A 142,533-nucleotide genomic window follows, 5' to 3' on the forward strand; every position below is an offset into this window, starting at 1 on the left:
ATGCTGGTGCCTGAACACAATTAAGTAGATATTTTACATTAACAACCTCAATAAATCCTATTTAAAACTTAAAACATCTAATAAAACTTTTAATTTCAAAATAGTCAGTTATGGTAAGCAGGCATCAGTGTTCAGCAACTTACATAAGGCCTACATTAGATTAAAAAAAATGAAAGAAGGAAGGATTAAGTGTATTGTGATCTAAAATAAGCTAAATAATCAGCAACACCCCCCCCCAAAAAAAACAAAATAAAAAAAAACAAAAACCCACATTTAAACAGGTTTAACAAGACCACTAAAATTTCACTCTGCTGTGAGTTAAACAGCATTGACATGAACAAATATTCCATCTTCCTCCTTTTTGCCCAGGGGTAAACTGAACGTACTGTTTACATCACACTCTATAGCACATGAGCAATGTCATCTGCAGTTTTTAATCTTTAACCTAACAGTGTTAGAGGCAAGTCAATAATAAACCAGCTTGTCTCATATGAAAGCACACACTGTTAAAATTTCCCTCTAGCACAGAAAATTTACTAAGAAACTTGAACAGACCCTGCTTTTTCAATTGTTATGAACCAGGGTCTGGGACATAAACTGGTGAGAGATTTGTATGTTGGAGATCCTCATGCGCCCTTATGCAAAGAAATTCAGCTGTGGAATCTCCCAGTGCTCCTAATGCACATACATTGAGAACCATAGCACTGTAAACAACAATGATGCAGATTTATTTGAAAACAAGCCTTTATTTCTTTAAATTTCTACAAAATACACACACAAAAAAATTGAAAAAACCATACATTCTTATAACTACTCCAGTTGCTTATATTGTATACTATTTTAAAGTTGAAAATGTTTGCAATGTATAATGAAAAGCAATGTATTATATAAATTTGCTACTTTATGCAATTACAGCTGATTTATCAGAGAGCTGATCCCATACACACAGAACAAGCAACCAGCATTCAACAAAAGGCCTCAAGTTTTAGCCAGAAATGGATGATAAAAAAAAAAAAAAAAGCAATACTGCATGCCAAAAACACAATGAAGAACCCTAGCGGATCTTTGGCATCGGCTCCAATGTTACAACAAGCAATTTATTGCCAAGATTCATTGTCTGCACATTGATAGAAAAAGTGAAACTGTCTAAAACACAACAATTGCTTATACATTTAGCATATACTTCTCCCTGCTTATCGTCAATCAGCGATCATCGGCTAAGACAGGCAGAATTAGACGTTAGTGTACAACAGAGTTACAGCTCTGTTAAACTGCATGTAAATACTGAGCCTTCATCAGATGTTACTCGAGCCAGATGTTACTAGAGGTAGATCTACTCTGATAGCAGAAACCCGACAGAGGATTAAACGTGGGGTGACATTTTAAGTGTGCTGTTTGACGACCAACAAGCACTATATATACACATATATAATAAATATAGGTTGCAGGCCAACCTCAAAGAAGTGTCTGGAGAACATTAGTGCTTTTGTTAGTGAATAACCGATAACCTCCTCTCCTGCCATATAACCAGTCCAGTCTCCATCTCTGGAGTTCACAGCATGGGCATTATACAGATATGAAAACAAAAAGTATATTACATTCTTATACTGAGCAAAGAAGAAGAAAAAAAAAAAAAAAAAAAAGGAAAGTGAATTATATACAAAATTTACACACAAAGCATTTCTTTACAAATGTCTGTACAGATAAAAAATAAACAAACAATCTGAAAAAGAAATCAACTTCATTACTACATTGTCAGGGATACGGAGGTTGAGAAAAAGGCTGATACTGAGGCAGTGTTTGGGTGTGGACAAACAGCACTAAAGATTTCTGCTGCAATCGAGGCACACTGAGGGGAAGCATTGCCTAGATCCCTGATCTCCTAAAATCTTTTCAAACATACCACATACAGCACTATACACGTAGAAAAAGTATGCAACTCTTTCATTCCAACACTTTCTCCAAATCATTGAAGTTCTTTTGAGAGAACCCCACTTGAGGTCAGCCAACATTCACATGTCCTGCTAGAAAGACATTACAGATGTCATTCTTGAAAGTTGCACCATAGGCTTTTGCACACAAGACGTTGGTGGACCAAGAAGGGAGGAAAAAAAAAAAAAACCAAAGTGACATAGACGATAAGGCAGTCTAAAGGCCACTAGCTGATATGGGTGAAGGAGCAAACGAGAAGACTTAGGTTTTAGTGTGCAAAAAAGGTACTGACAGGGTAATGTGCAAGCAGCTTTATAACACTTACAAAAAATTACTTAAAGCAGTGATATCTTTAAGTACAGCTTAGAGCCTATTAAAAGAATATCACTTCCTTTTCTCACCCTCAATCTTTTTATTTATTTATTTTTCTTGTCCTCAATCCTTCCAGCACCCAGTTTTCATATAAAGGCTGTATTATTGATTTAACAGTTTGCCACTGTGCCTTTTGGGCTAGAAGCTCCTGTAGGCCAAGTAATCTTGCATGCATTGAGGGATCGACAGTGTGTAGACTTTTTGTGTGGACAGTACTCTTCGCAGTGTCATGCGACACAAGTGCTGAAGGCTGGCGACACTGCGAGGACACTCCCAGAAATGAACACCGCCATCACGTGAACTAATAAAGACAAAAATAGACAGATTGATTGATATTTAACACCAATGTGTACTTTTTTAGTACAGCTCTTGTTAGATTAAATGAGACAAATTAATAAAATAACCATTTATAATATTAATAATTACTAAATCAGTGATCATGTGATTAATCACTAAACACTTGAATGAGAAAAGTAACCACATAACATGCTGCAGAATAAAAACTCACCCAGCAGCTAAAACACTTCCATTTGTAGAGAAGGCACAGCATAGGCCATTAGTGAGTGAGGCAACGGCCTGGGGAGATTTCTCATCGATGCTCCAAAAGCGCACCAACCTGACCAAGAGAAATAACAGAACAGAGCTTGAATAAAAGTTAACATTATCATCACTCAGGTCACTATAGAACCAGTAACTTATCCCTGATCAGAGAATAAAAATGTACTGAGAGGGAAACTTTACAAACTTAGTGTCACAAAAAGAATATTAGGGACAAGCTTTATGTCAGATTATGCTACTGGACTATTTACTTCCGCTCTTTTTTCTTCATGCAAGCTTCTCACAATAAATGCATTTTAACATTCTCTACTGTGAATGTTTCAGCTGTCTGTCTAGAGAGACTCATTGTATGAAGAATATTTTACACTGAACACTCCCTTCCTTTCAGCCAATCCTGAACCACAACCACCCCTAAATGCCACTCCCTCAGCAACCCCCTCCCCTGCGGCCAGCCAGTAACAAGCTGAGGCAGAGCAACGGCGAGTGCAATCCAGGCACCTCTTGATGATTAATTGCAGTCATTTGAGAAGCATGTGATATCTCCAAGGAGAGGAGGCCCAACACACACCAACACAAACCCTCCCCCTTACAGCCAACAGTTATTTAGTGCTTCAGGACTTTTAGTGATCATTCAGACATAAATCTCTGTAGTTTCCATTAAGTTTACAAATAAATTTGAATGTAAAGTTACCGGTCATCAGTGATGCTGGCAATATGGCGGCCATCATGACAAAAAGCCACAGAACGAACCCAGCGGTCATTTGCTCCCCCTGCAAATATAGGAGATGGAGGAGGGAAAAGGTGCCTGCAATGGAAAAATAAGGAGAAAAATGAGCAGTCATTATAAGTAGGTACGAAAATAAAGTTATGCTAGGAGAAGAACAGCAGTATTTTATGAAAAATACTTTTTATGAAAGCCTTACCCTAATTCGAGCAATATAGTGGCTGTGTGAGGATCCCACACTATTACACGGGTGTCATAGGAGGCTGTGGCCAACAAGGCTCCATCAGGAGAGAACTCGCAGGACACCACATCATTATGGTGGCCCTCGAGCTTACGAATCAGACTGTACTTATCCATGTCCCACAGGAACACCTGTAAGGTAAGAGAGAAACTGGTTATAGCTCAGTGTCCCTGCACTGACGAATACAGCATTTACACACCCCAAGTATCAGACAAAGATACACCATTAAGGTCAAATTAAGACAAGATATGCTCAGTGTCATTTTTTTAACATTACACAGTACAGTAAACAAAAAGAAATCGTTAGCACATGCCATACAAACAGCAAGGCATTGTTAAATCACTGGACATGTGTGTATAATATACTATGTATGACTTGTATAATGCATAACTTTTATAAATATCCATCAAAGCTTCTAAAATCTAGTTAAACTTCAGGTCTTGAACAGTGCAATAATCAATCTGGATTAGTAACACGCTAGAACTTTTTACAAAATATTTCAGTTGAATTACCTTACAATTTTTTTTTGAAAGACTAAAGAAAGTGGTAAAAAAAAAATATATATATACAAACAAGTAGTAACTTAAGGTAACATAATGTTACTCCACTGGTATCCCCTTTCAGAGTTTTAGTTCACTTGAGTTTACAATAGGCTTGCACCGCTCCGGCGGAGGCCTACGAGGAGAGAGATACTGCAAGAGAAGAGAACATTTGATGGCCAAAAGGTTGACGCTTTTGGCAAACAACATACAGCAGCATACAGCATGATCATTACAAACTCGCTACATCAAAATTTGCCATTGGTTTCTCAACAGATAGCTTTACTTTAGAACAATGTCCTAGTTCATGTTTCTGGTCAAATTAGAAATAAAGTTTTTTTAGTGAAAAGTCATCGTTAGAAGCATTTCATTAGTTAAGAAACTTTTTAAAGGCATTGCTCTTGAGCAAAAGTATACATTTGCATTACAATAGCCAGTGCCTAAACTATAGCTGAAAATATTGAGTTAGTGTGGGTTACACAAACAGTTCATAGTTCCTCACCAAAGAATTTCCACCACCTTACTCAGCACCATGAGATGAAAGGGCTCTAGTGTCCAAGATTCAGGCCTGTACTTTAAAATTTTTTAGCACAGCCTGACATATGCAGCTGGAATAGCCAGAATTATATTAAAGCTTTAGCAGCAGGGTCCGTCTGGCAGCAAAGGAGATTCTGGCAAAAAGCATGTTAGTAAGCAGTACTCAATCACTTCTACATCTGCTGCCTGAAAAGCTTGGGTATGTTACAGGGTATCATCAAACCATTGGGAAGATTACTTGACAACACTCCAGGCTCTTCATGCTTCAAATGTTTTTATTCAAAGTAAACATATTTGCAAGCAGCTTTACAAGCAGCAAAAAAAAAAAAAAATCATTGGTGGAGCACTGAACAGAAGTAGCCACTGGACCATTAAGGCAACCAAAAGCTGATATTGCCTATATTCAATTCTAAATATATCAGACAACATACAGCCTATCAAGGCACCAAGAGCCCTTTCATTCTTCACAGATGTCAACAATACACTATAACCTGCACCATTAACTAATATTAAAGGCTCTTAATTTAATTTTCCAAATCGCACCAGCACAGGTTTGCATTGGCCCACAAGTTTGCAAGCAGGGGAGATAGGGCACTAATGTGTGGCTGTTAATGATGATGATTATGATTTAAGCTCTAATGTCCAGAATCCTACAGATAAAGCAAGACAAAAAAGGATCTGCTCAGGCTGACAGAAGAGGACCTAATGAGGAGGGACACGTGAGGGAAACGGTGATTCTACAAATTAATAAAAAGAAAAATGTGATAGGAGGAACAGCTTTTGGGGAAGGGGGGGTCTACCATATAAACCAACTCTTGTTGGATAAACTGAAGAATACAATAAAGGGAGCATTAACTGCAACAGCAGATGTAGACAGACATGGAGCAACACCTACGTACAGGAAGCCCCTGAAGCCAGGAGCACGGAGGCCCCTGGGGCGTGGGCACGGGCACAAGTGCGTCCAGCAGGGGGCGCGATGGCAGCCGTGCCCCGCATACATCCCCTCAATACCACTCACACACAGAGCTCTGCCTCCACCTGGGACAGGGAAAGCAAGACACTTATAGACACACACAACCGCATGGTACAACGACTGCAGTCTGCTCATGCGAAGTGATGTGTTGTGGGCAGCACAGTAGTCATGTGTTCAGCTGCCCCCTATTTAAGGATTATCAATGCCATAAGGGCTCATCAGGCTAGGCCCATTAATGCGTTTGGAAAAGGAAGTAAATTGTTGGATGAGGAGACAGCAAATTGACTAGCAGACCATTTAGCTTTATTGAAATGGAGAATAATCCTTCCATAGACTTTTTTTTTTTTTAACACCGATAGCTGTAGGGATGGCTTTCTAAAAAATGATATTTGCCATTATGATACCATGGCATTTCTGCATTCAGTATGCTCAATATACACAGAACAAAAAACAAACAAAAAAATTGTCAAATGTAAAACTACAGACATGGCTGTTATGACACCGAGCATTATGTGCAGATTCATTTTAAAATTGAAATTGATTTGATGTCATTCAAATAGTTACAAACAATAATACTCAAAACACACAGTACATCCAGTCAAAAGGTTAGAATGGATTCTGAAGTACATACCGCTTTGCCTGCACCCACAGAGCACAGCACTTTGGAGTCTGGGGAGAAGGCACTGCAGTACACCCAGTTTTGATGTCCACGCAGCACTTTCATCATGTTACCTAAAGCAGAAATCCCAAAAATGCATCAGAAGCTGTGAGCTGACATGGCAGTGTGTGATACATACATATAGCGTGATTGAAAATTGTAAGTATAGTTTGTATTAAATGGCTTTTCTTTATTTTCATAGAATAAGAAAAAGTTTAATATGCTTAATTAAAATGTATATGAACAGTGAGACACATGCTGCTTTTAGATAGAGCGGTTTGGCAAGCTTAAACTTGTTCCACTTTCTTCTTCCAAAACAAAGTAAAAGCTATCATGAAATATGGTGCACGTTGTGTGCACGCAGAAGAATTTCTGCAAGGGGAAAAAAAACAAAAAACACACATTCCAACATACACCCCAGCACATTCCAAGTGAGGCAATAAATTTCAAGGACTTTCAGGCATACTGCATAAACACTGTATTTTTAGATTAATAGGAGGTCATCTCACCATCATCCTTGAGATCCCACACACGCAATGTCTTGTCTCTCGAAGCAGACACCAGTATAAGACTGCCATCTGGAGCAAATGTTAGGTCCCGCACAATGTCTGTGTGATCCATTAGATTCAACAAAAGTTTTCCTGCACATATAAAATAAAATTAAAAAATTGACCATTAGAAAAAAAAATGAGGTCAAGAGACACTTAACTGTTGGTACACTTAGTCAAGTATTGTTTATTAAACAAAGTCCACATCAATTGATTTGTCCTACAGAGAAAACCTTTAAAATCCACACTTTCAGCACACAGAATTTTAATGTCAAAGGAACCTGCTTCAAGACTCACACTAATGGAAAGCATTGTATAAAGAGAAGATTATTACTATAAAGCTTCCTCCAAAGACAAGATATACAGCCTTTATTAGCTCAAGAATGCCGGTTGACACACCCAAGCTTGTTTTCTTAAGGTATAATCAAAAGCCTTGAGGGATATGGTAACGGTCCCTAAAACATGTCAAACTAATTCACATTAAAGCCCTACAAATCTGAGTTGGATTAAGAATAGCTGCTATTTTCTGTCTGAACCACAAAATGTCAGCATCAGAATTAAGTAACAGTTCCTAACAATTTTGTAAGATCAAACAGCATCAGGTTTCTGAAACGTTATGATAAATCCCTTGTACGACAACATGGTATGTTCAAACAGAACAGGATCCTGAGATAAGGGAGTATAAGCAGGAGCTCTTCAGGGCAGTGCCTCTCTGGGAAGAGAGAAGCAGAAGGCTGTGTCTGTTACAGCAATAAACGGTAGTCACTCCGATACACCCAAAGCAACCAATAGAAGTAAAGAACGTGGTCCTCCTCCTCTTCAGATATTTCCCACCTACCAATGAAAACACTTCAACTGGCATGCAAAAAAACAACTCTGTGAACATTCCATTTCTGTGAGCCATTGCCTCCCTTTGCACACACAGTAGACAAAGTACACACAATACATAATGCGAGCTTAGGTAGCAAAATTTAAAACTCACTGAAAGTCACTATCAAACATATTTGAGCCTGCAGAGGCTCACAAATGTTCATAAAAATGCCACATATGACAGAGGCCTAGAGGTTAAACAAATTAAGTGTACAGAAAAGGATTGCCAAAATTCATGACATGTTCTTGCTTTCCACTTGGAGGGAAAAAAACGAAAGGTACATGCAGGAACTGTGGAGCAGTCAGGGAGATCTCTCTTTACATCTGCTAAACAGAGCTTGGGTAATGCTATATATTTTTGGACATCACATGTTATGGGAGGAAAACAGCCTTTTAGCGATAGCCTTCACCAACAATTACTCAGTTTATGAATGGAAAATTCTCACCTGTATACACGTCCCATATCTTGATGCGGCTGTTGTTGAGGCCGGTAGCCAGCAGCAACTGGTCTTGGCCAAATTTAAAACGGTGCCACTCAATATTCACACAGCGGCTCTGTCTTTCGGGAACAGAGGAACCGAATGCCAGCCCCCAAACAATGTCACCACAGTCAATGGTGTGCTCTCGGGGCTCACCAGGCACTTGGGCACCATCGCTACCTTGCCGAGACAAACGCCTGGGGCCTGCGCCATTTAGCCACTCCTCTTTCCTCACGGAGCTGACAATAATAATAATGAAAAACAAGAGGTTAGGAATAAGACAAAAAATTGTTTGGCATAATAATGATGTCATATGCTCCATTTGATAAAATGAGATAATGGACTTAAAGACTTAAAGAGGAAGAAATTCAATTTATCTAAAATCAAATAACCTCATGTTTAGACAAACTCTGTACTTGATAAATATGCATGTGTGTGCTTAAAAAGAAAAAAGATAAACAATGAAAGATTGTATTGTCTTTTAACAAATTGAGATAATTATACAACATTATACGAAGTTATTGACTTAAACTTGCCTAGACTATTCTATGTATTCTCTTGCCTATTTTTATGTATTTTTTGCTAGTTGCGTGTTTTCAGCTTTATGATAAACAAGCTGGTTTATCAAATATTTTCTAATGAAATTTTAAATATTAGATTAAACAAGGAACCTTTTTCCTCTGGCTAGTTCTCAAATACCACAAGGAGCTATTGTGCCAAGAAAGGGCAAGCAGTAAAAAAACAGTTGATGATATACCATGTGTCTGGCTCCCAGGAGCAAAAAAACAAAACAAAAAAAAACCCCAGCTTGTTTACCTCTTTACTGAGAATATTCCCACATGACTCAACAAGTGTAAAAGTAATAAAGAAAAATAAAAAAGGTCTGGTCATTCAAATTCTCTAGTTTTTTTATCCATTGCAAAATTGTACAGAGCTACCTACAAGACTGTAGTCTGATAACTAAAAGTATATTGGACATCTGACACATAGAAACTCCTGTAGTACATTAACATTAAAAACAGAAATTTAATAGAGATTACAGTACTTTTTACTTTTATGAAATATACAGAAAGAATGTTTTGTTTTTCCTGCAAATAAATGAATGCATGTCACTCCTTGTTAAAGATGTACTAGAATCCAATACATGTTAATGTTTTTAGTAAAACTGTGACAGATTCAAATAGGACCAATGCTTACTTAAATCACTCTGCTACTGAATAAACATGTTGCTGGCTCAGTTTAGTTGTGAAATTGCTAGATTAATTAAAAAACAATGACTACATTTCCATCCAGATTGGGGCTTGCAATTTAGGGAAACAAAACAAAAATCTAAAAACAGCTAACATACCTAGTGCTTCTCAATCTGAGATGTCTAACAAAATAAAACAAATTAATATTTAGATGATGACTCTGGCAGGCATTAGTTTTAAACTGTTCTCTCAGAATACCCAGAGTAGCAGACCATAAAAATGGGTAACCTATTATGGGTAGTCTAAAAACAACTTCTGCTTTAATGCAAGTGCCCAAGTGTGTCAGGCAAGGAAAACCACTCACACACACAAACGCACACAAACACCTTTGTGCCTGTAAGACTGGTTACAATACAGATGCATAAACTCACAAGTTGAAATTTATAATTATTGATTAATTATTAACACAATTTGTCACCAAACAAAGCATGCATATACTCACAAGTTGCTCATGCATTTTGACCACGGTATGAGCCGTACAATGCGGTGTCCTTGAGACCAAGCAAAATAGGAACCATCAGGAGCAAAAGCTACAGTCCATGTCTCCCGTCCGGACTTCTGGTCAAACGGAGCCACAGGAGCTAAAAGTTCTCCAATGAACTTAGCTTTATCTATAAACAGACAAACATCAGTGTGAAAAAATCTCCTGCACTATTTACCAGATCTAGAGTACAACTGGTCTTGACATCTTCGCACGACAACCTAAAAATAACCTTCACTAAAAAAGACGTGTGTTTCGATAACAAAAAAAGGTTAAGGCGTCCTTTGTCCAAGTGAAATATTATTTATATACCGTGCTACCTTTTATTATTATGTTACTGTTAAATGGTTGGAAGAATTTAAAGATGTCCATGGGGAGCTTTGTTAATTGAGTTTAAAAAAAAAAACCCCCAACTAAATCAAAGCGATTGTTCATCGGACAGGAAAGATAACACATCAGACACGTTTACTGAACATCTTCCTGTGTGAGATAAACAGACAAACAAACTGCTAAGTCATCAGTTAACGGACATGTTTTTAAACTTATTTAACTCGATTTATTTATTTATTAAAGAACGTTAAATTTAGAAATGACGTCGATGGTCATCACCTGACACTCTGGCGTCTAGTTTACTACTAAAATAAATAAGCATGTCTATGCAAATTTTATTTATATATATATATATACACATACATACACACACACAAATATAAAATATATACACATAGATTTGTATGAAAATGTATATATACACACACACACACACACACACACACTTTCTATCATTTGCATAGACACATATATACACGTACACAATATATATATATATATATATATATATATACACATAAATATATACACACAATTTATACATATACATATATATACATATATATGTGTGCGCGTGTGTAAATGATAGAAGTGGTGTATATATACACGTGTGTGTGTGTGTGTGTGTGTGTGTGTGTGTGTGTGTGTGTGTGTACAGTAGACTAACAAACCTGCCCCTTCCCCCATCCGTACTGCACGTCACAGCCATACGAGATTAATACGAACGTTGTAACAAAAAAACCGTTTTAAATACTCACCTATTTCATTTTCGTTGACAAAATCTGGAAAGCTTGCCATCTAAATAGAAACAAGGCTCTTTAAACGACGCTTCTTAGACAAACGAGACTGAGTGAGAGACGGCTGATGAAACAAACCCTCTCAGTGGGCTGGAATGTTCGAGCTAGCTCACAGCTACAAGGCTAACTAACTCTCAGCACACAGTTCACACTTTACTTCACAATATACGTACAAATAGATGTTATTACACTCCCTGTACCACAAATTCTAGCGTTAAAAACTGCATAACGACAACGCAAAAACAAAAAAGTCGACAATACGGAGCCTCTCACGTTCCTTTCTCTCAGCACTATGACAGGTTACGCTTGTATACACTGGATTATAATGGCCGCTAGACCGTGACCCCGCCCACTGCCGTGACCCCGCCCACTGATTTGTTCGAATTCTGATTCGTTACGTTCAGAATCGTGTTCGAACGCACGTATGAAAAAGTCGGCGTTTACGTGAATGGGCTGGATTTTTTTCTTTGGGACAAAACGTTAAAATAAAAAGCCATAAAATACCTTACTACCATTTTTAAATGCCATAACCTTATAAACTTCTACTTCTTGTTCCTTTACGACAGTGTCCGCACATTTTTTCAATGCCAGAACCGTTTACTTGTACTTTTCAACAATGTCCACACATCTCTGCACTGCTATAGCCTTTATATTTATTTACTGCATTTATGTTTACATTTTATATATATATATATATATATATATATATATATATATATATATACATATATATATATATATATATATATATATATACACACACACATATAAATATATATATTACATACTGTACATATGTTTACATATATACCTATATATTACATGCCGTACATATGTTTACATCTCTATTTTATTTAATATATATATACCTTATGTTCCTGTAAAACATTTAATCAGTTGAGATAATTAGTTAGCGTTCTATATTTAATTTAATATGAAATACTGTACACATTCCCAAAAGATAATGTTTTGTATTTGAGGCTTGTAGAGAAATTTCTAGAGCAATAACCAACCACAGGACAGCTACTGTTGTGCAATTAAAACATGTTATGTGAATGCAGTGCCCCCTACTGGCAGCACACAGCTCTATAGGACGTCTTAGAAATAATGACACAGCAAGGCAACATAACAATTTTATTCATTTTAAATAATAAGCGTAACAGGACTGTAAGAAAACATTCTGTCTGGAGACAGTGTTGAGAGTAAGAGGGGTTATAGAATCATTACATTTATTAGTGGTGCAAATACAGTCATAGTCCTAGAATTAAAAATGACAATCTTCCATAATAATAATAATAATAATCACTTCATGTTGCAAAGTCAATTTACTAACCCAGATTAACATTAAGAAAATATTCATTACTTCACAACTTTCACCACCTATAAAGTAAATTCAACCAAACATCAACCTTTATGAAGACCAAATGTAACTTTGGTGAGAATCTAGACATGAACTCAAGGACATACTAACATACTGAAAGGAAAAGAAAATAACCTCTAAGAAATCAAATGAATCCTCAAATACTGACAAATTTTTAAACAATCTTTTGGTTAGATCAACAGTTTTTATTGCGTTATGAAGCATATCTGACAGTGCTACATTAAGCTTTCAAACTGTTTTGTTTTTTTTACTATTTATTTCCATGTTTATTGAAACTGTGCTTGTACCAAAATTGTAAAATGAGAACAAGTTCCCTGAGAGATTAAATATGTTAGTGTGCACCGATCATATGGCGGATGAACTGTATTTATGACCATACAAGTATAACAAGTATATATCAAGGTAGTCTGTTTTTAAAAGACTGTATAAATAAATGTATATAATTAAATTTTTTTGAACACGTCAAAAGAAAACTACAATATTCAGATGACAGTGTCCCACCCCATTTCAATGATCAGTATTGGATTGGATATTTTCACATCTTGAGCATCACATAGGATTTCTGTTCGTATGATTTATGTTTTATATCAACTTGTATCTCATGAATGAAAACCTGCTATCTAGAACCAGTAATAACAAAATGAAGGTCCAAAAGGTATTTATAAAAATGTTCTCTGCTCAAAAACCCAATAATACTTTGTAACATTTACTAAGAATCAATTGCATAATAACACTAAATTACAATTTAAAGTATTCCTGTGACTCTACTCACAGAAACCCAGTGATAAAAAACACAGAGTATCTGCTATGCTAGCTTCTAATAAAATACAAACTAGATGACATTCTCATAATCTCCCCTTACAATAAAATCACATTGCTTGAAACAAAATTAAATCATCTTGTCAAATATCAACACCACAGTAAACTAACATCTTTCACCTTGTTCCTTGTATTCCAACATATTTTTCAGGTAAATCCAAATACAACAGAAAGAAAAAGTATTAATGGCTAGAGTCAAATTAATACTGGCTTTTTAAATGTTAGCTTTCCCGAAGGAAAACTACAAACGTATCTTAACAGGATTATGAAATGCGAGTGGCAGTGCAAGTAGAATTAGAAGTCCATTCACAGATTATTGCCCTTTCCCATGTACAATGCGAATAACAGACATGTTTTGACAATAATAATTATTTAAGCATTGTAACAGTATCATTTGGCTACGCAAGAAAATGCTTCATCTCTGAATGTGTAGAGAATCTGTAGAAAATCATGTCTTCTGGATAAAAGGACACTTGGACAGAGGCTGAACTTGCCATTTGTTCTGAATCATCATGAGCATCAAAAAACATTTCAAACCTAATACTAGTACACCTAGTACACATTTAACTAGGCATTTTGGTGTTTTTTTTTTTTTTTTTTTTACAAATGGATTACATAAGCAAAAATGTGGCAAATTTTGTATAATTCGATTGGATTTTTGGACAACATAAACTTTCCAATGTTACATAACCATCAGTGTGGTCAACCTATATGTTGGAAGAAATATAAATATTTTTGCATAAATATTTTGCAAAGATATAAAAATTATATGTAACAAGCCAAATTCTTCTTAAACCATAAATAATCAAATGAAGAATACATCTAAAGTAGCACAAATTGAGATTTTTTTTTAACCATTAAACAGGGAAGACAGAAATGTAATACTGTATCGTTCAGCTTTACATATGAAATCATATATTAACACAGTTATTATACAGTTAATAATATTGCATATAACATTCAGACTTGTTACAATGCTGCTTTTGAATTCTAGTCCCTTCATGTGATGAGGGAAACCTGTGAGCGTGGAGCTGGGGCGGAGTGGCTCGCACCATTATCATTGAACCAAACAGACAGAGAGGTAGTCTGCCATGGTTTACTCTGCTTTCACCACAAATACTTTAAATGCAACAGGTGAGAGCAGTGATCTGAAATGTGATCAATAGAACATGTTAAGAAAATTTCAATCCAGTATATTTTCTGCTATACCATCACACCTACTGTATTTTTGGCCGTTTCTGCCACAAACCTGGATGCACACAATTGTATTGGATGCCTCTTAATTTTGTAGCATTACAATTTATCTTCAATGGAAATAAGGACTGAGTGGTTAAAATGTTGGAGTATTGATCAGAAGTTTGAGTTAAATCCTAACACCACCAAGCTGCCATTGCTGGAGTCTTGAGCAAGGTGCTTAACCCCTTAAGTGCTTAGTTGTGTGAGAGATTCTACCAAATTCCATTAAAGTGAAAAGTTCCAGCATGAACTCCTGGAAGTCAATACATCAGTGATAGTGATTCAGTTGCATATTGAGAAAGAAAATATGAGATTTTAAGCTTGCTGGCCAAACTGTTAAGTATACCTTTATCATTTCCCATATATCAAAGCTAATGTTAGTAAACAGGTTTTCTGACACTATTTGTACGGTTTTATTATTTGATTTTAGTATTTTTTATTGCTACATTTTATATATGTTATGCATGCATTTTATGTATGAAAGGTGCTATACAAATAAAATGTATTATAATAGTAATAATAATAGTAGTAGAAGTAGTAGTAGTAATAATAATAATAATAATAATAATAATAATAATAATAATAATAATAGCTGCAAGCAGCGATTCCGGGGTCAAGCTGATCAGATGCGCTCAGAACATGTCGCTGATGAACCATACCAAGTTTCGTAGCGATATAGCATTGCATTCGTAAAATACTGGACTTAATGTGAAAATCTCGTGGCCACTAGGTAGCGCTGTCACGAAACGTTGCGAAATGTGTGTGTGTTTGTGTGTGAGTGTGAGTGTGACAAAACGAACCCAATTTGTTTTGGAGTGGAGTTTAGAGGGTTTGAGCTAGACACAACAAAGTTGCTATAATAACTTCTAAGACTGGCCTCTACATGTGTGCCAAATTTCATAACTTTCCTACGCACGGTTCTATGGGCTGCCATTGACTTCATTAGGAATAATAATAAGAACAACACGAACGATATACGCCCCTTCGGGGCTTGACCCCTAATAATAATCATCATTTTAAACCCCAGCTTTATGGGTCCATGTGGTTTTTCTTGCAGAATAAATTTAATTGCAAGTTAAAAGATTCTGGATATAAAAAACTGATAAGCACGTCAACCTGAATTGCTTGAAAGAAAAGTTGTGTAAATTAAGACTACTTAAAAGGTCATGCAAATCCAGATATTTTTAAAACGTACTAGGTGTAAATTCTACAATTTAAAAGAAGACATAGGGAAACAGCGTAGTTCTATTCAAACAGAATCGAAAGATGTGAATTAAAGCGAAAAGCTAAGCACAATACCTCTTTAAGGTCAAAGGTTAGAGATTTTTCATCTTCTTTCTTTGTACAAATATGAAGACGTTTCTATGAAGTTTGATAATCTTCAAGAAATATGATTACATTCTCTAAATAGTGACAAGCTCTCACCATGAAAGTGCTTCCCGTTGGGGCCGCTCCTCTTCCTGCATGGCCAATCTTCTGAGCTGACTCTCTTCCTCTAAAACATACACACACAGCTTCCATATATGATTTGTGACCAAACAATGTCTCTTCTGTCCTTTGATTCCATTATACACGCAACGTGTAAATGCCTGTGAGCTGAAACCTTACCCTGTATATACAGGTGTGTGTATAAATAGATATGTAGATAGATCTGTAGAAGGATGTGATAACAGATATATAGATGTGTAGAATGTAGATGCGTATTCTTACCGCAGGGGTTTCCTTCCACATCATCCAGCAAATTTGCAGTGGAGTTTGCAGTGCCCAGTCTGAGAGATTGTTAAAGCAAACATTTTAATTAATATACTCAACTATTGTTAATATACTGGACGGCAACACCAGGGTGGACACTTTGTAAAAAATCATGCATTACATTCATTTCCACTAGCACAGGAGTGTCGAATCTTATCTGCAAAGTGCCGATGTGGGTACAGGATTTCATACCCAGTCAGGCAGGAGCCACACCTGATTCTACCTGAATAATTAGTTGATCTTGGCTTTCATTAGACTCAGGTGTGGCTTCTGCTTTGTGGGAATGAAAACCTGCACCAATTATTGCCCTTTCCAGATAAAACTGGACACCCCTACATTAGAATAGTAACAAAAATATAACAGTAGACAGCAGTAAAGGCTAATCAGATAACTGGAGCTTCAGTTAATATCCGAGTAACATCCAGCTGAGGTAAATAAGTGTAGTCAGTCAGTAAGTGTTGGCTAGATTAGTAAAAATAAACAAACACTAAATTCACAGCTATTTCTATTCAGAACATTTTCAGGTTTGTTTTAAATGGAACCGTGCCACTAAAAACATGCAAAGTTCTATCTGTGTGTATTTCCTCCGGGTTCTGTGTTTTTTCTCAGCTCCCAAATACATGCAGGTACAGAAGGTTGATTGGCTACTCTAAAACACCTCCAGGTGTGAATGAATGTTTGACTGTGAATCTGCATGGTACACTGCAATAAACTGGCTCAGTGTTCCTGAAACAGTCTCTGGATCCACCACAACCCTGACAAAAATAATGCTGTTATTGGAGAATGAGGAGATGAATGAGGTTCTTATTTGCTAGTCCATATGTAGTCATCTTTAAAATGTCCATATTTGGTTTGAAGGATATGAATGATGTCTCAGGAGTGTCCTTCTTTTGGTCTTTCTTCGTTTTGTCTTCTCTGAAAACCCTCTGGCAATCTCAAACAGTTTTTTCCTGGTTGCTGTAGAAGAGATGTTCCGGTTACATTAGAAACTGATCATACTGTGTATTATTTGAACTGTGATTTCTTTGGGTCAACAGAAAGTGTCTTACATTTTCCCATGTGCTTCAGTTTGTCTCTGAACAGGGCCTCATCTGACACCACTGTGCATGCCTCAAAGGATCCAGGAATATACTGTTCACCTGTCATGTGGATGACATGCAAGGTCACTGAAAATGCTCGCTGCCTCCTCCTTTAATTATCTATGATATGTCACAAAATGGTACACACATCTATAAAAGCACATAAATCCAACACCAAGTGTAAGACATTTACCTGTAGAGTTAGAAGCTGACTTAGATTTCTTGGATTCGTATTTCAGGCGATCTAAAACAAACATGGGTTTGTGTTAGAAACGAAAATGTGTTCTGCATTCTTGAAAATGTGACAAAAATAAAAAGAAACTTTTCAAGGCTCTAACTCCGATATACACAGATACAGCCTGCAGTGTTAAGTGAAAGTAAGCAATATTGAGTAAAACAGCATTCATACATATGTAAATGTGTTCATGTACAAGAAACATGAAAGTCATGTCTGAAAACCTGCTGCTTTTAAGGGAACATAGTATTAAAACACTGTATTAATATATTCTATCCATATTTCATATTGAGATTTTGTGATTCATTTTTTATGTTGTAAATGCATATGATTAACACAGAAGTGGAAAATCGACACAACTCGTTTTAAACAATGTTGCCGTCATGTCTGAGGTTTTGAATAAATAAAACTGAAACATGTAAAGCAGATGTGAGGATGTCTGTATCAGTCAATACTCTGAGGGATGCTCTGTTATGGCTATTTAAATGGACACACTTTTGGCTTATGTAAACTACTTTCACAAGGACATGCCTAAGCTGCAAATACGTTGGCTGATATTGCATTTGTTTGGTTCGGAAATACAATTTTAAAAGCATTTATATTCTTTCAAACTCTATATATGCTACTGTCTCAAATTGTTGCAGCATCTAAAAACAGAAGCCAGCACCAACAGTACACTGGTTAACTATTTTATTGCTATCTGAGCTGTCTTTAGATTTGGACCTTTGAATTATTCAAATGTCCCCATCTTGCTTTACACTTACGTGAAGTTCTGTCCCAATACCTCCTATTGGCTGACAGATGGCCATGTCACAGTATGATCTTTCAATAATCCAACTGTTGTGAACCTTGTAAACTGACTACAGGGTGCAATTTCAATGCAATGCCCTATCATTCATGTGCGCTTCACATTGACGTGTGAAAGATCTACTTGTGAAAGCAGTGTTCTGGTGTACACCTCACAGCGCAGTAAAAACTATGTACCTCGTTCCAGTGCAACGAGAAACTCGCGATTGCGCTGCAGCTCCTTCATGAACTCTTCGTTCTGAAGGAAAAGAGCGATACGCTCATCTTCCAGATATTGTTTGAGTTTGCGTTCCTGTTCAGATGCTCCAGCAGCACAGGCAGCCTGCTCAGGGAGTGATGCCAGGGAGGATGAGGGGTTACGAATACTGCTTTGAGAGCTCTAAATATAATAGCAAAACAATAAAAAATGGAACACTTTAGAAGAAAATTAAGGCACATATGCTGTTCTTACAGGAGGAGAAATTCTTACAAGAAGAAAATAATATGTTGAAACAAAAGAAAATTAAAACGATCACACTTAATTTTAACACTTAATAAACACTTTTTTCTGAGGGATAATAAACACTTTTTTATGAGGTAAATGTCCAATTTGGCACCTGTATACTATCTGACTGCTGGGGTAAGATTCGAAGGAAGTCATCAGGCAGGTTTCCGAGTAAAGGCGGGTTCCAGTTCCTGTAACTCTGCGTGTGCTGCTGTCCCACTGAAGGCTGCACTTCAAACCTGAAATATTTATGTGATTTTCACATACAGTATTTATTTCAACTTGTGCTTTGGCTTTTAATGAATACGCAAATAAACAGTGTTAATTAACAGATGTGAATGGATGAGTTTCCAGTACACACTCAACAAGAGCAACAGACCCAAACAGAAGCCAAAGAACTTCAAGATCTAGGAGTTTTTCCACCAACTCATAAAAAGTCACAGTAACAACAGTAAATGCAACTGCATGATTATTACACTACAAAACCAGAGCATCATATAGACGGACAAGCAAAAGTGCTTAAGTTAATACTAACTGTTTGGTTGACCAGTTTATAATAGCTGTGACAGAATTAAAGATGAAAATTGTTTTTCATGAAAAGGATTTTTGAATTTTGCCTACAATAACAAAACTATAACAAATTAATAAAATAATGGAGAAGTTAACATTCACATACAAAAACTCAGTGCAAACACACATGTATTTGTTAATTTAATACTTTTTTAAGTTCAAGTATTTTTGTTTGCTCTAGCTGCTTTTACCATACAAATAACTGACTCACGCTGGTAGAAATAAATTTACCACCATTTAATCATAAAAAAATCCATCTTCCTGTATATTTTTCATCGGATAACAAGCAACCTTTTACTAGAAAAAGTGCCTCAGCAGTATGCGTCCTGAACACCAGGGGGCATCAGTAAGGAAAGAGCAGAAAAGAACTGAGTAATGCATGATCTATCCCTATTAAACCCCAAGCCAAATATGTAAAGCAATCTTACTTTTTTATTTTGGAATCAAAAGAACTATAAATTAGAATTGCATGCAACATTTCTCATGTTACACATTATTCATCTTTTTTTCCTTTTTTACCTGGGGGGAGGAGTGGGTGGGGCATTTGGATATTTCCTGTCAAATATGTGCATGTCATATGTGGGTGGAGAGTAGACTGGAGGTGGCTCTTCATCTGAGCTGTCTGGTTCGAGGGTCCTCTCCAGAATCTGACACAGATGAGACATAAGAAGGATATACCATTGGGTTTCAAAGATATAAAACAAAACCTGCTTTTTTTTTTCCTTACAGTGTTTTGTATCATAAAAGTCCTTGAAATGGAATTAAAACCCTACAACTATGTCAACATACAAATGCATGTGCAATTATTTTAATAATATTAAATTGTCAGAGGTTGAAACAATTTTCAAATCGGATGAATCACGTGAATCATGGCCTTGAGTAAGCTTTGAAAAATAGAAGAAAGATAAAAAATGTGTGAAAAAGGCAGAGCCAAAGACAGACTATCTCTGACAATCTCTCCACACCTGCAAGGACTTTGAGAATTTTTTAAATTCAGAACTATACATAATTACTATATATAAGTACTATATAGTTCTTATTATTCTTATTTAAAAGATATAAATCTCAAGAATAAATCTCCAGCTTTATCACTTCTATTTCATGGTGTTTCTGACTAAATGTCGTTTTTTTGCCAGTTTTACAGGCTTGAGATAATATCAAGTTCTTTAGAACACTGAGGTAGTGGGGAAAAGGCATGACTAACCTATGGTGACAGAAATATTAGATTAGATTTTAGAATGACAAAAGCACATGCTGCATGTACAAATTTTTTAGGGGTGTGCAAACATTTATATATGTTAAGTTATATAAAACCGAACCACGTTACTTGTGTTTGAATTTGTATGATTTTTTCCATAAGATTTAGTTCTGTCTTTTCAATAATGTAACATTAATAATATATGAGGAGCAATAAGGGCCTTAATATGTATCATAATTACACACAAATGTGTAAATGACAAATATATGTATATGTGAAGTCATATCTCATTTTCTGAAGGGCAAATCCAGTGTGATCCAATCATAAGATGCTCTCTTTCTTAAGACAAAATTGTAATCAATCTGCAAAAAAAGTCTGTTTGGAATGGCCTTACAAATCAGTAAGGGTTTGACTGGACTGGATTTAATAGACTGGATTTAATGAATAATGCAAGAATGCACAGAAACGCAATTGAGAGCGTTTGTTGCTTGCCAAAAAAATATATTATTCATGGTTTTGTGATATGCGATGAGTAGTTAAAAGGCCTGAAATCCATTGTAAGTGTAATTGAGTAGTTAGGGTACATTTATTTTTAATTTATTCTTTTACTCATGTAAACTGTATACATGTAAATGTATGTATAAAATGACAAGTGAGGATGGTAAAAGTACATCTGACACAAACTGACTTCTGTGGCTTGAGAGATTTTGTAGTCCAACATTATGTAGTCTGACAGTGTGTAGTGTGTGTTGTGCTACCTCAGGTGGGATGCTGTCATCAGAGTCTGAGCTGTCATCTGATGCATTGTCATCAATGCTCATCTGAAGAAGCTGGTCAATGGTTGCATCTACAGCCCCGTTGTTGGAGCGTAGCACACACTCGATAACCTCATAGTCCATGCTGGGAAACATGGTTTTAAAGTCTTCCATGGCCTGGTTGAACTCCAGCCGCCGCACCTGTCGGTTAGGCCTACTGTTGTTCAGTTCACCTGTGGTCGATCCTCCACTTCCTCCACCTGATCCTCCTCCACCTGCTCCTGCTCCTCCTCCTCCACGAGAGCCACCATTGCTGCTCCGTCGAAACAAACTTGTCATATTGACCAACTAGGCCACACAGAAAACGATGGCACAAATTCCAACTTTTTTTCTTTCCTACTTGTATTTTTCACAGAGCAAGACAGCTTTTCAATCCTATTCACTGTTTCATCTCTGCACAATTCAGTTAGTCCTCTGGGGCAAGAGAAAGCATATTTAGTCCTATTCTGCTTTTTCAACTGCATCCAATATAGCAGTAACTCAGTCACTTCAAGGAAGAACAATGGCATTCAACATATTCTGGTCCAAGACTCCAAATGCTTCCAATAAAGTGGGTCTTCATCAGGTCCTGTAAAAGGTAGAATGGAAATTAAAATGATTAAGAGACAATTTAGCAAAAGACATAAAGAACTACATTGGGTTGCTCAAGAAAGTTTGCTGTTTGCAGTTTTTGTTCAATATTCCTGGTGTCTTCAAACTAATCAATAAACTGTTACTGAACAGAAGCTCTCCAGAGAGCAAAACAGATGGAAAGACAGTTAAAAAAAAAAAAAAAACTCTAATGAGTCACCTTCTCCACAAGCTGATTAAACAGCATGAAAACTGAAAAAAACTGTGCAGATTAATATTACCTGAGGAGCATCTCTTTAGCAACTCATCCTTGGATTTTACAATAGATATTCATCCTTGGATGTTAAATGTTCCCACCATGATGCAATAACCTTACATTTAATTGTTACCATCTCCATCCTAGTACATCCCTGAATCTCATTCTATTCTATTCCATTCTACCATCCATAGCACAACCCATACATACAACTTATTTATTTATTTTTACACATGTATTTTTTTTTTGGTAATCTCACTTTGTTGTCTCTGTGTACTGGAAGCATAAGACACTAAAACAAATTCCTGGTTTGTGAAATCATACTTGGCAATAAAGCTCTTTCTGATAGCTATACAAAGTCTACACACCCCTGTACAAATGGCAAGTTTCTGTGATGTAAAAATCAAACTTTGTAAAAACAAAAATTTAAAATGTACAAAAAATTAATTGAATACCAATTGAATACAACTATAGTAAAAGCCATATAATTATAACAGAAGTAGATCACAGCTATTGGTTGGACAGGATGACATTAATAACAGCACAGCCACAATAAATAAACAAAAACAAATATCTCTCACAGTTGAATTTGACTATAATAAAGTCATCCAGCATACAGTCCAACAGCTCATTCTGAGTCAGTTTTAACATACCCATGTTTTACTGTTTGATGCAGGAGGTGTTTACCATCACTAGGGAGGTGCACACAAAAGAGCCATTAACCAGGGTTGTTAGGTTAGGTTTCAGCAAATTTCCAGACCACTACATAAAAACACACACAATAGTTCTGAAACTAATCTTAAATTTAAAAAAAAAAAAAAAAAAAAAAAAAGGAATTTTTTAATTCATGGCACCTTGGATATATGTATCCACTCCATAATCCCCCATTCCTCTGCTAAACATTGCAATATGTCTTACAATTCTGTACATCCTAGACACACTTTCAGCACTTACACTTTAACTTTGTGGAAATGTATTCGATTTAATTCTGATTACTTGCTATAAAACTTGGTTTAAACTAGGCCAGTTTGCCAATTAAAAAAGTGTGACACTGCCAACCCTTATGGCCATGTCCACTACTCCTCCCTCAAGCAAGAGGCACTGATTCCTTCCGCAGAGGACCTCTATTAGCATTTATTGTAGTTCCCATTTTTTGTCACTATAATAAAAGCAATATCATAGAGCAATAATAACGATGAAAAAGGGAAAAATGATTGTGCAGCAACCACAAGAAAACACTGACTTAAATCACACTTTCACATAATTTAAGTATGGCGTGATGAAGATTCATATTTCTTGAACAGCTAAGATAAATGGCATAGAGTCCTAAAGCCCCACCTGCCACTATGGATGAGGGACCACTGTCCAATCACTAAAGTGTAGCAAATGTACACTTATATATACACTTGTAACACAACATTACAAATGTACACTTATATATAGATTTGTAACACATTACAAATGTAACATATTTTAGGCAAAATCAAAATGGGGTCACTGAAGCAAGGACATGATTTGATGAAAAAAAGTTGTAGACCAATGGAATAGACCAACACTGTGTCTGACATATTATATTAATTACATTTTATTAATAATGCAAGGTACAGGTCACACAAGAGTGAGAGTTGAGCTGAGATTAATTAAGATGACAGCTGGCCCAGATTTGTAATAAGCCTAAGTTACAAGGCAAGTTACATATAAACAATAGGCAAGTTAGGCTAGTAAACCTCTGCATTAGCCTACATCTTATTGGCACAAAACAATACAGCTGCAGTGCCAAGTGCCCTAGGTAATTAACCACTATGGAAAAAAATGCATGGTATCATTTTCCTAAGAGATACATCTGTGCAATTAATTTAAAGCAAGTAAAGATAGTAAACATATCTGGTATTTGGATAGCTACAAAAAATTAAAATCTAAAAAGATAATTTACAATATGAAATATAGCCACTTAACTGAGATGTTCAGCACTACATTCAACAGTATGGAAAATCTATTAACATGTTCATGTGTATGATTGTACGCAACTCAATATATTACACAATAAAATACCATGTTATACATACTGTATTTTGACTGATTTATAGTAATTATTGAGCACATACTGAGTTCACACTTTACAAACAGATGACTTTTAAAAGTTCATCTTCAGAAAGAAGAAGTATCATAACCAACACAACAGTGCATTTAGTTTTACCTTCACTTATCTAATACAGTAATTTGCTGAAACAGAATCTCTCCAAAGTCATTTTCATGTCCAGGGGAATAAAAAAAATGGTTGAGTCCAATGAAACTTCCTTGTAATGTCCTGCTCCCCTGGACATTTCAGTCTCCCTCTCCTCCCTTTCCCAGTACTGGGTAGAGAAATCCCGGCTCTGGGGAAACAATAAGCCAGGCTGAGCCGAAGCCAGGCCCACATGGCACTGCCAGGTCCCAGTGAGCCTTGCCAACCTCATGTTTGTGATGTAAACAGGATGCAAAATGAGAATATGTAGTCTGTGTTTTGAGGTTGTGAGGCAAGCTGTGAGACAAGCTGCAGTTGCCTGGGCTTGAGAGTAGTAAGGAGATTTAGGAATCAAAATATATTGTGTGAGATCCCTAATGGCCTCTGAACTCCATCGAATTAATCATTCTGGTCAGAGAGTATGATACCCTCACAACACCGAAAAAATGCCTTTAGAGAAAAAGGTTTCTAAAACTCAAGATTGATTAATAATGATTTCCCTTAGAATTCCCCATACATTTTCATATCACATAAAAATGTGACTTTAAAATGTGAAAATTAAACCGACTTCTGCTTTTTCCTTTGAAACTTTAATTTCTCTTTGTTCCAAATATGGACAGACGTCCCCTGCAAAGAGGAAATGAAAAAGAAGATGCCAAAGAGCACACTAACAAAAAATGACTCACACTACATGCTTACAGAACACACGACATGGCCAAAAGTATGTGGACCATCACACCCATCCGTTGGCCTATTGTGTAGGATGTATTTGCATGGTGTAGCATTATAATTTCCCTTTAGTGCAACTAAGAGGTCCAAACCTGTTCCGGCATTACAATGCCCCTGTGCACAAAGCATGGTCCTTTTGCCAAGGTTGTTGTGTAAGAACTCAAGTGTCCTTCACAGAACCATGACCTCATAAAGTCGTGGCCTGGTTAAAGAGTTTGACTCCTAACCATAAGGTTGTGGGTTTGAGACTCGGGCCGGCAATACCACGACTGAGGTGCCCTTGAGCAAGGCACCGAACCCCCCAACTGCTCCCCGGGTGCTGCAACATAAATAAAATAAAACATCTGATAAAAACAGAATAATTCTCATTAAATACCAAAAACGGCACCATGCCAATGCTAAACATTAATTTATTAATTTAACTTATTAAGTCTTAAGTCTTAACTTATTAAAGAAACAGGAAGGGGAGATTTTGCTACCTTTAGAGAAAAGTCTCAGCTTCTCCAATTTGTCTGCCTTTTTCCATTTTAGCTTTGTTAACAAAGGAACCTACAGGATACAAAACTTACACACAGAAAGAAATACAAGTGCCTCCTTTGTTATTACAATCTTATGGCATATAACTACAGTATTTCCTTCTATCCACCTTTCCAACTCAGCAGTGGAGCCTAGAAACCTTCACCATGTTGTCACAAGGGAAGACCTGGTTTGTCATGAGAGAAATGATCATACCTCGTACTTCAGCTTACTAGTCCCATTATTGACGCTCAGATAGCAGTTTAGCATCAAGTGAATTTAAAACTGATTTGCACACAATTCATAATCTCCATTAATTTATGACTGCTTATAAGGATCAGACTAACAAACCTGCTTTTGTGTGAAATTTGTGTAGTTCAGCAGTCCTTGCTGGTTTTGTTTGAGACAAAACATTTATTTAATCTAAATAATTACTAAATTAAATAATTGAAAGAGTAATTGCAAAGAGAAAATAATGTAGGGCTATGGCATATCACAGCATATTTTGTGCAACAACAAACAGTTAAGTTACTGAGTACTTAAACACAGCCTGAGTATGCTGGGGCTTTTGACAGACTCAAATTAAGTTGTTCAAACTGCTTGGACCAGAAACAATCAAAAAATAAATAAATAAAAAATCAGCCTCATGCCTCAATCATCATGAGACAGTAAATTTAAAATTCAGCCTATTCATCCACCACTTATGGTTGACCTCTTCCTTACTTTAGAAAAAGCAGAGATTCAGTGTGCGAGTTATGGGAGAAGGAAAAAAACCCCATCACATCCTGTCTGTAGTCCATCAGTGGGCCAAGAGACTTTGCCAGATGTTGGAGTATTTAATACCATGCAGATCTTGACAGAAACTTTGCCAGCATCACCATTAACCATCAGGTTAACAGATGCACTGGATTTTAACCCATTTCTAACTTTTATTTGCGCTAAAGAATTATGGACAATCAGCATGTGCATCCCTAGCCAAATCCTAGATCACAATTACAGCAAAAAATCTCAGAAGAACAATAACACACTACGCTCGCTCTCAGTCCAGCACATCGATTTCTTTTAACGTTTTTGCTTACATTAATTCCATTCTATAATTTTTTAACATCAGTGCCAGCTCAAGGTCATGTGCGCATTCCCAGCTGGGAACACCAATCCTGCCTCCTGGATCTGCAAACAGGCTACAGATCAGCATGTTTCAACAGCTGTCAAAGACAAAACAGAGCGGATAAGGTCAGTTTTCACACACACACCAGGGAACTATTAGGATCTGCTTTATGGGAGAAGGATGCCACTTACATAATGTTAGACCATGTAGATTACATCACTGGCAGATATTTACAGACTGCATATCACATTACAATCCATAAAAAAACTGCTTGAATTCCATAAGTAGACATGAATTGGAAAATCAAGCAAAATTATTCAGTCTTGATGAAAACCTTTTAAATGTGTTGTCTTGTCTATTGATCATCTGTTGACCCTAAAGTTGTTTGGTGTCAAAACCAAAGCTATGTTGAGGAAGCGAGAATTCTAAGTAAATTCTAACAGTAATACCTCAGCAAAAGCAGAAATTGTGAGAGAAGGAAGTTATCAACAGGAACAAAGCAGCAAGAGCAAAAAACACGGAGAAATACAGAAACAGGATTTTTACATACGCTGCAAAAATTAAATACCACATTTTATTTAAACTTGGGTATTGTGCTAGATTGAGTGCCAGGACACTAAAATAGGACAAGAGTAAGTAATATGGTATGAACAACAAACTGATCAAACATTCGGTAAAAATAGAGTGAAAGAATGGCCTGTAAGTGTAAAAACGTATTCACAAACAAAAAATGAAATGGCAAAAAAAAAAAAAAAAGAAGCAAAAAACCCACACCAACTTTAGCTCAAAATGGAAACGGTAGCCCTTTCTTATTGACCATCACATGACAGATTGTTGATGATTGACTACAAGCGAACTTTATTCATTCTAATATTTTTTTTATCAACAGCATTTTATGATGTTATTTCAGATGTGCTGTCAGCTTTTCAAAACATTATTTTATCATTGAGCTCGTCAATGCTGAAAACCTACCTGAAAGAAGGAATGCTAAGAATCTACCTGAATTATTTATTAAAGAAATTACTCCACACCACAATAAGTAACTTAGCATTACATCATTTTCATTAGACTACAGACTGGAAAACATCCAAGCCTTTTTCCTTGTGATATTCACATGCCATGTGAATCAGAAACCAGCATTTGATGTTCTATATGGACCCACCCTTTCCCTTTGCTTTTACATTAACGTCTTCCTAAATTGTTTTTGGTTTTACTGATTTGCTATTACATGTGAGGTTTCCTTTGTTTTGGACTTCATGGTCATCATAAAAAGAGCAGCAAGATGCAGAAATGTGAATGACTGTTAAACTCATTTACTGAACAGACTGATGGGAAAGATCTTGGAAAGCATCCACACTGTTTTTTGACACTCTCCACACAGACCATGTTGCTCTAATGTATCCTCTTGGCACCTGGGCAAAAAATAAATGACTGCAAAACAAAGCTAAGACAGAATATAATGACATACAGAAGTACATGACTTAAAGACTGATGTACTGCTGTAAGATTTTAGAAATAAAGATAACCCTGCACAACAGTGGAATCCAGGATAAGGGAAAATGTGCAAAAGGTTTATAAGCTGTAATGAAATGGACTGGTGCAGTACTAGAAAAAGAAGAGAGGAAAAAAAAGAGACAGTGACTTAATGATAGTCCCTCTGTGCCTCTGACTATTATTTAAGGAAGATTTTGCAGTAAGTACATTTAGCCCATCTTTGATAACTTCAGAAGTTCAGTCCCTGTCTAAATTCCACATCCTTGTCCTAGTTTGTTTGTTTTCATTTGAGCAGTAAAGTGAACTTTCACATGCATTCATCTTTAACTGATTGCATTAACTGGCATAAAGCAATTCATGGTAAAGCCCTGGTTCAGTAGTATGAAAAGAGACACTCCAATTCATGTCTCCTTGAAAAGAGAAACCTAACAGAGATGTAAAATTCTAGTCTTCTATAATGGAGTCCTTCCAAGTCGACACAAATAACTGAAAACGTAAAAGCCCTGGAAGAAAAATGGCCAGATAGAGAAATAAATAATTATATGGAATTAGTTTTTGTTCCAGTGTCATATGCCAGATTATACGAATTAACAAATATTACTCCAGAATTTTATACAAAGCAAATAGGATGAACCACGATGAAAAAGTGAAATAAAATGAAAATAAGAACTTGAAACCACGGGAAAGGAAAATAACAGGAAACAGGCAGAAAAGAATGGCAAGAGGAGAATTTAATTCCTTCTTGCAAAATGTAGAAATAAGTATGGGAGAAAATACTAAAACTAACAATGGTCCTAGTGGTTAGAACTTAAAAAAAGAGATGCCTCAGCGTCATGTGCATGACAGATTTTAGCATGTATTCCTTTCCAGGAACTACAATTAGGTTTAAATTGGGAAAACAAAACAAAAAAAAAAGAAGTGGACTGAACTTTAGTGAATAGAAGGGTTATCAAAAGGGTTCCACCCGCATCCCGTTCCTGTTGCAGGCATAATTGGAAAATTCATCCTCCATGTCCTCTACTGATTATGGATGGTACGCAGATGGACCTCTAAACTTTTTATGGGCATCTTTCAGCAGCACGAAAAGAGTGACATTGTCCATATATAAACCTACAATGGGGATTGGAGTGGCAACAACTGTCTGTCCTTCAAAGATTACAAGACTGCTTTAATTTTTAATGCACTTTAAAAATAGAATTCAAAGCCGCCCCCCCCCCCCCAAATAAATAAATAAATAAATAAATAAATAAATAAATAACAAGCCTAATGATCCAACCAAGACTGGGTTAATAGTAACTTTTGCCATTCTTTATAAGTGGAATTCACGAAGGGGAAACATAAGAAGGACATAAAGAAAAAAGGGGAATGTACTACAGAGCTGATAATAGCTCATATAACTATTATGGACAGCACATTCTATAAGCAGCAACAACAACAACATAAGTGGAAAACTCCTATCAAAGGATAAACTAGACCTCAGAGTGACAGAAGTACTTTTTTACTTGTACCTGTTAGATTAAAATCTGTTAGATTAATTAAAATGGTTTAGCTTTGTCCATTTTCCAGTGCTGTAAAGATAAGAGGCTACATTTTACACTACAAACACTTGGATATTTCACTAAGCTAGCATTAGCATTGGTTTCCCCAACAGGGACAAAGGCTGAAGTCCAAACCTCTCCATACTCCCTACATGAGTGCACTATATAGGAGTTTAAAATAATTGCTCCTGTAGCCTATTTAGGGCACTACTAATTCCATTATAATACATTTGGAATTCAGCATAGGGACTTTTGGAAAGTGAAGAGATTCGTTTGTAAACTGATATTAGCAGTTATGTAACCTACAAGGTTTGTTTATAAAAAACAAAAAAGGCATCGACCAAAATCACATTTCTGGTTAAATTATAGATGCTGCTTAATTTTTAGTTAGAAGATAAAGCAGTGTGAATGTCACTATGAAGAGAGGCCTCACGATTCGAGCTGGACATTTACAAGAAGCTCAACACACGCAGGACTTCTGCTTAAAGAGAGTCGTGTGGTAAAAAATAAATACATTACAATTAACACAAATATATAAATATAAATAAATGTATATATTGTGTAACGCTGTTCATTTTGCAGCCGGAGCTGAGGAATGAAATAGTCAGTAACAATAAGAGCAGCACGTTGAGAAACCCTGTCAATAAAAGGTTAGCAAGCTAACATCCAAACACACGGCTACTTACTGTGAGAGCAGCTGGTGAGCGGCGCAGCCTCAGCTTTACACTTAGCCGAGAAGAATATGCACTATTAAGCCTCGTTTCCGTCAGCGGAATTAAGCTGCACAGGAACAGGGATGGGTTTAAACGGTCACTGATACACACTGTGTGTGTGTGTGTGTACTTCTCAATGCCCGAGTCCCACTGCGTGCGCGCGTGTGTGTACTTCTCAATGCCCGAGTCCCACTGCGTGCGTGTGAGTGTGTGTTTTCTTCTCATTGCCCGAGTCCCTGTGTGTTTGTGTGTGTGTGTGTGTGTGTGTGTGTGTGTGTGTGTGTGTGTGTGTGTACTTCTCATTGCCCGAGCCCCACTGCGTGTGTGTGTCTGTGTCTGTGTGTGTGTACTTCTCATTGCCCGAGCCCCACTGCTTGTGTGTGTGTGTCTGTGTGTGTGTACTTCTCATTGCCTGAGTCCCACTGTGTGTGTCTGTGTCTGTGTGTGTGTACTTCTCATTGCCCGAGCCCCACTGCGTGTGTGTGTGTGTCTGTGTGTACTTCTCATTGCCTGAGTCCCACCGTGTGTGTGTGTCTGTGTCTGTGTGTGTGTACTTCTCATTGCCCGAGCCCCACTGCTTGTGTGTGTGTGTCTGTGTGTGTGTACTTCTCATTGCCTGAGTCCCACTGTGTGTGTCTGTGTCTGTGTGTGTGTACTTCTCATTGCCCGTGTCCCACTGTGTGTGTATACTTCTCATTGCCCGAGTCCCACTCTGTGTGTGTGTGTGTGTACTTCTCATTGCCTGAGTCCCACTGCGTGTGTGTCTGTGTGTGTACTTCTCATTGCCTGGGTCCCACTGCATGTGTGTGTACTTCTCATTGCCCGAGTCCCACTGCGTGTGTGTGTCTGTGTGTGTGTGTGAGAGAGAGAGAATCAAACACAAGAAGAGACTGTGGGGGTTAAAATCAGACATTCAGAGGAACAAAGGAGCAGACAGCTGCCTAGTGGACACACACATCAAATACATCCCTGTCCCCAAAGTTTACCCCTCTACTTCTTCACGACAAACTTATTTCTTATTTTCCTGAAATTCTTGCTGCAAAACTGTGTGGTTTTATTAATGCATATTATGTTAAGGTCCTTAAACCTTTAAAAAGAAGGCTGGCTTGTTAAATCTTTTAGATTTAACCTGTATAATTCAATTGACTAGTCAGAATACCTGTAAGAGCTCAATAAAAACTAGATTTGTAAAGTTCCTCGTTAAAAACGTTGATGTTGGCTTTTCAGAGAGGTGTGCTGGGGTGCCAATACTTTTGGAGGCGAGCGGATACGAGCGTGTGACGTCACCCGAATACCTGTGACGCAGTACCCCACATTGTGCTGAGTGTTTTGATATGTCCCATGTTGTAGTCATTTTTTAGTTTGGGGCAGGGCTGCACGTGACGCCATTCGCATACCCGTGACACAATAACTCCGGATACTCGTGGTGTAGATAGATCGAGTTATAAACCTTTAAAGTTTAAAATGGGTGTCTATGGCAAAAAAAGACCATTTTTAAACCCGGTACCGTGAGAACTGGAACTTGGAATGCTTAGAAAAGTAATAGCAACCTGTCTGATTTTGGTGCATGTGGCTTGAAAGCCCTAGGAGGAGTTACGAGGAGTTACATGCCTGGGCACGAATCTCTCTACAGTACTTTCTTTCTTTTTGTTTACTTTGTGTGTTTGGTCACCCTACTGTATTATCTTGTCTTGATAGTAAAGTGTTAATTATGTCTGTACTTTTGAGAGTCACAAACTCAAATTCCTTGTGTGTCAACACACTTGTCCAATAAACCTGATTGTGATTCTGATACATTTTTGTCTAAGAAGAATAAGCAACATAAATATAACTTTGATAAGGTGTGTGGGGATGTGAAGAGTTTCTTCTTTGCAAAGTTAAACCCAGAAGAATTAAGCAATTCATGCAAATTCCAGGATGTACTCCTATATTATGGCACCAATATTATGAATGTACACTACGTTCTATTGTAACTAAATCTTTAGTACTGCCACAATGTAAAGTCTGGGAAGGAAGTAGTTAAAGGTAGGGTCTCCGATTTTTGAGAAATGCTTCAGAAAACTGAGTCGGGCCGAAAACTAAACAACAATCAAAACAAACGTGTAGCTAATGAGCAGAAAGGGGCGGGTCTTGTCAATATGTGCGGAGAGAGAGTTTTTACATTGACATGGAGGATAAAAGCAAAGAAAGAAAGCGAAGAAAGGCTTACGATAAGGCAAGAAGTAGGACCCGTGTTAATATAGGATGAGTCTTCCAGCGCTGGAGAGAACTGAAGGAGTGGGAAGTTGGCTGCATATTCACAGATTGTAGTTTCCCGAGTCAATAACTCCCAAGCTAAATGTTGTTACTACACAAATAACACCTCTTTTCTATCGTAGTAATGTAAAGAGGCAACTAAAACCGCGTTTTGCCAGTAACAGCGTTTAGCTCAGGAGTTATTGTCTCAGGAATCGCAAATCTTTGACAATACAACAGAACAGAAACACGTCACTTACGAGACCTCAGCTGCAGAGCAAAAGTTCACATGTATTGATAGTAAGCTTTTATTAACACACAAATTAAAATTGGGCATGCAGTGATTTAGTATTAATCAAGGGAGCGTCATGAAACATTTTATTTAGCTCTGCGTTGACTGCGAAATCCTTTCAGAACCTCGACCAGGATAAAACAACACATCTTTACATTACTACGATGGAAAAGAGGTGTTATTTGTGTAGTAACAACATTTAGCTCGGGAGTTATTGTCTCAGGAATCGCGAATCTGTGTATATTCGGCCAACTTTACTTAAGACGCCAAGGTTGTTTTTTTCCTTCTTGATAGGTGAGTAATGTTGGTTTTGCTTTGTTTTACAGAACTAATACATGCCGTCCTTTGCATGATTATGCTTCTGTGTCATTTTTGCTTGTTTGTTTATATGCAATCGTATTTTTCTTCCCTTCAGCTATGATAAAGACACTTTTCTTTCCGTTAGTTGCCTGGGTTGCGTATGTACATGTATGTGTGGGCGGAGCTATCAGTACAGGGGTGGGACCCATTTGGGTTAGGGGCATGTTTGTTTTGGTGATTTTATATGTCGACATTGGCTTTCAAAAATCGGAGACCCTACCTTTAACTGACACATCAATGCCTACGTTTTTTTTTTGTTTTTTTTTTGCAACAAGCATTAATGTTAACAAATGCTAACCGGTTTCAAATACATAGAAATTAATCTCAACAAATGATTTGAATTGCAAACAGCAACTAATATTCAGCACAAGACTGTTTTATATACAGATGAGGTCATAAGACTACATACTTCCTGAATCTGGAAAAATTTTATTAACATACCTTAACCACTGGTTAATTTGTGTATATTCACATATTATTTCGTCTTGTTGACTAAGCATGTTTTGTGAAATAGATTATTCAGAGCAGAACTAAATAAAAAAATGACCACAAGTTCACTCTAATGTCATTTAAATGATTAATATTTTGCAGATTCAGCAAGGGGGTGTAATCTTACGACCTCACCTAGAACTGTGAATTAGTTCGACATATAAGACGTGCAACATTTCTAATGTTTATACAATGTATTCACAAATAGCCAATAATTTAAAAGAAGTAATGAATAAATGTTTAAAGATGGAACATTGTTTTCCATCCAGCAACTCATACTCCCATGTGCAATTTAATAGAGATGCTTTTCTGGCCAGGAAACAGAACCTAAGAGTAATTGTGCTTAACTAAGTATAATAGCCCTTATAAATGTATTCCAGCAGTAGCAGTTTAATGCTAGCACCGAGGACATTTGTGCACTACATTATTGAGCAGGATTACTGCTTAGGGAGAAAATGGTCTGCCTGCTTTTCTTGCCTCTAGTTTATGTTTTGATAGTCTGACATCTTATCCCTGAAGGAATGAGCTGGAAAATGGAACAGGATATGAGATCATGCTGATCTGTTATGATCCTTCTCATGGTCACATGCATTACATGGGAAATAATTCCTGACCAATATAGTCTGTGTAACTAATTACACAGACTATTGTATTATCTTTATATACATCAGCTACACATTACAGAATATACTCCAGGACTCGTTCCTTGTCACGCTCACTATACATATAAGAAATAGTCAAGTCACCTCAAGTCAAGTCACCTTTATTGTCACATCACCACAGCACGTGTGCCATGGTGAGTAAAATTCTTGGGAGCGGGCTCCAGAAATTGCAGAACCATTTGCATACAGTAGTTAAGAAACAGAAATTAAAAACAATTTACATACAGGTGAAATGTGCAAAGTGCTCATACATAGTCAGTACACACAGTATACTACTAGACATATTTACAATGCACTACACATTATATACAGTATGTACTGTTTTATATATATATATATATATATATATATATATATATATATACACACACACACACACATTTTATATATATATAGATATAGATATATACACACATATATATCTATATATATATATAGATAGATAGATAGATAGATAGATAGATAGATAGATAGATAATGTGTGTGTATAAGTATACATATTATATATATGTAATATTTTAAGGTGCAACAGACTTTACAGATACAGAATATTTTGTGGTACAGATTATTGTCAGATAGATTATTATATTAAATTAAATGCAGTGTGTGTGTATAGTCCAGTGTTGAACTGTTGAAGTTAGTGTGCAGTGTGTAGCATACCATGTTATGGAAGTATGCTGTAGGCTGTGTTAGTTATGGCTGTTAATTAGTCTGATAGCCTGAGGGAAAAAGCTATCCCTCAGTCGACTGGTGTGCGATCGGATGCTGCAGAGACGTCTTCCTGAGGGGAGCAGAGAGACCAGTCTGTGGGATGGGTGGCTGGAGTCATTAGTGATTCTCCGAGCTTTTCTTATACACTGTGTAGATATACTGGAGGGAGGGAAGCTCATCTCCAACAATGTGGCTGGCAGTTCGCAGGACCATTTTCAGGGCTTTGCGGTTGCCACCGGTGCTGTTTCCAAACCAGGCAGTGATGCAGCCCATCAGGATGCTCTCTATAGTGCCGGTGTAGAATGTTCTGAGGATGCTGGGGCTCTGGGAGAGGTGGTTCTCCTGACACCATTTAGTCAGGGTGCTCACCTCTTCTCTGTAGGCCATCTCATCGTTGATCCGGTGATCAGGCCTATCACCATTGTATCATCAGCGAATGTGACGATGACGTTGGAGCTGTGTGTGGCTGTACTGTCGTGTGTGTACAGGGAGTACAGGAGTGGGCTGAGGACACAGCCCTGAGGAGCACCGATGTTGAGGATCAGCAGGGGTGAAGTATTGCTGCCCATTCTTACCACCTGACTTCTGCCTGTCAGGAAGTCCAGAATCCAGTTGCACAGAGAACTGTTTAGTCCCAGAGTCTGAAGCTTCGCAACAAGTGTGGCAGGCACTATTGTGTTAAATGCTGAGCTGTAGGCCGCAAACAGCATTCTCACATGGGTGTTCTTATTTTCCAGGTGGGAGAGAGCAGCGTGTAGAAAACAATAGAAGGATTGGCTGAAACCCCCTGTAGTAAAAATTATTTGGGGACAGGCTGCTTCTTAATGTTCATTTATCTTGATTAATTATAATAACGCTAACAATGATCATTCATAAGCATTACCCTAAAATATCATTGGAATCATGCTTAATTGTGCCAGCATGAATTTAGCAACAAGCCCACTCAATGAAGTCAGACTCCATGAAAGACCAGGAAAGCATTTTTGATCAGAGTAAGAAGCAAAAAGGAGTTTGTGTTTTCAATTTTCTTTTATTTAGACAATCCAAATAAAAGGCACATAAAACATTGTTTACAATAACTGTTCGTGACATACATACATTTAAAAAATGTAGGAATGCTTCACTTTTCTGCTAACCAAAAAATTTCCTAGTCTTCATATATACAAAATTATCAATGTTAATGTTCTAATACAAAAGGTTTTATAAAAAGGTTATTTAATTTTTTTCCTTGCACTTGTCTACCATACCTACAACATCCTCTGAGCTAACCGTTTTGTACAAAGATATACATTCACTGGCATTCACACAGTTCTGCCAATTCATCAAAGCAAATTTGCAAAATGTCAGAACTACTGTTTTAGTCTCCAATGTAAAACTTAAAATCTCTCCCACCCATCACTAATAATCAAACATTTCTTTAAAAAGATACTGTTGGTGCATAAGGCAAAAAAATAAGAAAAAACAATACTTCCCGGAAACAAAAGCTAATGACAGTCATAATTCCTTATAACGTGATAATCTCCAAAGCAAAATGCATGTAAAATCTTCACAGAGATTTGGTAAACAGGACAGTCATGTTCCTATGTGGCATTTTCAGACCAGGCACAGAAGTGATGCCACTTGAGGGCCATCCATTTATCACAAGCAAGATCACAAACTTCAAAAGTTCTGTAATGCTTTGTACCAGTCACATCAGTTACATCAGTTCCATTCTTCAAATTCCAGTTCTCAAAGTTTAGGGAAAAGATGACACTCCTGTTAAAAAAGGCAACATTCTCTGAAAGACATCAATACATGATGAGAACTGCTTCAGATGCCTAGGATTTAGCTGTAAGGTTCATGAAATGCATGTAAAGTCACAAGTTGGAAGAGAGAAAAAAAAGGGGTGGGGGGCAATAATTCAGGGGAAAAAGTGAACAATTAATTGCTTTTAGGCTTTGCTTACCTCACAGTCCAGATCTGTTTTTCCTCCAATATCCATTATATGCCTGATCAGCAAAGAATCACATTTAACAACAATTGCTGCTTACTGAATTCATTTCCCATGTCATGTTGGGTCAAATAAAAAAGAAAGCATGTTTAAGCATTAGCACAGCTGTCTACACAGTGCCTGGCATGAGCACATTCTACTGATTTTCTTACACGTCCTGACTGAGTAAATTCTCATGAGGTGGAACTATACAGAAATATGTGAAACTTAATAGATATTGAAGGTAAATGCATGTTGATCAGAAACGAACAGAATGGATTAGCAGTGCAACCTCAATATTGCTTTTGCCATCCAAAATGGATGAAACACTTTGCTCTTGTTCATTGCTAGCTATGTACAGTCATTTGGGACACAGAAAAGTGTCATTGATAAAAACCATCCAACAAACCCTGATCATCAGATGGCAGTTTTGGTTGAACTGTAATCAAGGGAAAAAATTAACAGAAAATAAAATTTCTAAATATAATAAATGAAACAAAATGCATCTTCCACCCAGGTACAGCAACAATGATAAAATGGTTTAGTGTATTAAAGAGGTGAAAAATTAAGAAAAGTGTTAAGCATGATTTTACCAACATGAGTGTCAAATTAGTGGGACTCCCTCAGTAAAGACCCAGAGAAGAGGTCCATACGAGTACAACCCTCAATCTTAAATGAAGAAGAATAAAGAGCTCTTATTGACAAAACACTCTTTAAAGATCTTGTGAACTCTTTTCTGTGAATGGGGCTACCAGTCCGGCAGAAATCTACACCGACTCAACCCCACAAACTTAAAAACATTTCCCATAATACTGCCATTAAAATATCACCAATCAGATATGTTTTCAGTGCAAGACTTGTATAAAATTTCATGTCCAACACTCAATAAACAGAAATATGTCCCAGCTATTCAAAACAATAGTCCATAATCTTTCTTTCACCAGGAATGATCAACTCCAGAAAATATTTTAAAACTAGAATAATAGCTACAGTTTTAAGTGGCTTACAATGAATGCAAATCCAGAACAGCCTCTTACTTAGATAGAATTAAAAATAATTCTCTCCCACAAATGGAAGCTCCTGTCCCTTTTGTAGTACATAACAAAATGCAATAAACTAAAGAATACTGATCAGCAAGCTAAAAATAACAAAAAATAAAGTCATCACAGTTCAAAAAACTGTCATGCACACTCTGATGAAGCACTTTGCTCCTCTCCAAATGGATATTGGCTGAGATCTTCTGGCACTAACGAAGCGAAATCACCAAAATACAGCATGCCAGCCTCCATTACTACTTTTCCCACCTTGTCCTTAAGCTATTTTACTAAACTCTATACATTTCTTTTGCTTAGCCAACAGCCAAAAATAAGGATAAACAGAGCACCACTTAAAACCAACTAGATCTTTGTCATTTCATGCTACTGTTTATCCACACTAAGCTTGGAACTTCTACCATATGCCCCTGCTTGCCCTTTCTTCACAGCACACTACTAATGGAAGACCAGAAGAGGATTTAAAATAAGACACAATGGGTTGGATGAGTAATCAGGAGCAAGTTCTTTTCTACCAGGGTGGCGAGGAAGGCAGAACCTGTGAGAGGAATTGCATGCTTTCCATGGGCCTCATGGCGATGTTGAGAGGGCCGGTGATGTTCATGGACATAGGGGTGCTGATGGCCACCGGGTGGGCGATGTTCATGCCGGTTGCTGTGGCAGGGATGTTCACCGAGGCAATATTGACTGGTGCAGTGATGGTCACTGGGTGCTGGAGACTCACTGGTGCTGTTATATTAACGGTGTTGGAGGAGATAGTGACAGGGTTGCTGATAGTTCCACGGTTCATGCTGGCAGTAGTAGCCGAGGCAGTGACTGGTGTAGCTGAGGCAGAGTTACATGTGTTGTTAGTGTCTGGAAGATAAAGGGAAAAAAACAAGAATGCATCATCTAAAGGATTAAAAAATAATCTGCACATTATGGCCAAGGAGTTGACACCTGACCCTCACACCCATATGGACCCCAAACCTTCAAAAGCACACAACTGTATACAATGACTTTGTACATCACTGCAGTTTCCCGTTACAAGAATTAAGAAGCCCAAATCTATCCCAGCTTGACAATGCCCCTGTGCAAAAACTGAGATCTATGAAGACATAGTTTGCCAAGACATGGTCATCATCTTTTTATATGATGACACTATTTATATCTAATAATAATCTAGAATTTCTCTAATAATAATCTAGAATAATAATCTGGAATTTTTTATTCTGTCAAGTCTTTTACTTTTATTATTCGTTATTTCCTTTATCATTAATTATGTTTACCTTCTGCTCTATGTTGATGTTCTGTAAAGCTGCTTTGAGACAATGTCTATTGTAAAAAGCACTATACAAATAAACTTGAATTGAATTGAAACTTGAATCTTTGAGATGAAGTGGAATGCTGACTGCTGACTGTGCCACAGACCGCCACACCTGACATCAAAGCCTGGTCTCACTAATGTTCTTATGGCTGAATGGGCAAATCCCCAGAGTCATACTTCATTATATAGTTGAAAGCCTACTAGAACATCACAGGGAGAAATAAATTGGGAACAGGATGGTTAAAAGCACCTATGGGTGTAATGGTCAGATGTCCACAAACTTTTGGGCATACAGGGCATCTAGAATAACCATGTTTAATGGGTTGAAAAAAAATTTACCCACTAAAATTGGCCTGGGAACTCTTTTTATCTTTGCATGAATATGAATGGATGAATTACAAATTAGATATGCCCTCTACCATATCAAATTGCAAGATGACTAACACTAGCTTGCAGCTCTGACAGGTAGACACAAGCAGATCTACAGTATCAGAGTCGTATGATTATATTCCTCAATAACTTATTTGACAATACTTACCAAAGCAGTCTGTCAATAGCAATTATACACTTGTTAGAATATAGGTTCTATGGGATTTGTCATCTGGGACAAATTTGCATTTTTGGGGCAACATGAACTTGACTTGCAACAACTTGACTCTTGGATTAAAATCCTTAAGGGAAATTAAAATCAAATGTCAGAGACAATGGATGTTTAAACTCATTTTAAAAAAGTGCTGAAACATCAAATATAAACAACTACTAAAATCAACAATTTATTGAACAATAAAATGTAAAAATATGGTTAAAAAAAACTTTGAAAGTGACTATTAGCAGTGAATGGGCATGACAGTTAGCAATCTACAGGTTGGGGCAATAGAAGCAGATCCCTACAGCAGACAGCAGAAGCGATTTGCTTGATGGCTTGAGGAAGTGACATCACCATGGCAGAGGGAGATGCCCACCTGAGTGTGTGCCATCCTGGTTTGGTGTAGTCGAGGTGAGCGGAGGCCAGGAGGAAGTGGTAGAGGAGGAGGTGGAGGAGGAGTGAGGGGCGAGGGCTGGCGTACCTTTGTTACAGGGCGAGGTGAAGCCGGCTTGGCTGTGTGTCTTCAGGTGGCTGGTGATGTAGGCAGCACTCAGCATCTTTCCGCATATGTTACAGGTGACTTTACCCTCGTGCCGTATCATGTGGGAACGCAAACGGTCTTTGGTGGCAAAAGCAGATGTGCAGGCCTGACGCACACATTGATTGACAGACAGATCAGAGATCATTAGTTTTTCCCTGCATGCTGCACTGTTACTTCAACCATTAAACCATTTTGGAGTGAATTTCCTGGGCATGGAATGGCATCAAAATGTCACTCACAAATATACATTTTAATGCAACAATTATCACAAATTATGCAAAGATTTCTACGAACTGAGGCTTCCTGCAAACATACCCAATAAAACCAATACCAGCGCCTGTTTTAGTACGACAGAGTGGCTTCTTACCGTTACTTGGCATTTAAAAGGCCGCTCTGTAGAGTGGACGTGTTTAACATGACAGCTGAGATGATCTGGTCTATAGAATGGAAAAATAAAAAAGAACAACAAGTTTATTAAATCTTCTATTACACCAACTCTGAGGGATTAACACAAAATTAAAGAAGTAATATTGTAAGGCTAATTCAAAGTGAAAAATGCTTTAGGGTTACTATACAGCAGAGTCACGATATAAAACAACTATTGCTAAAAGCAAATATGACAGAGAAGCATTATTATTCTTGGCATTTTCACAAGGTACCAAAAATAAATCTAATCAATTCTATTATGACTCCCAGAAACCTTTAAGGGAAACAAAGCCACAGCAAACATGCCAGCATTATTCTCTAAATATATGTATAGCTCATGCAAAATAATGATATATATAGTCCTGGACAAGATCTATAAATGCTATGAAACTATTTCTTGTTTAAATCGATAAGAATAAGCAATAGAATAGAAGAAATACTACATTCACTTTAATTTAGTTCTACCTTGGTTAGTTTTATATAAATTATTAGCTTGTGAAAATGGTGTGCCAAGCAGGTGCCAGGGCAAAAACAGAAGCATGTTTGATTACACTCAATAGCCATTTTTCTATGATGCTCATAGTTTTTTTTTTCTATTTTGCTTTCTAGATGATTTTATTTTAAATAAACATCATTATTTGGCATATGTTATGGTGCAGTGAAACTCTTTCTTCACAAATTCCAAACATCAAGAACTGAGAATACTTGTTTCATGGTGTGTTGAGTGCTGGAAATGCTCAAAAGTGGTGTGTTCAAGGACCTGTTAGGAAACAAAATCTCAGGACCCACCTGGAGAAGCCTTTGCCACAGACGGAGCAGATGTAGGGCTTGTGCACACCACCGTCATGAGAGCGCACATGATAGGTCATGCGGTCCTTCCTCTTAAAACGCTGGTGGCAGATGGGACACTCGAATGGCTTCTCGTCTGAGTGTGACAGCTTGTGCCGATTCAGGTGGTAGACGTCCCGGAAGGCTTTACCACACATCTCACAGCCATGGTTCTTCTTCACTGGTTTTGGTGGCTTTTTGGGTACACTGGGCTGCTGCTGCGACAGAGTGGCCATTGTGCCCACTGCCACTGAATTGGTTCCTGTTGTCAGGATACCTGCAGCAGAGACATAGGTGGGGTTGCCGTTGCTATCCCGCTGTGGCACAGTGGAGATCATGGGCACCATGGTGGGTGCTGCTGGTGTCTTCTTTGGCCGGGACACCATCTTGATGCCCGTGTGGCAAGACTCGTGCCGCCGTAGATGGTAGCTGTCTCTGAAGGACTTGCTGCAGTAACCACAGATGAAGGGTGTTTTTGACTTGGGTTCCTTCTTAACCACCACAGGACCTCCCCCACCTCCCCCTCCACCACCCCCTCCTCCTCCACCTGTTCCACCTGCCATGGTGTCCTTGAGGAGCTCGGCTGCACTGACTGGAGGCTTCTGCTCCAATGGGATGGGGAGCACAGGCTTTTGGTCTTGGGGCTCTGTTCCAGCATTGAGCAGAGGCAGCAGACTGTTCTGACCAACCTGGTGCTGGTGGTGGAGGGTGTCATTTGTCTGCTCCATGGAAAGAAAAATGTATAAAAATCTCTTCACAAAATATATTTTATACACCGATTTTAAAACCAGCATGCGTTTCAATCTTAAACATACAAATTCAAATACATTTTTATTCCTAGTCACATTCATCAACTATGAATTATCATCTGTTAATCTCATAAGCAGTACTCTGAATATGTAGACTTTTGAAACTTCTGACAACATTAACCACATTATTTCATTACCTTCATTTACACAAATTTCCTAAGAATCTCACAGTGTTCAATTCAACCATATGTAGTCATGTGACGCATATTTTATAAAATTTAAATCTTTGTATACATTTTTAGAATTAAACTCTTATCCTTATTATAATGCCTCTTTCTGTGCATGGAAGCTGCACTGAGCTCTGAACTGGCCAGTTAAATTTGTAGCAGTGTAGTTTGCTATAAAACAGTGTTCTAGTAATGTAGCACACAAGCCAAGAGTAGAATGACGGTGGTAAATCTTTATCTGAAATAGCACATGACTCATTTCAAGAGCATCTGTGTTACACGGAAAAACAAGCAGCCAAGACTGAGACCCAGGAAGTTTCAGAACTTGGATATGCGCATGTGAAAGAGAGATAATCTGACAGATGTAGATATTATGTAAACAGACGGTCAAGATCAAGATCTATCTCTCTTTAATTATTTTGTATTTATTCTTTTATAATCTGGCTTCCATGTAGGCTTATGAATAATTGTTTTCTGAAAATGTATAAACCCAGTTTAGTGAAAATCAAATTAAACTTGATAAACATCAAATAACTGATTAATATGCACATAGCTATAAAAAGTGGAGGTCCCATCTCTGCAGAGAGACAGACAGACAAACTAAAAATTTTCATTTTTGAGTATTCTAATGAGGAATTAGTGAAATGTTCAAATCACCCAGAACAAACAGTTATACCCCTCCATGAAGTAGATCAAATCACCAGTGAGCACAGCAGGGCATTCACAGGTTTGATGCAGACACCATAGAGTCTCTGGTAGCTCAGCATAAAGAGACACACAGCATGTTGCAATGATGACACCTAAATCTTTTACATGTAAAGTGATCTCAGGCTTGAAAAGTCATGAAAGTCATTCCACATGTGACTGGAGGCACAACCTGTTCTGGCTCGGTGAGACACACCAAAACTGCCAGGTCTGTGTGTTAAAGACTCAGCCACTAAACCCCACTATGAAAAATGACGACTAAATCAAGAAAAATTAGCTTATACATCACAAAATAGTAGTATGGACAAAACTGTTCAATACATCTCAAAAACAGGTCTGAAGAAGAAGAAGAAATAGTAGACAGCAAGTGTGTGAACCTGTTAGACAAAGAATGTTTAACAGAAAAAAATAACACTTTAAAACATTATGTACTACAAGCAATCCAGGTAAATGATGCAATCCCAATGATGCAAAAATATGATGTGTTGCAATTAAGCAACCTTTAATTGCAGACTGAAGTGAACAGAAAGATTACAGAGAGCTCAGCAAGCTTCGACACAGAACCGAAAGACTACACTATCATTACACCTTGTCCATTCTGCAACTCCCCGCATTGATAGTAAGAGGGAGATTCAAGAACATCAAGAGCAACCTGAACCATAAGAAACAGTAAAGATTTAGCAGCATGTATTAGTGTATATCATACGACAATGCATTTCAGGTTCAACTACAGTATAGCAGTAAGATGCTGACTTTCAAAAAGATTTATTCCAAAATCAAACAAATAAATAAAACCCAGATTGATCTGTCTAAGGCTGGGTTTTATGCTCTAAAATTCAAACTAAATTCTACTATGAAGTCTGACCTTTAGCAGCAATAATAATGCAGAACAGTGCAGCAAGGAAACAAATGTTCCTGGCTAAGCTTTCGGTTAGTTTCTAAATACACCAAGTTCAAGTTTGCCACTACTTAGTCTGGGACCCACATTAAAAAGCTAGTAATTTTTTATTGTGAATTTTTACTTAATACGTATTCCCCTGCCGGTTTCTTTACATTCATCCATTACATAGAACAGAGACAGAATTTGTATTATTGTAGGAACTGAATTCAAACTAAGTTTTTTTTTTTTGGTCTGCTACAGACGGATTAAGCGATGCCTGTTGGGAGCTAGACAATGCCACGCTTATGAATAACCTCAGACGCCTTGCGAACAATGCCGAGTAACGCGCTACACTGCTGTCTCATTAGATGCTGAATCACAAGGAGGGATTCAAGCAGAACAATTCCTTTCAGCTTTTTCTCCGAGGGAAAATATCACTGACGCTTCAATGATATTCTTTTTTCCTTTTATAATAGTTTTCTATTATAACAAAACAACACATTATTATAAGTTGAGCAACATGTTTATGAATATTAAATGGATTTTGTCATTTTGTAATGTGGGTAGTAATTAAGTGTGTACATGGTTCATATTAACCGCTTAGAACAAGCGAAAAAGTTAATCTAAGATTTACAGTGTCAGGAAGTCAGTTAAGTTTTACCTCTAATCTCACTCTTCAGTGATCAAACAGTGCCATGGGTGCTGAATTTCACACAGTTATCTAGGTTTGTCAATGAACGTCTTGCATGTTAAATACAAAGATACAGAGATATATAGATTTGAGATTTTTTTCCCCACTCATTTTTATGCTACCAAATACATTCAAGACCTCAGGAACAGGTCTATGCTATTCTTTTCCTATAACGCTCACTGACTGGAGTTGTAAAGGGACAGAAAACACTTCAAGATCTCATTAACTCTCTTGGCCTTCCTTTGTTGTGCAGCTTTTCTCTTTTTCCATTTGCCTGTTGGCAAAACAGGGTAAGGTAATGTGTCAAATTAACCGGAAGACAAAAATACATCCTATCTACAAAGTATTCATCTTAATATGAAGATGAAAAGAAACATTAAGGAACGACAATCCTCTTCTATACAATCTAAACCGTTCTGCAGCAGGTATCCCGAAGGTAAAAGGGAATGACGTGGGTCTCTTGCATGAATTAACTTGGCACAGTCTATTACAGGAACACACTGAGTTGTACAATTGTAGTGTGAGATGCAGTGTGGCGCTCATGTCCAAATTTTGAAGCAGCAAATACATTTTATGAACATGAATTCATTCATAGCTTTGAACTCATTCACAGATTTTTAGTGGGCTGAGTGTGTTTTCCTGTATGTTGCATGTAAATATGTAGTCTAATGCATGCAGAATGCGGCAGCACGCGCGCGCGCGCACGCACACACACACACACACACACTCTCTCTCTCTCTGAACATAGCTGAGATTCCAACTGCAGCCCGCCGATGCTGCTTTTTTCAAAGTAAGAGTTTGAGAAGAAGCTAAGAGAAAACACCCAGCTTTAATCTCAGACCCGTTTACGGTCTGTAACAGTGTTTTATTTGGGGTTAAACACCTACAGACTCTATGGCTCTCTATGTTTGCAGAGGTTATTTCAGTGTCTCGCGCTCAACGCAGCGTGTAACACAAGCTAACGTCGTGCTAACGAAAAGTTGTTTGCTTCAACATATTCACACTAAAGCACCTATAAGGTCACCAAACCGACATAAAAAACTAGGTTTAATCTTCCCTGTGAGGGTTTTCTTCATTTTATTTTAAATTGGCAGTTTATGACCGCGTTCTACAAACACCATGTAGCTACAAAATCAATGAAGGCATCGTTTATTTTTAAAAAGTGTCCGACATGCTAACAGGCAAAAAAAGTCAATAGCTCCAGTAAACTAGCCATAGCACAAAAAAAAAACAAGCACAACATTAGGAATGAAAAGCCATGAGGATCACCATAAGTGTCTAAAATATCCCCCACACTCCACAGCTGGAAGTCTGGAGCTCATGTAGCATGTTAGCTAAACTCGCTAGCTTGCTAATGCAGTTAGCTGGCACGCTAGCAACACCAGTTAGCTACCATTGTTTTTGTTTGGACAGATTGAGCTAAATAAAAATGATGTTTTTCTAGACATAAAATATCTTCGGAATAAACTGACTTGGAGCTTGAAGGCGTTTTCGAGACGCTCGAATTTGTTGAAAATGCTTCTCTTACCTGAAATAAAAATGAGCTCCAGCTCGGCTCCATTGCAACACTTAGCTAAAAATCTGCAGGAAACCTACAAGAAATCTACAACAAAGCAGCTAAACATGGCAGCTGCTCCAACTTCCTGTAACCCTGCGGGCCAAACCATCGCCTGAGAAAAGCGCCGCTGCTGTTGGGATTGTCCACACACACACACAACACACACACAATACAACACAACATATTTACTTTATTTAATCTGGAGCACACAGATAAACAATGATTTCTGGAGGAAGGGGACGTTATTTTTTGGATTGCTTTATCAAAATAAACAGCAGCATATTATCATCTGTTTATTTAATTATCTAATTACAATGACTTCCTTTGTTTTGCTATGTACGGTTTCATTATATTTTTGTTTTTAAAATGTATTTATTCTATATCCTGTGCCTTCCATTAAACTTTTTTTTATCATTACATGTGTATTATTTGATTATAAAGCACCTTGAGCTACTACATATGTCAACAGTGTCTCTCTCACTCTCACTCACTCATTTTCTACCGCTTTTATCCGAACTACCTCGGGTCACGGGGAGCCTGTGCCTATCTCAGGCGTCATCGGGCATCAAGGCAGGATACACCCTGGACGGAGTGCCAACCCATCGCAGGGCACACACACACACACACACTCTCATTCACTCACGCATTCACACACTACGGACAATTTTTCCAGAGATGCCAATTAACCTACCATGCATGTCTTTGGACTGGGGGAGGAAACCGGAGTACCCGGAGGAAACCCCCGAGGCACGGGGAGAACATGCAAACTCCGCACACACAAGGCGGAGGCGAGAATCGAACCCCGACCCTGGAGGTGTGAGGCAAACGTGCTACCCACTAAGCCACCGTGCATCTGTATACTGTCTGTAGTGTGTGAATGTGTGTTTGGCTGTGGTCTGCAATGTGTTGGCAGCCCATCAAGTGTGTCTTCTGCCTTGAAAGAGAAAGTGACGTGACATACGGCTAAGTATGATGACCCATACTCAGAATTTGTTCTCTGCTTTTAACCCATCCAAAGTGCACACACAGCAGTGAACACACACCAGAGCAGTGGGCAGCCATTTATGCTGCGGCGCACGGGGAGCAGTTGGGGGGTTCGGTGCCTTGGTCGTGGCCGGCCCGAGACTCGAACCAAGTCAGACTCTCTACCCAGTCAGACTCTCTAACCATTAGGCCACGACTTCCCCCGACTCTCCACGACTTCCCCCGACTCTTGTGCCCTGGGATAAACCCCAGGTTCTTTGTGACCCTGTGTAGGATAAGTGGGATAGAAAATAAATGGATGGATGGATGGATGGATGGATGGAAGGAAAAACTAGTAACATTGAATGTGATGTGATGGGTATAACGCAGATTTCACCCATGTAAGCTAATTCTACATCACTACAAAAAACACTTTTCCCCTGAGCAGCAGTGTATATAGCAGGACTATGGTCATGTAGGAGTTAATATGTGACTAAGACACCTCTTTACCCTCTCACACATTGCAAAAGACCATTAGGTTTCAAAGAGGAGAAGTGAGAAGCCACTAGGACCGACCACATGTTTTGCTATTTACATGAAAATGGTGCAACCCATACTGATGAGCTGAGTTGTTGGTAAAATCTGAATAAAAGCATTTCTCTTGCTTTTTTTTTTTACAGGTTGGCTATGGAACTATTTCAGTTTTATAAATGATCAGGGTTGAATAACAAATATTTACACAAGAAACTGTAGAAAATAGATTACAATTTGATTCGTACACATTTAAGTGAGGTAGAAACGTTTCACAAATTAGCATTGTTTCCCATTCCAGCAAATTCATCTGAATGGTGTATTTAACTGTTCATGGACATCCAGAGATGTTGCCTCCTATTGTACCTTTAAATCTTTTCTGTGTTGTACATTGTCAGTCTTTGTCTAAATACAGTTCACTATATTGGGTGGAAGGCCTGAATACTTTTTGTCAGCCCATTCTTCCAGAGCTCACTCAGTGGAGTTCATTCCCTCTGACAGGCTTCTCTACAAATGTAGATATGCGTATGGACAGTATAAACTTTTGTGCATTTTCTCAGATCAATCCAACAAGGTGAGTGTCTTCCTTTTACTTAAATCTATATAAAATGCAGCTTTGTCACTTGACCTTTATTTCTAAAACTCAGTTTCTTTAACTCAAGTTACTATAGAAGTTGTTATATAGAACCACTGTATAAGAGTAGCTGACAGTGAACAAAGTTTTTTTTAAATGTAGTGCATCTGTAGCAAATTTGTGAAGTATACAGAGAACACTAAACACACTTACAATGGATGTCTCATCACTGTAGGTGCAAGTGATAGACATGTATTATGCAAAATATGTTTGTTTAAAAGTATTTGTAAATCATGATGGCCCAGAACTACAGCAGGTACAGTAGTGCTCCTTCCTCACAGAGAAATGATCACAACCACACCACACTGTAGAAATAAAGTGATTGTGCCAAAAACAATTAGAGAAATTAAGTCTGTAGTGTATTAAAAGTTTTGTTTCATTAATTAATCATTAATCTTGAGTCATTGCTATATCCTGCTATATCAGGACTTTATCACACTGGGCAAGGGATGGAGAGGTTACATTATGCATTGGACATTTTATAAATTTTCATCTAATGTTTTTATTTTCATTGATTAGACTTAAACCAACTGTTTTGTCCTCACAGTGTGAAGCATGGGAGACTGGTCAATTCTCGGGCGTTTCCTAGTGGAGGTTCAGAACCATTCCACAGTGATAGGCAAGATCTGGCTGACAGTGTTGCTGATCTTCCGAATCCTGCTGGTGACCCTTGTAGGAGATGCAGTGTACAGTGACGAGCAATCAAAGTTCATCTGTAACACACTCCAGCCAGGCTGCAACAATGTCTGCTATGACACTTTTGCACCAGTCTCACACCTGCGCTTCTGGGTCTTCCAAATTGTCCTGGTATCTACACCATCCATCTTCTATATCATTTATGCTCTTCACAAAATCACCAATGATGAGAAAGTTCGAACAGAGCAAGCCCAGGCTATGCTCCACTGCCCACATGTTGAGTATGTCGGGCAGTCAGGTGGAGAAAGTGATGTTTATTTGGGAGGAAAGCCATCAAATGGGCTAAAAGATGAGGAAAGTCCAAATAAGGAGGGTATGGAGCAGAGCCTCCTGCAGGGTGACTACAGAGAGGCTGGCAAGGACCCTACTGAATATTCAGGACAGATATTGTTGACATACATAGTCCATGTGGTTTTTCGATCCATTCTAGAGCTAATGTTCTTGGTGGGCCAATACTATATGTTCGGACTTAAGGTGCCATTTCTGTTTCGCTGCAAGGCCTATCCATGCCCAAGTCGAACCGACTGCTTTGTGTCACGTGCTACTGAGAAGACCATATTCCTAAACTTCATGTTTTGCATAAGTCTGGGCTGCTTTCTTCTCAACATTGCTGAACTTCACTATCTAGGCTGGGTTTATATCTTTCGCATATTATACAGAGCATGTATTCGGTGCTGGGATTCTAAAAGGAAACTACATATTGTCCACAGTCCTTTGCAGCTAAGGCTAAGGCATTCAATGCAAAGCAGGCTGGTCCTGCAGTCTTCTTCAGCCACAGTGTCTCGTGAGAAGACAGCCACTGCCATGCTGTCACATGGACCATCCATTGCTTTTGAGACAGACTCAACACTGGAGTGCACCTCAAAGAGAAACCCAGAAGAAAATAAATGCGCAGGAATAAAATTATTCAACATAGCAAAGTTGAGCAGTAAGAAGTCTTGGTTATGAGATGAGTGACTGTTACTCCCCTTTTTAAAGTAGAATAAAAATGCTTGACATAATGCATTATATTCTTTAATTTACTTACTCTAAATTCACTAAGTAATTTAATAGTTTAGAAAGTAAAGAATGAAAATCATTGGGATGTACTGTTCACATTGGAAAACAATCAATGAATTAGCACTCTGAGGTTGAAAGATTTCATTGAACAGCATGCCATGAAATGTTTTATTCCTCTTATACAACTACAATTTATGAATTAATTCAATTAATTAAAGTACAGAACTAGTTTAATGTTGTCAGACAGTCAAGAAACAAGTTAGTTACTATTGTCTGTTACGTCAGGAGCTTCACTATATCAACATTGATACATTTTATTTCGCTGAATAACAAGACATTTCAATCAAATTATTATCAGATTATACTCTATACTTAGATTATGTGGATTAGCTCTTGCTATGGAAACAATAATTTACAAGAATAGTGTCTATGATCAAAATTACAGCCAGAGCTATTATTAGGATGGAAACTTTATCTGACCAATCATATCCAAGAGTTTAACAATATTTAGTTTAATAAATTTAAAAACTTAGACAATAAGGTAGACAGGGCTTCATCTAGCAGAGCTGCCAGAACACATTAAAAAAAGCACTTCTCAAATGACAAAATAAGATCCTTAATCATCTTTACCTTGCTCCAACAGTGTCTCACTATCAGAGATGGTTCCAAGTAGCAAGTAGCATGAAGCAAACATTTATTAAATGTCCTTTGAAGCAAAGCTTCTTTTTTAATGTTTATTGTTTTATACAAATATCATCTTATTAAGCTGTTACTGTTTGCATTATTAACTGTAAAATATTTAAAACGGTCATAATTATCAGTTAATAATATTTTATGAAATGTTTTTAGAATATCAAGTTTTTATTTATTTATTTTTTAGCATGTTTAGCTTCATGTTTTTCTTTGGTGTTTATTCTTATGCACATGGCAGTTTTTGCTTAGTCCGCGAGAGGGCGCATTTTTATTGGTAGACAAGTAAACAAGTGCTTCTACAGTAGGTTCATCATCATCATTATTATTATTATTATATTATTATTATTGCATTAATAAATTGTAGGAAGCAAGACAAAACTGCAGAGTATGACGATGATTTATGAGTATGATAATTAATGATTTAACAGCACTGTGACACAGTGCACCCATACTGTATACAAACAGAAACAAGCTTAATGACTGTTCATCAGTATAAAAGGGTGAAATTGTCAGCAGATCTGTTTGAAACTCAACAAAAATAAAAAAAAATGTAAAGCAACACAATTTGGAGCCTCTTACATTGTTTGTCTGGCTTTGGAGCCTCTAATATAAAGCTCAAATGTGATAGGAAAAAAAATTAATGTCCAAAAAATCTTTTTTTAATTATTATTTTTTTTTATTATAATTTTTGGGTTATCAAATAAAAACCACAAAATATCTGCTTATGTATCTCCACATAACAATCTTTTGAATATTAAAAAAGTATATTGTTCCAAAGCATTTTTCATTTTATTAATCAAAATTTAAGGCCTGATATTCATTTATAATTCATCTAGTCAAACTGTCAGTGGCCCATAAGAACAGAGCTTCATCTTTTTCTTTTAAAGTTTAAATTCTGATGAATGTTATTTTACCCTGACAAATGCACAACAGACCAAACATTTATATGCATTCTAAAAACCATTAGCAGACAAAAACACAATATCTTATTTAAAGTCCCTGCTTATTCAGTTATTTGCAGTTTCATAAATAAAACATACTCATTAATGACTACAGTGTACAATGTATAGAAAATACATGTATTTATGAGCTTTATGAACTGAAATCTGGACCTACTGTCCTGGCAGTTTAAGATGTTTCAAGGGATATAGAATCAGGGGCTAAATATATATCCAAAAGATAGATAACCATTTAGAATAATCTAACTTGGGCTTTCTTTTTAATATTATAATGTGTTGTAGCTATAATTTATGAGCAAAAATTAATATTTCACTCTTTAAATTAAGTGCTAAATAACTGTGTACATCATTGAACTGCCATTGTTACCAGACTCATTTAATCTGACATTAAATCCTTTACAACAATACACAACACATATTCATATTCATTCATAACCCAACTTAAGACATCAATATAATCTGTGAAATTAGTCAGATTATTCTTTTTAAATATCCAAATGCCATAAACATACTCAGTGTTAAGTCTGTTAGCACTAACAGCAGGTGTTGACCTCCTCAGCCGTTGCTTTCTGAGCTCCATGCCACAATGGAGCACTATTGATTTTTCCCACTTTGACAGTTTCGTTCTGAACGTTGTCTTCCACAACCCGCTTCTGGATTTCAGAGGCCATCGTTAAAAACGCCTTCTCCACATTGCTTGCATTCTTTGCACTTGTCTCCAAGAATGGGATTTTAAGAGTCTCAGCAAATTCCTGGGGAAAGAGATATTATTAAAGGCTAAATGCAGTATTTATAGTTTTTCTAAAATAGACAGTTCTCTGTTCAGAATCTATATAAACACTTACTGTAAAAGAAGTAGGACCCAGGACAGGCAACATGGTTGCAAGCCTTCCATCATAATAATGTTTATAGTGACTTGGCATAGAGAAGGGTGACAACATAAAGAACAACTCTGGTTGTTTTAAGCTTTTGAGGCATTTCGCTGGTATTGGTTTGGGTCCCTCGTAAATCGGTATTCTGACTAAAGGTGCAAACCTCAGGCTTCCACACAATATGATACAAATTAGATTCTTAAAACAACAATTTAACCACTAAAAACACTGAAAGATAGAAAATGACTTAGCCTCCCACTAATATGTGACCAATTTTGTTCAAAATCTGGTGTAGGCCAACCATTAAATTGTAAATCTACGTGTTACGTTTCAAAGCTACAAAAATTTTGTACAAAAAAGGAGTTTAAACCAGGGTCAGACTAAACAGAAACAGATCACTCCTGCCCATGAAAAGACAGTCTGTTACTGTACCTATAAACTACGTAGGCCAACAATGATACATCTACTTACTATGCACTTATCCTAGCAAAATACAGCAGATATGTTCACAAGTAATAACAATAAATCAAGTCTCAAGTCAATAGAAGGTAAATAGGGAGTATATGGGAACTTACAGTAACAGTACAGTCATATGCAAAAGATTAGGAACCCCTGACAATGAGAAAAGGTATTTAAGGCTGCCAATTACAAGCTGTTGTTCTCTCTGACTCTCCTCTGAAGATTGGCAACATGAAGGCCTCAAAACAACTCTCATATGACCTGAAAACAAAGATTGTTCAACATTATGCTTTAGGGGAAGGCTACAAAAAGTTATCGCAGAGATATAAACTGTCAGTGTCCACTGTGAGGAACATAGTGAGGAAATGGAAGACCACAGGCACAGTTCTTGTTAAGGCCAGAAGTTGCAGGCAAAGGTGAAGGATGGTGAGAACGGTCAAAAACAGGTCAAAAAAAGACCACAGCATTTCATGAAAAACACTTGCTACCCATAGTAAAATTTGGTTGGGGGTTGCATGGATTCCACTCAATATCAGCAGATTCTTGAGAATAATGTTGAGGAATCAGTCACAATGTTAAGCCAGGGCTGGATATTTCAACAAGACAATGACCCAAAACACTGCTCAAAATCGACTCAGGCATTTATGCAGAGGAACAAGTACAATGTTCTGGAATGGCCATCCCAGTCCCCAGACCTGAATACCATTGAACATCTGTGGGCTTTCCATGCTCGGCAACCATCAAAAGTAACTGAACTGGAGATGTTTTGTAAGGAGGAATGGTCCAAAATACATTCATCCAGAATCCAGACACTCATTACAGGCTATAGGAAGCATCTAGAGGCTGTTATTTCTGCTAAAGGAGGCTCTACTAAATATTGATGTGATTGTTCTGTTGGGGTGTCCAAATTTATGCACATGTCTAATTTTGTTTTGATGCATATTATGCATTTTCTGTTCATCCAATAAAAGTCATTTCACTACCGAAATACTGTGTCCTTCAGTTATTTGATAGATCAAAATGAAACTGCTGATCCAAACACCCAAATATTTATAAATGAAAATCATGGAAATTGTCAGAGGTTCCTAAACTTTTGCATACGACTATAAATGTAACTGTACAGTATCAATAAATAATATCACCAATGGGGGAATGATAAATCAACAGTTATGTGCAAGATACATGCTAAATATTTAGAATTTTATTTTAATATTTTATTTTATATACCGTTTTATTTTTTCACAAAAGTAAAACCTGAAATATTTTTTAAAATGCCACTTGAGGCATTAAAAATCCTTTTAATATTATACATTTTTAGAGACATAAAGGACCATAAAAGTCCAACATTACAATCCCTGTTTGGTCTTGAGATTACTTTAGGTAACAAAAACAAAACAATGCAGTGTGTCAGTAATCATGGAAAGATTTATTGTCCAGTTACTATTGAGGAGTTCAAGTCAAGTCAGGAGTCATAAAGGACAAGTAAAGATGCAAGTCAAAGTTTGAAGTCTATTTTTATGTAATTTAAGTGCGAGTCAGTCTCAAAGTCAAGGCAATACAGTAAAAAAATTACTCTCTTGTGGCATAGGACCTTCTACAGCTGTCCTGTAAAGAGTTAAACATGATGAGCTTCTGTGTATAAAATAGCATCATACACCACTTGTTTCAAATATGAAAATAAAAAGTGTAACAATGGAATGACCGTAAAGACACCAAGTTATCAAGATTAAATGATAAAAGTGCACAAAGCCTGGGAACCTAAAAAGAAAAAAACATGTGTCCTCCTTAAAAATACTTGAATATGCAAATTTACAGTAATGTAGAAGCAAAATTGTTATTTTTTACATGCTCTACAGCAAATACGTGAATCGATTGGGATAAACTGGTTTTCTGCAGTAATTTGCCATAAAATGTGAACTGGTTGTCATCTAATTCACAACAGTAGACAAACACAATGTGCTTAAGCCGATAACAACAATCCTTTGGCAGCAAGGATTTCAAGCAAGTGCTTTTGGTAGCTCAGGATGAGATCTGCACAGCATTCTGGAGGAATTTTTGACCATTACTCTTTACAAAACTGCTTTGGCTCAGACACATTTGTAGGATTTCTGGTGTGAACAGCTCTCTTGAGGTCATTCCACAGCATATCTATGGGGTTATGGTCTGGGCTCTGATTGGGCCACTTCATAAGGTGTATTTTGTTTTTCTGAAGCCAGGACTTTATTCAAAGGGGTTCACATACTTTTTCTTGCGATTGTATATTTAAAAATGTTTGTGGACACTGGCACATACCAATATGTGTGAGTCCCCAAACTGTTGCCACAAAAATAGAAGCACACAGTTGTCTAAAATGTTTTTGCTGTTCCAACATCAAAATCCCCCTGTGCACAAACCAAGCTCCTGACAAGATTGTTTGCTGAGTTTGGAGTGAAGAACTTGAGTATCACACACAGAAAACTGACCTCAACCCCACAGAACACCTTTGGAATGAACTTGAATTTTGGTTGCATACCAGATCTCCTCACCTGACATCAGTGCCCGACCTCACTACTGTTCTTGTAGCTAAATGAACACTAATCCCCAGGCATGGTCAAAAAACTAGTCAAAAGCATTTCCAGAAGAGTTGAGCTTATTATAACAGCAAAGGGGAACTAAATCTGGAAGGGGATATTCAACACGCACATATGGGTTCGAAGGTTTTTGGCCTATGCACTTAAAAAAAAAAAAAAAAGTCTACCGGACAAAAAAATCATTTCTTACCTTTTTCCTTTTGCCTTGTTATCTTTATAGGTTTATGATAAAACTTGACTGCATAATAAAACCTTATAAATACCTAATGTGACTTGTAAGCAAAAGATTGGTCAGATACCTTTGCTGTAGTGAAGTCCACCACTTTTTTTGAAGTTAAATCACTTTTGTTCCCCACCAACAACTTTGAGACATTTTCACATGCATAGCGATCAATCTCCTCCAACCATTGCTTTATGTTGTTGAAGGATTCCTGCAATTACAAAGAACAATAAAATCTCTGAAGATCTCACAAAAATATCATATTATTGTTATTACCCTATTATTATGGTTATTACCTGATCAGTAACATCATATACAATAATAATACCATGGGCACCTCTGTAATAGCTGGAGGTAATTGTGCGAAATCGCTCCTGACCAGCTGTATCCCACTGTAATGAAAATCAATCAATATATGATGATTACAGATCATCATATGCTGCAAAATGCCACAGCACAGTGAATTATTTACTCACAATTTGCAGTTTAACTATCTTGCTGTCCATTTCAATAGTCCTGATTTTGAAGTCAACCCCTATTGTGCTGATGTAGCTTTCAGTATAGGTGTCATCCTGAAATAATTCAAAATAAACAGTCAAATGCAACAAATTAATTTAAAATCATCTTTGGCAGCGTAACCTATCATCGTACGATCCAACATCCATTCTAGTCTAATATCATATTTCAGAGTCTATTGACATTTTGACTTACAGCAAACCGCAACAGCAGACACGACTTCCCCACACCAGAGTCTCCGATTAGCAGCAGCTTGAATAGGTAGTCGCTAAGAGAAACCATAACACAAATGCAAACAAGCCTTTGGCGGCTAATTCTAATGCTAACACACCAAACACACACAAAACAATAACAAGTGAGGAACATAACACCATACTGCAATGTTTTCTAATTTCACAGACACCTACAGTTAGAACAGAACTGCTCATGAATTATGCAATAAATTATTCCTTAAAACATTTCTGTCATACACGGTGTGCTTGTATGTTAAAAACAAAAGGCTAACAAAGCGTTACGCTCTCACAATACTGCAGATCCTGAGTCCTTATTTCCTTTTAGAAACATGATGGAAAAACTCAAACATAAACACAGTACAACACTGTAAGACACAGAAACCGAAACCAAATAAACAGCTACAAATACTTACTATTCAGGATTCATGTTTACACCAAATAATGGCACCGTTTAGAAAAGGCAGATGCAGTTTTATTTTTTTTGTTGTTGCTTTTTTCAGAGAAGTGCTGTGCTCCTCTGTCTTTCAAAGAGTGAATAGGAACAACATTGGTTATAGAGAACCTAGAAAAAGCTACATTATTTATTAAAGCCAGTCATCAAATTACAAAGTGGCCACTACCTACATCTTGAAGCATCATAGCAGCGGGTTTGAAAATACCAGTAGTCTGCATCACACATCTATTTACTAGAGACAAAATGATTATTCTGCTTTATTCCAATCTTCACAGTAGTTTTTACAGAAAACATTTAACAGTGTTTATACTATTGGAAGAGCAACCAGCAAGAAATCAGTGGAAGCTGTATAAAAGGTATCCTTATTGAGCACTTTCAGAATTAATTATCATATGGCACTGGTAACTAGAAAGAGGGAAAAAAAAAGAAAAACATTTTTTCTGTCTAAAATGTACTAAAAATGTGCTGCACACAATGTCTAATAATTCAGATCTGAATTTTAACATTTGGGTGAGAAACAGAACGGAGCATTACAGATAAATAGACGCTTTAAATTCACATAATTGAAAACTATTACAGATTATTTTTTAAATTAGTTTACATACATTGCATCATTAAACAAAGCTTCATTTCTAATAGGCATGTTTTATCACTGGTCCAAACAGTCAACAAAGAGATCTCTGAACTGAAAAACAGTTTGCTGAACTAATGCAACTAGTCATGACATGACATCTCTTTGATATGTCATCAACTTTCCAGTTGTTCTACCAGTTTCTTCACATATGACTCCGTCACTATTTTTTTGGAAATGTGGGAGAGTTTTTTTGAAAAGGCTTCTGCACACAGTAAGCAGTATTAGTGCAGGTTTGAGTCCTGTGATCGCTATGACCACTGGGAGGGAGGTAGCTGAACACTGTAGTGGATTTTAATATATACTCCTGAATCATATAAGTGCACTGTTCATAAGTTCAACAGTCCCTCCCTGTTCTCCAGAAAACATCCTCTAGCTTAAATCTGAAGTGTTTAGACTAGTGATGGGCACTAATCAAGTACTCATTGTGTGACCAGTTAAATAACTCAATGGGAAAAAAAAGATTTTCTTTTTCCTGATGCAAAATTAAAGATACAAAATTAGGACTTCAATGCTTGGGTTCAGCACCAGTGCAACAGGCCAAAACCATGCATTGCTTTAATCTTTCTGAAAAAAGTGAATGTCCAACCTTTGTCAGATTTTACAAATACAGCAAAACACACTTAGCAAGTCAATATTCATATGTGACTTCCAAATCAGTATTAGCAGAGTGCGTTTTCTCCACTGCTAATTTTTTTTACAAGCATAATAGAGCACCATCACATATAGACATTGGTTAAACAAGAACATTTGGAAACTGTTATTAATATGGTGACTACTACAGTAGCAAAAACTGAGCACTTATATGATTGACATTTTTATTCACATTTTTTGTTATTGTGTCAAAGTTGGTTACATTTAGCATACTAACCATCTGCCACATTATGGTGGTTTAATAATCTCTGGAAAATTCAAGTGTTTTACTAAATTTTGGTCCTGAAGATGCTCCTTGCAACCCAGATATTGCCCAGTTTTACATAAACCTCAGGCTATATAAAACAAGTAAAATATCAGTGACAAGAAAACATTACTGTGGGTAAATAAATAACACCAAATAAGTTGCATTTTGATATTAATCACTAAACAGAATGCAATTATATTTGCAATTTTTTTTGCAATATACAGCATAGTATGGTGCTACACCAAAACATGGCATAGTATACAATTCCGACTCAATTGTTGCCCATGTGTTAGAATTGTGTCAGTTAGCTGTGGTTTTTGGGAATAGAAAGAAGGTTTATTATAGAAATGCATGATATTTAGTGAAACAAATACCTTCACACTAAATGAAAAGTGTTGAAAAAATGTTAAAGATAAAATAACATTTTATGGGCTGAGTACTTGACAACACATCTATTCAAAATGCCCATCACTAGTGTAGACTACGTTTAGGTGAGCTGCAGGTGCTATGGATGGCCTTTAGATTTGTCCTGCATCAGTGTCAGTGCACTGGAGGTAAAGTCACGTAGCACATGCAGTGTATCTCTCTGCAGACGCAGTGTGTCCCGTGCATACTCCTGCTGTGTCTGCACTAACCGCTGCACCGACTCGGCCACCGACTCCAGTGAACGTGACAATGTTCCTATCAGCACAGTTGTGGCTTGTTGCTCTTCTAAGCTGAGGGAGGCGTTCTTGGCGAGATGCTCCCGTAGACTGCCAAGGCCATGTGATGCAAGACAGTTCACAGACGCACGGGAAGCACTTTCTGTTTGATCTGTACTATTGCTTGATGCCTTTGTCTGTGTTTCAATTTTGATCATGTTTCTTTTAGGGCTGGGTGGTTCAGGAAGTATCTTGTTTGAATCAGACTGATATTCTGCTTTACTGACTCCTAGGCCGTGGCCTGATGACAAAACACAAAACATACACATTGTACAATAACTCAACATGATAAAAAAAATATTTAAACACAGGAATTAAGCACAATGCTTATATAAAAAAATACCTTTTGTGTCTGATGGTTCAAAGTCGGCAATAGGCACTGCAGAATCATCTAGACCGATCAAGAACAAGACACATCTTATCACATGATGCAAACCTTCACAAAAAGTTAAAGGGTTAACAATGGAGATTTTCTTTTCAGCCACAGAAGTGAACTAACTTAAGGCTGAACCCTGAACCAAACTTCGTACACAGACTGAAATTTGTTTTTGTGTAAAGACTGCAAAGGCAAATAAAAATCCATTAACAGGCTCAAATGCCTCAAATTAAAAGGTTCAAAGTACCTTTTAATTTGAGGTGATGGATAAATTACCTCAAAAGTTTGGGCAACCCTGGTCAAAATTTCTGTTTATGGGAACAGTTAGGCAAGTGGAAGATGAAATGATCTCCAAAAGGCATAACGTTAAACATAAAACACTCTTTTGCAATATTTTAAGTAATATCAGTGTACTGTTGATGTTTTCTACAAGTTTAGAGTAAAAAAGTGAAATCAGCACCCTGCAAAAGAATGGGAACCCCAGGAGACATTAGGGCTCAGATAACTCTGACCAAGGTATAAGACCTTAATTAGCCTGTTAGGGTCATGGCTTGTCCACAGTCATTGTTAGAAAAGGCCAGTTGATGCAAATTTCAAAGCTTTATAAATGCTCAGACTACTCTAACCTTGTCCCAACAATCAGCAGCCATGGGTTTCTCTAAGCAGTTGCCTAGCAATCTGAAAATGATTGATGCCCACAAAGAAAGAGAAGGCTATAAGAAGATAGCAAAGTGTTTTCAGGTACAGATTTCCTCAGTTTGGAATGTAATTAAGAAATGGCATTTAAAAGGAACATAGGAGGTCAAGATAAGGTCTAGAAGACCAAGAAAAATATCAGAGTGAACTGCTCATAGTATTGCTAGAAAAGCAAGTCGGAACCCCCTTATGACTGCAAAATCAGACTGAGAATCAGACTCAGAATTGCTTTTCAACCATGCTTGAATGGAATTATTTAAAAAAATAAACTCCTGGAACAGGCCTAGACAAAAATGATGGTACCTCTAACTTAATATTTTGTTGCACAACCTTTTGATGCAATCACTGCAATCAGACAATTCCTGTAACGGTCAATGAGACTCCTGCACCTCTCAGCAGGTATTGAGGCCCACACCTCATGAAAAATCTGCTCCAGTTGTTCCCGGTTTGAAGGGTGTCTTTTCTAGACGGCATGTTTCAGCTCCTTCCAAAGATGCTCAATAGGTTTAAAGTCAGGGCTCATAGAAGGCCACTTTAGAATAGTCCACTGTTTTCCTCTTATCCATTCTTGAGTGTTTTTAGCTGTGTGTTTTGGGTCAATGTCCTGTTACCAGACCAATGACCTGTGACTGAGACCAAGCTTGATAGTCTTCAGATTTCATTGTACCCTGCACAGATTCAAGACATCCTGTGCCAAATAAAGCACCAGAACATAACAGAGCCTCCTCCATGTTTCACAGTGTTCTTTTTTTGATATGCTTCATTTTTCCGTCTGCGAACATAGAGCTGATGTGCCTTGGCAAAAGGTTCCATTTTTGTCTCATCTGTCCATAGGACATTCTCCCAGAAGCTTTGTGGCTTGTCAAAATGTAGTTTGGCATATTCCAGCCTAGCTTTTTTATGATTTGTTTTCAACAATGGTGCCCTCCTTGGTCATCTCCCATGTAGTCCACTTTGGCTCAAACAATGACGGATGGTGCGAACTGACACTGATGTTCCTTGAGCATGAAGTTCACCTTAGATCTCTTTAGAAGTCTTTCTGGGCTCTTTTGTTACCATTCGAATTATCCATGATATGTCATCAATTTTCCTCCTGCGAACATGTCCAGGGAGGTTGGCTTCAGTCCCATGGATCTTAAATTTCTGAATAATATGTGCAACTGTAGTCACAAGAACATCTAGCTGCTTGGAGATGGTCTTATAGCCTTTACCTTTATCATGCTTGTCTATATTTTCTTTCTAATCTCCTGAGACAACTCTTTCCTTCGCTTCCTTTGGTCCATGTTGAATGTGGCACACACCATGTCACCAGACAACAAAGTGACTACCTGGAGCCCTATATATAGACCCACTGACTGATTACAAGATTGTAGACACCTGTGATGCTAATTAATGGACACACCTTGAATTAACATGTCCCTTTGGTCACATTATTTTCAGTCTTTTCTAGGGGTACCATAATTTTTGTCTAGGCCTGTTCCATGAGTTTTTTTTTTTTAATAATTCCGTTGAAGCATGGTTGAAAAGCAATGTCTGACTTTCATTGGTTAACATTCATAGAATTTTTATTTATTATTACTTTTGTCAGATTAAAGTTTTTTCTGTGACCATTGTGAGTTTTTCATTGACCGAAGGGTACCATCAATTTTGTCCACATGTACATACATATCTGGAATGAGAACAGTGAACATTTAAATAATAAGGATCTACATATTTTCATAGTACTTGAGAAAGAGACAGTAATTAGAAATGGAGAATGAATTACAGAATGAATTAGAGAACACAGGTAAAAATCCTTGTATTAACTGTTTAAGGCAGATATGGCATGGAGAAAAAAACATTTTGTGCCTAGATGTTCTAGTGCACAGAGATCTGTAGCGCCTTCCTGAAGGGAGAAGTGCAAACAGGTTGTGGCGGGGTGAGAGGGGTCTGTAATAACGTTACCTGCCTGTTTCTTCACTCTAGAGTTGTATAAGACCTGAAGGTTGGGCAGGTGTACACCAATAATCCTGTCTGCTGTCCAAACAGTCTGCAGTCTTCTTAAATCTGATTTGCTGGCTTACTCAAACCAATCAGTTATAGAAGAGCACAGAACCGACTCAATAACAGCTGAGTAAAACCGCGTCATCTGTGCCTGTGGCAAGTTTAACTTTTTCAGTTGACGAAAGAAATACAACCTCTGCTGGGCCTTTTCTACAAATGGAGTCAATTTGAATGTCCAACTTCAGGTCCTGGGAGACAGTGGTTCCTAGGAACCTGAATAACTCCACTACAGCCACAGTGCTGAACCTGAAGTCTACTATAATCTCTACAGTCTTGAGCATGTTCAACCTCTTGTCTGTAGGTAGACTCATCTCTGTCCTGGATAAGAACGATGACTGTAGTCTCATCTGCAAATTTCAGGAGCTTGACAAAGGGGTGTTTTTGCAGTCATTTGTGTAGAGAGAGAGAAGCAGTGGTGAGAGAACGCAGCCCTGAGGAGCTTGAGTGCTGATGGTGTGGGTGTTGGATGTGAGTTTTCCCAGGCTCACTCGCTGCTGCCTGTCTGTCAGGAAGCTGATGATCCACTGACAGATGGAGGTGGGTACAGAGAGCTGTGTCAAATTATTTAGTAGGGTACATGGAATGATAGTGTTGAAGGCTGAGCTAAAGTCCACAAACAGGATCCTTGCATAAGTCCCTGGTTTGTCCAGAGGTTGAAGGATGTAGTGCAGTCCCATGTTGATTGTATCATCTACAGATCTGTTTGCTCGGTAAGCAAATTGCAGTCCAGCAAGGGTCCAGTGATGTCCTTCAAGTAGGCCAACAACAGCCTCTCAAATGACTTCATGACCAGAGACCCGTTGCTTTAACATCTGTGGTCATGAAGTCATTTGTGATGTTAAAGAAACAGTTCTGTAGTTGTTTAGTCCTGTGATTTTTCTTTTCTTTGGTACAGGGATGATGGTGGAGCGTTTGAAGCAGGAAAGGATTTCGCACAGCTCCAGTGATCTACTGAGCATCAATGAGAAGATGGGTGATAGCTGGACAGCACAGGCTTTAAGGACTGGAGAGACACTGTCTGAGCCTTTGGTTTTCCTCATCATCTTCACAGATCTTGAGTACAGGCTGAAGAACAGTCTGGTGGAGACAGGGGGAGGGTGTTAATGGCAGCGTTGTAAGGTAGTCAGAGCAGGCTTTTTTTCCCCAAACCTACAGTAGAACACATTCAGGTCTTCAGCCATTTGTTGACTGACCTCAGTGTCAGCGGATGGGGTTATGTAACTGGTGATGGCTTTCAGGCCTTTCCACACTGATGTAGAGTCATTACTTGAAAGCTGTTTTTTCAGCTTTTCCAAATAGTTTTGATTTGCCACTCTTATTTCCCTATTTAGTGTGTATTTGGCTTGTTTGTACAAGGCTTTCTCCCAACTTCTGTAGGCATCCTCTTTGGCCTGGCAAAGCTGTTTGAATTTTGCCATTCATAGCACCATCTCGGATGGGTAGACCTCCGGGAAGATATGGCAGACTCTGGAGTTGTGGTACACTGTTCAACTGTTCAGTGACACCTGTACAAATATGGCCTTCATGGACTTATCATCAGAAGAAAACAACTTCTGCATCCTCAGCACAAATGGACCAATGAGGTTAAAACAGAACTCTTTGCCCACAATGAACAAAGATAATTTCACGAAAAGAACACTAATACAATTGTTAAGCATGGGGTGGATCGATCATGCTTTGTGGTTGTATTGCAGCCAATGGCATGAGGAACATATTTGGGGTAGAGGGAAGAATGAATTTATTTAAATACTGGAAGCAAACATAACACCATCTGTAAAAAAGCTGAAGCAGATGGTTTCTACAAATGGATAATGATCCTAAATACACCTCAAAATCCACGATGGACTACCTCAAGAGACGCAAGCTGAAGGTTTTGCCATGGCCCTCACAGTCTCCTGACCTAAACATCATTGAAAATCTGTGGATAGACCTCAAAAGAGCAAACGTCCCAGGAATCTTACAGAACTGGAAGACTTTTGTAAGGAAGAATGAGCAAATATCACTCAAACAAGAAATGAAAGACACTTGGCTGGTTACAAAAAGCGTTTACAAGCTGTGATACTGGCAAAAGGGGTTGATACTAGATGCTAACTATGCAGGGTGCCCAAACATATGTTGCGGGCCCTTTTCCTCTTCTTTCATTTTGAAAATATAAAAAGATGAATAATAAAAAAAACATTTTGTTTAACATAAACAGAAATGTTGACCAGTGGTGTCCAAACAGCCCTGGGCCACTTAACCTGAAATGGACAGTATTTTTAAGTAGTCTCATATTTGAAATGACTGCTATTAGTGCTATTACTTTCTGTACATTGCATGTTTCACTCCCCAGTGCTACTGTAACAAAACAGAAATGTTTTATTAAAGATTATGGCTCAATTTGTGGGCGGTTTTTTACCAGTTTTTGTTTAATACTGCACTTCAATTAATGAAAAACATATTGGAAGATACAACAATAAATAACACATTTAATATAATTACTGATGCTGTAATTTGTGAATATATTTACAGTTATGGTTAGATTATAAGATGCACTCACAATTGCAAGGCATATCCAGTTTCAGATCTGTAACTCCTTCACTGATCATCCCAGAGTTGTGTGGCATACCCTGTGGCTTGACGGACAGCCTGCCATTTGCCGTACCTGGAACGGGCAGTGGTATCACCGAGACACCTTGGCTGTCCTCATCCTCATCTGCAACACTGTCTGATAGCGGGAACTTCTCCCCTGGTCCAGATTGGAGAATCTGGACCACTATTCTCTCTACAGGAGAAAGGTCGTCGGTAATCCGAGCAGCAGATACCCCGGAGGCTCTCATGGCTGCCACCTTGCGTTTGGTGTCACACTTGAGATCAGACCACTTCTTCACAATCTCAATGACCTCTCTGTGACACTCACTGATCTCGTTGATACGAGCTGCAAGAGCGGCCCATGTTCGCTTCTTAACATCACTGGAGACTCTCTGATTGAATTTACCTGTTTGGAGGACATGTATCCATGGTACAGTGTTTGTCGTGCATTTTGACAGAATAGACTGAAGCATCAAAAATGTTAAAGAACAGCAAAATGCCAGGGATGCTTAACTGGGTTTGATAACTTATAATCATACTAACCCAACAGTATGTGGCGATTTCTCTTCACCTCGGTCAGCAGAAGCTGAACCTCAGAAAACGTAAAGCGTGATTTCCTTTTCTTGAAGTTAGCTGATACAACTGATGATCCAATAGATGAAAAGAGATCTTCAGACATCCTTGTCGTTCCCTCTTCAAGTGTCTTATTCACCATCAACAGCCAGTTTACTATAAAGACATAGTTTTTTCTTTACATTTACAGGATTTATCAGACACCCTTATCCAGAGCGACTTACATTTTATCTCATTTTTTTTTTTTTACAGCTGAGCAATTGAGGGTTAAGGGCCCAGCAGTGGCGGCTTGGTGGACGTGGGAATCGAACTAAAAACTATCCAATTGGTAGCCCAACACCTTAACCACTAGGTTACCACATCTTTATATAATTTGTATAACAGAGATACTTTCTCTCTCTGTGTGTTCTGACCTGCACTCTCATTTTCTGAGCTGTAGTGTACAACGTGATTCCGGTATCAAAACTCTAGTTACTGGCCTGATACTACATTGTGTGCTGTGCTCATGTACATGATCTGTATCACAGTAGTCAATAAAACACTCAAGCGAGCTGGATCTGAATAAAGGTCAATTCAAAGCATATTCGAATCCAATTATTTGACCAGCATCAGTCGTGATGTACAATAACGGATCAGGTCATCATACATTTATACCATTTTACTGTAAGTATAATTTAAATGCATTAACTGGACTTTTAGGTGTGATTTATACAGTCCCTTGAAATGGACAATACTTTAATTTTGAGTCACAGATGTGATGAGAATTGTATCAGGTCGATTTTTAATGAGTTATTAACATAAACAAAACAAAAAGAAAAGAGAAGAGAAGCGGTTTATGAACGCCATGTGAGAGAGATGCGCGTTTCCGTGATCTGTTAAGAAAGAACAGAGCATCAGTGAGACAGATGAGGCTCAGAAAGGAAGACGGGTTTAATCCAATGCGATGAGACTTTTACTGGATCGTTTTGCTTTAAAAGATCTACGTTCCTGCTGTAATCATGACTCTGTCTCTCTCTCTCACACACACCGCTGCTTCCGGTTTCTTTGTTATGAACGTGTGTGAGAGAGAGTGAGTGTGTGTGTTAGCGGTGCTGTAGGTTGCGACAGTAAAACATACAATCAGTTTAGATCATATTTCAGACCTTTTACACGAATCGAGCTCGTAATATCGATGACAGCGTATGCTGGTGTTGAACAATCCGGCTACTGCTATCAGATATCACAGCGATGCTAAGAGACCGTTACAGCAGTGACTGGAAATAGCTAGCATTAGCTATTAGCTAACTAGCTAGCTGACTGCTAACTGTGTGCTTTACGAATATTCACGTATACTGTTTTTTTCGCGTCGAGGATATAAAATACGAGTTTGTATGGCAAAAAAAACTTTTTCATTACCCGTACGAGCGCTTTACGGTTGAGGTAACAGTCAGCAAATTGACGAAAAGACGCTGAAGTTCATATCGAGAAAAAAAAAAAAAACTTCGTAGAGACGCTCCCCTGTGTCGCGCGCGCACACTCGCTGTTAGCTACGTCATTTTTTTTTTCGCTCGGCGCGCACGTGCACACGCGGAGGAGACAAACAGCGCCCTCGCGTGGGGTTGCGTACAAAAACAAATTGCGCCGTTTTCTCTCCATTCACAGTTACTAGTGTTCAATCAAGTCGTTTATTCAGATAGCAATCACGATATGCATGTAAAGGGTGAAAAAAGAAAGAGAATATATATATATATATATATATATATATATATATATATATATATATATATATATATATATATATATATATATATATATAGATACTTATATATATTTATATAGTATATTTATTTATTTAAAGATATATAGTAATATAATAAATGTATGGGTTATTGCATTATAGATTATTATTGTATAGTAATTATTATATAGTCATAGGCCTATATATGCCTAAAGGCCCTCAATAACATGCATTTTGTTTTAATTGAGCTTCATTAGGTGCAAACCTGATTCTTATGTTAGGCACTAATCAGGAGACAGTGGAATAAATTGGTATTAATTTGAAGGTTATAAATGAGTGGATGCACAGTCCAACCCAGGGCAATATCACATAATTGAAGCTGTCAAACTCGGAGCCTCCATTTTGAATCGTGCCTCATCTCAGGTTAAGGCGAAATCTCAGCGGTTTGCTTGTTTTCCAGAAGATGGCGCTAATGAGCACAAACCGTGCTACAAGTGTGAATGAGTGGAAAAGGAAACATTGAACTGAAATCAATTTATTACATTTAAATACAACGGTTTCTTCACAAATCTAATCAAGAAAAATAAAAGAGTTTATTCCTCAAAATCATTTTCTCCAAAAACCTGTCATTTCCCCATCAGCCAGTTTGAGGAAGCATAACAAACAGTACCACAATCACTTGTTTTAATCACACCAATAAAGCTTTTAATTCTTACAAAATAGGAAGGGGTGTCATGGATCGATGACTTATCATCAGTGAGCAAAACAGGAAGGTGCAAAGAAGAATGCCTAAACATTCATGATAAGTATAGGTTGAGTTTCACATACAGTATTGTAGCACAATGAATGAGATTATCATCATCTTTAAATGAGAACTCTCTCACCTAGATAAAAAAATCTTAGCTTTAGAATATTTTTCACAAACCAGGTCTCATTTAGAGTCTGCACTTAGCTCTGTTTAGAATGACTAGGGTTAGTCTGGCTATTCTGACTGTTCACATTTTTATTGAGTTCATGTAGAAATCTAGTCTTTGCCCTTTTTTTTTTTTTTTTTTTTTACCAATATATTCACTGTTATTCACTGTTATTAAAATGCTTAAAAATACAACTTTAAAACACAGTAATAAGTATTTTAATTTGTCCTTTCCCACCTTTTCTTGAAATAGAAAATTCCTTTACAAACAATTTTGGAAAAAAATTTCTTTTAATCATTTTCTCTATTAAAGGGTCACAGAAAAGCACTGACAAAACTGAACTGGTACCTTTCAATACAGACTGTGATAGCTGTTGGCCACGGGCCAGACGTTTATGATGATGAAAACTGAATTAACATAAAATGTCACTAGTTTTTGAAAGATAATAAAACATAATAGAACAAATCAACCCTGATTCATTCACTGTGGCAGAAGAAATATGAATTCATAACAAAAAATCTAAGCAAATGACAATCGCTCTTCTGGGTTTACCTCGCTATTAGTTTGTTAGCCCTCTGATTGGCCTCACTTATGCGAGAAACATTGGCAATAGCCTACAAAAAGACAAAAACAAAGACATTAGTTTATTTAACATTGCTTGTTTGACTGACGTTCCCCTCTGAAACTGATGAAATGCCAAGGCTATCTGACCAATTAAAATTGGGTGATCTACTACCAAAGGTGGTAAGTTGTTTAAAACATAAATGTAAATATAGGGAAAGCAAAGAAAACTCTGATCTATCTTGTCATATTTAGCATTTGATTGCAAATACAAATTTCTTCAGTGTAAAGTATAAACATAAAAATTTGCCATTTAAATACTTTTGAGAGGAACTGTATGTATAGCAAAATAAACAAGATACAGACCTTAGACTGTATACGTTCAATCTGCACATTCTGTGTATCGATTTCATTGCCCATGTCAAGGGCCATGCTTCTCAAATTGCCAAGGATGCTGCCCACATGGGCCAGGTTTTCCTCCATCTCATCTTCCCGTGCATCATTTGTCACTCTGGTAACAAAATCAAATCATTGGTGGCTGATCTATAATTAATTATATCTAATAATGAAAATATATACAGTATATTGTGTCATGACTATGACATTTTAAGAAAAGTAATAGTTTAGGACCTTCTGATGTATCCACCACTCATTGTCATTTTCTCTCGCTCATCCACAATACGTGATGAAGGCTGACTAGATACCACACCATCCTGATTATTACCCCAGACCTTCTTATAGGCTTCACTTGCTTCAAGGTTTTTCAGCCTGGAAAGTTTCACAAGAGAAGACAGTAAAACAGCCAGTAAAAATGACAAAGATAGTCCTTATTACTACTAAAACTGAAACATTAATATAATATTTTCTTAAGAATCATGTTTTGCCCAATGCATGTAAAATACTTTTAAAAATTGCCTTAATATCAGTGATGATTACATTTTTCATATTTCTACTAAAGGTTTTGTGTTTCCTATGATATTTTCGACATTTTGGCAGATTATCTTATCGGCAGTGACTTACAATTATCTCATTTATACAGCTAAGCAATTGAGGGATAAAGGCTTTGCTCAGTGGCCCAGAGACAGGAAAAACTATAACATTGTGGAAAGTCTCCAATCAGTGCCGCGGCCGAGTTCCACAAATGGTCGTACCACTCTGGGATGAACCCAAGAGCTCAGATGGACGCCCTGCTTTGTGGGTTGTGATGGACCATTTCCACCACTCACTAAATCCAGAGGAGTGAAAAGCTGTGGGGCTAAAAGGGACAAGTACAGCCAAGGAGATGATAGAAGCTTAAGAGTGTGCACTGACGACCCTAGAAATCAGCAGGGGAGAGCAAAGGAAGGCCTAGAGTTCGACCATAATAGGGAAAGAAGCCAACAGGATAGCCGACAATGCCCACCAAGCCAGACCTGAATATTTATATCAGCATGTTGACAATCTGGGGGTTCACATCGCTTCTGCCAGCGATGTCCCCAATGTCAGTAGACCCCAAGAAACCTTTTCCCATGCTGCTAATTCCACTTCCCATCATCTGCATCCCCGTCCAACAAATTGGCATAGCATCTCATCAGGCCACTGCCAAAGTCAGTCCAGGGTCACAAAAATGTCCTTGTGAATGTCAACTATATCATCCTTTACCCTGAGGAGGTTCCACTTTGGAAAACCACCTCAGGACCTGACGGAGTTGGTGGACCACTACACCCTCAAACTCACCCACCTGGACCACCACAAGAACAAGACCCCTTCAAGACTAGTGGTAAGACAGCAGTCTTTAAGGCCCCCCAAAGCTTGCTGTCATGCCATAGAAGAAGAAGGAGGCTGAATGCTACAAAAGGGGATCACTGAGGAATGCCCCAACCCCTAGTTCAGCACCATTGCTGTGGTGCTGAAGCCTGATGGGAGCCTCCAACTCTGCAACAACTTCCGGAGGTTCAACAAAGTCTCTGTATTTGATAGCTATCCCCTTCCCTGAGTAAACGACCTGGTGGAGAGGCTGGGAAGAGCCTGATTTATTTCCTCCATGAAATGCCCGCAACTTTCCAAAAGTTGATGGATATTGTGTTGTGCTCCCAACACCACCACTACGCAGCACATCTGGATGATGTGATCATCTATTCCTCCACCTGGTCAGACCACTTACACTATCTGGGGGAGGTACTGGGAGCCCTCTGGTAGGCTGGGGTGATGGCCAACTCAGAAAATCTCTGGGTCATCTGTGTCTGATCAAACGCACAAGGGACTGCTTATGCCACAAGAGAATAAAGCACTTGCTCCAAAATGCCTTGAAAGTATTCACATTTTTTTGTACCCTGCACAAATACAAGATACCCCGTGCCAGATGTACCAATGCAGACCAGCACATAACTGAGCCTCCTCCATGTTCCAAAGTATGTACAGTGTTCTTTTATTTGTACTGTATGCTTTATTTTTGCATCTGTGAACATACAGCTGATGTAATTTGCCAAACAGCTCCGGTTTTATTTCATCTGTCCAAAGGACATTCTTCCACAAGCTCTATTTTTAAATTCATCTCTTTTTTATGATACTTTCAACAGTGGAGTCCTCCTCGGCCATCTTCCATGAAGTCCACTCACACAGCTCAACCAGCGATAGATGGTGTGTTCTGACAGTGATATACCTTGACATTGGAGTTCACCTTTAATCTGTTTAGAAGTTGTTCTGTGCCTTTTGGTTACCATTTGTATTATCTGTCTGAAATTCGTCATCAATTTTAGGTTGGCTATAGTCCAGTGGACTTTAAATTTCTGAATAATATCTGCAACTGTAGTTACAGGAACATCAAGCTGCTACAGGGTACGGTTTAGTTTAACATGTGCCTACAGTCAAATTATTAAAAATATATTTTCTAGGAGTACGATTCATTAGTTTCATTAGTTTGTTTTTAAATGATTCTGTTGAACCTCAATTCAAAAGCTGATGTTTATTAGTCAATTTTAAGTAAATTATTTATTTTTTTACTTTTATCAGTTTTAAGTTATTTCAGTGACCATTGTGTGTTTTTCTTTAATGGAAGGGTACCAACAATTTTGTCCGTGTATATATAAATCTGCCATTCATATCTGACTTTGGTTTATATTTGTACTTAATGTTGAAGATATCAACAAAACGATTCATTAATTAAACATCAGTAGTGACTAAAATAGGCTGAACCTATTGGACATGAATCATCAAGTTCCTTGTGGGGGAGTATCTTCCTTACAGAGAGGAGGGGTAAAATTAACACATACTTATCACATGAGCACAGGCCACAACATTTGCCTAAGTCTGTGAGATTTTTCTCAGCTTCTCTCATATCCTGATTTATCTGGTCCAGCCCCTCTTCAATCCGCTCCATTTGCTCTGGAATGCAGATATTTGCTTGTAATTATGAAAGAGACATATCAGTTGAATGGGAGAGATATAAATCGCTGTAATAGAATACATACATTTCACACAATTACTTAGATATTGTGATATAGAATTTTATTTACCTGTTATTTATGGGACACACTGTATTTTTGAATGACTATTTGAATTCACACAACTTATAAATAGGATAGTATACTTGTAAAGTTATGTGGAACAGTATTAGTAACTATTTCATTACCCCCTTGTTCGTCTAGCATGACTAGCGTCCTGATCCCTGCATCTTTGCTCTGTTGAAAACAGAAATCAACACAAAGCCACGTTAAACCATACAATAAACTTTCTGATATTAACAAAATGCTATGAATTTATAATAAAAGTTGACAGGGATGTTAAGCACACAGTATGATTTTTAAAAAAAATTGTTTTGTTCCTGGTATAATAATGTGTGTGTATTTACATAGACATCACAGGTGTTTGGGCCAATAGTGGGACAATGGGGTTTGTGCCAAACAGCCATTTTACAGGAAACAAAGACCATGAGACATTGCCCATTCAATTCTATTATGACAACATGTCTCAATACATAAAATGGCATTTTAGAGGCATGATAATAAACCTTAATTACACACTGAGAGCAAATGTTGTTTTACACAACTTCACTTTCTGTTCATTTTAATATAGCATGCCAAGCTTTGTGTCAAAGTATTCATAGGCTTCAGAACATGGTTTGTGGTAATGTGGCAAAAACACACATTCTCAGTAAGAAATGTACCATGATGTAGGCTACAGTAGATACATTGTGAAATATTATAGAATCAGTTCCTCACCTCTTCTAACAAAAGCTTCATATTTCTGGTGATATCGAGGGACTAATAAAAACAGGAGAAAAGATAGAAACAGAGTAAAATTCATAGGGAAGTCTTACAAAGCTATAAATCTATTGTGATTTGCAATGGTGTTAATTTCACTGAAACCAGGTTGGTGTAGTTTATACAGGACATGACAGGGTCTGTCATATTCCCTGCTGATTAGTGTGAATAGATCAGAGTGTCAATAACCTTTACTTAATGGAGCATTAGAGGGGGTGTCATTTCTACTAGACTAGTCTAGCATATGCTAATGAATCAAACATATATTGACACTTATCACATAAGCTTTTATAAATATTTTACTATGCTACAGTAAGTTTATCTCACTGATCATTTTAAACACATGCTTCATCTTCCCCATAATGTAAAAACACACTAAAGTAATACCCTTTTACAATCAGTTTGTCAACACACGTACAGTAAAAGTTTCCTTATTCCTGCTAACATTACCTCATCTGTCACCTGATTGACCCTCCTGTGAAGCTCTGTCACCTCAGATCTCAGAGGACACTCAGCAGCCATCTTAAGCTTTGTGCTACAGTAAAAGTAAACACAAGGAAAGCACAGTTATTCTTAGAGGGGACCTTACAGTGATTCAGACTAGGAGGTGTAATTAACCTGTTATAAAGGATGAGAGCACAGAACACATGATAACCTCAATGCTTAAGTAAATAAGTCACCAGCAGGTCTAAATCTACTGCAGGGACTCTATTGCAAACAGCCAGACTCTGCCTCCCACTGCAGTTGTCATTTATTAATTGCCGGGTAAACAATGAAGTCAAAGAACCACAAAAGCATCAAGGATGGTTCCAGCCTTTAATAAACTAAAACAGAGTGTTTCTGAAAGAGTACATTTTAGCAGAAGGAAACAAAGGGAATTCAAAAGAGAATATGCTAAATAAAGGCTCTACACCAGAGAACATTTGTTGCATAAGGATACACGTTTGAGTAAGGTTATTTAGAACAAATTGCTAGGTTGTCATTTTACCTTAGATGTAAAAATTGAAATCAATTAACTACTTGGAGAAAGCAGAATGTAATCAAAATGATTTCCTTTATGTTATTAGGAAAGCTGTTACTAAATTGGCATGAAAATACCCGATGAGCTGCTAACTGCAAATACGTTCTTTGAATTATGAGGTCATTGGGTGAAAGCCCATCACATGGAGTAACTTCAGGGCATTTAGTTTAAAAATAAAGCAGTCAATTTAGAATATATACAGACCAGGATGCATTACATAAGCAAGCGCAAACAGAAGCAAGATACTGTTTCTGACTGTAGGTATAATTACTTCATAATTACAGACTATGCTTTCACCACGGCAACATAGTAGGAAGCTGAGTTTGTAATTAAAAGGGCTGTTCCTATAGGTTTCAAGCACCAGTGATCTAAATAATTTAAGCTGCAGTTTTTTTGTTTTTTGTTTCATTCAAATCCAGTGTGGAACTAATCCATAGGTTGCATGAGAATGTTTAAATATATACATACCCCTGACTGTACTGTCTGTAACAACTTTTGTTGTAAAATATTGCTTAAACTGATTGAAAAAATAAAATTGAGAAGTAGATTTGATCTTAGTGAGGGTCAAAATTTTATGCTCAGTATCTTAAAATCATTGAACTGTTCTAACAGAAGTGTACAATTCCAAGGTCTTTATGTATTTTAAACATCTGTTCAGAGCAACTCCCTTCTGTGAGCAAAGGAAATCATATTTAATCTGCCATTCTAGCTAAGCATTTAACATCTGATACCGGGGGAGGAAACCCCCCGAGGCACGGAGAGAACATGTAAACTCCGCACACACAAGGCGGAGGCGGGAATCGAACCCCGATCCTAGAGGTGTGAGGCGAACGTGCTACCCACTAAACCACCGTGCCCCCACACACATGCATGCATGGTAGGTTGATTGGCATCTCTGGAAAAATTGTCCGTAGTGTGTGAGTGTGTGAGTGAATGAGAGTGTGTGTGCCCTGCGATGGGTTGGAACTCCGTCCAGGGTGTATCCTGCCTTGATGCCCGATGACACCTGGGATAGGCACAGGCTCCCCGTGACCCGAGGTAGTTCGGATAAGCGGTAGAAATGAGTGAACTTCTGATACATTTAAGAATTGTAAGGATTTCTCAATTAAACCCCCAAAAGCATGTTTTATATTTTTTAAGCATGGAAAGCTTACTTAATTCCATTTGTTACTTCTGACAAATTAAGGATATATAAAAGCATGCATATAACTGTACAGGACTATTTAGGTCCTTCATATGAGACATATGCTATTTGTATGAATGCTGTACACACACATTAAAAATGTCCTTTTATTAATGTCTGTAAAGGTGTCTGTTTCATATTATGGGCATATGACATTATACATGTAACAACCGTACTCGCAGTTCCCCCTTCAGCCCGCCAAAGGGAACCCTCTCCTGAATATCAGGACTTCCGGGTCACCGCTATATAAGCACACTCTCACCATTAGCATGTTGTGAAGTATTGTTTGGTTTACCTTCAATCTTGCTGACTGATAATCTGATTTTTGACTTTGTGCTTGTTTTTTCACTACACTATTTTGCATGATTTTCCTAATCCTAATCTTGGGTTATTGTCTGTGCTAGGTTTCCATGTCCTTCCTCTTTCTGCATGGGGTTTCCACCTACAGCCAAATATGCCAGTAGGTGGACTGGTTACGTTCATCTTTTTTTTTTTTTTTGCAACAGATAGCCAGGTAACTGTAGTAAGTGGTGTATATTTGAATATGTCTGGATGTTAATTGATCTTATAAAAAATACTTATTTTATCAAATACTTATATGTTTGTAAGTATATGCTGTACAACTCAGTTAAAAGTAAGACGATTTAAATAAAGAAGTACTTTCTTCAAGGCTGTGAGCGTTAGTGTAAATGGGGAAGGAATTTATAGTTGAAAATACTACTAAATTAAGGGGTAAAAGGGAGTTGAAATGTCAAGATAAGGGTCCATTCTTTGGCATTTGCATGTTAAAGTTAGGTAGAACATAGCATACATTGCCCCAGGGTGTGAATGAGTTTGTGAATGGTACAAATTTCAAACACAGCAATCTTACACAGAATGGTGCAAAAAACATTAATGCATCCACCCATCCATCACTTTTCAAATTTGTATAATTTGTATGCTTATATCTGTTTCACTCAACATTTATCTTATACCTTGAAATTGTATATTTCGAAACTACTTAATTGTGTAGGTAGTGATACACTTCATGTCAGTTCACATACTTAAGAATAACAACAGCCAATTCTGTCCTGCTTTTGCTTCATAGCTTCACAGAATACGATCTTCACAGTAATGGTCATAGCATCATGCTTAGAGTTATGCTTGGCCTCTTGGTTGCATCTCTGGCTAATGTCTGCTCACTTAATTTTGGTGTATGGCATCCTCTTCAAATTCATTCCATCTTTAATAAAGGTAGAATAGTGCTCCATGGAATGTTTAGATTTTTTTTTTTATATCTAATTGATACTCATTGCCCATGATGCAGCTTGTACAGTATGTTCTCCAACAAAATCTGGTGTCTTTTATGAAAGGATGTATGTGTGTTGAGATCAAGTTACACGTTTATTGCACACAAGTTGACATCAACTAATTATGTGATTTCAGACCACAGCTGGACACACCAGGTTATTTAACCAGTTAAAGACAGGTAATCCCAATTAAGTCAATTTCATTTCCAACTTCTAATACTACAAAATGTGAAAATGTTTAATAGTTAATGTATAATCTCTAAATTTTGGGTTGTACATACAGATGTGGCATTATGACACAAAACAAGACAATATGAAAAAGTGTGGTTAGATCACTTCTTACCCACATGGACATTGTTTTCTGCTAATATGTATCCATTAGCTGTGGCACTGTGGCAAGCTCATTATGCCTCATATTGTAGTACACACCCTTCACCCAGTGAGCATCATCTCATGCAACATCAAGTTCCACAAATACCCAGCTGAAAAGGACAAGACTGTATTCCTGCGAGTGTTCAGCATCCCCTGGGGCAAAACATCTCGCTGCTTTATTTATCAGACACAACCTTAAGGTGGTTAACAGGGAATATAAAGTCAATAGACACATGTTTTACGTTTTAATAGAATGCTCCAGTAACTAAAGATGATGACATTTGGGAAAAGTTATTACAGTGAAGTACATGATGCAGGATCAACCATGATCTGGGTATGATTACGATGTAGTTAAAGATTTAATATAAAAAAAAAGTAAAAGAGAACTAATTCATGGCCATCTTCAGCTTCATATCCTATTTGTTGTTTATACATCATGCTAGAATTAAAACTGTACTGCATATATAACTTTTATTCATAATAAAAATCAAAGGCTTACCGTTATTGGAAACGCAAAGACTGTCCCCTTTTCACTTCCACAGCAACAACACCTGTGTTTGCTCAGTGATCTGATTTTAATATCAGCAGCTCGTCGGCAGCCGGTTTTCTGCATCTCAGGTAAATCTAATCTCCGCCCTCTTGTCGGGCCATTGTGCTATTGGCTGGTGTTCATCCGCTGCCACAGGCATTGGCTAATGAAGTGTCAGTTCCTGGCTCTCATGTATTTGACTGCCTTTTATTCACTGCAGAAGGGGAAATAGCCGTGTCTTGCCTAGATTGTGCTATGTGTGCGTATATGTGCGTATATGTGCGTATATATAATAATATAATAATAATATATAATATTTTCACCGTATTGCATAAATACTCAGGTGTAGCCTTTAGAGGATCCAGAATCGCCTCTGAGGGTACGAGAATAATGGAAGAATTAAAGTTATTAGAGTGTATTTAAATGATATTAAAAAAACGAAATACATTTTTAAATTATTTCTGTCTTTATTTTCATCTACCCACAACCTATTTTTCTGAAAACTAATAAAGTGAATGTCTTGTAGCAAACGTTACACTGATCTCTCTCTTGGGGGTTAATTAGATTTATTTGAACTAGATTTAGTTTATATCTACAGAAAACAGAAAGCTCTACAAATATTTTTTTCTCACATCCTACCAACCAATCCAGGTATAGAGATATGGTAAATAGGTAGTGCTGCCTACCATTACTCATGATAGCATGATTATAGCACTGTGTTTTGATTTTGGACACGTCTATGAACCCTGGAACTGTAGAGACAATTTTCCCACCTTATTCATTGGCAAAAACCAACCAACCAATAACCAAATAACTAGCCAAACAAGCAAATAAAAAAGAAAGAAAATTGGATTTTAGACTATATCTTTATATTCCTCAAACTGTTGCTACAAAGTATACATTATAGTATAGTGTATATATAGGATGAACAAATCTCTTATAGGATGTTCAAATAGAAAATGGAAATGATCGATGTATCTGCGAATAATCATCTGGAAGAAATGATCACTTAGAGGAAAACCTGAGACAAGAGAAGAAGTGCAAATGAGTGAATACAAGTTAATGTGTAAGTAAACTTCGGTGTCATTCTATACTTCTATAATAAAATGTGTATGGTAGATTGTATTATTGTATATGGTTGGAATATGTTCCATGCTTCAACACTGCAGATTTTATACCTTTAGAGAAAATAAGCATTATAATAAACCCACGTGGCCCTGTGTGAAAAAGCGCAATTGCCCAATCGCTTGATTGCAGTTCTCGCTGCTAAGGGTGGCCCAACCAGTTATTAGGTTTAGGGGGCTAGCACTTTTTCAAAACTTTTGAGCGATAGGCAAACTGGTGTGGGTCCAGCGTAGGTGGTAGGCCCGCAGTGAGGTGATTCAGAACCAGTTTCTCAAAGCACTTCATAACAATAGGGGTGAGTGCAACTGTGCAAAAGTCATTCAGGCATTCGGCAGCTGTGTGCTTAGGCACTGGTATGATGGTTGTAGTCTTCAGGCATATAGGAACCATGGCTTGGGCCAGTGACAGGTTTAAAATGTCAGTGAAACCCTGTGCCAGTTGTCCAGCGCATGCTCTGAGAACACGTCCCGGTATGCCATCCGGACAAGCTGCCTTGCGTGCATCCACTCTGGTAAACCCTGAATAGATGTCTGTTGTTGAGAGTGAAAGTAAACCAGTGTTTGAGGTGAAATGTCCTATGTCTTGATCGAAACGAGCAAAAAAGTGATTGAGTTTGTCTGGCAGAAAGGCACTGCTGGTTGGTTGTGATCGAGGTGTCGGTTTGTAGTCTGTGATGGTCTGGATGCTTTTCCACATCAAATCAAATCAAATCATGCATCTGGGGTCAGAGTTGTGGATTTTTCTACTGTATGTGGATTTTGTATGTATGTTTGGCTCTCCTGATGCCTATTTTCAGGTAGGCCCTGGCTCTGTTGTAGTCCTCTGTGTTGCCAGATTTAAAAGCAGAATGTCTTGCGTTCAACAGGAAATGGACTTCACCAACGGCTTCTGATTAGGAAAGTATTTCACATGTTTGACGATAGTGACATTGTCAATGCACTTGTTGATATGGTCCAAAAATAGGTCACAGGTTTATCAGTAATTATTGAGAATTAATGTCAAAATGCATTTATGATTATTCTCAGTCAGTAGATAATGAATGAGCTTGCTTTAAAACTCTGCAGACAAAAATCAATAAAGCGAGCTGCAAGATGAGCATAAAGCAACAATAAAGCAGCTAAGCAAATGGACTAATTTATTTTTTCTTTTCCATAATAGTTATTTAACAGTAAATAATTAATCTTATGCTTGAGCAAAAAAGAGAAAATTAATCCATTTTTTCTGTTCAAACAATTTGTAATATGATAAAGGACTTAGCAAATATACATATATTGTTAATTTTCTGTTTATTTTCTGTGATTTCCACCTTTAGAATAAAATAAAATTGTCATGTGACTAGGAACATGGATTGAGAAACAAAATTTTTATTTGTTCGATTAAATTATATAATGTGAGGTAAGAAAGCAGGGTGAGTTGATTTAGCAAGTAAACAGCAAGGAAAAAGAGATTCAAGGTGGTGTTGAGAGACCTTGGGCCAATTAGGTAGGTACAGTATGATTAAATTTCAATGAGAAGTCTTGAGAAGAAATCTGCATTAATTATGTTAAGATTCATGTACTCAGTCCTACAATATTTTGTTCGGAACTACATCATGCCCTTTAGAAGGAATGCATAATTACCCAAATTTCTCCACTATGAATGACAGGGTCCTGATCCTTCTTTGTTTTGTTGAAAACAGAAATCAAAACAAAGAAACATTAAACCATACAATATCTTCTTCCACTTTCGGCTTTTCCCGTTCACCATAGCAAATCATCTGTTTTCACCTAACTCTATTCTCTGCATCCTCTACTCTCGCCAACCAATAAACTTCATGTCCTCTTTTAACAGACCCATATATTTCCTTTTTGGTCTTCCTTTACCAATATAACCTCTTTCACTACTCTGTACATGTCCGAACCATCTCAATCCAGCCTCTCTGACCTTGTCTCCAAAACAGTAAAGCTGAGCTGTCCCTCTGACGTGCTCGTTCCTACTGTAATTCTGTCCATCCTTGTCACTCCTAAAGAGGACCTCAACATCCTCGTCTCTGCTACCTCTACCTCATCTTTGCCACATACAGCATCACTACTGTCTTTTACACCTTTTCTTTGATTCTTGCAGACACACTTCTGTCACACAACACTCCTGACACATTTCTCCACACACTTATACCCACCTGCACTTGCCTCTTCACCTTTTTTTTCACACATGGTTTACCCCAAATATTCACCTCTTTCCCCTGTCTTTCCCTCTCACTTTCCTCATGTCCTTACATTTACATTTACAGCATTTTACAGGCGCCCTTATCCAGAGAGACGTACATACTGTAAATGCTTAAATGCTTAAAACACTGGATATATTAATGCTGGCTCACTAGGTTACGTACATAAGATACCATGAGTTTAAAACATTGTTCAAAGTTACAATGAAAAAGTGTCAAAGGTTGTGTTTTTTTTTTTTTCCAACCGCCATTAGAAAATCGCCAGTGACTCAGATGTCCGGACCTCTAGGGGAAGTTCATCCCACCACCTTGGTGCCAGAACAGAGAAGAGTCTTGTAGTATACTTGCCTGTTACCATGAGAGATGGTGGAGCCTGTCAAGCAGAGCTGGTAGATCGGAGGGTGCGGTGCGAGGAGTGATGAGGGCTTTGAGGTAAGAGGGAGCTGGTCCATTTTTGGCTTTGTAGGCCAGCATCGGTGTTTTGAATCTGATGCGTGTAGCTAACGGAAGCCAGTAGAGGGATTGAGCAGCAGGGTGGTATGCGAGAACTTTGGCAGGTTGAAAACAAACTGTGCAGCTGCATTTTGAATCATTTACCGAGGACAAATTGCGTTCATAGGTAGACCTGCCAGCAGTGCATTGCAGGAATCCAGTCTTGAAATGACAAGAGACTGAACAAGTACCTGAGCAGCCTGTTTGGACAAAAATGGCCGAATCCTTCTAATGTTGTAGAGAAGAAACCGGCATGAGCGAGTCACATTAGCAACATGAGAGGAAAAGGACAGTTGATTGTCCATGGTTACCCCAAGGTTGCGAGCTGTGGTTGAAGGGGAGATCAGATCGTTGTGAAAGAATATTGCAAGATCATGACCTGGGGATGAATCACCTGGGATAAACAGCAGCTCAGTTTTGCTGTTACGTTTTAACCATTCCCAAGCTGATAGTGGTAATGAAGGGCAGAAGGTCTTGCGAGATGGTCTGGAGCATAGTGGAAGGGAGTGGATCCAATGGGCAGGTGGTAGGATTGCAAGACTGGGTGAAATCTCTTCTGCTGCTGCAGGTGAGAAATGCAACAACGAAGGAGTGGGGGAATCCATACTGTGAGATGTAAGTGCAGTCGGGACTGGAGTGAAGGTCTGGCAGATTTCCTCAATATTCTCCTGGTAGAAAGAAGCAAAGTCTTCTGCGGTCAGGGAGGATGAAGCAGGTGGGGCGGGGGGGGGGGGGTTGAGTAGAGAAGAGATGATGTTGTAGAGCTTCTGAGGATCATGTGACGAAGCTTCAAGCTGTTCCTTGTAGAAGGAAGTCTTGGCAGAAGTCACATCTGAGGAGAACTTGGCCAGGAGTGTTCGGTAAGAATCAAGATCTGCATCAAGTTGTGATTTCTTCCACTTTCTCTCTGATGATTTTAGCTCTCTTTGATTGTTGCGCAGCGCATCTGAAAGCCAAGGAGCAGTTTTCTTTGGTTTAGTTACCATAGGGCAGAGAAAATCCATAGTTGAGGAAAGAGATTACAGGAAAGTATCTGTGGCTGAGTCCAAGGGTAGTGAGGAAAAAGACTCAGGATCAGGAAGAGAAGAAAGAGTGTCAGAAGCTACAGAAGAAGGGGAGACAGTGAAGGTTGCGGCGGGTAAGAGCAAGGGGGTGAGAGGTAGTTTTAGGTAGGATAGGGAAAGTGATGGTGAAGGATACCAGGTGATGATCAGAGACGTGTAGTGGGGTAGCAGTCATGTCTGTAGCTGGAGAAGGACAGGTGAAAACCAGGTCCAGGATATTCCCTCCTTTGTGTGTGGGGGTGTAGCTGTTGAGTGTCAGGGCGAATGATTCGAGAAGAGTCAGGAGGAAAGAAGATTGAAGCTTGTCAGAGGGGAGGTTGAAATCACCAAGCCCTGTCAGAGGGGAACTATCTGAAGGGAAAGCACTAAGCAGTGTGTCCATTTCTTCCAGGAAGTCTCCTAGGGGACCAGGAGGGCGGTAGACAACAATGATAACAAGGTTGATTGTAGAGGTAACTGAAATGGCATGGAATTCAAAAGAGGAGATGGTTAAATGAGAGAAGAGGAGAGGTGTAAAGCACCATCTCTTTGACAACAATAAACCTGTATCACCACCCCTGCCTGTTTCTCGTGGTGAGTGAGAGAAAGCACAGGCAGAGGATAAAGCAGCTGGTGTAGCAGTGTTCTGTGGGGATATCGAGAACACTGGATATATTTCCTCATCCATCTCTATCTTTAATCATCCTTATCTGTTGCACATCCTTCCCATTTCTATCTCTCTGTATCGCTAATCTGTACGAGTCCCCCATTCCCCTCACCCACATGCTTGTTGAAGTCTGCACCATTCACTACTCTCTACCATCTGGGAATACTTTCTGGGAATCACCTCATCTAACTCCAATTCAATTCAATTCAAGTTTATTTGTATAGCGCTTTTTACAATTGACATTGTCTCAGAGCAGCTTTACAGAACATAAACATAGAACAAAACATTAATAAAAAGAATAATATAAAGATTAATAACTAACTCACTCCAGAATCTCTCCTTCTCTTCTAACTCATGGCCTACTTGTGGAGCATAACCACTGATGATGTTCAACATCACCCCTTCAATTTCTTTAACTTCAAATTTATTACTTTGTCTGACATTCTTTTCACCTCTAAAACATTACTCACTTCAGGATCACTCCTACACCATTTCTCTTCCAATCCACACCATAATAAAAGAGTTTGTATCCCCCTCCAACACTACATACTTTGCTCCCCTTCCACTTGGTCTCCTGCACACACAGTATATCTACCATTCTTCTCTCGATCATGTCCGCTAGCTCTAGACCTTTCCCTGTCATTGTACCAATGTTAAGAGTCCCTATTCTCAGACCTACTGTATACTCCTGCCTTTCCTCTTCTCTCTGTCTACAAACCCTTCTCCTTACTCTCCTTCCACGACCAACAGTAGTAAAATTTCCGCTGGCACCTTGTAGGTCAACAGCGCCGGTGGCGGTCGTTAACTTGGGCCTTAACCGATTTGTTATGGAATTCTCACTGACGATTCGCATGATTAATTTTGGCATGTTTTAAGTAGGATGTCCTTTCTGATACAACCCTCACTATTTATCCAGGTTTGGTTCTGGGACAGAAGTCACAGGCTAGCAACCCCTGTTAGATTATTAAACCATACAATATATTTTCTGATATTAACAAAATGCTATTAATTGATTGTAAATGTTAACAGGGGTGTATGATTTAATATAGTTTTTATGTGCCTTCTTATATTAATCTGTGTGCCTTTATATAGACATCATAGTTTCAGGTGTTTGGGCCAAACAAATGAGCTATTTTACAGGAAACAAAGACCATGAGCCAGCCAATCAATGTCATGTCATTCAATGTTATGACAACCTTTCATAAATTCATATATACATAAATACATATCAATACATGAAATGTCATTTCAGAGGCATGATAATAAACTTTGATTACACACTGAAAGGAAATACTGTTTTACAGAACCTTAAATTTCTGTTTACTTTAATATAGTATGCCAAGCTTTGTGTGAAAGTGCTCAGACATGAAAGTGTTTGTGCTGATGTGGCAAACACACACATTCTCAGTAAGAAATGTAGGATATAGTAAATACATTGCGAAAAATTATGGAATTAGTCCCTCACCTCCTCTAACAGAAGCTTCATGTTTCTGGTGATGTCAATGTAAAGAGTAAAATTCATTGGGAAGAACGACAATGCAAAATCAGTAGTGATTCGCAAATGTTTATTTAATTTCACTGAAACCAGGCACACAGGCAGGTTCAATTCATAAAGTACATGACAGGCTCTGTCATATTCCCTGCTGATCAGGGATAGATCAGACTGTGAATAGATCAATAGATGTATAACCTTCACTTAATGTAGCATTAAAGGGGTTGTTAATTCCCCTAGACAATAAGAACATATACTAATGAATCAAACTTATATTGACACTTACCACATATGGTTATATAAACATTTTACATTGGAAAATGTATCTCACTGATCATATAAAAGACATGCATTATATTCCCAATGATGTGAAAACACACAAAAAAAACCCTTCTTCGGTCAGTTGTGTCAGTATGTGTGGCTTGCTCTTCATTTCTGCAACATCACTTTCAGGTCGACAGACATCTTGGGGATGGACTTATAGGGCAGCCAACATTTTGTACATGAGCACACAATTTAAGCATGCCACAAACTCGTCATCCTCACCAGATGGTCTTCTCAGTTTGCTCCCATTTTGACATTGATTTCTACCTGTTTCTGAACCGGCTTCTGTATCGAGCTGTTGTGACCCAGGACCTGGTTTGGTGCCTCAGTCTTTCCTCCTCCTCGACCCCCCACCCCCACCCCCCGCTTCTGACTCCCTGGGTGCCTCTGCCACCTGTGCCGATGCCAGACTCAACTTTAGAATCACACCTGCCTGACCCTAAGTGCTTCTCTAGAGAACCCGGATAATGCTGGTCTTTCCCTCATGCAGTGTGGTCTTCCAGCTCCAGTCATCATCCTTCCTATCTTAGCATTCCAAAGTTGCCTATGTCATCTCCTTTTTCTCAGGCAAAGCCAAACTATGGGCCACAATGGGAATGCTGGTCAATGACCAGTCTGTCCTACAATACCTTCTTTGCAAGCTATGCAAGGTCTTCGATGCCACTGTGCCAAGTTAAATGCAACCTGGACCCTGTTTGAGCAATCCCAAGGCAACCGCTCAGTAGCCGAGTTCAGGTTAAACTTCTGTATGGCCACATGGGAAATTAGAACGCCAACACTCTTTATGATGCCTTTTATCAGGGCCTAGAACCAGAGTCTGCCTTGCACCATCTCTGCCTCTGTCTCCAGCCCCTGCTCCTCACTCTCCAACCACTTTTCAAATCATGGAGACTGGCCACCACCGCCTGACTTACACTGAGAAAGATAGATGCCACATCAATGATCTCTGCTTATACCATGGGGAATTGGGCCACTTTTACTCTTCTGCCCAGCACAAGGCAGGGTTCATCGCTGAAAGGGGACTTTACACTGAAAGGTCTGAAGGCGGCGCTATAGCACTGCGTTTTGATTGTGGGCACGTCCAGGAATCCTGGAACTTTAGAGACAAATATTTTTTTTTCAATTTATTCCTTGGCTAAAACCAACAAACCAACCAACTAAACAAACAAAAAAGAAAATCAGATTTTAGCCTATATGTGGTTAACTGTTGCCACAACAGTTGGAAGCACATTATAATATATTGACAAAATCTGTAATAGGATGTTCAGATTTATATATACATACAGTTATACATACACACACACACACACACACGCATTTTTTGACGCAAATTGGTTGAGCTTGATTTGTTTTCTTTATTCTTGTAGACCTACTTCTCTGTAAAAGGTTTGAACCACTACACATACAGTATAAAGTATTTATATTTTATTTATATTTTAAGTATGCAGTTTTACTATTTTAATACAATCCAAAAAGGAGACGTACAATGATTTACAGTATAATATCCAAAAAAAAAACATTTTTGTAGTCAGGATTTGATGTTGAAGTCTTTTTGTTTTAAGAGTACATAGTCAACTGAAGCCACTGTGAATATAAGAGGGGAGAGGATAAAGTAAGTTAAATTTATAAAATATAAATATATAGTCAATTTAAATGTAGCACACATACCTCTTTAATGTTGACACTGACATTTCCTGTATTGTTCTTGTCAAGCGTCTTGAAAGCACCTGCATATCACAATCAGAATCATAATCACCTTTTATGAACATAACGTATATCTCTTACTAAGTCATGTCCATGAAACTTAGGTTAAAAGTCTTTCAAGGTAAAAAGACTGACTTACGGCACATTGCATCCAGTCGAACCAGACAACCAATATAATTGTCAAAATCCATGTTGCCACTTTCATCGCTGTATCTGCGAATGATCATCTGGTAGAGATTATCGGTAAGAGGAAAACCTGAGACCGGACAAGTTCAAATGAGTAAACACATGTTTAGGTGTGAGCTGGAATAAATCCATAGCAGGTATAAATACAATTTTATTTCAGACACAATATTTTAAGTTACACTAACCAGCTGCTTTGAAAGCTACGGGCAACTCACTGGGCCCAATCGTTCCAGAACGATCTGCATCATACGTCTTATAGATGGCCTGTACCAAACAACGCCAAGTTAAACTTCAGTGTCATTCTATACTTCTATAATAAAATGTGTGGTGGATTGTATATGGATTATGTTGAACTGTATATGGATTATTGTATATGGTTGGAATACATTCCATGCTTAAAAACTGCAGATTTTTAAAGCCAGTAAAGCAAAATCTTCTTGTGGATTGTGTCAAAGTTATAGTCAGATTCAAGACAGACCAAATATCCAAGCATTAACTGTCAGGTCATTTATAATCTTGCAAAGTGTCATTTCAGAGCAGTGGGTGGCCTAAAGGCTAATTGAAATATTTCATTAAAATTTCATCATTTCAATTAATAATTCAAGTCCAAACATATAGGTCACAGATTAATCAGTAATTTATTATTAAGATTTATTATAATTATTATTATTATCAGTAATTATAAATTAAGAACTAAACTATATTTCTCCAGATGAGAAATTAAGATGTTGCTGTATGACTATAAAAACCCCATGTCAAAATGCATTTATGATTATTCTCAGTAAGTAGATAATGAGCTTGCTTTAAAACAAAACACTGCAGATAAAAATCAATAATGAGAGCTACAAGATTAACAGCTGAGCAAATGGACTATTTGGACTCAGGAGGACAAATAAAAAAATTCTATTTTCATAACCATAATAGTTATTTAACAGTATATAATGTTGTAATTAATTACTTTTACATTTAACCAAAAAGAGTACTAAATGAGTACATTTTTTCTGTTGAAGACGTAATATAGGAGTTAATATAAAGGAGTTAATATATGCACATATTTACTGTTTATTTTCTGTCATTTCCAGCTTTAGAAAAAAACTTGCCTTTTATTTCACAATAAAAGATTTTCAAAAACTTAGATCACCAGTCATATGAATGGGGCATGAATTGAGAAACAAAATTCTTATTTGTCCCATTAAAATATAGAATGAGAGGTAACAAAGGGTTAGATGATCGAGCAAGTGAAATACAAGTGAAAAGAGATTCAAATAAGACAGTGGTGTTGAAAACTGTCCTTGACTAAATCTCAATGATTCTGTGAGAAGACAGGAGGAGAAAACTGTATTAACTATGTTAAGCTTCATGTGCTCAATCTCACAATATTTTGTTCAGAACAGTGGAACTTACAAAACTTAATGTGCATCATCCACATTAAGCAACATGAATAGTACAGCACAAACACAGAAATCTTTAGAAATTCTGGCTATTTACCCAAATTTCTCCACAATGCATTAATTTCATGCATTTAACGTACAATGCTAATCTCGGAGAGCTCAATGACCTTTAAGAACCCAAGTAGTCAAAATCAATGCCAATGCTGATGAGGATGCCTCTGTCAACAAAAATCTAAAAGGGAATAACATAACACAGCTATCTTACCTGCCATCTCTTTATATTGTTCCACAGGTATTTGAATTCCGTAAAGCCCAATTTTCCAGAATTGTCAGTCTATGTGAGGAGGGTTAAGGCAATAAAAATAAACTCACAACCGCTGTATACCGTCACTAAACCAAACAAAGAAATCTTTGCTCACATTGCCATATTCTGAAATATATATGGTTATTATATCATAAAAGGATACATCCATTATTGCCACCATGCTCCTGCAAGACTCAATTGAGAAACCATCAGTCTTTAGGTCAGCATCTAGAGTTAGAAACAAAAGGATGTTATAGTAACCATTTTGTGGACATTAGCAATCAACCACATCCTAATAATGACTGTTGAAAGAAGAAATCTCATGCATATTTAAGCACGGGTCACATAATTTCTTAACCTCTTATCATACATTTCAGACTGAAAATGTTTCTACTTATTATAGACAATCATTATGGAGGATATACGTACCACACCCAAGAGGCTCCACAAAACATGTCTTGTCATGATGAACAATTATCCCAATTTGTTTGTGCAAGCATTTCCCCTGGTATTATTTAGTGTTTCTCCAGTGATGTGCCAAGTTTACTTACTCTAAACATTTTCTCAACTATCTGCTATTTCATTTAAATGTATAGGCTGTCTGATAACACAAGAGAATGTTTCTACTCTTTTCAGCAATTTTATTTTTAATTAACACAGATATTGTGTTATGTTTAAATTGACACTACACTTACGCTTGGTCAGAATCCTGTTGAGAATGCTCATCAGCTCATTAGGGCTAACTTCCATGTCCTAGAACAAAACAAGAACACAAACAAGGGTTTAATGCCATCACTGAAAACACTCGCTCTTAAGTGTTTCTGCATAAATAAGATTGAGGTTTTCTACTGGAGTAGACAAACACCTTTATGGGTTAACACGTTAATAATTTGAAGTGACATGGTTTATCAATTAGAAGTATGAGAAGCAAAAACAAATAGCTAAAATGTAATACACTGCTTTGCAATATACAAGTAGTACTCTAGATTTCTATAAATTTAAGATTTGTTAATGAGAGGATTTGTAATTTATGCTTTCTTCTTATAAATCAAGGTACACAATTCTTGCACATTAAAATGGACCCTAAGCACACAACAATTTGTTACTTTAAGAAAAATATTCTTTGACAAGTATTAAGATTTAATAAATTTAGAGGTAAAGGAAAGATTCTGACTAGTTTTGAAAGGATGAAATTAATACTCTGCTAAATTTTATTAGCCTAGACAAAATTGTGTTGAATTACATTGTAAACATTGAAAATGTAAAATCACAAATCAAGTGCGCACCCCCCCCACACACACACACACCCCCACACACATTTTTAACAACAAAACTCTCCCAGATATGAAGCTACTTTTCATTAACGTGGAAGGAATGTAATACTGGAGGAGCCGGTCAAGCTTCATATCCACAGTGATTAGTGTGCTTTTACATAGTCAAACCACTCCCTTTGTTTTGATAAACTTAGAAACAAACCTAAAAAGAATGCAAAAACACTTGCTGTGTATCATTCTTTTAAAAAACTAAAAGTTGTTCGATTAAAGATCTAAATATTTGATCAAAGTTGAGTCGGTCTTATGAAAAGCCTCATAGTCTCACAAACTGTCTCAGAAATATCAGTCAAACAAATAACAAAAACAATTAAAATTTTCTAGTTGAATGTGAGAAGGTAAGCAAATTGGATCTCTATTCCTTTGCATGCATGAAAATGAGCCCACAGGTATTCTCTGTATAGCTTGAGGGCATGTTGAACTGACATGTGCGGCTGACATGACCAGACAGACTGATAGGCATGTAGCATATTATATAAATTTTTAAATGAATCTATGTCTCTAAACAAAGGCAGGATGTACTGACCTCTCCGGCGATCTGTGCGAAAACTTTACGGAACTGTCTGTCCTCCTCACTCTCATTTGCAGAAGCCTGGACATTTGATAAGGGTCTTCGTGTGGGAGGCTGTGGCGATAATTGACATGTATGCATGTCAAGTATGGGCAGATTATTTGCTTCCTTTAATTCTAATTGTCTTTAGTAGTATAAGGGTGTATCTGGGTTAATATTGGCAATGTTAACACGTATAAAAATGTATATTATAGTAACTTACTGGAGCAGAAGGAACAAACTGGGAGGGATCAATATTGCTGTGAATCGTATGTTTAAAAAGGAAACATGTGCTGTTAGATTAAATTATATGAAACACCACAGATTTCAAAGATAGAAAAAAAATGCAAGTGAAACCTCAAAACAAGCAATCAAAACTAACCTCACAACATCGAAAAGGCCTCCTAATAACCGTTTGGCAGAAAACATGGTGATGATGAAGACACAGTGTAAATCTATAAAACATTAATTAGTGCATATTTATCACCGTTGCCCTTTGCTTACAATTCGTTTCCGCTTTAAATTAAATATTTAATTTTAAAGCTGAAGCAAACGCAGTGCAGTTTTACTGTTGCGTCGGGAAAATACATTTAAATGTTATTTCAGGCTTAAAAAACAATCTTTGCTCATTAACCAATGAATTAATTGCTGGGCATAGCTTCGAAACATTGTGCAAACGAATAAATAATATAATAGTACAAACTTTTGCCTTTCCCCTTTTGCTGCACAGCACAAAGTAGCATAAATAAAGTTTTAAAGCATTTGGATTTAAAAACAAATAAACACTTACTATCTAATACCAAGACGAGTTTCTCCAGTAAGTCTGATGTTGTGCTGTTTCGACTGTTGAAACTTGTCTGTCAAGTAAAGAAAAGTAGCTCATTAAATAGTTCCCCGCCCCAAAATTACACAATGAAACTTCACAACTTAAAAGGTTAACAGTGGAGATTTTCTTTTGAGTCACAGAAGTGAATTATTTACGTTTGCACACTAAACCAAATATGTACAAAAACTGGACCACCTAACCTGAAATGGACTGTATTTTTAATTCTCATCTGTATTTTTTAGTCTCATATTTGAAACTGACAGCTACTGTAGTATATTTTCTGTAGACTGCATGTTTCTCTCCCCAGTGCTGCTGTAACCAAACAGAAACTTTATTATTGCCATAAAATATACTGTATTAGATTACCTGACAATAATAAACAAAGCATCTAATATAATTACTGATGCTGTAATTTGTGAACATCTGTACAGATTAATAGGTTATGGTTAGATTATAAGATGCACTCACAACTGCAAGTTATATTCAGTTGCAGATCTGTATCTCCCTTGCTGTACATTCCATAGTTGTGTGGCATACCCTGTGGCTTGATGTGTAGCATGCCATTTGCTGTACCTGGAATGTGCAGTGGTATCACCGAGCACCTTGGCTGTCCTCATCCTCATCTGTAATGCTTTCTGACAGTGGGAACTTCTCCCTTGGTCCAGCTTGGAGTATCTGGTGCACCGTTCTCTCTACAATGTAATCTGGGCAGCATAGACCCTGGAGGCTCTCATGGCTGCCACCTTGCATTCGGTGTCACACTTCTTCACAATCTTGATGACCTCTCTGTGACACTCACCTTGATCTCGTTGTTCATTCATTTTCTACCGCTTATCCGAACTTCTCAGGTCATGGGGAGCCTGTGCCTCAGGCGTCATCGGGTATCAAGGCAGGATACACCCTGGACGGAGTGACAACCCATCGCAGGGCACACACACACACACACACACACACACACACTCTCATTCACTCACACACTACGGACAATTTTCCAGAGATGCCAATCAACCTACCATGCATGTCTTTGGACCGGGGGAGGAAACCGGAGTACCCGGAGGAAACCTGATCTTGTATATATACCCATGGTACAGTGTTTGTCGTGAATTTTGATGGACATGTGTACACCTGAAACATCAAAAATGTTGAAGAAAGGAAAAATGCCAGGGATGCTTAACTGGGTTTGATGACTAATAACCATACTGATCCACCAGAATATGTTGATTTCTCTTCACCTCAGTCAGCAGAAGCTGAACCTCAGAAAATGTAAAGCATGAATTCCTTTTCTTGAAGTTTCATCCAACAGATGAAAAGAGATCTCCAGACATCCTTGTTGTGCCCTCTTAGCCTCTAGACATCAAATCTCTTTTTCACCATCAACAGCCAGGTAATTTTTTTTTTTAGATAATTTGAATAAAAGGGATCTCTCTCTCTCTCTCTCTCTCTCTCTCTCTCTCTCTCTCTCTCTCTCTCTCTCATTTCTACGGTCATTCATAGCAATCTACAGCTATAACATTTTACATTAAAATTTCTTCAAATTAAGGAATGGAAAGTTTCACAAGAGCAAGACAGTATATATATAAAGTTTTATTTCAAATCACAATATCCTGTTACTTCTGGGAATTTTTGAATGATTATTTGAATCTACCTCTAAAAACATGTCGAACAGAAATAATCACAATTTCATTACTGTCTTGTACGTCTCGCATAACTAGCATCCTAATCCTTGCTTCTTTGCTCTTTTTAATACAGAAATCAAGTCAAATTCATGTTAAATAATACAATATATTTTCTGATATCAACAAAATGCTATTAATTAAAAATTAACAGTGATAGGTAGTGCTGCCTTCCATTATTCAGGAAAGCATGATAGGTCAGATAGCATTTTGATTTTGGTCGTGTCTAAGAATCCGGGAAATGTAAAGACATTCTATATATATATATATATATATATATAGAGAGAGAGAGACTAAAACTGTAATATGATGTTCAAAGAGCACATATAGTCATGATGGTCACATTTATACTATTCTTTACCATATAATGTATCTTTAGACAAATCCGCACAATGGATGTACACGAATATATTTATATAAACGGTTCTTAGTTGACAAACCAACACAAATTACTGGGAAGGCAATACAAAAGAAATGAGACTGGACTTTAGATATTATGAGGTAATAGGACATTAGATAATTTCAAGATAATTGCATCAGAATTGGTGAAAATATTTTGGATTTGTTAAGAGAAGTACAAAGATTGCCTAGATGTGGTAATCCTGGACCAGGATTTGCATTAATCTACTATATGTTTCCTCACAGGTCTGACTCCAGAAATAGGCATATCTGCATATCTATAATTAGATCTGCATTGTTTAAGATCTCATTATTGGATGAGCCTGCTTTGTTTTCTTCATTCTTTTAGATCTACTTCTCTGAAAAAAATTTGAAGACACTATACATATAACGTATTTATATTTTATTTATATTTTAAGTATGCAGTTTTACTGGTTACTACAATCTACAAAAAAAAGGAGACGTTAAATGATTCATAATATCCAAAATACTTGTTGTGGTCAGGTGTTTGATGTTGAAGTCTTTTTGCTTTAAGAGTACATAGTCAACTGAAGCCACTGTGAATATAAAGCAGGGGAGAGGAAAAAGTAAGCTAAATATATAGAATATAAATATATAAAAATATATAGCCAATTTAAATATATCACACATACCTCTTTAATGTTGACACTGACAGTTCCTGTATTGTTCTTGTCAAGCGTCTTAAAAGCACCTGCATATGAACATAATGTATGTCTCTTACTCAGTCATGTCCATGAAACTTAGGTTAAATGTCCTTTAAGGTAAAAAGACTGACTTACGGCACATTGCATCCAGTCGCACCAGACACCCAATATAATTGTCAAAGTCCATGTTGCCACTTTCATCGCTGTATCTGCGAATGATCATCTGGAAGAGATTATCAGTAAGAGGAAAACCTGAGACAAGAGAAGAAATGCAAATTAGTGAACAAGTTTAGGTGTGAGCAGGAATAAATCTATAATGCATGTATATAAAGACAATTTCATTTCAGATAATTTAATATTGTTGACTGTTACACTAACCTGCTGCTTTGAAAGCTGCAGGCAACTCACTGGCCCCAATCGTTCCAGAGCGATCTGCATCATACGTCTTATAGATGGCCTGTACCAGACAAAGCCAAGTTAAACTTCAGTGTCATTCTATACTTCTATAAAAAAGTGTGTGTGATAGATTGTATATGGATTATGTTGAACTGTATATGAACTATTGTACACTTTTGTTTACTCCTTAAATAAATGATGACAGGGTCAGCTGCTATTTTTCATGACTGATATTATAAGTACTCTATTATTACTAGTCACCAACTGGTCATCCTTATGTGATAATATTTTGACCCAAAGACTGTTCACCAATAAAGATGATTTTTTATTATTATAACTTTACATCTTATATTTTACTCAAAGGCCAAAAGCTGAAGATGTACATGTTAAACTGCTACTGTATATCAAAACTACTTATGTCCAACTTGATTGGAAATGATCACTTTAGATTAAAAGGGAATAACATAACACAGCTATCGTACCTGCCATCTCTTTATATTGTTCCACAGGTATTTGAATTCTGTAAAGCCCAATTTTCCAGAACTATCACTCTGTGTTAGGAGGGTTAAGGCAATAAAAATAAACTCACACCTGCTGTATACTGTCACTAAACCAAACAAAGATATATTTGTTCACATTGCCATATTCTGAAATATATACAGTATGGTTATTATATGCCATATTCTGAAATATATACAGTATGGTTATTATATCATGAAAGGATACATCCATTACTGCCACCATGCTCCTGCAAGACTCAATTGAGAAACCATCAGTCTTCAGGTCAGCATCTAGAGGTAGAAACAAAAGGATATTATACTAACCATTTTGTTGACAACAATAGTCAACCACATCCTTATAATTACTGTTGCAAGAAGAATTCTTTTGCAATAATATATTTTTATGCACAGTCACAAAACACTGGTCACATAATTTCTCATTTCTTATCATAATTTCTTATCATACATTTCAGAAAGAAAATCTTCTACAGATTGTGGACAGTCCTTATGGATGATATACAGTACGTACCACACCCAAGCGGTTCCACACAACACGTCTTGTCATGATTTGTTCGTGCAGGCATTTTTCCCAGGAAGCATTTAATATTTCCTCCAATGTTTACTTACTCTACACTTGGATTGTTTTCTCAACTATCTGCTATTTCATTCAGACTGTCTGATAACACAAGAGAATGTTTCTCTCTACTCTTTTCAGCAATATTATTTCTAATAAACACTGATATCCATGTTTAACTTGACCAAACTTACGCTTGGTTAGTATCTTGTTGAGAATGTTCATCAGCTCATTAGGGCTAACTTCCATGTCCTAGAACAAAACAAGAACAAAAACAAGAGTTAAATGCCATCAAACCACACCTGAATATAAGTGGCTGATTTATTTTCTACATACATATGTTTGAGGTTTTCTACTGGAGTAGAAAAACTAACAAGTACATACATTAAAATGACTCTACTCTAGATTTCTATACATTCAAGATTTGTTAATAACAGGATTTGCAATTTAAGCTTTTTCCTGAAATATCAAGGTACACCATTCTTGCTCGTTAAAATTGAACCCAAGCATGCAACAAATTGTTATGTTAATGATTTAATAAATTCTTACATTTTTTAACAACAAAACTCTCTGAGCTATAAAGTGACTCTTCATTACAGTGTCAAAAATGTACTAAAATGGAGGAACCAATCAAGCTATATAACATTGTGTGTTTTTACATTATCATGCCATTCCCTTTGTTTCCATGGATAAACATAGAAACAAAGTCAAAAAACAAGATTTCCATTAAACATGGAAATATTTTTTATCAAAGTAGGGTCAATCTTATGAAAAGCATCAAGGCCCAAAAAAAAAAAAAAAATCAAACAAATAACATTAAAAAAGTATTTTCTAGTTGAATATGTGAAGGTAAGCAAATTGTTAATTGTTTTGCATTTTACAGACAGTGAGACTTGCCTTTACATGCATGAAAATGAGCTGCCAGGTTGTCTCTCTATATCTTTAGATCATGTTCACACATGCAGGTGACATGACCAAACAGACTTATAAGCGCATGTGGCATTTTCTTATCATGGATAAACACTTTTAAATTAATTTATATCTCTTTTATGTAAAAAGAAATACTGACATCTCCGGCGAGCTGTTGGAAAACTTTACGAAACTGTCTGTCCTCATCGCTCTCATTCGCAGACGCATAAGTTGTTAACGGTCTTCGTGCAGGAGGCTGTGGGACAAAGGCAGAAAATAAACAATTAAAATATTATGTATGCATTTCAAGCCATCATTAACATGTATGTATGTCATGTATGCATGTTAAGTATGGACAGATTATTTGCTTCCTTTAATACTTAATGTCTTTAGTAGTATAAGGGAGTATCTGGGTTAATATTGGCAATGTTAAAACATATAAAAATGTATATTATAGTAACTTACTGGAGCAGAAGGACCAAACTGGGAGGGATCAATATTGCTGTGAGTCGTATGTTTAAAAAGGAAACACATGTGCTGTTAGATTGGAATGCAGTAAACAAAACTCAAAGTAAGACATGAAACTAAAAGAAAAATGCATTTAGAGCGTGAAAACCTCAAAACAAGCAATCAAAACTAACCTCACAACATCCAATAGGCCTCCTATTAACCGTTTGGCAGAAAACATGGTGATGATGAAGACAGTGTAAATCTACAAAACAAGAATTAATGCGTATTTATCACCGTTGCTCTTTGCTTACAATTCGTTTCCTCTGCAAATTAAATATTTCATTTCCTGTTTTAAAGCTTGAGCAAACGCAGTGTGGTAGTTACACTGTTGCGTCGGGAAAATACATTTAAATGTTATTTCAGGCTTAAAAAGAAGGAAGGACGGCAAGTAATCTTGTCGCATTAACCAACAGACTAATTAATCGTGTTAAACATGAGAAGCAAACATGAGAAACTCATGTCGAAACATTGTGCAAAACCCAGTGTAGCAAAAACTTTTGGCACAACAGATCAACGTCCCCCAGCGCATCGACGCACAGAACGCAACAAAACGTAGTATAAAGTTTTAAAGCATCTAGATTTTAAAATAATGACAGACTTACTATGTAAGAACAAGACGAGTTTCTCCAGTTATCCCAGTTCTTTGCTGTTTCGACGGTTGAAACTTGCTTGTCTAGCAGAGAAACCTACTTCATTAAAATGTTCCACGCCCTAAAAATACACAGTGAGACTCTGGGTCTTGTAATCATATACACTGAACTGCAGAGCAGTGAGGTCCTGTAGATAATGAGGGAATCCTAGACAACGTTGAACCCTAAAGAGAGTCAGTTAACTACAGTTTCTGATTATTTTTATGCGAAATATGACCATATTTTAGTAGGTAAGATTTGTGGTAGGTGTGATTTGTAGACGTTTTTAGGTGAACTACTTCCCTAGGAAGAGGTGACTCTCCAACACCCATATGATCCATATTCCTGGTATGCTTAAGTGCTCTTTCTACTTTTAACTCTGCAAGAAATGATAAAGCAACAGAATTACTTCTATTTCTCAAAGACAATGTTTAATAACTCCTTGATTGATATCACATGTAAGTATAGTAAGACTTTGGGTCTTGTAACCATATACACTGAACTACAGAGCAGTGAGGTCCTGTAGATAATTAAGACTGGGAATACTAGAAAATGTTGAACCCTAAAGAGATAGTCAGTTCTTTGCAGAAATCTACAAGTGGATTTTGCCCTTTTAGGTTCCAACAAAACAACAAAACCATTTATGGATGCTGAGAATCCTTAACTATCGAACAAACGCTTAAATATGCAAAGCATCGTTTTCTGTAAGAGTGTAGACATCATTTTAACGTTATAAGTTATAAAGTATGTAGTGTTTTACACAAGTCTCAATAAGATATTAACCATTGTGTTCAGTTCACTTGTGGAACAAGGTAAAAGGACTAATACAACTCATACAAAAAGGACTAATACAACTCATGAAAGACAAATCTGAAAGTTCATGGATGAGATGAAAAATTAGACAAACAAAATCACTTTATGCACTTTATAATAACAAAAAATTAATAAATAAAATAATTTATGTTATGAACAAATGTCCTGATTGGTATATAAAAAATAACATTCTGTGATATTCCTCACAGAATTCGAACAGTCTAATGAGGTTAATAGTTAATTTGTGAACCAGTAAAATCTAAAAAAAAGTCACACAAATTGTACTCCTTGTGCCCATAATGTAAAATTCTTTAAGTCTTATTCGAACGTTACAGTTCAAGGACTTTTATTTTGTCGCGAATCTTTATTGATCCGAGACGCAGAAGTGAAAGGTTAAGATTATGTATTAGCTTGTTTATAATAAGGCGTCATTTTATCTCATAGATTTTATGTTATAGATTTTTTTTTCCATAGAAAACGAATACACTTGAGCCAATCAAACAGGTCATTATTAATCAGTATTAATATGATCAAAATATATTTCATATTAAAGTTATCATTAGGCTGAAATGATACCTCAAGACGCACAGGACTCACTCGGCTTTGTGTTTTTATATAACCTTATATACATATCTATATACTTCCTTTAATCACATGTATAGTCCATGACAAGAATATACATATATATATATACACACACACGTGTGTCTCGTGACACTGCTCACGCTCAAAGCAAACATACCCCGCCCACTACGTGACGTCACGGACCATTGCACTGTTAGATGGGAGGTAGAAATCCTGAGTAAAGTTGTCACAGAAATCTAACAGAAAATGGCAACTTTCTCGCCATATCGGAGAAATACTTTGCGTACACTGGTGTTCGTTTTAGTAACCATTCCGCCGCTTAACGCTTTATTGGAGCAGGGGAAATGGACTCTTAATGTGGACAGCGTAAGTTGATTAGCCTTCTTAACTAGCTAGCAAGAGGTTTTGCTGAATGTTACCTAGATACCAGATCCGGTTTCAGTATAAAGTCTTATATTATATAACTCAACGGTTTAGTTTATATTTTAAAACGTTAAAGCAGACCAACCAATCACATTTACACTATTTGTAATGAATTATTAAATCATTTCCTGATGCTAGCAGACTAGGAAGCTACATGCTATGTGTTTAACAAGCTGCTAACTACTGCTGTTGTTTACTTTTAATGCGAAATATGACCTCATGTTGTAGGTGTGAGACAAATACATATGTATGGTTAAAGCCTTTTAACTCGTTTTTTTACTCGGTTTGCGACGTGGCAGGTGAGATTTGTAGACTTTATTAGGTGAACTACTTCCCTAGCCTGGTAAAGAGGTGACTCTCCAACACCCATATGATCCATATTCATGGTATGCTTAAGTGCTCTTTCTGCTTTTAACTCTGCAGGAAATAATAAAGCAACAGGAGTACTTCTATTTCTCAAAGACGATGTTTAATAACTCCCTGATTGATATCACATGTAAGTATACAGCTAATATTGTCACCTCATACCACACATTTTTGAACATACTGTGAACACCTGCATGATTTTCAGGCTGTTATTCTTTTAAATTAAACCATTATTTACACACATGGCTTTATAGCTGGTGTTTATTTTAATGTTTTTTTTTCAGGGCTCAGAGAAGAATGCAGTCATCCTGTAAACTTGACTATTTCGTGGTATCTACGCAGCTGCCGGTGCTTTGAAGAAGCATTTGGTCTGGATGTCAGTACACCCCTTTATTTTTTATGGGTTATAGAATGTTTGTTACACTGTTGTTAATGCTTTTAAAGTATGCAAGGATTAAATTGCTTTTGTGATTTGTGTCTGACAGTCTCAAAGCGTGTCGTCGTACTTCGACAGGGACACAGTGTTTAAGAATGGAGACAGCGGATACTATATCACCCATATTTACAAAACGATTGAATGCCGCCAACACATGCTCAAAAATACAGTATGAAATCTTTAATTTCATTATGTAAACCTTTCAAAATTACTGCTTTTTAAAATCTTAGTGGCAAGATGTCTGAGTCTTAATGGATTATTAATGACATATTTTTCTTGTAATAATAGATCAGTGTGGTACTGAATCTGCATGCAAGGTGGATTGTCTTTTTTTTTTTTTTTACTTGACTCAATTGTCATTCCTTTTATGTTTGTTTATTACAGTTAGGAGTGTCAGTGCTCGATAAGCCAAAACCTCTGAAAACTCAAAAGCTGGTGAGATCTATATGTTAAATAAATTGTTGTTTTATTTGATGACAAACTGTACCTTATTCTACACAATGAATATTTTCTGTGTTTTAGGAAACATCAAATCCACCAGATAGGAAGAGGAGAGGCACAGAGGTAAAGGAGTTGAAAGACAGCACAAAATGTTAGAATGAAAGTTCACAATAATAGTTGTGATATGTAGATTCATAATGTGTCAAGAGGGCAGAAATAACTATAGTTATCTATATTTATAAATAATTTGTTTTCATGATACTTGGTGTCTCATCTGGAGTTTTTGGAAGAACTGATAATATTTGTTTTATTCCCATTTTAATATAATTTTTCACTTAATTGCAAATCATGGAATTATTGCCCGGGGAGCAGTTGGGGGGATTGGTGCCTTGCTCAAGGGCACCTCAGTCATGGCCCGAGACTCAAACCCCCAACACTCTAACCATAAGGCCATGACTTCCCCTTTATTAATAAAAATTTCTCAAAAAATAAAAGTCATAAAACTATGAATAAAATATCAGTTGTCACAAACTTAATAATGCTGTCATATTAGCCAGCTCTGTTGACATAATGAATTCTAAATTACTGAGCTATTAAAAATTCTGGCTCAACAGGTCTCCGAAACCCCTGCAAAGGTGTCAAGCAGTGTTGTGGAAAACAAAAACAAGATTCTGTCAGGTGTTCAGGTGAGTTAGTTTAATGTAAGCAACCTGTAAATAACTCTGTTATTAAAGCCATTTTTCTGTTGTTCTGCCAGAACTCTACACAAGACACTGTGGCACAGACGTGGGAGGACAGCCCTTACATGTTCATTATCCACATTAAAAATCCAGGCACAGAAAAAGAATGGAGCATTAAGTGTAAGAAACATAAAGGATAGCTGAGAAGAAAAGCACAGAGCTATATTAGTGTGGTTAGATTTTTGCTGAGTACATTTACTCTGTCCACAGTGGAAGTCAACATGCGGGGGCTTCATCAGTACATCTCAGCCACAGAGTGGCCTCTGATGATTGTAAGTCTGGAAAATTGTTCTTTTACATTGTCATTGTTTTCTTCTTTGAACTTTGTTACACATTTTCCATGCAATTCTCTTTGTATCATAACGACCATGTATTTTATGGGATTCTTTCCTCAGTTCTACATGGTTATGTGCATCATCTATGTGCTGTTGGGTGTGCTGTGGCTTGCTCTCTCTGCCTGCTACTGGAGAGACCTTTTGCGTATCCAGTTTTGGATAGGAGGAGTCATTTTCCTCGGCATGCTAGAGAAGGCTGTCTACTATGCAGAGTTTCAGAGCATCCGCTATGAAGGACACTCAGGTAACAGCTTTCTGATGCAGATCATTTGCAAGATCTTATTTTTGCCAGTCTATATGTTCTTCTCAGTGTTGTAATGTAACGGAGTACAAATACTTTGTTACTGTACTTAAGTAGAAATTTCACGTATCTGTACTTTACTTCGCTATTTAAATTTATGTCAACTTTCACTTTTACTCCACTACATTTCCTAGATAAAATGTATACTTTTACTCCGCTATATTTCCACTAAGCTTCTTTGTTATATTTCCACTAAGCTTCTACTCCTTACTACAAAATAAAATCAGAAGAAATGTGTGCGACTGCAATAAGGAAGGTTTGGCGAATCAATGCTCCTAGATTTCATTACTGAAACCGCCATGGAAGCACCTACTGGAGGACTTCCCATTATCGTTGACCAGGGGTGGCCAACCAGTCAGAGACCTGTTACACATGTTTTACTGTGTTACTGCAAAGAGCCGCATCATACAAATGGGCACACTTGAACATCACCTTTTTTTCCCCTGCCATTTTGAGAGTGAACTTGACACAAATGGTTTACTCAAATGATCTTGCTCCTACTGGGAAACTTTGAGGTATTTTCATCCCACTCACATGCGTGTTTGACGAAATACCATATTGAACTCAAGTGAAGCGAACACGCACAATAAAAAGACACAAATACAAACTTCAATATGAACGTAAGAGCCATATGCGGCTCGAGAGTCGCGGGTTGGCCACCCCTGTCGTAGACGACCACCCCGACGATAGTGGTGAACAGGGTGAAGAAGATAATGTTATACACCCGTGGTCGTATTTGCAAGAAATGTTTCTATACATTTAAATGAAAGATTGTTCCTTCTTATGCCTACTGAAAATCACTGAAATTTTACTTTTTACTTTTACTTCAAATACTTAAGTACATTAAATATCAGAAAATTACTTTTGATACTTAAGTACAGTATATATCAGATACTTTAAGACTTTTACTTGAGTAATATTCTAAAAGGCAACTTTCGCTTCTACCAAAGTCTTTTTCTAGTACGATACTTAAGTATTGCTTTCTAGTACTTTATACAACACTGGTTCTTCTAATGCTAGTTATAAGATTTCAAATAAAAATCATCAATTGTACTAGATGTGACTAGTACTTTCCAAACTTGCTATAATGACTAATGTGCTAGATGTGAACTTGAGAAAATTGGACGTGTGCTGTTTTCACAGACTTATAATGGCACAAAAGTGTGGGCAATCCTGAAAGAGTTGGGACATCAACTCTATAATTAAAAAGTATTTCTAGGCAGCAGATAGTTCTACAGATGGCTGGTATATTAAGTCCACACTGGTGATATTATAAGATCTCTTATAAGCTATAACAACTCTCAATTTGTACAAAAAAACATATATTTGTTCATCCTTACCTTATTTACTAAACCATAAATTACATTTTAAACAGATTCTGAGATCATTGACTGTCACTAATAAGTGTTCATGCTGAAGTTCTATTGTTAACTGCTTACTAAAATATTCACTCATTTCATGTTTGTATCATGCCTGGAAGAAGAAATTCACCTGGCTTAAAAATTAATTATAGTAATTTCAAGTCATGATGGACTACTTCAAGTCAAGTCAAAAAGCTTTTACTGACATTTCAACCATATATAGCTGACACAGTACACAGTGAAATAAAACCGCGTTTTCTCAGGACCCTGGTGCTACATATAACAACACAGAGCTAAGGACATAAAGTGCATGGTGTGCAACCTAGTGCAAACAGTGCAGACAAACAATACAAAACTCAAACAATACAAACAATACAGAACAGATACACAAAATGGCACCGACCATTTGACTAATCTTCTTTTATTCAATGGTGGATCCTGGCTAGTGAAAGTGCAAATTTTTTTTTGTTTTGTAGTTCAGGGTGCAGTGGTGTTTGCTGAAGTATTGTCTGCTGTGAAGAGAACTTTGGCTCGAGTACTTGTCATAATTGCCAGTCTGGGTTATGGAATTGTCAAGTAAGTGGTGTAATCTGTTCACTATAGTGACGTTTTTTTTTTTTGTGTTTTTTTTTTTTTCCATTGGTATGAATAGCTTATAGATCAGTTGGGAATGTATTAATTCATAAGCTTTAGTATGAGATTTACTTTTGTTTTTTTGCAGACCAAGGCTTGGCGCATTGCTGCACAGAGTGGTAGGAGTAGGACTACTTTATCTCGGATTCTCCGTTGTCGAGGGCGTTCTCAGAGTCAACTCGGTAAGGAGTGTCTCGGCTTACAATATTGATATATTAATATTTCAGAGTTACCCAGGAAGATACATCACCTGCTTTCATAATAATATATAATTTACAACTGTAAATGTGATCAGCAGTCCACTTTCAGTATTCAGCACAGATTTTTTTTATCCTGCTCTCTGCTCAATTTCATCAATTTAAGGATGTTGTGGTGCTGCTGTTCAAGTTGCTCAAAGCAAACCTGTCTTTATCACAGGAACAGGGAAGCTCCAGCAGACTACTGTGTGACATTGTTCTGGCTCTCACTGACTCTTGCATTGTGTGGTGGATATCCTTTTTGTTAACCATCTATCAAATCCAATTGATATTACATTTTATCTCCATCCATAAAGGGTCAGATATACATTATTCATTTCATGTTTAGGAAGGTTTGCTATTCTGTTATGATCAGAAGCTCACTATTATTTAACAGTAATGGAATAATGATGAAACAATTAGTGTCAAAATAATAAGTCAACATAATATGCCAACATAATAACAATATTGTGATATTATGGATACCTTTTGTTGAGTTTTTTCTACTTACAAACTGACTGAAAGTGGTTGATGTGATATTGTTAGGCACAGATCTTTAAATCTTTACATTTCCTAAAACTGATCTACTAAAAATCTAAAAATGTAATGGTATTGATCAGTACCTTTAGCATTTAAGCAAACTTACACATGATACGCATAAATATAAAATATGATTTAAATATACATTTTTGCTCACTTTTTTTTGGTGTATTGAAAAAGCCAGGACATGACAGAACTAAAAAATATGACAGAACTAAAACTGTAAGAGAGAATTGAGCAGGAACCCATTAATTATTTAAAATCAGGTCGTAAGATCAATTTCTGTGTGTATAACGTTTACCTATAGTAAGTGCACTTAATGCAAAATAGTTTTAGATAAAAATATTATTTAGCTTTGTAATTAAAAAAACCTCTTAAATCATTATTTGATGTTATAGAAATCTATAAAATTAACATGAAGTTTAGGAGAAATTAGCTCAGATTCTCTACCCTCAGTCTCTGTCATGAGCTGCATCTGTTTTGTTGGCGCATAACTTTGTCCCATTTTTTTTTCCTTTTAAGCTTACTTTGCCAATTTTACACTTAATGGCTTGGTGTGAACTGTGAATGCTTGTGTCCACAACTTTCTGGTGTCGGTGTCATGGAGCTGCTCCTCCTGTTTTTTCTTTTTCCTCTCTGTCCTTTCTCTCTATTATCCCGCCAGGCTGAAGATGACCTGGTGTTGCTGGCTGCCATTCCACTGGCTGTGCTCGACTCTACCCTCTGCTGGTGGATATCCTGCATTGCACTGTGTCTGTGTTTTTTTGCCTTTCCTCCTATTTGTACCTGCTCCCCCTTTTAATGGCTATGCAATGCTGCTTTTGTATGTGAGTTTCTAAATGGTCCCTTCTGTTCTTTTGTTTTTGCTTCACTTTGCTTTCTCCCTTTTTTTCTCAAACACAAGCTTACAGTAAACAGTACTGTAAAGAGTTACAGCTGTTACTGCTTTTGTGATTTTGTTATAGAATCAAAACGTAAACAGAGTGAGGTTTTAGCACTAGGTTATTCGAGGCTTTTTCCACTATTAAAATTAGCATTAATAATTTATGAACTTGGTTAGGATTGTATATGAATTGTATAATTGTAAGCTACCATTTTTGTCCTTGACACCAAGTTACATATTTATAAGCTTAGCACAAACCATGAAGCTTTTGCGGCTTAGGAGAAATGTGGTAAAGCTCTCCCTTTATCGGCATTTCACCAACACCCTCATCTTTGCGGTCATAGGTGAGATCCTTTTGAAACATTGTGATTTTACTTGGTTGCTCAGCATATTCAGATGAAATACCTGATCTACAACATTTCTTATTTTTCATGTATATATCACAGCTTCAGTCATTTTTATCATTTGGACAACAAAGACCTTCAAGTTATCAAAATGTCAGTCTGTGAGTATAATTTTATTACTTCAATATCAGCCAGTGCCGTCATGCAGTTATTTTAAAACTGCACGAAAACATCTGGCTGATTGGATGGTAACCCTTTTGTGCTCTTATCATTTTTAGGCAGTTGTTTTTATTCCCCTTTTCTTTCTTATGATCTATTTTATTAGTTTTATTTTTGTTAGTGATAGTTTTTTATAATTAAAATATGTTAAATGTGACACAAGTATTGCCCTTTCTTAGAAGATCAGGGCCTTAGGTCTTTAAGCCTATTATCACATTTTACAATTGTTCTGTAATCATGAACACTACTCAGTGCTGCATGTCTCTTGCAGGACTGGAGGGAGATGTGGATAGATGATGCATTTTGGCGTTTTCTCTTCTCTACTATCTTGCTTGTCATCATGTTCCTGTGGAGGCCATCTGCCAACAACCAGAGGTAGTACTCAAAGCTTCAGTCCTCGGTTAACTTTTTACAAATTACAAATAATGGTCATCTTAACAATGTTGTAACAGAATCTTAAAGCAACTTTTAATTTCTCTCATCTCTGACTGAAATTTGTCCACACTGCTAATCAAATAACTGCAAGCTCGGTTGCAATTTGTTCTATCTGTTTTAGAATTTTGCAATTTTTTATAAAGCTTGGCTATACACACTCTTATGGGTACAGTTTTCAGATAACTTAGCTTATTGGACAGTTATTAAATCTAACTAAGGTGTGTGTTCTTAATGACTTATGAAAATGGCATAAAATGATCTTTGTTCTCACCCAAACCCAAATGTAATAATTTGTATGACTATAATTAATGATTCTGGTTATTTATTTTAAAAAGCCTTTGCACTCAGCTAAGATTTCAGTGGGCTATTTGTTTAGCTCCTTAATTCAAGTTGTTTAAAACGGTTGATGTGCTAATTTTAAAGTTAGGTTTTCTATCTTCTAACCACCTGAGGTCATTTATACCTGTATAAACTTTATGTAAGCATAAATATATCACAAGTGGCATGCATTTTGCCATGATTACATACCACTTGTTTAATTAAAATCTTATAAAAGCACAAAAAAATCTGTTTCAGTATTTGATGATTCTCTTTCTGGAGTAGAATAAATCAGAAGAACATGAAACAGAGGTGTACTCCTGTAAAAGCTTTTTGAAGAACAGGACATTGATGTGTAAATCAAGAATACGAAGGCCTTGTGATGACAGAAGGCTAGGTATTGAGTCATGAGTTTTTTTCCCACAGGTATGCTTTTAGCCCACTGGTGGATGAATTTAGTGATGAGGAGGAAGCAGAGCAACTGATGAATGAAGCCTTTGGTAAGAATCAAAGCATATTCCTAGTGTTTTTATAATACAACTCTTTCGTATCATCTTCATATCTGTTTTTGTACATTACTGGCCTTTTAAGTGAATTGGATTCTTTAGCAGACTTGCCACTGAAAGCAAACTGACTTTCCTTGCTTTTTTTTTGTTATTATTTGGTTTAATCTAAATGTTTACACTTACAGAAGGTGTTAAAATGAGAGGTATTAAACCGGAGACCAATGGAAGTGCAAAGCCAAATAAAGTGGTAAGAGATGTTTCTTTTGTATTTTAAATGTTTTGTAATGTTATTTAAATGAATATTATGGGTCTTAACCAATTATAATAAAATCAAATATTGTTTCCTCAGGATGAAGATCTAAAATGGGTTGAGGAAAACATTCCCTCGTCAATGGCTGATGTGTACGTCTTATAAACACCATATATAATGTCATTGATATGATCTTGCCTGTACTTTATTAGATGTTATATGTATTCACATTGTGCATTGATTCATACATTAACATAGGTGAATGTAATATTGTATTCTTTTTATATATTTAAATGCATCTATATACATTCATGCATTTATCACCTAGAGTTCTGATTTGTTCATTTCTGATGAATAATTTGAATCAACTATCTTTTTGTATGTCTTCTTTGTTTAGTGCACTGCCCCCTCTGCTGGACTCAGATGAGGTATTTAGTACATTCTCTGTGGGACTATATATTCCCTTAGTAAAATTTTAATGATTGCATGTGGTGTTATTTAAACAAATACAAAGCAGTTTAGGTCACACTGAGGAGTGGTTTTCAGTTGCAATAGAAATTATTTATTCCTATGGATCTGTAATTTATTTTAAATAAAATATCTGTAATTAGATTGATTGATGCATGCATAGGACTGTCAGTGGTGTATTAAGGCTTGTGAAGGCTGTTCACATTTACTCTGTAATACCACATCAGGCCAGAAGCTGGCGAACTCTGCATACCTAACATGGAGCATAAAGCGCTCAGCCAGCCACATCACATCATTTAACCTCGCTCTGTCTCCCACTTGGTTATTTTCTATCTGCCAAGACAATGAGCACACAGAAGCTTTAGTACATTTGTTTGAATTATAACAGCTTTCTTAAGCTTGCCTTGGAGATACTCAGTTGCTATTACAGTCTATAAAGTCTTGCCTGACACAGAATTTCATTTAATGTGGTTTGAATTATTTAATGGGAGATAGCCAATATTAATTGAATTGTCTAAACATTTTTTCTAGGAAATTGTAATGATGTCCTTATGCCCTTCTTTTTTTGCAGGAAATCATGACAACAAAATTTGAGATGTCAAAAATGGAATAAAAATATGCTTTGTGTATGTGTTGTAAATACTGAGTGTCTGTGACTGTAAACGCTTATTTTATTTTGAATGATAAGGGATGTATGTAAATATGTGGGATGCGAATAATGAAGGTATCAGACTGATGGACAGTTAATATTTTGCCTGTATTGCCTGTTTGTATTTATATTTTCACTGGAAAGGTATTGGCTTCTTCAACCCAAACTGTAATATTTGACATTTGTTTACATATCTGAAACACACAATATGATTAAAGCCCACTTCTTTATACTACTTTAGATGAGTATCTTTTCCACACCAAACACTACCTTTAATGCTTACTGTACTTTTAGTTATCATGGCCATTAATGTCAGAATCAGAATCAGGTTTATTGGCCAAGTGTGTTGACGCACACGGAATTTGGATCCAGCTGTTTGTAACTCTCAAAAGTACAGACATAAATAACACTGTACTATACAAGACAAGATAATACAGACTATACAAGACAAAGCAGACGATGCGATACAATGTAGACAGTATGAGTATTAAATATGAATACAGAATATATGATTGATCAGCTTTGTACATAAAGTGTGAGAAGTGCATGGTAGCACAAATAACAATATTGTGTAATATTATGCTTTTGTGCAATATACAGCAGCAGTAGTGTGTAACATATACGGATGATGTCATCATCTCTCTGAGCACTTACTAATCACCCAAAATGCTTGTGAAGAGAATTTTATCTAAAGTGAGTTTAATGTTCTGTGACTTATAGCTAACACACACACACACACACACACACACACACACACACACACACACACACACACACACACACACACTTTGCTTTGGGGTGTATGAGAATAACAGCAGTAGATAAGTTCATTGATGCAAAGGTCTGATTTTTTTGTGCCAAAACTGTGCTACGTGAGTATTGACAAATTACTTTATTATCGAGCTTGCATTTTATTTATTTATATTCATACATGTTTATACTAATATAATTCTTCTAATCTGTTACAAGGAAGTATTTAAAAAAATAGGCCTTCATGGGCCCTGAGCATTAATGCATTAATGTAACAAAGCATTAGCCGCTAAATGTTAATTGTTTAGCTATCTATATATTGATTTAGGGCTTTTTGTTCATCAGACAGTTTGTTTATAGTCTGCGATGCTTGTGCTGTTTTTATGGTTATACTTTGCAGACATTTACTATTCCTTTTTTTTTATTCAGGCTGGATCATACTGATGATCCTTTGTAAGTCTGACTAGGTTTGTTTTACTGAAGTAGGTACTTGCCTAAAAGGACATCATATCATATGCAGGCCTTTCTCAAACTGTTAACACAAGTTTTTAAGCACATTTATATAGGATGTTTTTGTAAATTGCCACGTTATGATTCCCCTTAACTGGACTAAGTTCCTAATATGCTCCAGCATGACAATGTCCCTTTTCACAAAGCAAAGTCCATGAAGACTTGGTTTGCCAAGGTTGAAGTGGAATACCTTGAGTGGCCTGCACACACGGAGTCCTGACCTCAACACCACTGAACACTTCTGGGATAATTTTGAACATCACCTGTGCATCAGACCACCTCACATTTGAATGGTGTCTTTAATGCTCCTGTGACTTAATGGACAAATCCCAACAGTCATAGTCCAAAATCTAGTGGAAAGCCTTTGCGGAAGATTGGAGGCTATAACAGCACAGGGAGACAAAATCATAATGTAATGGAATTGGCAAAGGTATCCAGTTTTATGCCATATACTGTTTTTATAAGTAAGGATATAAGAAACACCAAACCGTATAGTGTTACAATCACACGAAAGCTCAATTGTAATAAAATTTGCTAGTTTATTTTTTCTGATGAAATACAAAAAGCAAAATTGTCTAATATATTTACATTTAATACATTTACAAATTGCATTTACATTTCATAAAATGGAATTCACTAATTTATTTTATTTATATGGATGTATTTATATGGAAAAAAGCAAAAGAACAAAAGACTCCCATAGACTGACAATTGTTTTATAGTGGTTTATTCATGTACACAACATAGTCTAAAAACAAGCACATAGTTTAGAGCACATTCCGTATTGAATCCACAATGGAGGCAGTCTGGAGTTATCTGAAATGTGTATCACATTGATATTCCTAGAGAACAGAAAGCTACAAACAGACAGAATGGCAATTAATATAAAACTAACAGTCTTTATGATCACATAATATGTGATCATTGAGATTAACAATTCAAAGGAATGTCATTTTTGATAATATAAAATCTCACTAGAAGACAAGCAAAACATTGACAATAATGGAATGTGCTGATGGTGATCGATGACTGAATTATTGCTTTTCAAGTTTTTTTTTAGCTATATGGATTGCATTTCTCACCATGGTGAATTGTGACAAACGTGTGATTACTTCTGTTTAGGGGGAGGGGGAGGGGCAAAGCTCCACGCTGAACAACTCCCATGGAGATCTAATCCTCTTTGTTTGGCCTCACAGGTTTCCCGCCATTTTTTCTGCTGAATGATAACAGAAGAGATTAAATAGTAGTTATAGATTCAAAAACAGAATGCATTTTCTACAGAATTTGCAATTTGTGCATACTTTATAGCAGATTATATTATATATTTTCTAAACTATATTTGTGCTAATAAAAATAACACAAATACAATTTCTAATGGCAGACCTAACTCAAAAGTTTATGTAAAATACTCCCTTTAATTGTTACTGGCTTAACACGAAAATACACACTTGGCAAATACCTAGAATATGGTTAATGAAATTATTTAGGAATTCTCTATCATAAATTTTAAGAAGCAGCACTAATGTTATAAAACTGTCTTCCTTCCCACCAATAATTCTGTACAAAGCAGCAAACAAAAGGATGGGGTAGGAGTGATTGGGGTGTTACAGGTTAATGGATTCTGAGTTTGTCCATGATGCAAGAACACAATTACAAACATAAAGGAGAGGACTCATTACAAACACCCAGAACATATAAAAACAGTATCTAATTTTTGTTGACTGTTCAATGACAGTAAGCACCATCAACATCTGCAAAATTGCCATGGTTTCTTGTTTAAGAGAATTTTGGACTACTGTCCAGGAAATCCTTTTTTCCTTGACTAACTGGTCAGTGGCTGCCAGTAAAACAGTCTGAACAATGGAGGTTGCAGCCTAATACAACCTTCACTTCAGGGTCTCTTGATGGTCATCTCCCTCATTGTTTTTTGTTGACTCAGAACAGGACCCTTCACCATCAGAGTTGTAACAAACCCCAGTCTCTACCTCAATACTAGCACCTACTTCTACTAAAGTATCCGACTTTCCACTTTCTGTGTTGTCAGTTTAGTCAATTAGTGTTTCACACTCACCGCTTTCAGCAACTGTGTTTTCAGTACCACAGTTCCCAGCAGGATTCATAATCTTCCCATCCTTTGCACAAGTTTTGTCACAATAGTCGGTGTCCTCCTGGTTTGTCTCTTCTTTTACAACATCAACCTGGACAGGGGGCTCATTATGTGCTGTGGTGTCTTCTGCTGCAGAATCTGAATGCCCATTCTCACCATTGGTCTTGGGTTCCACATTTGGATTTGTCTGATCTCCTCCTTCTGATGATAAGTGAGGCGTGTCTGACTGATCGCCAGATGGTATGCTTGGGAGGGACTTATCCTCACCATCTAAACTTTTGTGCTCATCTACCACCTGAGCTCCGTTGTTGATCTCACATGGTGTGGCAGCCTGGTCCTCTGATCCATCCTGTGGGAGGTCAGTTGCCCCAGCTGTGTCTGCAGAGCCATCCGTGTCTTTAGCTTCCCCTTTATTCTCTTTCTGTACTGCTGAGCCATCCCCCATATCCATGCTAGTACTTTTCCCCTTACGCAGTATGAAATTCTTTAGTGAGACAGCACGGTTGAAATGTGTCCTTTTTGACTTGGCAGCCTTGCCTGAGTCTTTACCTGCCTGTGGTTCTTCAGTCTGTTCTTGTTCACCTGTTGGTTCTTCCTCTTCTCCACCAGCATCTGCTGCTTTCTTTGACTTGGGAATTACTCGCTTTTTAAATGAGGTCCAGATATCATTTGCATGCTGGTCTACAATTTTTGTATGTGTTGTTGCAGTTGCTGCTGCAGTTGCCTCTTTATCATCATCTCCATTTTCATGGGTCTTCTCTTGAGTTTCTCCATCACCTGATTCCTTTGAATCTTCAGAAATTAGCGAGGCAACCTGAACTGTCTCTGTGGTATTTTCATCTTTGAGATTATCCGAAGAGTCTTTGTCCTTTGGTTTGTGGATTCCAACAACTGATGGATCTCTCTTTATACCTTGAAAAGTCCAAGACCTCTTCAATTTCCACCTTTTCTGTCCAGTGTGCTCTAACTTTGTTGTTGAGTCTAGTGTCCCAGTGTCCCCTGCTACATCTGCACTGTCACCCTCTGCTCCTTCTGCATCCTTGGTTTCATCGGTGCTTTTCTTGTGACTCTTCTGTGCCATAAGCTTCTTAAAGGAATGCCAGCGTTTTATTGGTTTTGCTGGTTGGGAAGTTGATTTATCTGCCTGTTCTGGTGATTGTGGATCGTCGTTTTGATCCGCTACAGTTGTGCTGCCATCAGCATCCTCCAGTCTGTCAAGAGATTTTGATCGAACTTTTCCATGTTTTGACAGCTCTCCAGAGCCTTCTTTTTTTTCTGTGCTTTTGTGGGAGAAAATCTTGGCAACAGGCTTGCGAATGAAATCACGTACACTGGACTTTTCTCCCTGCTTTGGCTTGGCACCGAGTGCCTTCTGCTCTTGGATGGCCTCCTCATCGTCTGGAACTTTTTCAATAACTTGGCCATCCGTTGCTGCTTCACTAGCTGTCTGACAAGTTGACTGGTCATTAGGAGTGGCTTCCTCTTCTTGATCATTCTTATTTGTGGCTGAGGTCTTATCTGGGTCTTCTGCAAGAACCTCTTCAGTTACTGTACTATGCTCTTTTTTTTTCTTCCCTCCCATTACTTTACCAAGTCCACTTTTGTTTAGAAAAGAGTCCCAGATTTTCTCTGAGGCTGGCTTGACTTTGTTATCTGTTGGCTCTGTGGACTGGGGTGCCTCGTTGGTAGGCTGAGTTTCCTCTGTTGGAACTGGGGATGTCTCTGCATTTGAAGGCTCCTCCTCAGCTTTGGTCTCCCCAGTATCCACTTGGACAGTTTCTGTGTTAACCTCTGTTTCTGCCATATCAAAAAGTGCTCTTTGATCTGCTTTACTTCAACACTGTTTTTTCTGATATTATTTATGGAACACAGTTCATCGATAACCAGCTGTGCTAGATAGCATTCCCACAAGAAACGAGGAATCCTGCATCCTATTCCGTGTGGAGAAGTTGTGACTCAAATCTAGAGGGAGGAAAGTGAGAGTATATCAAATTATTTGGCACAGCAAGTTTCCCAATCTACCAGAGATGCTAAACATATCAAATTATTTTGTTATTCATAGCCAAAATGAGGTTGAATAAACATCCTTTATGTGACTACAAAACCAGTTATCTCAATGTAATGGTATTATGAGCAGATATGTCATGGGTGTGTGTAGGCAAGTTTCTTGTATAGGTTTAAAGCACTGCTGTTCCGTAATTTAGTATGGTATTCAACCCTGTTTTGCATTAAAACTGGTACCATCAAAACACCCTGGCATACAACAATAGTAAGGGGTAAATACTACCAATAGACCGGTTAAAAAAAATAATCAAAATAACTCAAGAACTGTTGTCTGTTTCAAAAACCTTTGCAAGGTTCATGAAGGCACTTTTAAGAGTTTAGTTGGTAAAAATGTCTGCAGATTCATTGTGAGGGTCTTGATTTCCATAAGGGATCGAAAATCCTTTGCAAAAATAGCTCTTTTATTGATATCTACATGAGCATGAAAGAGCTCATTTTATTAATGAAATCTTGGACACTAGACTCCTTCTCAGACCACAGAGGTTTTTTTAATGGTCCATCAGCTATATGAGTGCTGTAATGTTATTTTTTTATTGCGCCGTCAATAAACGCGTATCGTTGTCTGAGTCCGCGCTTTTCCATCCGACTGACACACGGACAATTAAACCTTAGCGGTTTTGTTCTCTCTTTTCACCGACAAGGCATTTTGGCCCCTTGCCTTTTGTTATGATAAAGCGGGGGGTGGGGGGTTGGGGGGTCTGCAGAAGCTCCCTCGATTAGAGTTCAACTGTGGACTCAACTCTGTGTGTGTGTGTGTGTGTGTGTTTGTGTGTGTGTGGGTGTTTGTGTGTGTGTGTGTGTGTGTGTGTGTGTGTGTGTGTGTGTGTGTGTGTGTGTGTGTGTGTGTGTGTGTGTGTGTATGGGGGTGTGATGGGGCAATGCAAATGCTCGAGACAGCAGGTGTCCGTGCTTTTCAAAAGCTTATTTGCAATGCTAATGTAATTCCCAACCCCCTTCAAAAAAGCCTGTCATTTAATACAAATAACCAAATCGACTACTTATAGCGTTTAAATTGATGACGTAAACGAGCAACTTAGTCAAAACGTCACGAACAGACAATGAGTCATGCTTCTCTGGAAAACATCTTGAACAATGGGGCTGATGCCAAATCGCCGATTTAAAAAAATAATAGTAAAAATAAAATAAATAGGCACTCATGACTAATATTGCTCTAAAACATATTCGAACAGTGCAATGTTTACATGAAACTTCTCTGTTGCATATGCAGCGGGAAAACAACAGAAACTTGAACACACACACACACACACACACACACACACACACACACACACACACACACACACACACACACACACACACACACAAAACCCGTCGTCACCATAGCCTAGACTGCTGTAACGTCACATTTACAAGGCACAGGTGGAGATAGATACACCGTATTATTTGCGGTGGCTGAGAATTTTTTTATGAACGAGTGTTCCTATATAATTTCAGGGAAAAACGATTGCGTTTGAAGCGTATCGAGCGCCGTCCTTCCCAAATTCACACTTGGGCGACTCTAATTATGTGCCACAAGACAGTCTGGCGCGCTTGGCGAAGTTGGCCTGATGAATGATGCCGTCTGCAGCAGCAAACAAAGCCATAAACTGATGATCGCTTTCCAACCGAAATCATACAATCCAACTGGAATATAAAATACAGACGTGATAAATTCCACAATATTATAATAAGGTGGATTTAAAACAATCACATTCCCGATCCATGTTATAATATTTATTTCTTTCTATTTAAATGTCTCCCCTTTCACTCTCATTTGCCAAAAAACAAAAAAACAAAAAACAAAAACAAAAAAAACAACAACCCTAGAACAAAACAAGACAAACAAAAATAAAAACAGCATGGCAACAGTGTTTATGCCGAAGAAATGTGCACATGCGCATGTTTTTATCAGTCATCAGACTGAAGCTGCAGAAGGAGACAGACAGACTGTCTCTTGTTTAAAAACACAACTGAGCTATGAGTTATATATGTGTAATGAAAAACAAAGATTTAAATTTACAAAACCCAACCACTATTTTAAATAATTGTTCACCTTACCTTGTTTTGGGAGGCTAAATCCGTTGCTGGGTGTTGGTGAAAGGGAATAATCTGCTGCAGACTGGAAAAGCCAGAGAAACTAAATCCCCGTTCGCATCCTCCCTGCGCCTCACCACAGCCAACCAACCCCCGTGAAGAGAATCGCGCGGGGACTCGAGGGTCGCGGTGGCGTCACACACACACACACACACACACACACACACACACACACACACACACACACACACACACACACACACACACACACACACAGAGCAGCCACCTCACCCCCGTTACCCCTAGCAACTGGTAGCCCCCTCCCGACACACCCTATTGCAAACGCATCCGTTTGTAACTAAGATTTGTTAACTCATATCTGAGACCCGTCTATAAACGAGATTATCCCTTTTAGAAGTGGTTCTTTTCTTGGTAAAAAAAAAAAAAAAAAATTGCCCTAATTTGCATAAGGGATGGTAATGTTATGAGCCAATTTCATTGACCAGACTACACTGCCTTGCTTGGTCAGCGGCTGCTTAATCATCACTACAACCAACTGTGACTTTGGGCAGTTACACAGATGAGGCTTGAAGTGCGTCACATAGCCTACGATGTACACCTGAGGTCTGATACACGATACGATACAATATAGTCTTTTTCAGGACGATTTAGCAAACATCTGGTCGAAAATGAAGTATGTGTATATATATCTAAATGTACATAGTCTATATCATAAGGCATCTTGTGTTTTTTCAGGAAGACAACATTTAAAAGAAAATATTGTGAAATTTTGTGAATTTGAGACAGTAAATCTTAACAGAATTTCTTTTCTGACCTGAGCCCTTGCAGTGGAAGTGCTTGATAAAAAATAACATGACTTAATTTATATGATGTCATCTAAGTAGGTGTGGCCACATTCACACTGGAAGGTGACCCCAAAAATGTCAGGGTAGGAAAAATTATGTATTCTTTGGCAATTTTTTTTCATGCATATAAAAATGGCCTTGATTAATTTATTCCACATACTTATGCTGCACATATGGTATACAGAGAAGATACACTACTGTAAGAAAATAAGTGTTAAGTAAGTTAGTAATTTTTTAATTTGTGATTATGAATTTGAATATTATATTATTTATTTATGTTATATATTTTATACTAAATATTTAAAAAATAACTTTCTAAATAATCAAACGTAATTTTCATGTTAGTCAAACTGGGCAAAAGAGTAAACCATACATCTTCAGAATGTGCACATCAAGGCAACACCATGTAGTTTACAGAAATGCATCATATGTTACATTATTTGTTTATTAATGGCAAGAAAATTTAAACAAGTTGGAAATTTAAAAAGTGTCCCAGTACAGCTAAATTCACCCTAGCTTGTACATGCTTTTGAACATGCCATTCCAGATTTATCCAATCTTTCCTCTTATAACCTCCACACTTCTGAGAGAGCTGTCCACTAGATCTTGGAGCTCTGCAGTGGGGATTTATTCATTAAGCCACTGTCACGTCAGGTCAAGCACTGATGTTGGGTGAGGAGTTCTAGGGTGCAGTCGGTGTTCCATTTCATCCAAAAGGTGTTCGGTGGGGTTAAGTTGGAACAACGCAAGTGACTTGAAGTCTTTCATTAAGCCTTGGCAAACTATACCTTCATGGACCACGATCTGTGCATTGTTTATTTCCAAATACACCCTAAACAATTGTGTGCATAATTTATATATAAATATTCATACTTTGTGGTAACAGTTTGGGGAAGGCTAACATGTATGTGTGCAATGTTTTCTGTGGAAAAATCAAAGTGAATCTGGAAGATTACATATTTCTTGAAGTATTAAATAAATGATGATGGCCACCCATAGAAATAGAAAACCCAAGTCTGTGAAGCAAGAAATAGTAATTAAACATACAATTTAGTGTGAATGCCAACATCAGATTTTTCTCCATTTTGATATGAGGAGTAATTTTCCCTCTGGACACAATAATATGTGTGCTGCATTGTTTCGTGTTTAATATTTTATTAGATTATCAAAAGAAAATGTGTTCATGCATTGAGCTTTCATTTTGTAGTTGATCTTGCTGTTGAGTCTGTGTTTCCCTTCAGTGTTCTGCTTTTTAATCAGCCATCTTGTGTCTGATTGATGACAAAAATGACAACATTAGGCACATCATTTTAGCAGACTTGTAAGATGACTTCAAACATTTCATTCAAGCAATATACAGGATCTTATACAGTTGGTCTGGTTCAGCAAGTGCCATCATGACATAATATTAAATCCAGGACATAGTGCCTGTTGATAGGACTAAAACACTGGTCATAATATTAACCAACCATTTTATCACCAGACAAACAAGGGTAAAATAAATGTGTCAACAAGCTTATTTTATTTTTTCCTTACGAGAACTGATCCAGTTAAAATATGCATTCTTTTTTTGTTGACAATTAACATAGTCTGAGTAGACAACAAACTTTTCTGTTATTGTTCTCAAATAAACATGAGCAGAAAAATTCCCAAGTAAGCACCAACAGATAAAACCATGAAAGCTTGGTAGCCTGTACAAGTTAAACACAGAGCCTCTAAACACGTTTCGTAATTTATTGTACTGTATGCCCAGAGATTGACTGTGGTTCCAACATGAAGAGCCACTGCTGGTGTTATGATTGGCCGAAGCAATGACGACAAATAACTGTGCGCCTTATTATGTGTGGTGGTAGTTTGTGTGTAGGTAGTGGGGTTATTGTGGGGGTTGGGTGCTGTCGCTATGACAGGCTCAGCTGAAGGCTGTGTCAAGCTCACAGCAATGCCTGTCAAGTCCATTTCCTGCACTCTCATCTGCTGCATAGACATCTTATTTTAAGAAGCCGCTGACGTGAGGATGTGAGGACAAACATGTGCTATAGCATGCTGTTGTAAACATCATGCCCAGGTAGGTCCATGAGGAGATAGGGCTGCAGTCACTAAGCACCAGCTTATGTGTCTCTAACCATGTGACTCGGTATGTGAAGATTTGACAGAACTAAGTGTGCATCATGTAGCAGCAGAGGCAGGTTTGAGGGGAGAAAGGGCTACATCTCTATGCTGTGGTGTTGCCAGCTTGAAACATTCTCACAAGATTCATTCACATGAATCAGGGCAGGGAGCAGGGCAGGAGGGGGACTTGGGGGGAGCCAAGCTTACTGTCATTGTCAACTCAAGAGCTTCTTGTAGGGGAATTAAATGCTGCTTACTCCCTCATCAGAAAGTCAGGGCATATACAATATGTTCTAATTCAGATTTGAGAGATGCATGATCATTTAGACTGAAAATAGTCACTATTGAAATACACTCTCCTTCTTTTTTTAGGGAGTCATTTAGTTAATGGCACTTCCATGGGACATTAAACGGTGTAATTAGGTTTCTGCCTCTCTATGTGAAATATATGACACTAGAATACTTCATTCTCATCCAGACCATGCTCAACAGACACTGGCGTGCCTTGTATGTTCATGTTCCTCTTTATTTTCTCAGTCCCATTTTTCAACCCAGTTCTAAAAAGAGATTATATCAGGTCTGTGATCTGACAAGAATCAGGTGTATTTAACTGTTTGTCATTGAGATGATATGTACCTCTTTAGCTCCAGTGGGCTGTGGTCATGAAGAGGTATGGTGGGGAATAGCCATGTTTTTGTTTTCAAAAGGATTCAATATTTTATCCCAGTGCTGCTCTAGTTGATTGTCTGGGCAGTCATGACATGTTGACCTTTTATAGATTTGCTAATTGGATAACAAGCCCCCAGCTATAAAGTGTTAACTATGACACTGTAACACTGAGTTGCAGCTTTTATGCCCATCCAAATGTTTGCTGTCCTAAAGGGATACCATCCAAGGGATTTCTACATAATCTCTTTATGTGTACACAGGCTGTCAATCCTGATCACTGTTGTTGTTGTGACAACTATGCTGCATGTGTTGGGGGGTGTAATCAGGAGCCAAGATCCTGACCAATGGTGATCCACTTTGTCGATTAGCACAAAGCTATCTCATTATGTTTATTTAGTGCCTCAGCCCATTGGTTCTGGCAGACAATGAGAAAATGAAACATACAAATAGGACATATGTAAGTTCCTCACATATCCACATGAACTGCATTTACTGTAATTGAGGTTCCCAAGATATTTAGTTCATGTACACAGATTTTGACTTGGAATTTAGGGAAAAGATGTGAGCCTTCACAGAGGAGAAGCACAAAAACTGTTCTTACAATTAAGCATGTTACTTATACTTACATTTCTTGTATATTAAATTGAAACCAAGAGATGTTGGTCAGTTTATTGTATTTATAATTGATTGGAAAAAATATTCAGAAAGACTGATATAGACCGTGTTATCATTTAAATCCATAATATCACCACAAAACTGTGGTTAGGTTTTCTTACATTTTACTTTTCCTAATTTTCTGTAACATTTTCACCCATTCAGTTTTAAACTTCTGTGTTCACTGAAGCAAAAAGGAGCAACATTAGTTTGTGAACTAATTTCATTTCATAAAGGGTATTGTTGCATCAGTTAGTATTGATATTTATTTACTATCGCATTAATGAAAAATTTACTTCAGATGCATTTAATGTTTTTTCTGTAGGCGGACAAAAAAAAGGCAACATTCTTTATAAAGAATATCGTTGAATATTAAGGATAATGAAGAATAATAAGGCAATATTGTTCAGCTATACAATTCAACAAAACAGTGTTGTACTAATGTTTCCCTAGTCTTCCATCTCATCACTGATATATTATACACAATACTATAACAATAATAATAATCATAGAATAATATTTAACGTGAAACTCAACTTTTATGTGAATATACAACATATTTCCTCAGATAGCTATGAAAGGCCAACTACAAATTCCTCCAGTTCCAAGAATGTTTGTGAGCTAATTGAATTTGAATTCTCTTTGACATTTTCTCCAGGAATAGCACAAAACCTTTATTCAAAGTGTCCACTAGCTCAGAGACAAAGAGCTTGACACTGCCTATATCCACCATCGAGAATCATATGGAGTATAACTCCAAATTCCCTGCCACTGATGTCTTTTTTCATATATTAATTACATTTTGAATATAATAAAACATTCCCATAATGCAAACAATATTTAATGCTTTGCATCTACACAGCACCGATCTTGACTTAATGTCAGTGTGAGAGTTCCCACTGAAATTTCTCCTGTCACATTTTTCTTACTGCAGCATAATATCTAATAATATCAAAATCTTTGTTGTGGTTCCAGGCGGTCAACACAATGCATACTGCGCAACACACCTAAGGCAGTCCAATTTAATAGTCTCATTTTTCCTTGAACATAGAAATCTCAACACAGAAATTCTGTTCTCTTTTCAGTTCCAATTGGGATAAGATTCATCATGTTCAGCAAAAGATCCTAGATCGAGTGCTTATATAAGCACACAAATTCACATGAACCAGGATTTAAAATTAGACAGGAAAAACCAAACCTGGAGTTTAAACAGGAATTTTATGACTCTCAAATGTTTCACAGTAAAGGTTGTATCGTTGGACACAGCATGATGAATAAACCATTATTTAACAAAGTTTTAGAATTAGTATACAGTATATAATACCGAAATAGTGTTTCACCAAAGTATTCGATCTACCAGAAGTCCTGTGTATGATGTAGATGGTACATTATATAGCTTGTTACCAAAATCCAAAGGCGATTATTTAGATGTCTTATACCATAAAATGTAGCAAAATTCCAGAAACACATTATATTATGTAACTGGAGAAAGCTAAGCCCAGAAAGCTGAAATCAAGTACAGGATTTTTACACTTTATAGACTTCATGGTAAACAAGACAAGTACAAATGACAGTTTAATTGACTTTATTTATTTGGTTCTAAAAATAGTAATAAATATAATATCTAGCTCAGTGGATGTAATATTCAAACTCTTCAATCCCTATATTAACACAGTGACTGTTTATAATTCCAGTGATTTAGCCCTATACTGAACCAAGACTGTGCCATTAATGATAAAGCCTGACCTACTGCCAGAGACATAAAATATATATCAAGATATAAAATACATATCAAAATTTAATTAAATGAAATGTTCCAAGCCAAATGTGTGTGTCTATAAATTCTAAAGTGCCTAATAACATCTGGCCAACTGTGTAGAAGCATTTCACCCAAACTCTGTGCCATTGTTTCCAAACCTATGGTTGTAATGTATATAAACTTCTGTCCATGGTTCTCTGCTTTAATATCTCTCAAAAGCATCATGGATTATGGTACCCTGTGTGTCTCTGCAGTCCTCAGGTTGGAGGTGGTCCATTGACATAACATAAAGCTAGGTGAAAGGAATGTGCAAGAGAGTTGGAGCGGTAGCATTGGTTGTCTTGGAGCACTGAGGTGAGCCAGATGACCAGAACCACGAATAGGGCTAACAGAATGCAGAGCAGACTTGGGGACTTCAGGAACTCCAACAGATTTAGGAGACTTAGTGACCAGTGTTGCTGTTCTCTGTTGGCACTGCACAAAGGAAGAAGTGACATGAAAAAGGATTCCAGTAAGTCTACTACAAGAGTTTCAGTTGATACTCTATCCTATTGTTTCACATTAAGAGACCATTTCTAATATTCATCTATTCAGAAACTACATCACAAAGCTTTGTGCCTTTGGAAACAATCTTGAGCCTCCTTGAATTTTTCTATACAGAATCTAAAGAGTACTCAACTCATTTTAAAGAGTAAGTAGGTCATTGAGTTGTAGTGATTTGGCCACACTGAAACTAGCAGATGTTCTTACTATACAGTAATTCTCTAATTCTCAACTCTAATTTTGATTTCTGGAGCAAAATATTTTTGCTTCTGGAGAAAACCATGGCTTCACTTTGTCAGATTATTCTCACAGAACCTTCTCATCTCTGAAAAGACCAATGTAAAACTGTCTTTTTTTTTAATGATTTGTAGAAACTCAATAGGGGGTTATAATCAGCTATGAACGTAAAATCCTAAATAGGAACCTAAACTAAAATGCTTTTAGAATCAATGAGATCTGCATATCATCTGCTCTTGTAATGTGACTACAGTATATGTGCTCATTTCTCTACACAGCATAAACAGTACTCTAGGCACACATATATAGAAGTTCTATTCCAGGAATGGAAACATATGCCAATTAAACAATATACTGATTTTCAATTCACTAAGTTTCAACAGTTAAAAAGCTCACCAGTGTGTCTTAGTGCAGCTGCTTTCCTTCATTGAATCTTTTAAGTTCAGTCTCTCCTTCATACACTAGTGGAAGTGATAGACAAAATTGTAATGACAAGATGGCAACTGGTGAAAATGAGAGACAAGATTGCAAAGTATCCCCACAGGGGCTCGGCTGTTTATGAGCAATTTGCAATCAGACAACATTATGAGCGCAATTATATACAGAGGGTTTAGAAGTGCAAAATTCATAAAATCTGTCTGAACCAAAAAAAGAGAGAGAGTCAAATATACTACACTTTACTAACTCTAAATTTAATTTCTACTTTATTATTTAGTAATCAGTGATGACTTATAGTGTTATAGCATCCATTAATAATTAAGTCACCAGGTTCAGTAAGAGAGGAGATAAACAACCTGTGAGAGGGGTGTGGACTGATATGTTTGGGTGAGAGAGAGAGTGTGTGAGAGAGAGAGAAAAATACACCTGTGAGCTTGGGTAATGTTTGGTAGATTTAGATTGAAGGTCACATGATTTGGTGAAGCACATGTTATTGGTGTGCTGTAAGCAGGACTGCCTCTTGAGAAGCACATTTTCCAGATAGTCAGCTTCCCCCACCTCCTCCCCCTTGTGCATGGATGTCGATGAATAAAACCTTGAATACTGCTGTGAAGATGGACAAAGAACAAAAAGCTCAGTCACAGAGCTCCCAGAAATAGAAAACAGAAAGCTCATTACTTGTGACAGCATGTCAGTGCACCAAAAGTAAGCAAAAACTAACTTATCCTGGTTCATTTAGCTAATTGATGGCTTATCTCTCCTTTTCTCAATGCAACACACACACACACACACACACACACACACACACACACACACACACACACACACACACACACACACACACACTTTAAAGAGCCAGTTAAAGAGCCACAGCTTTCTTTTCCAGCCGTGTAGAGTTGCCAACACAAAGAGGAAATTAGAAGAAGAGCTGCTATAACATTGAATTGGTTTCTCACTTGCTGTGGTTCTTCCAAGGCTTCAGCAAGCAATCAGCCTTTGCATCAGCACAACGAATACTTGTTCACCCTTTCTTCAAGCAAAATGTAATAAAAATGTAGTTTCTTTCAGGCTGTTTAACTCGGAGATTGAAAAACTATTCAGATCACCCCTTAATTATTTTCATGGTACCACTAAAGCATAGCTTCCACCTCATAATAGTGAGTAAACATAAACATTCATAAAAAACAATGCTGAAGAGACTCTAATAAAGCACAGCCTGACGTATTGCTCACATAATAAGGCCGTATGCCTTTCTTTGCAATTTAAAAAGAAATCTCCATATGCATTTACAAAAATACACCACTGACACATCTGAGCAGATGAAGGCCATGCAGGGGCCTTAAAAGGGGAAATTGCCCAGGGTGAAATCATTTCGAACACAAGTGGCCAAAAATTACTTGAAAGGGCCTTTTAAAATGGTCATTTCAAATGGGACTAACTGATGGACATGTTAGATTTTTTTGTCCTATCATTTCTCTACTGGTAGGGGCAAGTTCAAATATGAAGCACTACTTTTACATTTAAAACAGTAGTAAATTACAAATAAAATGAATATTTCCATGGTGCAAAGTTCCTAGTATTTTTCATTTCTATCTCAAATATCAATGTATAACTTGTGCGTTTGTCTTGTTTGCATTTGAAAATTAGCTTTCATGTTCAGGCTATCAACTGAAACTGGTAGTGTGGGAAAATTTTTTAGTGCTTATTTATTATTAATTTCTTTGCAGGACATATTCCTGTTTAAACAAGCAATTATTCATTACATTTTCTGCTATTAAAAACAACTAAATGCTATTATGACAAAAATTAAAGCTATGAAAAAGAAAAGGCACAGCCTGGCTTATAGTTAATTCACTGCCAATGCTTATAGTAAAGGATACAAGATACAGATATTGTCAGCATGAACATGATCTCATATTCTACCATGTATGACAGTAACAGTTTAATATAAAACACAGGATTAATTATCTTAATGACCCTGTTCTCTTTGGTTTGTGTGTATTGTGGCTTTCATGGCACTGTATATTCAAATGGTGCTGCAGATTTCCTATGATCTAGTGTGCTTTTGTATTATGATGCATGTTGAATCCTGGCTCTTGTCCCCTGTATGTGTATGGGATGACAAGAAAACCCACATAAAGATAACATACATGGGTAATAGGATATACAGAGTATAGAGGATATGGGCTATATGTTATGCATATTCCATAATGATATGCAAGACATTTCTGTGATCATTTTCATTTATTGTATAGTCTCATCAACAGAAAATAATCAGGCTGCTGAAGATTTGGTTGAATATGTGGATGATACCTGTGGTGCATGCTCGGTCTGGACAGCTCTTGAACACAGCCGGGGTGTCTGGACCAGCCAGGCACTGACACGGTCAGATTTAAAAGTGACAGGCTGAGGGGACTGAGAGTCTGGGGTAGAAGTCTTCCAAAATGAAGCATACGGTGACCTATCAGGATCTGCCAAGATAAACAAATGATACATATGCTTGTTTAAATATATTATAATGTGGAAGGCTTTGTATAGTGTGGGATCTGAGTTTGTAAGTAGCTAATCTTCAGAAATTGATAATTTTTAAACAAGATATCATATAGTTGAATGATTTGAATGTAATACAGCAGTGTAATGCAGAATGGTCTTAGATGAGAAGTGTGATGAACCACTTCAGTTAGATTTTAGGGTTAAGGTCAGAATGAAAACACCATAAAACGTAGTGGATGATGTTTTAATCTGTAAAAAGAGTTACCAGTGGACATTGAGTTACCTGGCACAGGGGTCTGGGGTGGAGCCATACCATCTAAGCTACATTTATTGACCTGAGGAAGAAAACAAGAAGTGTTCATCAAGATGGTCTGGCAAAAATACGTATTCATACTGCCATGGTTGTGCAAATCTCTTGCAGCAAAAGAATATTCTTTTTAATTTTCTATGAAACCAAAGCTCTGGATACAAATACTACAGTTAGTAAGTACTATACACATTGGAATATATATAATAATATAATATATAATAATATATGCACATACATACACCAGACTGGAAACATATTTTCTTTTCTTTATGAAAATTTAAGCATGTATCTTTCTAATATTGATTTGTATTTGTTGCTTCTTGGAAAATATTCAGATGTCAGTATGCATTACAATTTGATATCAATGACTAACTGTTGTTTGGCTGTACACATTGTATGTAAAAGCTGGTTGTGTCATACAGCGGTCACCAAGTGCATTAGGCTCACCGGCTGTTGTATACATTTTATACTAGCAGCTGGAAATGATTCTTCAGATTTCTGATAAGCTCTCCTCCTCCAAGAATCCTTGGTAAGGTGCTCATCTGTGCTGCAAACCCCTAGGAATGAAAGATAATCTTTATGGTGTCTAATGCTTCAACAAAAGATATGCCTCTTGATTTATATAATTATAAAAAATAAATCCTGTATGGGGGCTTATATTATGCAATGGGCCTCAAAACATGAATACAATAGATTATTAAAAAGGATTATGGTCCAACACAACACACAATCAGACAGAAAGCAACCTGAATAGTAATTTTAGATATTGTGTATTTGTAGGTATTGTGTATTTTAATATCCACCTGCACAAGCACTGAGGAAGGAGGATTCTGCATCTGCATGGGTGATGGAGCCTCCAATGTCCACTGAGGGGTCCCACTCCAGGACAAGCTGCTCTGGGCAAACCTGAGTGGGGTTACCCTGGACTGGTGGTGCAAGGCTATGGTCTTTAACACTTTCCTCTTCCAGCAATATCTCAGAGGGACAGCCAGAGTCTGGACACAGAACCCAGTCATCCTCAAACACCTGCAAAAAAGAAACACTTCTTGCCTCAACAGCACTTAGAATTCATACTTTTAGAGGTTAGACATTCTTCTTAAGAAAACTTGGGTTTCTTGGGTTATTTGTTATAATAGCATTATAATCATTTATTTACTGTATATATCATTTTAGGTACTTCCTTTCTTTCAAGAAATGTTACCATATTAAGCTCTAGAATGGATCGGACAGCCTGCATTACAAATTGTAAGAGAACACTGTGAGGGTGAATAATTACACCCTATAAGACTGATTACTTAATTCAGAAGTTAAAACCCTCTTTCATCAATCTGACATAATGCATTTTTCTCTCCAATTTTACATTTAAAAACGAATAGCTATGATTCATGGTTTCACTCAAGTATTAAAATAACCACCATTTAGTCTGCCATTTAGTAGACAAAATCTCTCACGCAAAAGCTGGGAAGCTGTGGGAAACACACACAGCCAATTCATTATCGGATGTCCGGTGCTGACACTATAACCTTTACATGCTTGCTGTAAATTGAGCATCAATGCAGGACATTTTTAACATGAACTGCTTCAGCCTACAGGGACAATGGCTTACACAGAAAAATGACTCACATAGACAGTACATGCATTGTACTAGGAAAGCTTGACCACAATTCAGCTATTTGAACTATTCAGGGGTGCATTCATGAATATTTACCCCAATGTTTATTATATAATAATTGTGGTGCATTACTTAATTTGGAAAATCACATGACAATTTGATAAAGCATAATTACAGAGTTGAAAAGCCATTTTCAGACTTTCCCAGAACCTATACATTTTTATATAGTTAAGTTCCATAATAAAATAGAGACAATATAATTTGATGTAATCTACAACATATGGCAGCTTAACACATTTTCTAGCATCTTAAAGATGCTAAAATGATTTCATCTTTACATTGAAGTCCAACTGCTCAGGAAACAAGCAATCACCCAATACCTAAAATTTCCTTTTGACCCTTAAACCAAATAATTTTGTAAATGCGATTTGTTACAGCAGTGTGATAATGCTCACCAGCCTCATGCTAAGAAGACGGGTGTGAAGACAGTTGAGGCCCTGGAAGACACGAGCACAGTACAGGAGCAGCTCCTGCAGTTGGCTCTCAATGACCTGGGCATCAGCTGGCTCACTTCTCTGGATCAACTCTTCCCCTTGCTGGAGAAGTGCATTTAATCGACCTGCACTTTCAGCCACTGCCTCCTGGAAGCCCTGATAAGCAAAGAGGGGCACATACATGTAGAAAAAAAATTTCATATAGTGGTGTGAAGACATACGACACATTTGATCTTCATAATAACAGTCCTTATTATTAAATACTACTAAAACTATAGCTCAAAAAGACAAACGTCTTAGAAGAGTCTTTCCTTTCTCATTCACCATGTACTGTTTCAGCAATATATGGTTGAAATGACTTTACTCTCCTACACTGAAACTGTGTTAACAGGTGATTTTATGTTATACTTTCATTTTGTGCTTGAGATTTATGCCACTTCTGAGGATAAAAATAACATCTGCACTTTCAGCTTGCTCAGATACAAGCAGCTCTCCCTTTCTCCTTAAAACTATAGCTGTAGCTTGCTGAATGCTTTCCTTTCACTGTCCATCATGTGCATAAATTATAACATGTTTGATAAATTAAATATACACGATAAATTGGGATTTGCTGTATGCTAATTGCATGAAATTAAGGGACTTGGGTTAGGAGCTTGCATCCAGTCAAGCTACCAATTGTTTTGTTGTTTCATGAATCTGACAGATTCACTCAAATGTCATTCAGAGCACAAACATTTGTGCTTGTTTATATGTATTCTTTAATAAATAAAGGTCATTTGTTGAAAAACTGATGTGTACCTGAAGTTGTCGCATTTTGGCACAGGTGTTCATCTCAGAAAAATGCTCCACCTCAGTCAGCTTCAGATCCATGTCAGCCAGCCAGATAGCCATTTCCTCTTGCTGCCTCTCAAAGTCCTCCCGCTGGACCACGAAGTGCTATAGGAAACACCGGCACATGCACAGACAATACTGTACTCTCACTGTTCATACATATTATTAGACTTGGCTTAGGCTAGGAGCATTCAGACAGTATATAAAATGCTGAAGAAATGGGTAGTAAAGGACAGGCATGATAAAAAGTTTGTGTGATTAAAATAGGGTTAACATGTTCATACGTAGTGGATCTCTTCAGATATTTAAAAGTGCATATAGCATAATACATCCATCTTTAAGAATAGTTATTGGAGCCTCATGTACCTTCAGCCTACGACACACAACGTCCAAAGAGGTGCTAAGCTGGTCCCAGCGCTGACCACACTCTTTAGTCATATCTATCAGCCTGGTTTTCATAGTGCCCTTGAAAAGCCTCAACAGAATGTGACTTGTATGGCTCAGGCTGTCCAGCTGGGGCAAGCATAGCCTAGCCTCAGTGCGCAGACTCTGTGGACGGAATTGCAGTAGTTGGCTTATGAATAAAAGTGTAATATTGACAATTAATTTGGGGAGATTGATCCAAGAAGAGCTACTTGATATTACATGCTATATATACACATGCTATTATTTCATTTAGTGTTACTTGAACTATTCCTCGATTTTAGGCTCTTATAACATTATTAATAATGCTTGCATAAGCTAGGATATCCACCACACTGCAGACTATGTCAAAATGTTTGTCATGTTTCTCTCAACCCAAAAACACCAAGATTTTTATTTCTGTGGTCAGGTATCCTCAGTTCAATGTTAGTATAGTGTGGTAGCCATTTCACCTCAAACTTCTGCAATTCCTCTTTTGCTGTGGTGTATAGAACATGGCTGGAGTTTGGGGAAGCAGCTGCTTTCTCTGCCAATCGCAACCAATCATCCAAACAAGAGTATTCATTCATAAACTTATGCCAGAGCATCCACCTCCTCTCCAATCTGTTGCACAGGTTCATGGACCAATAAGACACAAACTACTATATATGGATATATAAATAATACATACAGCCTTGAAGCAACATACACACAGATCATAGACTATACATGATCAGAATGCATAGCATACTTGGTTCTCTAGACCCAAGTTACTTACTGCATACAGCCTTCAAACGAGAACGTGTCATCTTGGCTCAAGTCTGCGAGAGACAACCAGTCCTGTAGATTAGCATGTTCTGGGTGGCCTTTAAAGTCAAAAGCTTCAGTGCACTGTCCAAAAGCTTTTTCAGTACTCATGCTGGCAATGCGATTGTGCTTCTCATTGTTCTCATTGAGTGGCTTTGAACACTGTTTTTCTTGGCATCACCTTGTGTCACCTGTTGGCAAGAAAACAGGTTGTGAAATGAAACTTGAAGCAATATATACATTTCAGTGATGTGCTTGAAAATAACAAATGCAATCTGCTTCCCCTCTTTTTCTGCTTCCCCTCCTTTCACTAGAAATACTAATAAAAAAAAGAGTAATTAGAAGTAAGGAACATTTTTAAGTGCATACACAAAGCAATGCAAGCCTTTAAACAAGGTTGACTTAATTGTCAAATGTTAAGCTACAAGTCCTCACTGACTTACTCTCAATGTATTATGCTGACAAAATCTTTATTCATTAATTTTATCTTTAGTGTGTGTGTCTGTGCAAAGCGGAGCTATGGGAGGAAACTAGAGTCACAGTTCCAACATGGTGGCTCTAGGAGCCTGTGGCAGGGACTGAGGAACATCACGAACTATAGAACACCATCTTCTAGAATGGGAATGCGGACGCTTCTCTGGCAGACGAGCTAAACATCTAGCAGCACAAACAGCATGCACCATCTCGGAGCATGACGTGAGGAGAGTGAATACCAGGAAGGAAGCAGGACCAGATAGCATCACAGATCGGGTTCTGAAAGCCTGCACTGACCAGCTAGCACCGGTGTTCACAGAGATATTCAACCTCTCACTGGAACAGTCTGTTGTCCCCTCATGCTTCAAACAGTCCACCATTGTTCCTGTCCCGAAGAAACCCCAGCACACCTGCCTCAATGATTACCACCCTGTAGCCCTGACATCATCATGCCATCACTACCAGACACACTGGATCCACTACAGTTCACGTACCACCAGAACCGCTCTACTGAAGACGCTATTGCTCATCTTCTCCACACCATGATGAGCCACCTGGACTGCAGAAAAGGGCATTATGGAAAAATGCTGTTTGTGGACTACAGTTCAGCGTTCAACACCATAATTCCCCTCCACGCTCACTTCTAATTTGGAGGTCCTGGGACTCAGCCTGCTGCTGTGTCAATGGATCTCCAACTTCCTGACAGACAGACCACAAGCCGTACAGGTGGGCAAACACACCTCATCCACCCTCACCCTCAGCACTGGAGCTCCCCAGGGTTGTGTTCTGAGCCCCCTGCTGTACTCACTGTACACATATGACTGTGTGGCCACTTCCAACTCCACCACCATCATCAAGTTTCCTGACGACACTGTTGTGGTGGGCCTGATCTGTAGGTAGGCCATCTCGTCGTTGTTACAGGAGACTAAAAACCTGGAGAGACGGTGCCAGGAGAACAATCTTCTCCTGAACGTCAGCAATACTAAGGAGTTAATAGTGGACTTCAGCATGAAGCAGGATCGGTCATACCAACAGTTAAACATCAACGGTACCCCAGTGGAGAGAGTGGACAGTTTCCGGTACCTAAGTCTTGGTCCTGTCACATAAACACCCTGGTGAAGAAGGCCCAGCGGTGTCTGTACCATCTGAGACGCTTACGCGTCTTCCATCTACCCTCTCTGGTTCTAAAGACTTTCTACTTCTGCACCATTGAGACCAGCCTGATGGGTAGCATCACTTCCTGGTTCGGGAACAGCACCATGCAGGACAGGCTAGCCCTCCAGAGGGTGGTGTGGTCAGCTGAACGTACCATCCACACCAAGCTCCCTAACCTGCAGGACATCTACAGCACGCGGTGCCAGACCAGGGTCAGGAAGATTGTAAAGGACCTCAGCCATCCCAACAATGGACTCTTTTCTTTGTTGCATCCAAGGAAAGGCTTCCGCTCCTTGAAAGCAAACACAGAGAGAATGAGGAGAAGCTTCTTCCTGCAGGCCATTCGAAGTTTAAACCAGGAAATACGCAGGTTCTAGTACTGGACCTCTCCCTCCATCTTCACTTTTTACTGCACAATCTTTTTTTGCACTGACAATTTAAGTATGGACTGTCACTTTAACTCTGGACTTGCACAGAACAGTGCCACTTTATACCACACCATATGGCACATGGACACTTTAAAGACAATCATTTTAATTTGTACTGCCATTTGTACTTCGTATCCACCATACGTATTTATATATATACACACACACACATATATTTTCACATATTTTATCTAGTTAATACTTTTTATTAATTTTATTTTATTCTTTTTATCCTTAATTCCATTCTTTTATATGCTTGAATACCAGACAGACGTAAAAAGCATTTCACTGCATGTCGTACTCTATATGTATGTGTATGTGACAAATAAAATTTGATTTGATTTGTATGATCAAACTCTCTATGTACTTAATTCTGCACTTGACTATATGAAAATTTGGATAAATATGGAGCAATGTTCTCTGTGGGAATAAAGTCTTGGTACTTGTACTTACAGGATTGGCCAACATCCATGCTTGTAGTAAAAACAACAACAAAACAATGATGCAAGAAATTTTGGGTTTACAGGTCTTAGCTCCATATAAGTAATTGGAGCTACATTAAGATTAACACTATCTAAATAAAATACTAATCTAAATTCAACTGCTGGGTTTGGTTACTCAGTGGTCAAAGAGAATATTCAGGCTAAAATGGAGCTGGTAGGAGATCAATAAAACTTTCCTGCATCTCTACCATGGAGCTTTTGCAACATTGCATCTTGTTTTAGGTTACATAAGGTTGAAAATCAAGTTCTCAGTTTAGTCTTTAGCCTGTTAGATAACCTAAAGCAAGTAAGGCCAAAAGTCTGGCCAACAAGGGCTACACTGCATTAAGGACAAGGGCAATAATAACTTAATAATCTCTTTACTCTTCTCTCCTTCTCACAGCAGCTGAAGTTAATAGAACAAAAAAAAAAATAAATCACACTAGAATAAAAACAATTACGTGTTACCTTTTATGATCACCACAACTGGTTCCTAATATTACATAAAAATTAACAAATTATATCTATAAAAGGATATTTTAGCTAAAGCCGGTTTGAATGAATAATTGTTTACCTTCAAAAGTACTGCATGAGCAGACAGCAATCTTTGCATGACTGACTCTGATGTAAAAGATCAGACATATCAGACAGAAAAAATGCTCCTGGACTTTGGGATACAACTTCAACCATCAATGCCCATAAATCAGCCCTATACCCATTGCCCATAAGAGTTACGAGGCTGCCACCTTAACCCTGGAAGGGAAAATCACAAAATAGATTTTCCTCGCCTTCATACCTCCAAAATGTGCCAGACAGAGCAAGATGGGCCACACGGGGCCATGGCCTCTGTCACTCAAAAGTGCTGCATTCAAGTGTCTATTGCTCAAGTGACGGACTATTTTTCAGCACACAAGAGAGTTTAGAGTGTCAAAGACTGTGCACAAGGCTAATCCCCTCTCTCAGTCACACCTCATGCAGAAATAATAGCACAGACTATGTCTGGGTTTATAAACAGAAACAAGAAAACTTGTCTTCTATAATAACAGTCTCTTCAAGCCTTCGTCAATCAATAACATAAAGCCATCATTTACCTGTAATCTTTTTCACCTCAGTCACCCTCACCTATACTCAGACTTCTCACTCTGTTGAAATGACTCATTTTTCAAGGGTTTGAAAGTCCAGCTATGCAGCAAGCATTCTATAGTGGAATCCATTAAGCCATTGGAGCGAGTCTTAAGGTGCTGGAGATTAAAATTGAAGTCTGTGGTATTGTTTTCTTTGTTTTTTGTTTTTTTTTTACAACCTGTGAAGAGACTTGGTCAAGCCTAGGAGAAATATTGAGTGCGAATATAAACATTATCTACATGTGCTCCTAAACTCACCAGCAGGTAAAAGACAGATACAGGACTTTTGTGGAACTGGGATGTAAACCTACTTCTCTACTGACAAAAGATTTGCAGCAGATGACATCAGGAATTTTATTTATATATTTGTACCATTTATATATGTTTGCACTGGCATGCAGGATAAATGTGCTGTATTGTCTTATATGTGCAATTAGAGATCCAGTAGAGCACACAATATACGACACACCTATATGCTTGTCAACCTATTCAGTGACATCATGCTTGGTTAAAACTTGTTTTTCCTGGTAAACATCCTACACATGCTTTGACAATTGGTATCTTGGGACATTTCAGACATATAAATTAAAGCTAACAATAAAGACAAACATTAGATCATGGTCAGATACTCAAACATTATGTATACCTTATCTCTCATTTAGACACTGTCTAGGGGTTGGCTTTACTTAGGCAAAGCAGGTGCATGTGGGTACTTTTCCATAACACAGCCTGCATTTGAATGAGCCTGAGCTGAATAAACACTCACACTGTTGGGGATCTAGCCTTGGACAAAAGGTGAGGCAGCAATGACTCAACTCTCATCTGCAAGACAAATAAAAACTAATGATGGGCTCAGTGCATCAATAAAGTCAAAATCACTCCATGACTCGTATTTTGGTTTTAATGTTTGACACCAAGCTAACTTTGCAGATAACTCCTCACTGGTGGAGAAAACACACATATATACACAGTCACCAAGAATCTCAGGGAATATCACTATTGCTTCTCAATGGCATAAAAAAATGACCTAATTACTCTGACTTTGAAACAACCTCCTAACACATGAGCTAAATGTGACTGTTCAGAAGCCAAAGACAAAATGCAATTCTCGCTGTTTTATATTTAGACAGGAGCATTTAACTTTAAAAAAGCTAATAAAAGCTCTCAGATAGAGCTGTTTAATAAATACTGGTGTTCATACTTTTAGAGCCAATTAACATATTCTTAACTGCTTGACAATCCAAGAGCATCACAGCATCCAAGCTGCTTGATATATGCCACCATTACTTTTTTCATGTTGTTGATCAGTTTGTGTATTAGATCTTTTAACATTTCGAAAACTATGAATGCCTGACTGCCAGATAGAAAAGCATTATTCAATCCTCCAGAGAACATGCTTCCACTGCTCCAGAGTCCAGGGCTAATGTGCTTTACACCACTGCAGCCAACACTTTGTTTGATTACAGTTGCCTGGCAATGCAAACCATTTTTATGAAGATCCAGCTGAACATCTCTTGTGCTGACGGTCCTTTCGGAAGTAGTTTGGAACTTTGTAATGACTGATACAACAGAGGATAGGCAGAGCTTACAGTATGTGCTCCACTCTGCAAGCTTAATTGACCTACCATTTTCTGGCTGAGCTGTTCCTAGATGCTTCCATTTCATGATGATATCACTTATAGCTGACCAAGGCAGAATCTTCACAAACTGACTTGAGGCACATAAAGTCATTGATCACTTTATTAAGACCCATTGCTACTGCTATTGTTTGTCTATGGGGATTGCATGGCTATTTGGTTAATTTAATGTACCTGGTAAGAATCAGTGTGGCTGTAACACCTGAACACAATAATAAAAAGGCGGATCTAAATTCTGTTCTTTTTGGCTATTCACACTGTGCTTAACCTTGATTATATTCCTTTTAATCCCCAGAATGTTCACACTTTGAAATTTGAAAATTTTGTAATTTGTACAAAAAAAAAAAAAAAAAAGCAGGTTTGACACCCTTTTTATCCAGGGTTATGACACTCTGTGCCAGATCACAGCTTTTGCAGTGGAAACCCCAGGTTGTGGTGCCAAATGTGTAGAGCGCAGTTAGAATGCTATGGCTAGATGCTTAGAAACAGACAACCAGTTATAAATTGAACAGTGTGCACCTTATTTTTTGCACTGCAGTCTCTTCATTTTGAAAAGGAATGAAAAAAAGAAAAATCATAATTTAATCATCTGTGATTTCCTTCTTTTGGTCTTTGTTTTCTTTTATATATGCATCTCAGGAGGCTTAAAACAGTAGAAGAGGATTTACCTGGCAAACAATTTTTCCACCCTCACAGATAGGCCATATTTTAAACAGGTCTAATTCTGTATTTATACAATCATGGTTGTTGACATAACAAATATGCAAATAAGAAAGTGAAATTTACAATGTGAAACATCAACTTATGTATATCCAAGTTTAATTGTTAACCCTAGGGAAAGCATGAGTTTTGTAAAATGTCAAACAAGACATTTTTTTTCTGTGTTGCAGGGTTTAGTATGACCCAAGTTTATTTCATTTCGAGTGTGAAAAGTGTAAACCACGGTTTAATATTCATAAGATGAATGCACAATCTCATATATCTACTGTCATATCCGCTGGATAATTTAAAGCCATGTAAAATGTTAATAGGTATTTTAATGCATGTATATACTCTTTGTGATGCAACAGAGTACAACCCACTTCCATCTGTGCCACTAGGAAGAAGTGCAGGGACAACTTAAAAGAGGACCATCTGCATTTCTGGGGACAGGTTCTGAGATGTAGTGGAGTTTTGAACCCATGGCCCACTCTTCTGCCATATCTATCCACCTCCCTCCCTGCCCACACCTCTGTACTCCCTTTCCATCCTCTCAGAGACTGCATTCATTGTCTCTTCCCCGCCGCAAGCCCAAATGGGGAACAAACAGACCTTTCTCAGTGTCCGGACAGGGAGATGAGGCTGGTGCCAGGACACCTGATCTCCCCATCCCCCATAATTCCCATGGAGACCAAGCTATGCAGGAGAAGATACATTGGGGAGAGCAACAAGTAGAGCAAACCCATTTCAACTGCTCCTGCCTCATGGGACCTACTTAAAATACATCACTGTCCCTTTACAGAAAATGTAGGTCCTACACTGTTAACATAGACCCTCTATATGCTTATCTGGTCTAAACGTTCAGTCCAGATCTGAATAAAAGGATTGAATATGTTCTTACAGCATTTATTATCTGCAAATAGGTTTAATACAATGCTATGGTTATTGCTGATTAGCAAATAGATAAAACCAGAAAAAAATCATGGTGATTGAAAAAACATAGGTTTCATATTTCTTTATTTAACTATCAGATGTGCACAAGCATTACTTATTAGCACAGAACTTTATGACATGAGATTTCTTTCAGATCTCTCACATTCAGATCTCAAGTTTTATACTAGCTGTATTTCAAATGACAAACACTCACATTAAAAAAAAAAGGACCAGAGAAACTGTCATCCTAGAAATTGGTTTCCTTTTTTTCATTTATCTTGTGTAATGACTGGAATTTTTGCTATTTCAGCTCTGTTTCTTTTGCCAACAGGCTTGTGGCAGGTATAGAGCTAAGAAAGAATATCTGAGAACCATTCACCTGATGGCCAAGGACAGACAGCACGTTTCTCTGTGCAGAGTGTCTGTCTGTGACGTAGCCACGTCATACCCTGAAGCAAGGGCATTTTCTCTGGAGTGGGTTGGGGAGAAAACAGAGAGGCAGAGAGGGACAGAGAGACAGACAGACAGAGAGAATAAAAGATCAAGTGTATGTGTGTGCTTCTAAGATCAATGTAGTTAAATGAAACTTGCCATTTGCCTTAATAATGGTTCTAAAATACCCAATGCAGAGCTGAATCAACACACCATTGCCTTACAAGGGAAGTATGTGTGTGCATTCACCATAGTGTTATGCTGGAGAAATCTGAGATTGGGGTTTCTTTTGCCATTCATCCTGGGAGTTTCATACAGCAGGCCTGAAATTGGCCAATAATCACAATGAAGAGTACTCATTAGGGCTCTATTGGATTTCAGTAGAACCAAAGAGCATGAACGTGCATCTGAAAGGCCGATTAGTTCTGGAATAGGACAACATTCATGAAGAGAGTTGAAGGAGGAGTCTCTCTGAATGAGAAGGGAAGTCTATGGAATCCTGGGTTAAATGCAATACAATTTACTACTGAACTCCATTATACACATGGCCATTACCATGCTACCATTTTATACAACAACTACCAGTTAAGTATAAACTCTTGAGCTTAAGGTACCTATTAGAACCTTTCCTTACTAAGGCCTAAAAAGCATTATATAATTCCTTCACCAGATTTAAATTTGAAGCATGTACCGAAGCAATTGTAAATATTTAATCAAACCAATTACAGAAGTGGAAATTGGATGGAATAGACCCTGACAACCACTGCTTCCTAGAGACTGGATAAAACGCATTTTATGGATTTAGGCAAAAGCATGGAAATGACTATCCTCTTGAGCATGAAACTGCCACAGAAACTGAACTTTGTGACTGCAAGTAGTCAGCCTTTCAATTGAAATAGTGGTATATGATCAAATTTATCCTGTAAAATGATAGACTGTCTGTTCTGTTCATCAGTATGGTCAAATTAATTGTACATGAAAATGCCATGGATTTCTGGGTGCCTCTTTTAATCGATCTTATATCTCTGCTTAGGTAGCAAAAATATGTGATCTTTATTTAAAACCATCAAAGTACCAAATAATGCAGAGTCTCTCATCAAAAAGTTTGTCATATTTGAATAAAGTTGAAATAAAAGTTTCAACAAAAAGGTGAAAAGCCTGATGAGTACATGTAATTAAACACATTAAATGTAACGCAGTTCCAGCCAGAAGACAAGTAACTGGATAACTTGACATATACTAAGGAAGTCATTCCTACTATGCCACAGGTAGACTGTTATGTGCAAAATATATGGTCTATACGCCTATGAACCGATAATGCAAGAGCGGCTTGAACAACAAGCTCTAAAATCAGCAATTATTTAAGGCCTGACATTATATCGCACAGTAACATCATGTGAAATGCAGGCTTACTAACGTACAACAGTACTACTAGTGAGTTAAGTACACAAGTAAGCTGTACATCCTATCTCAACATGGAATTAAAGCATCTGCGCTATACTAAAAATATTTCCTATATTGTCGCTAAGAATAACATTCGGATTTAAACGGTGCACTTACGTCTTGTTGACTTCCAGCAGAAACTAATTAAGTTCTGTAGGTCTTGACAACGAACATAAATTCTTCAAAGTCAAATTAGTTCATTAATCTTAATCTTTGACCGCGCAAATAAAACTCCCAACTTTCCTAATACAATACACTCAAATCACACCTTCTAAGCTCAGGTAAGAACACAAAAACTCAGGAGTTACAGGTAAGCCGAAATATCACCTGACACAGGTAGTCTTAAACCACGCCCCCAGCTCACGTGACATGCTTTTAATATGAATTTTTAGTCGACGTTCTTTTTTTCGCTGGTGCAGATCATAGCTTGAAAATCATGTGTGTGTATATATATATATATATATATATATATATATATATATATATATATATATATATATATGTGTGTGTGTGTGTGTGTGTGTGTGTGTGTGTGTGTGTGTGTGTGTGTGTGTGAGTGTGTGTGCGTGTAAATAAATATATATATATATATATATACTATTCTATAATGAATGAACCCTTCACGTCATCACGTATGCATACATGCATTTATAGATGGTACCTAAAAATAGTGATCTTTCTGTACACATATCTATTTGCATTAATAAGACTAGCTGATGGGCTTGTACATGAATTTCAATTGGGAGCATACTCAAATCAGCCACTTACATAAGACTGAAAAATATAGATACCCCACATTTCAATCTATAAACATTATGGATGCTATGCCCTTATTCTACTTAATGGTAGCCAGCTAAGAACTGTGTGTGTACTGTTTAACATGCTTTGTCTGGAGAGCTGCATAACTGTTTATTAATAGGCAACCCTACTAGAAGCTTTGTTTTGCTGATTAGAAAGGAGCAAAAGAGAAACCCTCAGGGGTCTGCCTTATACTGTGAAAGGCACTGGGCCCTAAACATGGCAAGACAGAGTGACACCATTTATCTCCTTTGATCAGAAGTGAAGAGAAGAGTGTGCCAATACACCAGTCTCAGATCTGCCAGACAACCTTCACTCATGCACCACTCACACAGATAGCCTCTATTAATCTTGCTCTTTACCCGCCTGGTAGCACAGAAAGTGGTAGCTCTCACTAATTCTCTGCATGGGCAGGGTTCCTTCTGTGATAGTTCACTGTCTGAAAGGATTACTCACTCTGCTCATTATAAACAAAACACACTGTAATTATGCAATCGACTGGATTTATTTGCTGTACCCACTTTAATTATGAAGGAAAGACAAGCTTCCCAAAAATGGCCCATTCAGAAAAAAAGGCACATGTGTCTAATGAGGTGTAAAGGCCAGGAGGTCACAGGCTTCATAACTGAATGTGAAGTTTAACTCTATTAGTATAAATTATAACAACTTATGGTTAGGTTACATTGCTGATCAAACACTGTATAACCTTTATTTGGTTTGTGTGCATGATGTACTAAATTGTGCGATTTAATTCAAGGTCTATGCATTTGGAAGATTTTTATTTTTAAATTGTGCTTTCCTATAATGTCTTCACAGGGCGCTCTGGTGGGTTACAGGCAGCTCAAGAATGAAATATATTTTTATTTGAGTACTGTTTTTTTTTTTTTTTTTTTTTTTTTACATCTAACTATAGCTGTGCAATACCCAGTTGCCTTGCAACTATTACACAAATCATAGACGGTCTAAATCAACACATGTACAACAGCATCCGCTCCTAATGTATTCAATGTTAGAGATTTAAGCACTTATGTACGTCGCTCTGGATAAGGGCGTCTGCCAAATGCTGTAAATGTAAATGTAAATGTAATTAATCATTAATAAACAGAAAGCACATTCTGTAAATATGTCTCTATAATGTCTCTATATATCTCCAAATGCCTCTGTCACTGAAAGGTATACTTATATTAAATAATAGCAAATTATTTTATAATTTAGACTTTTAATAGTCTGTAAGCTATGCATAAATGAGTGAAAACGTGCAACCCTTCAAAATAACAACAACAACAACAACAACAAAAAACACAAGCAAATAATGAAGAAAGAATAAAATAAATAAATAAATAAATAGGTCTTCTGTGAGCCTTTATTTTAATATATGAGCTCTCTCTTCTGGCAGAACTCTGTACTGCAAGATACTTATCACGTGGTCTTTGATTTCATGTTCTCGAAACAACTCTCTTTCATGTTTGTAGTGTACTTTTGTGTTAAATGGATGCAACAACTTATGATGTCTTCATTTGCAGTTCTTTAGTTGGGTAATGGAAGCCTTGTTAGTTCAGACGACTGTTCATCAATATCATGCAGCCTATGTAGCCGAAAATGGCTTGAGCCAATAAGCAGTTGTCTTTTCCAATCATAGAAAAGTTAAAACTTTAGCATGATTCAGAAATTGCTTGTTTCTCATGCCTAAAGAAAATTCATATTTACAGCATTCACCACTATACAAATCAAAACAAAACAAATAATCAGTGAACACTGTGATAGGTTAATAATGTGCTATTGTACCTTTTCTTAGAAGCACTCGTTTTTTTGCCTCAATGTGAAAGACAGATTTTATGAGACTAAATCTGGCAGACTTTGAATGAA

General features: G+C 37.4%; 12 protein-coding genes and 1 long non-coding RNA gene across 28 annotated transcripts; 3 read left to right on the forward strand and 10 right to left on the reverse strand.

Moving 5' to 3' along the window:
* Nucleotides 1-2,343: 2,343 nt before the first annotated feature.
* wsb1 (WD repeat and SOCS box containing 1) lies at nt 2,344-11,604 on the reverse strand. Its single transcript, XM_027147640.2, has 9 exons — nt 11,251-11,604; nt 10,124-10,292; nt 8,399-8,670; nt 7,044-7,175; nt 6,508-6,608; nt 3,786-3,958; nt 3,554-3,667; nt 2,813-2,920; nt 2,344-2,605 (listed from the first exon to the last, which is right to left on the reverse strand). Exons 1-9 carry the CDS (start codon nt 11,288-11,290, stop codon nt 2,443-2,445), a joined length of 1,272 nt encoding a protein of 423 aa, XP_027003441.1. The 5' UTR covers nt 11,291-11,604; the 3' UTR covers nt 2,344-2,442.
* An 805-nt stretch (nt 11,605-12,409) lies between these two features.
* cuedc1b (CUE domain containing 1b) lies at nt 12,410-31,078 on the reverse strand. 3 transcript variants are annotated; one of them, XM_047820640.1, is made up of 12 exons: nt 30,787-31,078; nt 27,040-27,165; nt 21,609-22,233; nt 20,172-20,299; nt 19,195-19,321; nt 18,776-18,977; nt 17,750-17,800; nt 17,527-17,616; nt 17,341-17,434; nt 16,436-16,494; nt 16,151-16,220; nt 12,410-14,637 (listed from the first exon to the last, which is right to left on the reverse strand). In XM_047820640.1, coding segments are annotated over exons 3-12 (1,158 nt in total). In that variant the 5' UTR covers nt 21,945-22,233; nt 27,040-27,165; nt 30,787-31,078; the 3' UTR covers nt 12,410-14,636. The 3 variants fall into 3 exon arrangements, with proteins under 3 accessions (XP_047676596.1, XP_027003557.1, XP_047676595.1); XM_027147756.2 differs by lacking the exon at nt 27,040-27,165 and having other exon boundaries at nt 30,787-31,076; XM_047820639.1 differs by lacking the exons at nt 27,040-27,165; nt 30,787-31,078 and adding an exon at nt 24,689-25,755.
* Nucleotides 30,229-32,607, forward strand: LOC125145901. The gene is made up of 2 exons (XR_007144368.1): nt 30,229-30,599; nt 32,041-32,607. It is a non-coding gene; the product is annotated as an uncharacterized LOC125145901 (long non-coding RNA).
* A 3,969-nt stretch (nt 32,608-36,576) lies between these two features.
* Nucleotides 36,577-47,211, reverse strand: vezf1b (vascular endothelial zinc finger 1b). 6 transcript variants are annotated; one of them, XR_003440652.2, is made up of 6 exons: nt 47,051-47,210; nt 42,232-42,989; nt 41,384-41,453; nt 40,852-41,122; nt 37,508-39,438; nt 36,577-37,339 (listed from the first exon to the last, which is right to left on the reverse strand). XR_003440652.2 is itself a non-coding variant. In XM_047820324.1 (6 exons), exons 1-6 carry the CDS (start codon nt 47,081-47,083, stop codon nt 39,095-39,097), a joined length of 1,437 nt encoding a protein of 478 aa, XP_047676280.1. In that variant the 5' UTR covers nt 47,084-47,210; the 3' UTR covers nt 36,577-39,094. The 6 variants fall into 6 exon arrangements, 5 of the variants coding, with proteins under 5 accessions (XP_047676280.1, XP_047676279.1, XP_027002235.1 ...); XM_047820324.1 differs by having other exon boundaries at nt 36,577-39,438; nt 42,232-42,787; nt 42,827-42,989; XM_047820323.1 differs by having other exon boundaries at nt 36,577-39,438; nt 42,232-42,787; nt 42,818-42,989.
* Nucleotides 47,212-49,763: 2,552 nt separating this feature from the next.
* On the forward strand, nt 49,764-50,852 carry LOC113642787 (gap junction delta-2 protein). The gene has a single exon (XM_047820326.1). The coding sequence runs from the start codon at nt 49,764-49,766 to the stop codon at nt 50,850-50,852; it is 1,089 nt and encodes a 362-aa protein (XP_047676282.1).
* A 1,438-nt stretch (nt 50,853-52,290) lies between these two features.
* Nucleotides 52,291-58,873, reverse strand: zgc:171927 (uncharacterized protein LOC100124616 homolog). 2 transcript variants are annotated; one of them, XM_027146466.2, is made up of 6 exons: nt 57,839-58,873; nt 57,388-57,460; nt 57,153-57,248; nt 56,973-57,068; nt 56,756-56,887; nt 52,291-53,307 (listed from the first exon to the last, which is right to left on the reverse strand). In XM_027146466.2, the coding sequence occupies exons 1-6, from the start codon at nt 57,850-57,852 to the stop codon at nt 53,089-53,091; spliced, it is 630 nt and encodes a 209-aa protein (XP_027002267.1). In that variant the 5' UTR covers nt 57,853-58,873; the 3' UTR covers nt 52,291-53,088. The 2 variants fall into 2 exon arrangements, with proteins under 2 accessions (XP_027002267.1, XP_027002258.1); XM_027146457.2 differs by lacking the exon at nt 57,839-58,873 and having other exon boundaries at nt 57,388-57,830.
* A 438-nt stretch (nt 58,874-59,311) lies between these two features.
* Nucleotides 59,312-67,920, reverse strand: zgc:113149 (uncharacterized protein LOC541363 homolog). Of its 3 annotated transcripts, none has more exons than XM_027146497.2 (5): nt 67,767-67,920; nt 66,342-66,527; nt 65,767-66,204; nt 60,456-60,503; nt 59,312-60,353 (listed from the first exon to the last, which is right to left on the reverse strand). In XM_027146497.2, the coding sequence occupies exons 2-5, from the start codon at nt 66,511-66,513 to the stop codon at nt 59,917-59,919; spliced, it is 1,095 nt and encodes a 364-aa protein (XP_027002298.2). In that variant the 5' UTR covers nt 66,514-66,527; nt 67,767-67,920; the 3' UTR covers nt 59,312-59,916. The 3 variants fall into 3 exon arrangements, with proteins under 3 accessions (XP_027002298.2, XP_027002280.2, XP_027002289.2); XM_027146479.2 differs by having other exon boundaries at nt 60,456-60,548; XM_027146488.2 differs by lacking the exon at nt 67,767-67,920 and adding an exon at nt 67,514-67,744 and having other exon boundaries at nt 60,456-60,548.
* Nucleotides 67,921-68,398: 478 nt separating this feature from the next.
* Nucleotides 68,399-78,294, reverse strand: zgc:101731 (SNARE_SNAP25N and SNARE_SNAP23C domain-containing protein). Its single transcript, XM_027147958.2, has 8 exons — nt 78,169-78,294; nt 74,255-74,339; nt 73,763-73,804; nt 73,174-73,222; nt 72,815-72,926; nt 70,194-70,331; nt 69,930-70,074; nt 68,399-69,616 (listed from the first exon to the last, which is right to left on the reverse strand). The coding sequence occupies exons 2-8, from the start codon at nt 74,324-74,326 to the stop codon at nt 69,551-69,553; spliced, it is 624 nt and encodes a 207-aa protein (XP_027003759.1). The 5' UTR covers nt 74,327-74,339; nt 78,169-78,294; the 3' UTR covers nt 68,399-69,550.
* Nucleotides 78,295-86,879: 8,585 nt separating this feature from the next.
* Nucleotides 86,880-91,988, reverse strand: LOC113641902 (calpain small subunit 1-like). The gene is made up of 11 exons (XM_027145056.2): nt 91,801-91,988; nt 91,393-91,465; nt 91,234-91,270; nt 90,987-91,085; nt 89,825-89,882; nt 89,293-89,357; nt 89,091-89,159; nt 87,620-87,698; nt 87,388-87,504; nt 87,213-87,271; nt 86,880-87,128 (listed from the first exon to the last, which is right to left on the reverse strand). The coding sequence occupies exons 2-11, from the start codon at nt 91,437-91,439 to the stop codon at nt 87,102-87,104; spliced, it is 657 nt and encodes a 218-aa protein (XP_027000857.1). The 5' UTR covers nt 91,440-91,465; nt 91,801-91,988; the 3' UTR covers nt 86,880-87,101.
* A 2,306-nt stretch (nt 91,989-94,294) lies between these two features.
* On the reverse strand, nt 94,295-98,223 carry LOC113643006 (calpain small subunit 1-like). Its single transcript, XM_027146952.2, has 11 exons — nt 98,065-98,223; nt 97,594-97,664; nt 97,418-97,454; nt 97,113-97,208; nt 96,238-96,295; nt 95,696-95,760; nt 95,452-95,520; nt 94,952-95,030; nt 94,709-94,825; nt 94,562-94,620; nt 94,295-94,465 (listed from the first exon to the last, which is right to left on the reverse strand). The coding sequence occupies exons 2-11, from the start codon at nt 97,638-97,640 to the stop codon at nt 94,439-94,441; spliced, it is 654 nt and encodes a 217-aa protein (XP_027002753.1). The 5' UTR covers nt 97,641-97,664; nt 98,065-98,223; the 3' UTR covers nt 94,295-94,438.
* A 197-nt stretch (nt 98,224-98,420) lies between these two features.
* Nucleotides 98,421-109,608, forward strand: zgc:162698 (Transmembrane protein 87A-like). Of its 3 annotated transcripts, none has more exons than XM_027146928.2 (21): nt 98,421-98,439; nt 100,336-100,408; nt 100,563-100,654; nt 100,764-100,883; nt 101,099-101,149; nt 101,237-101,278; nt 101,770-101,841; nt 101,913-102,015; nt 102,106-102,167; nt 102,291-102,474; nt 104,369-104,468; nt 104,614-104,707; nt 104,943-105,014; nt 106,420-106,528; nt 106,631-106,689; nt 107,019-107,122; nt 107,927-108,000; nt 108,192-108,253; nt 108,356-108,408; nt 108,654-108,684; nt 109,296-109,608. In XM_027146928.2, the coding sequence occupies exons 2-21, from the start codon at nt 100,378-100,380 to the stop codon at nt 109,335-109,337; spliced, it is 1,557 nt and encodes a 518-aa protein (XP_027002729.1). In that variant the 5' UTR covers nt 98,421-98,439; nt 100,336-100,377; the 3' UTR covers nt 109,338-109,608. The 3 variants fall into 3 exon arrangements, with proteins under 3 accessions (XP_027002729.1, XP_027002713.1, XP_027002703.1); XM_027146912.2 differs by lacking the exons at nt 98,421-98,439; nt 104,943-105,014 and adding exons at nt 99,623-99,855; nt 105,966-106,034; XM_027146902.2 differs by lacking the exon at nt 98,421-98,439 and adding an exon at nt 99,625-99,855.
* Nucleotides 109,609-111,331: 1,723 nt separating this feature from the next.
* On the reverse strand, nt 111,332-117,100 carry si:ch211-137a8.4 (protein IWS1 homolog). Of its 3 annotated transcripts, XR_007144339.1 has the most exons (4): nt 116,863-117,100; nt 112,705-114,702; nt 111,716-111,849; nt 111,338-111,490 (listed from the first exon to the last, which is right to left on the reverse strand). XR_007144339.1 is itself a non-coding variant. In XM_047820487.1 (3 exons), the coding sequence occupies exons 2-3, from the start codon at nt 114,542-114,544 to the stop codon at nt 111,824-111,826; spliced, it is 1,863 nt and encodes a 620-aa protein (XP_047676443.1). In that variant the 5' UTR covers nt 114,545-114,702; nt 116,863-117,100; the 3' UTR covers nt 111,332-111,823. The 3 variants fall into 3 exon arrangements, 2 of the variants coding, with proteins under 2 accessions (XP_047676443.1, XP_027002742.2); XM_047820487.1 differs by having other exon boundaries at nt 111,332-111,846; XM_027146941.2 differs by having other exon boundaries at nt 111,332-111,849.
* A 5,606-nt stretch (nt 117,101-122,706) lies between these two features.
* Nucleotides 122,707-140,208, reverse strand: si:ch211-137a8.2 (uncharacterized protein LOC777613 homolog). 2 transcript variants are annotated; one of them, XM_027146890.2, is made up of 13 exons: nt 139,987-140,208; nt 131,034-131,253; nt 130,729-130,879; nt 130,220-130,402; nt 129,821-129,958; nt 128,984-129,178; nt 127,720-127,942; nt 127,364-127,473; nt 126,890-126,941; nt 126,427-126,584; nt 124,540-124,716; nt 124,072-124,136; nt 122,707-123,369 (listed from the first exon to the last, which is right to left on the reverse strand). In XM_027146890.2, exons 2-13 carry the CDS (start codon nt 131,171-131,173, stop codon nt 123,153-123,155), a joined length of 1,809 nt encoding a protein of 602 aa, XP_027002691.1. In that variant the 5' UTR covers nt 131,174-131,253; nt 139,987-140,208; the 3' UTR covers nt 122,707-123,152. The 2 variants fall into 2 exon arrangements, with proteins under 2 accessions (XP_027002691.1, XP_027002683.1); XM_027146882.2 differs by having other exon boundaries at nt 124,540-124,719; nt 139,987-140,206.
* Nucleotides 140,209-142,533: the final 2,325 nt, after the last annotated feature.

Source organism: Tachysurus fulvidraco, chromosome 11, assembly GCF_022655615.1.
Source record: "Tachysurus fulvidraco isolate hzauxx_2018 chromosome 11, HZAU_PFXX_2.0, whole genome shotgun sequence".
NCBI classification, from domain to species: Eukaryota; Metazoa; Chordata; class Actinopteri; order Siluriformes; family Bagridae; genus Tachysurus; species Tachysurus fulvidraco.

Bases quoted from the DNA above. Each gene is read 5' to 3' on its own strand.
- zgc:113149 (XM_027146479.2), bottom strand. From the start codon at position 66,513: ATGGTGAATAAGACACTTGAAGAGGGAACGACAAGGATGTCTGAAGAT. The intron at 66,205-66,341 runs GTTAGTATGATT...TCCTCCAAACAG, and splicing joins AAATCGCCACATACTGTTGG to GTAAATTCAATCAGAGAGTC. The intron at 60,354-60,455 runs GTATTTTTTTAT...TTTTGTCATCAG, and splicing joins TGAACCATCAGACACAAAAG to GCCACGGCCTAGGAGTCAGT.
- cuedc1b (XM_047820640.1), bottom strand. From the start codon at position 21,944: ATGACAAGTTTGTTTCGACGGAGCAGCAATGGTGGCTCTCGTGGAGGA. The intron at 16,495-17,340 runs ATATCCTTCAAA...ACAATCTCTCAG, and splicing joins ACACTCCTGAGACATCATTC to ACTGGGCACTGCAAACTCCA. The intron at 16,221-16,435 runs GTAAGAATACGC...TGTATGTTTTAG, and splicing joins TGTGGAAGGAAACCCCTGCG to AGGAAGAGAGTCAGCTCAGA.
- vezf1b (XM_027146413.2), bottom strand. From the start codon at position 47,083: ATGGAGCCGAGCTGGAGCTCATTTTTATTTCAG. The intron at 41,454-42,231 runs GTGGGTCCTGAG...TCCATTCTATAG, and splicing joins TGTGGCAAAGGCTTCTCCAG to ACCAGATCATCTCAGCTGTC. The intron at 39,439-40,851 runs GTGGGCATCTCC...TTTATCTTCCAG, and splicing joins CCAGGATGGCACACACTCAG to ACACTAACAACACATGTAAC.
- si:ch211-137a8.2 (XM_027146882.2), bottom strand. From the start codon at position 131,173: ATGAGTACTGAAAAAGCTTTTGGACAGTGCACTGAAGCTTTTGACTTT. The intron at 127,943-128,983 runs GTGAGCATTATC...TCTTTTTTGCAG, and splicing joins GTCTTCTTAGCATGAGGCTG to GTGTTTGAGGATGACTGGGT. The intron at 124,720-126,426 runs GTATCATCCACA...CCATCTTCACAG, and splicing joins AGACCGAGCATGCACCACAG to CAGTATTCAAGGTTTTATTC.
- si:ch211-137a8.4 (XM_027146941.2), bottom strand. From the start codon at position 114,544: ATGGCAGAAACAGAGGTTAACACAGAAACTGTCCAAGTGGATACTGGG. The intron at 111,850-112,704 runs GTGAGTGTGAAA...GTTATCATTCAG, and splicing joins AAACACAGTTGCTGAAAGCG to CAGAAAAAATGGCGGGAAAC.
- zgc:171927 (XM_027146457.2), bottom strand. From the start codon at position 57,558: ATGTTCCTCACTTGTTATTGTTTTGTGTGTGTTTGGTGTGTTAGCATT. The intron at 57,249-57,387 runs GTAAGTCAAAAT...GAATTATTTCAG, and splicing joins GTCTGCTGTTGCGGTTTGCT to GATGACACCTATACTGAAAG. The intron at 53,308-56,755 runs GTATCTGACCAA...CTCTTTCCCCAG, and splicing joins TGGACTTCACTACAGCAAAG to GAATTTGCTGAGACTCTTAA.
- zgc:162698 (XM_027146902.2), top strand. From the start codon at position 99,736: ATGGCAACTTTCTCGCCATATCGGAGAAATACTTTGCGTACACTGGTG. The intron at 100,884-101,098 runs GTATGAAATCTT...TGTTTATTACAG, and splicing joins AACACATGCTCAAAAATACA to TTAGGAGTGTCAGTGCTCGA. The intron at 106,529-106,630 runs GTGAGATCCTTT...TATATATCACAG, and splicing joins CCTCATCTTTGCGGTCATAG to CTTCAGTCATTTTTATCATT.
- wsb1 (XM_027147640.2), bottom strand. From the start codon at position 11,290: ATGGCAAGCTTTCCAGATTTTGTCAACGAAAATGAAATAG. The intron at 7,176-8,398 runs GTGAGAATTTTC...TTATATGTGCAG, and splicing joins GATATGGGACGTGTATACAG to GAAAACTTTTGTTGAATCTA. The intron at 2,921-3,553 runs GTAACTTTACAT...TCTCTTGGTCAG, and splicing joins GCCAGCATCACTGATGACCG to GTTGGTGCGCTTTTGGAGCA.
- zgc:101731 (XM_027147958.2), bottom strand. From the start codon at position 74,326: ATGGCTGCTGAGTGTCCTCTGAGATCTGAGGTGACAGAGCTTCACAGG. The intron at 73,223-73,762 runs GTGAGGAACTGA...TGTTTTCAACAG, and splicing joins TGAAGCTTTTGTTAGAAGAG to AGCAAAGATGCAGGGATCAG. The intron at 69,617-69,929 runs GTCTGTATCTTG...GTCTTTTTGTAG, and splicing joins TTGAACGTATACAGTCTAAG to GCTATTGCCAATGTTTCTCG.
- LOC113641902 (XM_027145056.2), bottom strand. From the start codon at position 91,439: ATGTTTTCTGCCAAACGGTTATTAGGAGGCCTTTTCGATGTTGTGAG. The intron at 91,271-91,392 runs GTTAGTTTTGAT...TACGATTCACAG, and splicing joins GGCCTTTTCGATGTTGTGAG to CAATATTGATCCCTCCCAGT. The intron at 89,358-89,824 runs GTAAGTGTAGTG...TTCTAACTCTAG, and splicing joins CAACAGGATTCTGACCAAGC to ATGCTGACCTAAAGACTGAT.
- LOC113642787 (XM_047820326.1), top strand. From the start codon at position 49,764: ATGGGAGACTGGTCAATTCTCGGGCGTTTCCTAGTGGAGGTTCAGAAC.
- LOC113643006 (XM_027146952.2), bottom strand. From the start codon at position 97,640: ATGTTTTCTGCCAAACGGTTAATAGGAGGCCTATTGGATGTTGTGAG. The intron at 95,031-95,451 runs GTACGATAGCTG...TGTCTGGTACAG, and splicing joins ACAATATAAAGAGATGGCAG to GCCATCTATAAGACGTATGA. The intron at 94,621-94,708 runs GTAAGTCAGTCT...GTTCATATGCAG, and splicing joins GCGACTGGATGCAATGTGCC to GTGCTTTTAAGACGCTTGAC.